The sequence below is a fragment of the Pollachius pollachius genome (assembly GCF_949987615.1).
Source record: "Pollachius pollachius genome assembly, chromosome: 11".
Classification (NCBI taxonomy): Eukaryota; Metazoa; Chordata; class Actinopteri; order Gadiformes; family Gadidae; genus Pollachius; species Pollachius pollachius.
Genome location: NC_136944.1, coordinates 7,871,242 through 8,007,849, shown reverse-complemented (window position 1 = coordinate 8,007,849; position 136,608 = coordinate 7,871,242). Strand labels below are relative to the sequence as shown.

The window sequence follows — 136,608 nt, the reverse complement described above, 5'->3', positions numbered from 1 at the left end:
AAAAGAAGAATGTAAAAACCCTTTCCACCATAGAGGTCTGCGCCCTAGCGCTCTCCATTGGCCAGCTGCCACTGCTAGCATCCGTATGAAAATGTAAAAGATAAAAACCAATAAACCAATTTATTGTGAAATGTTGAGGTTGATTTGCTCACAACAAGAGACAGCTTCCCTATGCAATGCTTTTAATAAAGCTTTTATACAATTGCATAGCTATATTTATTTAAACATTTTGAGTTTTCACTCAACACACTGGAGACAGAGAGACCATAAAAAGTGTCTTAATAGCAGATTTTGGGACCCTATGAGAAAGACAAGGACCAACCTCACCTGGGCCTGCCAGCCACACACAGACACACACGCACGCACGCACGCACACACACACACACACACACACACACCCACACACATACACACACACACACACCCACCCACACACACACACACACACACACATTGATGTGTGAAGTGAACTATACACCCTATGTTAGCTGGAAGAATGTAGCTAAGCTGCATGCTTCAGTTGTTGAGAACCCACTCACCAGAGGAAAAGGACACTGTTAAAGGTGTGTCAGTTGCCTCACAAAACACCCAATAATAACATCTAACATCTAATAAAGACTTCCAAATGAACTGTAGATTTTGATGTGGTGGTGTGTTGGTTTTAAAACCAAATTCTGTGTGCCTATGTGAGTGATATTTTTATCAGGGTTTATATTTCCACAACCCTATAATTTATGTTGGATAGGCTATGGGAGCTAAGGTGTTGAACGCACCTGCCCAATGTCCAGGATCTACCTGTTTGTAGATCCTAAACAATGGGCCCTAACTAATTAACTTTTCAAGACAAAACATATTCACGTCCACTATTCTCTGTGTGTACAAGAAAAGTAAGCAGAACTGGGTATACTGAATAAACAGAAATATACAGCAATGAGAATCATCCTTAGAATCGTGGTGCTCTCTAATGATCCAGAAGGAAAACAGAGAAAGAAAAAATGTACACTTCAACACATTTGGTAACCAATGGACCAGGGGCCAGCAGCAACGCCATCACTGAACCTTGAGAGAGACTAGTGCACTTCCTGGTCAATGGATGGAAAAGTTTGTTCCTGGCCTTTAGGGTGTGATCTGCTCCTATACGCTCTCACACATAGTGTACTGATCCCCTTTGAGGAGTGAGAAAGAGTACACTCAACTGGTAGATAAGGCTTGTTTTGTTCACGATGCTAGTTTATTTATCTAGAAATTGAAAATATAATTTGTAAATGTACTTTCTAAATGTACTACTCTATATGTACCTCAAAGTTAGTTTTGGACTCTTTTGTGTGTGTTTCCATTGACAGGATATATATATATATCTTGTCAATAGACACGTACTATATATAAATGTCATTCCTTTTAAAATATAATAAATAGAGAATGCCTGTTGAAAAAGAACGGTGAGCTGTCTTACCTTGGAGAAAGAGACGTGTTGTCAATGTAGCGTCCAGGGAGGTGTGATCAACAGATACCTCAAGACCTGCCTCTGCTGTACCTCTGAAGTACAATGGTAACACCCCTGACACACCCGGACCATGTGCCCATTCAGAATACCAATTGGCCAGTATCTATTTATCTCTCTCTCGCTCTCTCTCTCTCTCTCTCTTGCTCTATCTCTCTCTCTCTCTCTCTCTCTCTCTCCCTCTCTGTCTCTCTCTTGTACGTCCGCTCTCTCACGCCCGCTCTCTCTTGCTCTCTCTCTCCCTTGTGCGTGCGCTCTCTCACGCCCGCTCTCTCTTGCTCTCTCTCTCTCTCTCTTGCTCTATCTCTCTCTGCCTCAAATACCACAAACCAGTTTCTCTTTAGCCACCTTGCATTCACAGCAAGTCCCTTAATCTATTAGAGAATGAAGTGAGCCATCCTAACAATGAACAAAACCAAACATATGTGCATGCACACACACATGCACGAACACATGCACGAACACACACACACACACACACACACACACAAACACACACACATAGTTGTCCTTTTCATCATCATCATCACAAGACACCCACACCCTTACTTAGACTGAAGGAGGATAACAGAGTTGCAGGTGTGTCTATGACACGGTGACAGAGAGCTTTGGGTTTGGCCCTGGTCACGATGTCAACGGAGAGGAAGTGAGATTGTGTGTGTGCTTCTATGTGTGTGTGGGTGCGTGTGTATGTGTGTGTGTGAGTGAGTGTGCGTTTGCCGACCTGATCTGCGGCATTCCATATGCCAATGCTGTAAACGACATGGTTCGACATTCCATAAAGATGTGTGTGTGTGTGTTTGTGTGTGAATGCTTGTATGTATGTATGTATGTATGTATGTATGCATGTATGTATGTATGCAAGGGCGTAGGAACCGGGGGGGACGGGGGAGACGTGTCCCCTCCAATATCGGAGACGGAGTAATCGGCGCATTTGTCCCACCTAAAAATTATACCGGATCTGTCAGGTTTCCGATATGTGTCCCCCCCAATGTTAAACTCATTCCTACGCCCCTGTATGTATGTATGTGTTTGTGATTTCTTTTGACTATGCATTTAGACAACGACTTAGTCATATTATCAACACGTTTAATGATAATGTTCTTAACAATGGAAAGAAGATGAAAAATCGTTCAACGTCGGTCAGATAAATGTCAAAATAACGTCAGCCGATTCGACGTCGGTTCAGAGAAAGGCGTCAAAACGGCTTTTCTTACCGTGGGTTCACACCAAAAGCGGAGGAACATTTTGGTGTGTTGTAAAAATATACAGAGTCAAAGCAAAGACGCAAATAGATCTTTTGGCGGCTAAGCCAACGGCACAAACAGCTGGAATGCCGCGGCGCAAACTACGCGGTTCGCGCAAAAATTTACAGGATTCTACTCACGAGAACGATGCAAATTCCCCCCATTCATTTGTTCGCTGGCACGAATTTCGCTTGATGCGCAATCATTTGCGGGAGAAAAGTTTGCGGTTTGCGCGAGTAGAGTAGAGTAGTCGCATTTGGTGTAACTGCCCCAAAATACGACCCTCTAGCAGTGTCGATTACCAATGTGGCATCGACGCTAACCGAATGACAAAATGTGTGATGGGATAATTCTATGTTATTATTTGTAAGATTGTCTTAGTAGGGAGGTGAGAGTCTATCAAGATAAAAAATATCGGTCTTGAAAAAAAAGTATAACGTTGTGTTTTGCCAATGGTGGGATGAATAGGTTGTGCCATAACACGACTTCCATTTCACGTCTCCCTTAACCTGACTGAATGTTTGGTGGTGCGATTATTTGTCTGTAAAACTGAAATTGATATAATATATATGGTCCACAAAACCAAGTTATATTGATTCCACATACGGACAGCTGCCCTGCTGGCCAGTTAAAAGTTAAAAGTTTGGGCTTGATTTTACAATATTGGTATAATGTTCATATAATCAATTTTGCCTTTTTACCATATGATAAAATTGAATTGGTTGAAAATGGGTCAAGTTATGGCAGAGGCCCATGTGACCTGGACTGGACCATGGTGGTAAAAATGTTTAGTGGGTAGACTTGGACTTAGGACCGAAGACTTGAGACTCGACTTGGACTTGCAAAAAAATGACTTGTGAGAATCCCCCGTGCATGCATGTGTGCGTGAGTGCATGTCTGTGTGCGCGTGTGTGTATGTGTTTGTGTATATACAAGTGATACAATAAACTGTATATATATACTTTTCCTCTCACTAGTTTTCAGACAATGAGTACCACTGGTGTTTCTTTAATGGCTAGCTTAGTGAATTCAAGTTATGTCATTTTAATAATAGGACTTCTCAAACTGGACTATTTTACTGTTGATGTGTAGACATGTACATCTTTACTGTTCATGTGTTTTGTAGACAATGTGCACGTCTTTACCTCTTAATGTGCTGATGTTTAGTTCTTTAACTGCTAATGTGTAGACATTTAACTGGAAGGTTGTAAACTTCCTTCACAAATACTTTACCTGGAGTCCTAGGTAGGCCACGTGTCGGAAAAAAAAGCATTCCCATGAAGGAATAGATGATTGAGCGACACAGACATAAAATATGTTTGTCATTTACTGAATGGAGAATTAGTGCCATTAAGTTATACGTTTGTAGCAAGTTTAGTTTAGTTTAGTTCATTTATTTAGCACACATTAACATTGATGATGCAAGGAGGGAACGGAGCCCAATAGGCTTGTACAAGAGTTCCAGCCTTTTCAATAATCACAATCAAATCCGATTTATAAGGCTAACAAATAAACTTTAGAAAATAAGGAGACAAAGTACATAAATAAGCAAAGTTCAATGGAAAATATGTAATAAATACATGTGGTAGTTAGAAAAAAAATGTGGGGCAAGGGAGAGGACAGGAAGTGATTAAATGATTCATGAAAAGATAAGATGTTTTTCAAGCTGCTTTTTAAAGAGTTAGTGGGATGATATGGATCTTTAATGGGGGAGGTAAGACATTCCATAATGCATGGACTCTATAAGACATATTCAATTGATGATGTGATGTGCGGGTATAGGTTACTATTGCTGCTGTGTCTAGTACGATATGAATGTACATCAAATTAGTTAGCAAAGAAAGTCTGAAAACTTTCAGGGAGATCTTGGTTTCTGTAAATAACAAGGCTAGTGCTACACACCAACTAGGGGGCTGCCACACGCCACCTAGATGGCTTTTGTTGGGCTCCATCAGACAAAAGGACTCAAGGCGGGGATGTTGAAAGCCAGTTTATTGTTAGAAGCCTGTAGATAGAAACTTGGCGCTGGTGCTCCATGTGGCCATGCAGGGGATCTCTCTCCGAGTGTGTGCGGTGATGGCTGGTTTAACCTGTGCACATTGATCGTTCAATGTACAGCAGACGTGCAGCCTCACCCAGCCCCAGATTCCAATGCGTCTGACCCGGGCCGGGTGTGGCTGCTTACACTGGCCCTCATCCATCATCCATCAGGCACACTCCTTCAGCGTTTGATTCCAATAGTCTGACTGTAGGTTCAGACTCCCATCCGAAAGGTTTCCCTTGATCGTCATGCAACCCATTCTTCTAAATATTCTGAAGTTACACCCATACGCCGTTAAAGCCAGTAGGCCTGTTTCTGCTAAACAAGTTCTCAGCCGATGCACTTTCAGCAGCCTTTAGACATTAAAACTCCCTGTGTTTACACCCTTCAGTTGAGTCATCATCATTATACAGCTTGTCTCTCTTTAAGGCGTTTCCTTAAACTTTAAACTTCTTGTTAAAAGCAGGTTCCCAAATTTCAGTAGTTCTTGTTGCCTAGTAACGACAAGGTGGAGTTTGTTGCTACAGCTTCCGCTGGGCTCCGGATATTGTTGTATTAAGAAGACTCAAGTGTAGACTTAAACACAGCTCACTCTTATCCACATAGCACAAACACTACTCATGGAAGAACTGCACACCATGATCATCGCAAAAGTAATTTTGGAAGTAGTACAGACCACAATCATTTTTTATTGATATTATTTAACAGAGAACTGTTCCAAGTCCAAGGCAAAGTTGAACACAGGTGAGCATATCTTTTTATAGCGAGGTTCCCTGACACATTTTTGTTGAGGGTAAGAACTCCAGAAGATTCAGGAAATACTACCTGCAACTTGACTGTTAGTAGGTGATGCACAAGTTTGGGTAAGATACAACGTACATTTCAAACATTTCCAAGCCCTAATCTCAACGAATCATTGATTTCCATGTGTGCGTGTGCACGTGCTTGTCCATTCAAGCTCACAGGTCTTATAAACCCAACCCTGGGCCGCGCCACTAGCTGCTAATAGTGAAAGTGCGTCCGGTTCTGAAAAAGTTCTCAATCTCCTCCAGCGAGCGTCCCCGTGTCTCTGGGACGCACACGGCCGTGAAGAGCAGGCAGAACACACACACCACGGTGAAGCACAGGTACGGCACGTACAGGCTGTACTTGTCCGCCAGGTACATGAAGAGGTGCGTCACTGCGAAGGCCGTCAGCCAGCTGACGGCCACGCACAGGCCTGAGGCCACGCCCCGGGCCACCAGCGGCAGCACCTCCGCCATCAGAAGCCACGTGATTGGTCCCCAGCCCATGGCGTAGCCTATAGGAGGCAACCAGTACGGTGTAAACAAGCTGAGGGTCATGGTTTGTGCTATTCTACTGGCATACCGAAACACCATTACGAGGAATAAATGTGGGGTCTTTTGACAAATCGTTTGACAAGGCAATATCTGACCTCAAATACATATAGCCCCAACACTGTATTAACAGCTTGCCCACACAAAGAATAATAAATATTCAATAAAGCCACAATAACACCACAACATGTCGACGGTCATTCGGTCTGGATCGCTGAACTACTCTGGATCGCCGAACTACTCGTGGAGGTAATGCAAATGGTGGCCATTCGGCTGGGAACCAGTTTAGGGTCAACACCAGCCTAGTTCGGTTCCTGGTTCCTTGTTTCCTCTAGAAGGCCCCAAACTCACTGAAGCCTTTGTAATGAACTCACCGAAGATGAAGATGATGACGAGGAAGAGCGGCACCAGGCTGAGCCCTGCGGGCGCGGCCCCGAGGGAGTCGAACCCGGGCTGGCTGAGGTGGGTGACGTTGGGTGGGGGCGGGGGGGGGATGCACCCGTTGACGTGGGAGTACATGGTGAGACTCAGGCTGGACAGAATCATCAGCATGCTGGAGGTGTACAAGAGGACCTTACGACCGGCCCTGTCCATCAAACTGGCTGCTATGGCGACTGAGGCCAGGCGGACGACTCCGACGATGACAGCGGCGATCCTGAAAGGCGTTCAACAACTGTTTAACTTTTGTCGCTGTGAGAAAAGATAAATAAAGGTTAATATCGTCCGTGTCGACGGTGACCAGCAACAATGTTTGTGCAAACCACCCTCCTCTTGCGGTGTACACACGCTCATAAATGAGGGCAGTGCTGTGCCAACGACATCCAATCCTATTCCGAAAAAGTCTTTAGCAGCTCACAGAGCTGTGTCTTTGGTTGGCACAATGCAAGTCAGTGTAAACCCACCCATGACCCGGCCGGTTTCTCCAAAAGTTGCCACAAATACAAACAACCAAATCGATTCTGTTTTTCGATTGAAATATTCGGACGGTTTTACAATAACTAGTGTCCCATCAGCAACTGATGGGAAGATTAACGATCTGTACTTTCCGTAATGCTAGCGAGTGGAATGCTCAGAATTTATGATCTGCTCGGAGGCAAATTCACAGAATGTACGTTAGCATTCTAGTTAACATTCTGATAGGGATCTGGCTTGTGGCATATCTAGCGACATCGCTTTTTCATCATTTGACGTCAGCTCTTCTGAACATTGGAAATAAGGTTCGCCCACTAATACGGAGCATGAGCTGGGTTGACATGAGGCTGTTTAGTTTTACCCTACTGATGATGCGTTGCTGAACCACCACCTGCCGTGGCCTGTCTGACCGAGGCCGGGGCCCAGTGTATGTTACGGGCCCAAACCCCAGGGGACATAAGACAGGGGGCACCATAATCCATCCATTGTTTTGTGAAATTGTAAGTTCATCTTGTGTTACCTTTATTTTTCACACATACACACACATACACACACACACTCACACACACAAACACATGCAGATTCGTATGTAGGCAGAAGGATGGGAGAGACATTTCGGCCACAGTAAAATAAACTTCCAAACATTGGTCTAACTTACTGGTATGGAGGCAGCAGTTGTGCTTACATTTAAATAATAAATAATAGGATGATGATCATTAGGCTGTTTTGGTGCCCCCTTCTGTTATTAATGTGTATGTAGGGGCGGCGCTGCCAAAACGTCTATGGGTAAGGGGAGTATATAAATAATATATGAATAAAAATTCTGTAGACGACCCAAACAGAAGTTGTAAAATCAAGAATGGATCCTTCTTGTCACCTACCCTGGATCCAGAGCTACTTTGCTTGTGGATAAAATGTACTGCAGGTAGACCAGTGTGGGAGTGATGCCAGTCATCTGCTGCAGGAAACGCATCCCCACTGAGATGAGGATTGGCCGGTAGTACGTGGGAGAGGCCAACTCATTCAAGGTGATGCCCCCCTGTGATCTGATGCTGTTCTGTAACGCACACACAAATGTCATCAGGACAACACTTATTTATATATACATTACAATAATCCGATCTATTTGTGTCTCATTATAACGTGTGAAGATTGTATTCATTATAGAGTAAGTTTCAACTTATTTGTCAGATTTAGTATTCTGGTATAACAGTAACTTTTGGGTCGTGATGTGACGATTTTGCCCAACAACCCCAGAAATCGGTCCTATTGACCTCCAAGATCGCCGTGTGCAGAGTATCAGGGTATGATTTTAATCAAATAGTAAGAGAATACAGTTAATTTTTTGATTGTAATTCACACAATAAGCAAGGCTTTTCCATACATAACACGTCCATTGTGGGTCGTCAATTTTGGTCTCAATGTTGGTCAGATATATTACCGTGACCTATTTTTGCGTGTTGAGACATATTTTGACACGTCAACGCAGCAAAACACGCCTAAACCGAACCCATTTTTTATTATATGGTTGTGAAACATTACAGCATAGAGCTAGCGATGTATCTATCTTTTCCAAAGCTGCTTGATTTGTTTCCTCCTGGCCCTAGTTGCTAGTCGAAAAAACATTCCCTAAATTTGCGGTAAAAGTGGTATCGAGGTACGTTTTGATAGATTCCCAAAAAATCGATCGGAACGTAATTTGTATGGCACTTTTCACACAAGGAGATATAACACAAAGTGCTTAATACAATCGTCGTCGTCCCCCACCCTCCCACACACTGCCCCCTCTCCCTCCCACCCATCCTGACCCAAAGCTTTGTGAAAATAAATAAATAAATACATAATTGGTTCAATAAGTTGTTTAATAAAAAGCCTGACTTAAAAGCTAGGTTTTGCGTTTGCCCTTAAAAATACCAACACTCCTCGGGTCATCCGGCAGGGCGTTCCACAGACTTGGAGCGTAGTAGCGAAAGGATGCCTCGCTGTGAGTTTTTGTGCAAACTTTTGGAACCATTAAAAGACTGTTGCATTTTAAAGGTGACATATTACACCACCAGGTGTGTGATTGTGATTAGCCGTTACAAGCCGTTTGGAAAATCAGCCTCTTCTGACATCATAGCTGGGCGTGTCCGGCTAGATGACGGAGCAACATTTGCTACAGTCCACTGGGTAAGCTGGGAGACTGATCTATCTGTCAGACTGATTTTCAAAACGGCTTGTAACGGCTAATCACACTCACACCTGGCGGTACACCTTAACATTTAAATAATGTCCGACAGTTTTTCTCCAATAGTGAGAGGACGCCTCACCTTGTGTTTTTGTACAAACGTTTGGAACCATTCAAAGACCTCTGCCAGACGACAGGGGATTCGACAGGGTTCCTAGGATAGGCAGCTCTCACCTGTACAACGCGGAGCTCTGTGTGCACGTGGTAGTTCCTCCCCCTCAGCCAGCGCAGGGCCTCCTCCGCCTCCTCCTCCCTGCCCAGCGAGAGCAGCCTCCTGGGGGAGGAGGGCATCAGGGCCACCAGGGCCACCATCAGCACCGCCGGGACTCCCCCCGCCACCGCCAGCCAGCGCCAGGGCAGCACCGTGCCTGAAGGACGCAACGCACGCACGCACGCACACAAACACACACACACACAAACAGAAGTTTTTCCAGGAGAGTTTCCGACTTCTGGAAAAAATTCCAGCAGTTCTCGTTTCACTTCACTCTGCGGTGTTGACTGACGCCGCTCACACAGAGATGTGAAACCTCGGACAAACAACAACAGAACGCAACACTATCACACCATAACAACATCACACAATCACACAACACATCATGAGAAAAACACTATAATACAACGACACAACATGGTTCTTCCCTCTTACCCAGGGCGTAGAGAACCAAGGCCCCAGACACTGCAGTGATCTGTGGACAGGAGCCCATAGCCCCTCTGATCGCCGGGTGAGAGATCTCTGAGATATATACCTGAAATGCACACACACACACACACACACACACACGCACACACAGACAAACGCACACATACACGAGTGAGCACACCCACACATGCACCCACACACAAGCATGCATGCACACATGTATACACACACACAGACACACAGATACGCGCACTCAACCGCGCGCACACCACATGTAGAATCAAATGCAGGCGGAAGAGTGCCACAGTAGAATAACGTCCTCAGTAACATCGGTATATCTCACTGGTATGGAGGCAGCAGTCATCCCCCCAGCGACGCCCGTCAGGAAACGCCCCACAAGAAGCATCCACCTGTCTGAGGCTCCACCCATCAGCATGTACCTGAGAGGGGAGGGACATACATTCATGATCCCTGTGTATTGTGTTGGCCACAATCTGGCCATACAGTTTGTAATACCTTAGATACAATTCCTAGCATCCGTGTACATTAGTACTACAGGTACAATAACAGGTGCATTACTCTGGCACAATTACACAGAAAACGCATGTTATTCTGTTAAACCTAGCGGACTTTGGGTTACTAATGGCAACAATCACTCTTAATACTGAAGAATTGTGTAATAGCATTGAACCCAGTCATTTGCTATATTACGACTATATGAATATAAATAAATAAAGAATAGGATTGTTACATAATGTTATACACGGGGAGAGGTGTCTTGCAGACTATAGGGAAACCCTGCAGGCCTGCCGAATCCACTCTATACCCGCCTTAAATTCAGGTTCCATAAGCACGTTTTTACTTGGAGAGGTCTATTGCAAACTAATCCAAGAGTTGGTGTTTGATGCGGGGGTTTAGCTCCACTTTAAATAAGACTAGTGTTTGTAATTACTGTAATAGTATGATGGAGTAAAATATGAATTAGATAAAGACTTAAGCCACATAAGTAAATCTGATTGTTTAGCCCCTCCGGATTATACCCGGAGGCTGTGTGTGTGAACACAAATGTCTGAATCAGCCCCTCCGGAGAAAAAACGAAAAATCGTAAAATATCGCAATATTGAAAGAATCACAATGTATGTCGTGTTGGCACAAACACAATCGCTGCTTATTCCTGTCACCAGTACTGTTTGATTAATGCACCACCTTACGAGACCACCACAGGGTGCGAAACGCAGAGGGAGAGATTCACCCACCCGACCGCGGAGGGCAGCGCCGAAGTCATGATGCTCATTTTGCGGCCGATCATGTCGTTGAGCAGCATGGCGCCCAGCCCGCCGGCCGCGGCGCCCAGAGAGTAGATGGAGCCGAACCAGGCGTACTGCGAGGAGTCCATCTGGATCCGCGGGTCCTCAGAGCCCTGGAGCGCGGTCTGCACCGGCGAGGCGTACACCAGGGAGTAGCCGAAGCTGAAGTTGCCCAGGACCACGGAGAAGACGGCCAGGAACAGTCGGGAATTGTTGACCTGGATGGAAAGAGGTCACAGGTCAGGACTGGAGGGACAAAGGTGGAAAAGATGCGTTGTGCGTCTTTTGCTACACTTGTGGTCAAACATAGTGTAACAAGATATGTTACACTATAAGGGGGTTATTTGTTTATTAACACGGCGGATGCGCGCGCAGAAAGATGGCAAAAAGAAAATTAGTTTGACCGGTTGCCATGGTTATCTCCGTGTGGTTAATTTGCAGTTGCGGTGTTAATTTGCGATTTTGTCAGCTTTCTGTTACATCAAACTGTAATCAGACAACGCGGTTATATGGTATAGACCCTAGAGTATCTGTGGTATAAAAGCTGGGACGAATTTCGAATTATAAATATGTACAATCCATAACGTTAGCTCTCTGGCTCATAGCTCAGCGGACTAGAATACCTCCCATTGCCAAGTCGTAGCTACGGTCCGTCCTATTTATGTGAACAACTTTATATTTGGATTGTAAAACGCATAAAAATATAAATGAATGATCTCAAGTTCTCTTCATTGGCAAGTGACCATGGTATAAGCGGGATAATGCCCTTCGAGGTGTCAAAAACATGTTTGATCGTTCGTAATTAAAGGGGACTACTTTTTGAGGGAGATGAACTCAGAGTATACATTTAATAAGCATGCAATACGAATAAGAAAAAAACATTATTATTAAAGTATTTGAATTGTTTTATTACGTTGTCAAGCAAGAAGTAGAATAAATGGGATAATCAGTCTTATTAAAATGGTTTGTGCAACCAACCGCACAACAAGACATGATTGCGGCTCTTGTCGCTCTCGTCTCTTTCTGCCAACGACATGCGCGTAGAGCGGGGAGTGACGTAGAGTGACGTAGAGTGACGTAGACTGATAATCCCTCCATACGTAGATGGATACTTCAGTATGTACAGCACTCGAGTTGAGGGGGGATGAGGGGGGATGGCATCCCCCTTTGGAATTAAAATTATCAAAATCATCCCCCTTCTGAAACAGCCATCCCCCCTTCCCATCCCCTGTTATTTTATCAAATTAATGTGGAAATATTACCGCTATTTCATTATAGCGGTTTCCTTTTTCAGTTCGGCGCAACGTTACTTTTCCCAAGAACGTATTTGACAGCGATACTGTATTCTCGGGCAGTATGCTATTGCGCAAGCACGCAGGCACGCTTGCGGCGCGCCTGCGTGGTGCGCAATAGTGCCTTCACGAGCTCTCATTCCACACCGGTCTCTGCATCTCGGACATCGCTTCCGCAGGCAACTCTGTCCCCTTTTCTCCCTTTCATTTCAACCCGGGAGCAACGCTAGTCTCCCTCCTCTGCCGAATGCATTAATGAAAAAATGAGAAAAATAATCAGTTTTTAAAATCCTTAAATGTGATGCATGCCTCCGAATCGTGTGATGCGTCCGATCAGCCGTGTTTTTGGGGATAAAATACATAATAATAATAATAATTATTATTATTATAATAATTATTATAATATTATTATAATAATTATATTATAATAATTATTATAATAATAATAATAATTATTATTATTATTATTATAATAATTATTATTATTATTGTCACACGTTGGTCTCCCACCATATGCGCTGTCATCAGCACAAATGATCTGTCCCTAAAAGTTAAAATCCACCATCCCCCCTGGCTTTTTTTTACAACTTGACCACTGAGTATGTCCCAGGTTGGTTGATGATCTCTGTGCCAGTTAAAGGGTAATTCCGGTGTAAAATGGATTTGGGATATGTTTTGCATGATAAGGAGTTGAAACGTTCGTTTTGGAGCTCAAAAAACGTATACAGACGCTTTCTTCAGTTGGCTGTTTTTAGCCGATTCTATCAAAACGCTATAAACTTGGAACGATGGGGGCACCGGTTATGGTAAAAACTAAATCGCTATTTTAAACCACTTGAAAGGCTAAAAGTAGCCCGACACTTCTTTCGTAGTATAATAAGGGTCTTAACATATAAAACGAGGTATTGAGAACTTTGTAAGTGTACAGATTGTTTATTAAAATGGACATTTTATACACACAATACCATCAGTAGATCACCCGTCTACGCTATTTTGTTTTTAAGTCTCGATAGGTAGATTGACGAACACAGAGATTGTGACATCCGTCAGCAACACGGAAATTCTGTGTTCGCCAATCTATGATGGTATGATGAGTTCACATGTGAAGGGTTACCCATCTGTATTTGTATCTAATATATTGACTCCGCTCATTAATCACATAGAAACTTAATTGTAATTTATGAAAAAAAAAAATATGCATATATATATATATACAGTATATATAACTACAGAAACTATGGATTAACATTTTTTTACTTTTACTAATTTCTAACCTCAATATATTTGTTGATATAAACGACATATGAATCATCCAATCTATGGATCAATTTAAGAAAAGGTAAGTACTTATAGTACTAGACCTACTTCTACTACTACTACAACTTCTACAACCAATACTTGTACCACAATACAACTACTACTACTACTGCTAGTACCTAGTACTACTAATTATTATAATAATAATATGAACATATTCTTGTCACGTTATTACGTTAGGATATGTAGTGGGTTAGTATAATTAAGGTCAGATGTTCACCTACCAGGGAAGCAGTCGTTGGTTGTCTGTCCAGCAGAGCAGTGTTTTCATCCGAGGCGGCAGCCTTTGACCGGTGATCCATAATGACGGCTGATGTCTGAATATATCAGTATCAGTTACCTGTGATGCTTGCTTTGATATGCAGGAGTAATTCCTGACTAACTGAATACATTGAAATGGTAAGTACCAAAAAACAAACACATACCAATATGTTCCTATTAAACCAAAAACAGACAGTCCTTTTTCTGATCCTCAATTTTACCAAATGAAACTTACTCTGGTTTTATAGACCACCACTGAGCCAGATGGGTGTGGAAAAAAAAAGCCTACTTTGCGAATGGGATTACCCAACTGATAAAAAGATATCTCAGCAAAAGAGGTTCGGAATGATGCAGCAGACCACACTCGCCACTAACTCATTCTCCCTCACCTTCATCGTCCAATCATGGCCTCCGTCATGACGGAAATTGTCGCCTTTTAAAACATTTTGAATGATGTCGACAGAGACCTCAAACCTAATAGTGGTTGGTTTTGCAACCACCGAATTTTTCTCAGGGACAGAAAACAGAAACTGAAAAATCTCAAATGGATATTCCCAGATGAGGTAACCTTTAGCGAAAGCAGAACAGAAGACCATACCCTTATCAGCGGGTTGAATCCTGCAACAGGCTACACTTTTCCGAGTGAAGCCAGCTATCACGAGATTCAATACAGCTGTATTTCACTGAATGCTCCTTAATCATCATATAGGGTTGTGCGGAATGGTCTTCCTGTTATAACTATGTCATGGTGGTCGTTATTTATAGGCCTGGGCTTTAATGGAAGCTCCATTAAACCTATATTTTCTTTCAAGAATGTAGACATTGTTGCATTTTCTTATATAAGTATTTGTATAAGAAAAAAGTATTTTCTTATATATCCACCCTTAAATACAAATATGATGTTTGTTTAAACTACTGTCCGCCACCAATAAGCAGCCATCATGGCTGTATATGATACCACAATGTTGAATAGAGCAGTAACTAAAGTTAATACAGTACTGCAACAAATACTTTTGTTTCAGAGTATTGGTTTTCTAATATATAAATATCTAATATAGAGTTTACAATATTGGGCAACAATAATAAACAATGATTATATAATAGATATTAAATAATGTCAATTTCACTCAAAAATATACAATCTCAAACTTTATTTTGTTTATAGATTATCACACTATGCGTTGGGGATATGTTTTGGGTTAATTTAAATCTTCTAGTGTTCTATGCATGGGTTATTCCTATTTTCAATCCTACCTGCAAAAAAAGGTTTGTCATGCATCGAGAAATAACTAATAATTTTTTCAGGTTGCCCCATTATTCTATACAGAGCATAAAGCATAGAGGCTTATTGATGTTCTAATAAAACTACAACACCCAGCACCACGCGTCAAATGTTTTTGTCCCTGCCTGCCACCCTTACAAAGCGTCACGAGTTCATGACAATATTGGTCATGGGGACATGAGATGAGGAGGAAAGCAGAGAGCTAGCTTGAATTGGCCTTTTGCTAAGTTTTCTTTGTTTTGCAGGTGGAATTTTTCGCTTAGACAATGGCCAACATTACGAAGAAAGTGTCTTGGTCCAGCCGGGCTGACGACTCGAACGCGACGGGGGAAGGAACGCCGCTGCTCAACGGTTCGGATCAGCTCGGGTACTCCAGACAGGTAGTTACTACTTAGCGTGCTTGTTTGGCTGCATATTCATCTGGTTGTCTGCTGTGGTTTTGAAGTAACCATTAGCCATGCCCTAAGAGGGGCCAGAGAACTCTGACAATGTTATTTGCTTTGATTTAATGCTTTATGCAGTAGGACGTTTTGCTAAGACTCAATGAAGGTACTTCCAGTGACTTTTTGCAGGGGTTGGCCGAAGGACTCAAGAAGTGGACAGATGATGAGTAGAGCTTGTATCACATGACAGGCTACTATTCGTCAAATAGTGTCTACCGTAAATAGAAATACTGGAAATGTCTACTTCCCTTTTGGAAATTCAATGATTGGAAATCGGGCTGTCATTCAAAGCTGCCACAACAATGTCACAGATAACAGAAATATGGCACACAACTCTCTTGTTTTGTACCGACTTTTTGTGTAGGAACTTATTTTAATCACTGCCGGCTGCAACACATTGTCATATATTTAAATGTAGAGTATGCACTGTTTTTTGGTTCATAGCAGTCTGGAGGAAGCATATCTCAGATAGGCAGAGTCAGCACGGTGGATATGGATGAAGAAATTACGTCAGAGGAGGTAAAGTCAGTTCAGATCCCTCTTCACTTTCTTCTGTCTGTCAATCACACTGGCATTCTATCCTCCTGCTTGAACTACAACTTCTGAAGCATTTGTCATCTGAAAACTTTTTTCAAACTTTCCTTTTTTTTGGAGACAAAATTCAACGCAATTAGCCTTAAAAAACAAGAACTGAACAAGAAAACAAAACAATGAGTAGGAGGAACGAAAACGTGTAAAATCCTATCTTCCATTTAAAAAAGGAGAAGGTTAGTCTACATGGACACTAATAAATCAAATCAAGATCTTATGACTGTCTTGCATGGTAATTTTGATCATTCTAATTCTGCCAAGACCAAAAAAATCACCCAAAGGAATCTTCATCTGCTTAGCTGTGGTGCTATGTATTGCTTTGGCTCATGTTGGCTTGATTAGAAAAGACTTTCCCTCCTGCATGTTATTGTGATTTTCAATGACTTTCACATTCTTCCATTTATTCCTAAATGGCAGACAGATTTACTGTTTACCTGATATGTAGCCTAGAATAATAATGTTTTTCTATGTGTGGCTTCAATCTCCAAAGTTATGCTCATTTACTTGCAGATTTCCTTCTTTCATGCGTTTATGACTGTGTTAGCATGCATGCTTCTTGACTATGTAGCTGGTCTTACGACAACTGTGAATTCATGTAGTTTAAATCATGCAAGTGTTTACTAAATGTCTTGTTCAGGATACTTATTTTTTTAGCAGAAAAACTTGACAAAGATGTTTTATTGTATGTGAAAGGTGAAGCTCATGATCGGAATACACAAATTACACAATCCTTCTGACTTTGATATCATCATCAAATTGTTTGGCCAGTTCATAATTTCGACTTAGCAAATAATGCTGAAATAATTCATTTATAGAGTTCATTTGTTGTATTATATCAGTTGTTGATGTAGGGTAGCTTTTAGCTAATGGGTAGAAACTAATTAAGGAATGCAATTACAGCTAAAAAGTCACTATTTTCAAATTAAACCATTTCAATATTTAACAATGAGCATGTTCACGCATGGACTTAAACACATTTTGATATATAAATTTATAATAAATACGGTAATTGTACCTTTTCCCTCTCGCTCAGTGTGGTATATTGGTGGTATAATGTTTGTAATTTATGTTTTTTTAGGAAGAAATGATAAAATAATAACTTATATGTTGATGAAGACAATTTTAAACTTTCCTTGTTGTTGCTGTGGTGTGAGTGAGTGTCTGTCCTGCGTTTCATACGTGAGGCACTGATTGTATCCATTTTCATACACCTATTTCAGAGGCATAAAATGTAGTAATGTCATTTTAAAATGCATGCACTCATCAATGCAAGTATGTAATCAGTTGGTCAATTGGTATAACAAAACCTACATACACAAATACAAAATGTTCACAATGCGATTGGATTTCGCTCTTTATACTTTGCAGAAATTAGGATGTAGTTAACCGCTACAGCAAGCGTACGTAGTACGTGGTCATTTGTGTGTATTGTATTTCATCTTGTTGTACAATATAACGGCCCTCTAATGTCTCCTCTGAGTCAAAGGTTTTGTGGTTCTGTTGCGCAGTGGCGTCCTCTGCTTCTTCAACTCTTTACCCTTCTGACCGTAACCCTCCAACTGTTTCAGGACTCATTAAGGGGCCGGCCAAAAGAGATCACGCACAACGAAAAGCTTTTGTCGCTCAAGTACGAGGTACAGCAGTGTTGCCCCCGACAATTGTCGCAATTAATTCTCACGTACATGCAAAACTGAATCCCACCTATCACGACAAAACATTAACAATGTGTGATTCTAGTGTTGTGTTAGTTCACTTTTGTGTTGTTCTTTTGCAAATAAAGGGATCTAAATTAATTTGGAGGTTAGGGTTTAGAGTCTGCATCAAGATAAGAAGATATAGCTAGGGAACATTGGAATCCACCTCATGTAGCTATGAAACTACTTCAACCATTTGATGTAGCTATGAAACATTTGAAACCTTTTAAATCAGTGCAACTGCGAAGCACAGGGATGTGATACTGACATAAACCCATTTCTGCTAAATGAACGACTTTTTCCTAGGAGGTTATTCAGCCATTATGTTGGCAAAGCAGACTGCAGCCTCATAAACTATTACTAAACGGTCTTGTTTATTTGGATGTGTTTTAGAGCCTGGACTATGACAACAGTGAAAACCAGCTCTTCCTGGAGGAAGAGCGGAGGATGAGTTATCTAGTGAGTACTCATACCTGGCACCAATTGATGTCAAAACAGAATAGATATAACATGAGGAACGTAACAATATTAGATAACCAACTACACCATAACTTTTTCATTGAAAGCAGACAAACTGGGCTATTTTCATATGGTGCACTCAAACATCTGTGTTTCTGCAGGGTTTCCGTTGTCTGGAGATCAGCCGCTGGGTGGTCTGTGGTCTCATTGGCTTCCTGACGGGACTCATCGCCTGCTTCATCGATATCTTGGTGGAGCAGCTGGCAGGACTCAAGTACAGCGTGGTCAAAGAGAGTATCCTTACTTGGCATAAAATGAACGACTGCCCGCACACTTACACACACGCACACCCCTTCATTGGTTGTGTGTTTTGTCTTTCGTTAATTATCAAAATAGTCATTATTTGGCCCCTCTTAATGATTTTGGTCGTCTTGGCACATAAACCAGCCACGGAAACACATTGCTGCCAATATAATCTGTTTTGAAATGGCATCAAGACTGACGGAGGTTGTGCTAAGCTGCTAACTCTCCAGAAGTTTCAGAACAATTTAGTAGAGAAGGGCTGTTTCTATTCGATTTTATTTTGCAAACTACTCGTAAACTACATGCTGCGTTCACTTATTCAGAGATCCTATACAATTCATCCTATTACTTTACAGATGCAAAATTATTTGTCTTTTATATTAAAATGAAGCCGATTTAATGTAACTGTTGGGCGATTTGGGAGGATTACCACATTGCCGACTGCTTGTCCCGCCATGTAGCCACAGTGTTAGGGGCACTGCCCTAAAAAGTAGGTCAGATCACATCCATCTGAAAATAATGGTGTATACACAATAACCCTTAGCTTGTGTGTTATCAGCCTGCACAGATTAAATAAACTTTGATCCCAATTTTACAATATTTAACTCGGTTCACCCCCCATGCATTGGACCCTGTCTAGCAGTGTCACCCACCGTCTGCTCAATCAGGTCCTCGCAGTCTTTGTTGCATTAAGGTCAACACTAGTGCCATGGCCCTCTCTCTTTAACAGCGCTGGCCTTATTAATTCCCTGACCTTTGACCCCCTCGTTTCAAGATATTGAGAAGTTCACCGCTGGGGGCAGTCTGTCCATCTCCCTCATTCTGTGGGCCGTCCTAAATTCTTCTTTCGTTATGGTGGGAGCCATCATAGTCGCCTTCTTCGAGGTAAGGAGATTCTCGAACACGTCAGGAAATAGTTGACTGAATTGTAATAATGGTGTATTTTGGAGACCTTTGTTTTCCCCCTTTTTGAGTTTGTTTTCTTGCCGTATCATTTGGGAGGCTTTGTCCAGAATTGCTTATTTATTTGTTACATTTCATGTTTTGCAACCTTACTTTTTCTTTGCTATGGTTTTCTGTCATTTCCAAGTTACAATCATTATACTTAGTGGGGTCTTGTATGATATACTTAGCTTATATGTCTTATATGTATTCCATGTTCTGTTTTGTTAAATAACAATTGCTTATAACAAGGTTGATTGCCATATGTACTGGGATACATAAGGCTCCTCCTACAACAATTAAACAATCAAATACAAACCAGTCAAGTCATGTATTTAAAATAATAATATTGTATTTGGTGCATGCTTTTATCCACAAAAGAACTATTCCAAGAGTCTATGCACTCTCAGCCTGGGTTGTCTCAGTGGGAATCAAACCTTTAACCTTAACTGTGTTACTGCCACCAGTTGAGCTAGACCGGGATTCAAACCTCTAACCCTGGAGTTGCCTTGCTCTTCCGGTGGGGCTCGATGGGAGCAAATAATTATCAAACTATCCAAGCACATGTTCATCATCACAGCTGTACATCCGAATATAATATGCCACAGAACATAGCCCTATATTAACTGTATGTCATAATGTGTGAACACTGTTTGATTGCTATACCTTGCTTGCTATGACAACGCCCAGGAGTGAGGTAGACCGGTGCTAAACAATACCTTCTACATAGCAACAGGTAGAATATTACTGAGTGACTCACTGTGCAGAAAGAGGAACCATGAGGTACTCCCCTTGGGAATTTCCTCTTCTAAACTCTACTACGACATGATGACCGTTGTCTCAATCGCAAACTCGAAAGACTCTTAATTTACCTCATCTATCTGCAATTACATGAACTACCATTTCCCCCCCCCCCCCCCCCCCCATATATCTTATTGTCTGTTTTCACTGTGTTCCCCTCCCCATAAATGTCTCCCCCGCCAGCCTATAGCCGGTGGAAGTGGCATACCTCAGATTAAATGTTACCTGAACGGGGTCAAGATTCCTAGGGTGGTGCGTCTGAAGGTATGTCCCAGAGAAATGCATCATTCCTTTGCCCACAGTGTAAATTCTAGAGGTGTGTGTGTGTGTGTGTGTGTGTGTGTGTGTGTGTGTGTGTGTGTGTGTGTGTGTGTGTGTGTGTGTGTGTGTGTGTGTGTGTGTGTGTGTGTGTGAAAAAACTAGAGAGTGAACGCTATATACTAGGCATACATTCAAATATACTAAAACACATTGTTTGTGTTCGACAGACTTTGTTGGTGAAAGTGGCCGGGGTCATCTGCTCAGTAGCCGGAGGCCTTGCGGTTGGAAAGGTGCACACAAACACACATTAAGCTAGTCCGAAGGGTTGCTTCACAGTACAACATTGCTTTTATTCTAATTGTTGGTTGATTACCTGATTTTATTTCATTGGTTTATTAATGATTACAAGTTGTGTATTATCAAGATCTTCTTAATGATTGACGGAGGTAGTTTTTTGCCTCCTTACTTTAGCTGAGGTTGTATGATAGGCTACGTAATGAGTTTTAGATCACATTCAAGCCCATGCCCCTACAATGCCAAACCATTACAGTGTTGTTGTTTTTGTTGTTGTTGATGTTGTCCCCTTTACCCTCCAGGAAGGCCCCATGATCCACTCTGGTGCTGTGGTGGCGGCGGGGGTCTCCCAGGGCCGCAGTACGTCCTTGAAACGGGACTTCAAGGTCAGTCCGCGGACCTCTGTCTTGTGAACTTATGTTTTGTGTCTGCAAGAAGGAAGCTATTAAATCAGTTCTTTAATTGATTAATCAGGTACTCTAGATCTAATTCGCTTTATATAACTAAAAGAAACGACACCTAATATCAGTCCCAGTACCAATTTTAATTTCTTTTGTTTTGCATAAGAAAAGTAAGTCTGTTTTTAATTATGTTAAATTCAGTGTCACAGTAGCTAAAATGTGTTCACAAAATGGTTGTTTATTCTTCAGTATGCTTCTGTGTGTTTCTTTGTTGTAGATCTTTGAGTATTTTCGAAGGGACACAGAAAAAAGAGATTTTGTTTCTGCTGGAGCTGCAGCCGGTGTTTCAGCTGCTTTCGGAGCGCCAGTTGGTAAATAGCACACGCACACGCACACACATCCAAGTGTCTTTGTCAAAATGTCAAACAAATATATATACCGGGTTCTTCCCACGATATTTTCACATGGTGACACAGGTACGTCCACCCAATCACACAAAGCAGTCACGGGCGGGTCACCCGCTGGCTTTGTTGCAAGGAGGGAAAACAGACGTATAACATAATTAGAAGTCATTATTTTCTGTTGTCCACTACTTTAATATTCTACTGACACTGTACGTATATTCACACAAACAAAAAAGGTTATTTTAGTATTTGAAACTTGTGGAATACTCTAGGGCCTTTATATGTTATTGCATAAACGACATAAAGGTTGCTAACGTTCTGGACATGTCCTGCATTGGAACCCTCTCTCTCTCTCTCTCTCTCTCTCTCTCTCTCTCTCTCTCTCTCTCTCTCTCTCTCTCTCTCTCTCTCTCTCTCTCTCTCTCTCTCTCTCTCTCTCTCTCTCTCTCTCTCTCTCTCTCTCTCTCTCTCTCTCTCTCTCTCTCTCTCTCTCTCTCTCTCTCTCTCTCTCTCTCTCTCTCTCTCTCTCTCTGTGTGTGTGTGTGCTCCTGGGGCTCTCAGGGGGCGTGCTGTTCTCCCTGGAAGAGGCAGCTTCCTACTGGAACCAGATGCTGACCTGGAGGATAGTAAGTAGTCAGCCTCATATCAACGTTCACACTATGGATGTGCAGTGCCACCACTGTCTGTGTCTGTTTGCGTTCGACAGTCTATCCTTTCTGTAATAGCATTCGGATAAAACAGAAGTGGGAGGGGCTCAACCCAGAAGTGGTGCTAAATAGAGGAAATGTAACATTTTAAAGTCTTAATATGTATTGACAATGGATTTGATTTGGCAGTTTGACCGAGACGTGGTCAACTTTGGTTGTGTAAACGGACAACAAAGGGGTTTTGTCCAAAACACTGACGGCAAGGGGGAGGGTGATAGTCCAACTTCTTTCCGGTCCGGGGTAGGTTTCCTGGGAGGCCTTCATGGGTAAACTGGGTCCTGGCTCGATGACAAAATCAACGAGTGCAGGTCCCCAATTCAATGTGTTCATTTCTAAATATTTACAAGGCCTATGCACGAATCACAGCTGTCGGCAGATTTCTTTCTAATATGCTCCTCCACTATCTACAGTTCTTCGCCTCCATGATCTCAACCTTCACTCTAAACTTCTTCATGAGCGTCTACCACAAAAACCCGGGGGAAATGTCCAATCCCGGTCTCATCAACTTCGGGAGCTTCGACAGAAACGTACCATCCTTGTGTTCATTCTGTCATTTGCTTACCGCAAGTCTTCTGATTCTAATTGTTCTTGGAGAGATGTGCATCAATGTTCATCTTTCTCATGGTTTTTCCTTCCTCAGAGTTCCTCGGAGTATAACCTCTACGAAATACCACTCTTCATTGGCATGGGAGCTATAGGTAAACCTAATAATACACTAAATAGATTATAATATTGTTCCTCAAGGACTAGGTTGCTAAGGTAAATGATTATATCCTTATCTATTGGTGTTCAGAACTTTTTGAAAAGAAGATTGAATGATTATAGATGATTTAGTACGATGAAAGCATCTGTGATAAATCCAGTTTCACTTGATGCATCTCCAAGTTTAGTGCCTAGATACAGTAGAAGTATTTACTGTAAAATGGGGCTGTCAAGTTTTGTTGGTTGGGTCGAATAGTTCTGGATATGCACCAAATTCTCATTGGTCGCACAGTCGCTGGTGTTACCTTTGTGTGGGAAAAAACACTTCTTAATCCATTATTTTGCAGACCGATGTATTTTATTTTTGAGGAATGGGCTATGTTGTTAGAAAAAACATTAATTATAAATAAGAATAATATTCGAGGGTCCGTAATTTCTGTTATGGTGGTTTTGCAGTTTCTGTTAAGGAATGGATTGTCGGTTGTAATTAGTGTTTTTGTTCTACCCTGTGAATGTGCTTTACCAAGGTGGACTTCTGGGCGCGCTGTTCAACGCCCTGAACTACTGGCTGACCATCTTCAGGATCAGGTACTGATGGGGCTGCTTCTCCTTCATCCCATCACAGGAAAGCTTCCAAACAGGACTGGATTAGAACTGGGGCGCCAACTCAAAAAATCGGACCCCACTTTTTTAACATTGGCTATGCAATGAAAATAGTCATTTAGATTATAATTAATTATAATCATATTTTATCAAAGCAGTACAAAAGTAAAACCTGCATCTTGACATCATTTACCAGAACCTTTTCTTGTCCGCTTTTAGCAGTTAATAAAAACAAAATTCTGCAGTCCACCTGCAGCGTTTACAGGAAGCAAAAGATTTGAACTATGAATGGATTTTTTTTTTACTCGCCTGTAGCTCAAACGATAGTAATAGAGTAATAGACTTCCTCTTAATAAATACCATGTTTTTGCAGCATTCCGTTTTTTTTATGTAACGCATGCATTGGCTGTGGAATTGATCCAAAGTTATGTCAGCCCATTTCCCGTTCCAATTTCTAAATCCTCTTCGAAACCAAAATCCCTGTTCATAATCAGGTCAGAAGAGCACTCACAATATGAACAAATATGAAGGGAAGCTCCTCAGTAGTTCTTGTCCACCAAGTGTATCATAAGAGTGACATGGCTTGAGACGTTGAACTGCCCTGGGATGCTCTCCTCAGGTACATCCACAGACCCTGTATCCAGGTGATGGAGGCCATGCTGGTGGCGGCCGTCACGGCAACCGTGTCCTTCATCATGATCTACTTCTCCAACGACTGCCAGCCACTGGGCGCGGACCAGGTGGAGGACTATCCCCTGCAGGTACACGCACGCACGCATGCACGCACGCGGACACAATTACATTCATTGTATCTTGAACAGTTTATTTTCTTTTTTCGCTCTCTGTAGTTATACTGTGACGACGGTGAATACAACTCCATGGCGACCACCTTCTTCAACACACCTGAGAAGAGTGTGCGAAACCTCTTCCACAATAAGCCAGGTAAGAGGATTGTGTTTGATGCGGAGAACAGTCAAAATATGCAATGCAGAAAGAGTAGCTGCACAACTGTCATGCTGCGCCGAGGGTGGCTCAATCTACCACCATTCAAATCTTCGATAGAAAGAACCTTTTGCAACAGTGGTCCCCGCCCACTGCGTGCACAGGAAGTGAAACCAACCAACTTCGAATAGACTTTTTTTATTTCGTTTCTTTCTTTCCTTCATTTTTTGTCAAGCCAAATAGCTGTGGTTTATATTCCTGTGCAGTTTAAAGAAGATTTTGATTTGCCTTCAAGTGATAAAACATGATGTTCCCATATGCATTTCAGGATATAAAGCCTGTAGGCTTATTTACATTAGAGGTTTGTGAGTAAAGAAATACACATTGGCATCACTTTATAGCTGATTATAAAATACAAGGAACCAGTCGCAAGGAACCGAGTACTGTGAACTGTAGCAGTTCCCTATAACAGTTCACGCCAATATTTGGGTGGGGTGATTTTGGTTGTGGCCAAGAATGCATAATAAGATGTAGCTTATACCACAGAGCGGCTTATATGTGGTATTTTAAAAACATACAACCCATTCAACCCCTCCTGCAGCCTATAGAAAATGTGTCATTATTTTCTAAAAGTACAACAATTAGCTTAACTTTCTGCTTTTGCCCCAAAAACCTCTTCTTCACTCCGGCAGGCTCCTATAACCCGCTGACCCTGGGCCTGTTCACCCTCACCTACTTCTTCCTGGCCTGCTGGACCTACGGGCTGGCGGTGTCCGCAGGGGTCTTCATCCCCTCCCTGCTCATCGGGGCAGCCTGGGGGCGGCTCATCGGCATCATGCTGCCCAACCTCTCCCCCAGCAGCTCCCCCAGTCAGGTACCGTCTCTCCTTTACTGTGTTCGTCTTTCAGGAAGTGCCATTGCACACAGAGATTGGGATTGTGGCGTCGCCTGAAGTACCACCGCTGGTGGCCTGGAGCCTTTCACCGATCAGGAAGTGCCTGGTTTAGGAATTGTCAGACGTGTCCGTACTGGTTCAGACGGTATTCAACACATTTTCTTGATGATAATTTAGGGCAGGACAACTTAGAGAAGGGACAGCTTTCAGGGTTTTAAGTTTCGACCATCTGTAATATTCCCTTTTTAACGCCCTTTGCCCGCAACGGCTAGGAAAATTCTGATTTATACATAAGGTCCCCTTTAAGATTATTGTATTTTGTGTTACTGTTAGTCTGAGGGTCTCTATTGTGTAAACCTAACAGGTGTGATGCGGACAGTGAGGACGTCAATTTTATTAATGCAGGTTGAAATTCACGTAATTCCATGCCACCGTTTAAACTTCAGCTTAGCCCTTTCCTTTTTCCCCCCCCCCTGACTAATAAGCCCCCATTATGGCCCAATCAAATCAGATTTCTGCATTCTCTAATTATGCCACTGCATGAAGCTGTAGGGAGCAAAGGTAGAGGCTTACTCATTTTCTCCAAATTAACCTCCTTAAAGAGTATTGGTTTCCTCAGTTTCCTGGCCCAAATTGATTGTCTATTAAAATCATGATATAAATCCTGAGGATTTTGCATAACGTGTTCATTGGTATGCCTGAGGTCAAGCATGTGGCACAGCGACAGGCCATCTGCTGGTTCAGCCTTTCACCATCCATGCCTTAGCCATGTGGTCCGTAATGTCCATGGCCACATTTTTTGTATCACAGTAGGTAATGGTGTCTGGCTGGTTTGCCTTGCAGAACATGATTCCAAACTTGACAGGTTTGTGAGCCGTGTTCTGTGCGAAGCGCTAGCATGCTTCTTTTTATCCATTGTGATATTCTCCCTAGGCGCATAACTTCTACATTTTTTAACTACTTTTCTTCAGAAAGGTGTGGCTGAGTGGAATGTTCCGGTTTTGTTATTTTAGTTATTCAACCCGCCCCCATCCGGCACAGAGGAGAAAATTGAAAAAGCTTTAATTGGCTTGTACCTATAATGGTTCATTCACACATTCACACACCGACGGAGGAGGTAACCATGTTGACTGCTCTCTCCTCGTTGGGAGGAGTTAGGGTTAGGTGTCTTGCTCAGGGACACCTCGACCCTCGAAGTCAACCCGCTCTAACTCCTCAACTTCCCAGCATTCACCAAAGGATAAGACTTGACTTTTTAAAGAGTTTAAAAGGTCTATTGTATAAAGCCAATACTCCATTGACCACTATTCATAGTTCTTACTTGTTTCATCCTGAAATTGTCGGTCAACTAAGATGAACAATAGCCTTCCTGTACTTTAAGGTAAACGATACCTATTGGCTTTTATAGTTCATTGAGTAACCAACAAGCCAACTGTTTGTTTTTAGCCAGGCGACATTTTGAAGTGAACCAAGTGTATGAAGTCACATGGGTCATGAACCCTTCATCCGCCACGGCCTCCGCCCTACACACGTACGGTTAATGTGTGCCGTCGCCCCTTCTAGTCTGTCAGCCGACTCCCTCAAGCCCCCACTGTCAGACCAAAGGGAAACAGCCCCTGTGCACTCCCCCGACGGCTTATGACAGAAGTGCTCTTTAATGATGAGTGTGTCAGTCATATCCTCGGGGGGAGAGCAGCCTAAAGCTTCATCAGAACAGGGGGCAGGGTGGAACAGCGCTGAAAAGCAGGAAAGGCACATTCCACTCACTCACCCCCGTCGCACCTTTCTCCAGGCAAAGCACTGACAGATGAGCTGATATAGTGGTGGGCCGGCTTAGCTCACGTGGTGCGGCGCGTTGACTTGTATGCCTTGCATGACTCCGCTGTCGCTGTGTGTATGTGCTGTTCCTAGTATGGCGCTTTGGGTACAAGCGTCTGATAAGTGGCCAAAATGTAAATGTATCAATATGACCCGTTATAGTTAATTGAACGCATAAGTCAAGCAGTCGCTGATGGTCACAAGACTATGGCAGCATTACATTTAGTACAGCTTTTTTATGGGAATAAAGTTGATGACGAGTCAGGTTCCATTACTTATAGCCTTCATATGTGAATGATGTCATACATGCACGCTTCTATTCATGCTGGCCATATATATTGTTTTCCTCTCTTTGGACTAATGTAGAACACTTCTCACTTTGTCACTTTGGGTAAAAGTATCGACTGAATGGTTAAAATGTACAGTAACTACAATGCATTCAGGTGTTACAATGACCACAATAGTATAAGACAGAAGGCCAACAAAACATACATATATAGCTATAAAAAGCATTTTACCAAATACCATACCTAATTCCATAATTGAACTACCAGGCATTTACAGCATGTGTCAAAAACTGCATTTACTTCAAGTCATAAATAATGTTTATTTGGAGTTCAATTCTACTTGTAAATAACAATCAAGTGTACAGTAAAGGTAGAACGTTCTTTCATTTGTAAAAATCTAGGAGCACAAGTTTGTCTATTTACTCTTCGCTTATATAGACTGAGGTCAATCTACCAGGTTTCATTGCTAAAATCGTGTCTATAAAAGCACCTGCCTTGCACCTGGTACCACAGAGCAGTGCCCTCTAGTGAAGTCTTGGTGTCACTACAACAAAAGTAGTCACAAAGACAAAGGTTGTCAAACAGTGCTCAGTTGCGCTGCTGTTCTAGGGTTTGTAGGAAGAACTAGTCTTCTATAATTCTATCATTTATTTGATTCAGAAGAATACAATTCAGAAGTAGGAAAAAACGACCAAGCCTTGGCAGTTTGTATATATGCCTACATGTGTTTTGAGTAAACAAAGACACAGCTAGGTGGAGCGGCTAGACTGGCTGTTAATGGCTTCACCAACTGTCACATATTGGAACGCAGGTACACTGCAAGAAGAAGGAGTCAGTTCGACAAAAGCCATGTCTGAAATACATGTTGACGTGGAAAATGTTATCAGCTAACCTTGGCTCTAAGCAAGCCGGCCAAACCCTTTTAAGCACATCAAGGTTGTTTCCCAGATAGGCCCACATTCTCTTCAGTGGAATAAACCTATGCAGCACTTTTTCTCATGTTTTCGCCGACACTCTGTGTTTCCTCTTCAGATCTGGGCCGATCCAGGGAAATATGCTCTGATTGGAGCTGCTGCTCAGCTCGGTACGTCATCATACAATATGAGTCATTATACCTTGTTTTTAAGCGCACTCATTAATAATGATAATTTGTGTGAATGGTTTTAGTTAGACATGTATATATGAATAACTTCTCAAATGATTACATGAACACCATTATTGACCACAGGTTATTGAAATGACGAACATACATCCCAGAGACATGTCTGTTGGCGATTGTATAATTTTAATAGTGACCGTTGCCTTTTAAAGACATGAAATTAATTGTGAAGTGCATCTTAATTCTGTAATATCCTACTTATCTCATGTAATTTACAAGTGACACAATCACAGCAATCACTGAAGAGTGATTGGACAGAGAAAAAGACATGAGTTGGGTTTGAATCTCTCCCTAGCCAAGCCTGCTGCTGTGAATGCAGAACAGGATAACCACCTTATGGTTGGGTGTTGAGCCATACCATTTCCACGAGTTGAGCTGAACAGGAATTTAGGTTTATTATTACAATTGGGTTTGAAAAAAAGCAAAAAAAACACTCCTTCAATATCTCAGGGCACTCATTGTTTGATATTTCATAACATGAAATCCATCATTTGGACCCTATGAATAAGTAGTCACTAGCGACTCTGTCCTCCCACCCTGCAGGGGGCATCGTGAGAATGACCCTGAGTTTGACCGTCATCATGATCGAAGCCACAGGCAACGTGACGTACGGCCTGCCCCTCATGCTGGTGCTGATGACGGCCAAGATAGTGGGGGATTACTTTGAGGAGGTAAGGGGTCGGGTTCACCGTCTGCCACTCTCTGGGTCAGGTTTCTATGGTAACAACCCACCATCACCTCTACTAAGATTACCGTCTGGTCAAGTTTACCTAGATCTGTTGTGATATGACATTGCATATTGCATCAATTAACTCGGAGATCAGAGATCACGTTTTATCTAACTCTTTCATCCGACAAAAGTTATCTATTTCGTAGATATTTTTGTATTTATTATTTATGACATGGCCCAGATTCATTATACCAAAATGCATATTTCCCAGAAGGCCGTTATATTTTGGGCCTGTACTGAATACAATGAATCGTTGCCAATTTGACCTCCTACAAGAAATAAACCGATAAGGCCTGAATCCTAGCGGTCAAACCCCCCTAAACACGGCTTGTCTTCTAGGGTCTGTACGACATCCACATCAAGCTGCAGAGTGTTCCCTTTGTGCACTCTGAGGCCCCCCCCACTTCTCATTGGCTGACGGCCAGGTAAGACCCCCCCTTCCACCAGGTCAGACCTAACGTCTGACATGTCCAACCAAGGAAATAAGCCATTTTGTTTTCAATCAACCTATTTTGCATTAGAAAGGCTTGAGACAACCAATCAAAGTGCTTTCTTTTCCTAGCAGATGGGAGTCTAATGATTACAAGAAAATAGGCCTTTTTGAATTCAGCAGAAGAAGAGGACTTGATATTTGGAGTTTTGTGTCCTATGCCCTCTGCCCCTCCACGCAGAGAGGTGATGAGCTCCCCGGTCACCTCTTTCAACCGGATCGAGAGGGTGGGCACCATCGTCGACCTGCTTAGCAACACCTCCACCAATCACAACGGCTTCCCCGTTGTCGTGAGCAACGCTAATGGAGATGAGGTAACCCATCTGCCAGATGGCCTGTGAACACGCTTCGGTCAGCGGAATCCAATCATTTGGACGTTTCCCAAAAAGTCTTGTTAGGGAATTGTGAAGTGACGCGAAATTCAAAGGACAGCTTTGGGACTCTGTGTTGTGGACATTTGATGCAAAAAGGACAAATGGGTCAGAGAAGAAAGTAAATGATTAAGAGCGTAGTACAGATAAGCTCCGACGTACAGTTACATTAACGAGCTGTGATCACAGGAAAGCTATATCAAACGTATGAGGAAACATTTTAAGCATCATCAAAAAGCGCCTTTCTGTTTCCCTCTTCTTCCTCTCCTTCAGCCAGCGAAGCTGTGTGGTCTCATCCTCCGCTCCCAGCTCATTGTTCTCCTCAAGCACAAAGTGAGTCTGTGTGTGAATCTCAGCAACGTGGAATCGTATTGTTTTGCAGGATGTGGGACATCCAAATTGAAGTCGTCTTTTAAAAGGCATTAATCATGATGGTTAAACAACACGTGGCTCTGTGTGGCCAACCCACTGCCCATGAACTCTACCAGCGAGGGCTCTCAGTCTGCTGTACATGAGCCTTTGGTCTCGCTGTTCATCTGCAGGCATGGCCGTAGACAGCTGTGAGGTCAGCCATGAGGATAAAAACTAAAATTAGAATGAATGAAAATGAAATGAACAGTATACAAAATCAGCGGTTGACATGTTCTCCGAGATGTCAATTAATTCCTTAATTCCGACTTGTGACTAGTTACTCAGTGTCCGCCGTGTGGTCGAGCCCGAGCACAAACCCCCCCCCCCCCCCCCCCCCGGACCACACTATTGTTCTAACCCTGGCTCGGGCCCTGTGTGCAGGTGTTCGTGGAGCTGGCGCGCTCCAAGCTGACCCGGAGGAAGCTGCAGCTGAAGGACTTCCGGGACGCGTACCCCCGCTTCCCCCCCATCCAGAGCATCCACGTGTCCCAGGACGAGAGGGAGTGCATGATGGACCTGACCGAGTTCATGAACCCCACGCCCTACACTGTGCCTCAGGTGGGTGCACCCGCACAGACACACACACACACACACACACACACAGACACACACCCTTTGAAAGATACAAAGGTCTTCAGACAGTTTTACCTTGACTACGATTAAGTGCTTTGAGCCTATAGTGAATGAATGAATGGTAGAATATACAAATTTATTTTCATTTTTCCACCTAAAAAATGTGTTGAGAATAAAATGTAAAGTGGTAATGGAAAGTCACATGTTGGTTATTGTCCCATAAATCCACATGTTTTCCATCCTTTCGCCATCTGCGCCAGTCTCGGACGTACCAGAAATAGTTGTGCTTCAGACGTCCAGATGAAGGGTTTTGTATGTAATGTCTGTTTTGTGCAGGAGACGTCTCTGCCTCGAGTGTATAAGCTGTTCCGAGCCCTGGGACTGCGCCACCTGGTGGTGGTGGATGATTCCAACAGGGTAGGTTCTGATTTAGCACATAATTGTTATTTTCTTTCCCCTCCCCGCTAATTTTAACACTGGCTAAACACGTGTTTGCTTAAAGAGCCAGTGAATCCACTGTTCCAGATAGATTCAAACACTTTTTGAAAAAATTGTTTGAGGCTCAGAATTTTAGCAGCGCTTATTATTTAGATAATAAGCAACGTTGTATATGATGTGCGTCACACACCGTAGGGTTATACTATAGAAGCCTAACCCTCGGAAGCAGGTATTGAATACATCGCTGCTCAGACAAAGCATTAGTATAATGCCACGCACACCGTGGCATTATACTATCTGTTTCCGAAAAGTTAGGGATAAAATGGCATAGAATTAATGTATTTTTTTTTATATACTTGCCTTCTTCCTCCTAGGTGGTTGGACTGGTGACTCGAAAGGATTTGGCCAGATACCACCTGGGTAAACATGGGCTGGAAGAGCTACAGCTGGCACAGACATAGAGTAATGGAGCCGGATGCTTCTCCAATGGACTCAGGTCTACATGATCAGAACCACCATCACAGGTTGCCTAGTAACACGTTGCCCCTAATTGTACTCCAATATCTGGGTCACTAAGACTTTGGAAAAGACTGCACTTTTTTTAAGGCAAAGTACGAAATTGTATTTATTATTGAAAGAAAAAATGTGTTTTGTAGCTGAGCAACATGAATAAAACTAGTCTTGTTTGTTAATTTGCAACAAAGTTAATTACAGTTGTCTTAGTTCAATTTCGGCTGTCAAGTTTCTGTTGGTATCGCCCTGACAATTTGTCAGAATAGAAAAAGTAAAGTCAAGCTTCCCTTATAGTTTTTATTTTTTTATTGAAATAGTTTCAGTTAAAATCCTGAATCTGACCAGTTGTGCGATTCCCATTGTCGTGCCCCATGGTCTTGAATCGACCTTTCCAGCCTCTGCTTCAGTCAGACCAGCTCCATAGGAGTCTTCACTTCTTTCTCTTCTTCTTCTTTTCATCTGGTTTTGCACTGCATTGGGAGGAGCCTTTATTTATTGTAAGTTATTGAAGGGGTGGGTTAAGCCAGTAGGCGGGGTGTCAGTAATGATATCTCCTCATTACTGACACCCTTTTTAAAGGGGTGCTCCAACAATTTTACACATCAAGGCTCCCTTTGGGGTACTGTGCAACCAGGGCTGGACGAGGCCACAGGTGTGCAGAGGAGGGTCTCCCAGTTCGTTGTTTGTTGGCAGGCAGTGCCTGGGCTGAAAAAGCCACTGGGGGCAGAGTCTTGGCAAAAAGCACTGGCATTTCAGATTTTTGTTTATTCAATCAAATAACCGCCTGCAGTTAATTACTGTTCTTTCTTCCAGCTGATAAAGTAGCTGGCAAATGGGTTATTCGTGTCTCCTATTATGTAATACAACTAATATCAAAGATTGCATTGTAGGTTGTAAAAAAAAGCGCACAAATTATTTCGAGACTCATTCCCTCTGCCCAAAATGGAGCCATGATGTGTTTAATCGGTTGAGTGCCTTTTTAGACAGAAGAAGGCTTCATTCGATTAAACTTAATAAGCTTTAGTTTTCTTTCCATTAATTTGCAGTGGGAGCAGAAAGGCGATGGCAGAGCTCTGTGTTTATTGTCAAACATATTTGCCTGACATAAAAGCTACTGAAAAGTTGAACAATTACTGGAATTGCTATACAGCATGGACACCATCTCCAAACACTTATTTGGCTCAAATGTTTCTCGTGGCGTTGTTCCATTGGCACTTTATGCCGTATCGGGCCTTTCTGATTCGCGTTTTCACCACCACTGGAACTTGAACATTATTGATAATGGTGGATATCATTGTGTGTCGCCTTCCGTCTGAAACAACCCTAATATATGAATCGCGTCTTTAAACGAATCAATCAAGACTATAATATAGAACTAAAAGTGTGAGGTTCGTTATGTCAAACACAAGGGTGTCATCAGTTAAAAACATAAGGGGTGAGCATGTCATACCTTCACACTGGAAGCCCGGTTGTAATGGAGAAGCTAATTCCAGCCGTGCAGGGCTGCAGTACCCTACCAAACTGTTCCAGTATAGTACGGATGGGTAAACACCACCAAATTACGGTTTTGACATCACCTTGAGCCACCATTTGAGCCAATCGGTTTACATCATAGGTCATCATAGGTCAAACACACCATTCAAAGTTCAGTCCACTCTGAATAATCAGTGTTTAATTCATTTGTTCGACTCCTTGTTGTCACAAAGGTACGGTTTACATTGAGCTGGTTTAGTCGTATTGGTCATTGTTCTACTTGACTACATTTGATCATTTTTCATTGAAACCTTTCTGTATTTAAGTTGTGATTTGCATAAACGATGCCCCAATTGCCACATTGTCCTGTTGTACAGATATGTTCAAAGTATAGACGATGGTGGATGGTTTTATTTTATGGTTCAATCAACATTTGTTTGTGAACTAATAAAGTTATTGGTTGTTAATAATATCCCCCCTGATTTACTTGTTCACTAACTATAAATAAGCGGCTGCATCTGTTACGAGCATTAACTCTCTTCAGTTCAGTTAAGGTAGATGTTGTATCGGCACATTTTATTTTGTGTTTTTAGGTTCAGAAATTAATAAAACTTTTTTCCAGCTGTGAGTGGTTGTTGTTAAGAAAACGGTTTAGTGTGGTTTAAAATAAATGAAACGATTCTCTAGTGTTGAATCAAATTTCAGATGACAAGCTGATGGCTACTCTGTTGTATGCTGTATGCAGCTGCAAGGGTCTTTCTACCCATACCAGGTACGATGGTTAGGTTTCTCTGTGCCTTCCTAAACAAGAATAATGACGTTGAATTGGCAGAACATCTATACAAGGGGAGGATGAGGGTATTAGGAACTTTATGGATCATTCTTTGTGCCAGCGATGGAAACCAATTATGCCAGGGAAGGAAGTCCTAAAACTCATCCATCAGTGACATTTTGAGGGTGGCTATCGGTGAAAGCTAGAGGTCCAAGGACAAGTTTATCTCCTCCTGGATCACCTTGTCACAACAGCTTTTAAAGACACATAGAGAATAAAACAGCAGTGAGTACTGTATTCATCTCATAATTATTTAATTGAAGTGTAAAAGTGATTAATATTTATTTTGGAATGCAAAAGTACTGTGTGAAGAGGGTGATTCCAAGCTTACCTGTTGGCTACATTTAGTTACCCTAATCAATCTTTATCATTCAGACTCTTACCGGTCATTCGCGATATCTGAGCTGCTCACAAGTTGAGCTGCTACTAAAGGGACACAAGAGTGCCATCTTGTAGCCTACATTCTACAGTCGTTGCCATAGACATGAACTTGGATGATCCCACTTGTAGTAACTGCCTGCAGTTTGATTGAATTGCTATCGTGATGAATGTGAAGAGGTGTTCATGGGAAGTGGTGGTGCCCGGTCATCACTGTCATCCACTGCCCAAAGACCTGCTGCTCCAACACTGAGCAGGACTGCAGACGGGAGGCAGCAGTGTGGTGGACCACTTCCAGGTGACGGGTACTTGGTTCTAGTGTCAATATCTGCCGCCTAAGTGTGTGGTCATCCATATGCAAGAGGACCAACACCCTCTGTTATTTAAAGCCATCAGAAATCCCTAAGTGGCTTTAGATGAAGAACTCTTCTGAATCACTCATCTAGTCAAAGCTGACGGATCAGCACCACGGCTAGCTCCACAGCCTGGGGACTTGGGTCCAGGGTCCATCAGAAACAGTGTTCCATGTCTCTCTCCGGACAGTAACAGACATGAAGGTGCTTTAATTGATTAGGAAAGGCATCCCATTACAAAATGACTCATTCACAAGTGTAGATAGGCTGGTTGACCTTATTTGACGTTATTTTGCTGATATTGTATGAGGCATTTTGCCACCATCTCATCTAATTCATCTTACATATTTGTGTTTTATCAATCTATTTTTTGAAGGGGGAAACATGCCTTTAAGTATTGCGAAATAGCACTGTTTGATGAAAGATGTTTAAAATAATTACAAAAAAACAAGGCATCAGGTAATACACGCCCATGTTCCACAAGCATTGCAAAGGACTTGGAAAATTGACTACTCATACATACTTTTTTTGTGCATAACATTCTCACATTAGTCTGTGTGGTTGTTAATCTGCCTTCACCTAAGCCTATTTGTCCACTGCAGTATGACCGCTTTATCCTTATCTTTGTAAGTCAAGCTCTTTGCCCCATTATTAACTGCAGTGAGTTTCATGTTTCATTTTATAATGAAACCATTGGATCTCACCATAACAATCAAATTAGATTTAGGGACAGATTAAGATGTGCACTGACAAGTAGGATTTGTACAATTACAGTATATTGGTATCGCATAATATTTGTCATTTATCCAGACTTCTGCTTTTATTTTTATTATATTACTAAATATACTTCCACATTTTGAGGGCACCAGAAACTATATAGCATTGACAACATTTTTAAATAGTAAAACATGTATTCTGTGATGTATTGTAAAGAATATCAAGTATTGCTGTACTTTGAGTCCCTTTGTCATAACTGCAAAGTACATCACTGACAACAATGAAGTGATTAATCATCTTATGGTTCATTATGAACTGAATCAAATATATTGGTGAGCATCTTATGAGGCTGTAGGCTAATCATAATAAAACAAATACATCTGTGGGATGCAAATGCAAAGCTAATATTCTGTAAAAAGTTTATTTTAATATCTCTTTTTGTCCCTTATTTAGACTACTAGATAATGGCAAACAAGACTGCACTTGCATCTTAATTGCACACATCTTCTCTCACTCTCTCCTTAGAGTGCTTTGTGCCAATATAGATACACCAATGCTAAGGAACACAATCAATCCGGTTTTATACACATATGGATGAGCACAAGTTGGATTGAGACTATAAATATGCACTGGGCTTATAGCCGTGGACAACTTGATGAGAATTTCGAAAAAGAACCACAACTCTTTCCCAGCAAAAGCCAGTGATTAACTAATGGACAATAATGTACTGGACACAACTGCGTACTGACTTTAAAGTAATTAGGAACACTCACAGAACAGGCCAATGGTTCTCACGGTTCTACAGCTGAGCAATCGTAAAAAAAATAAAAACAGCTCAATGCATTAGATCGTATCAAACAAGACTTATCTCAGGCTGTCAAAAGATGAGATAATAATTACACTGCAGAGTAATATACCAACTGAAATATTTTTCTCTTGGTTGAAACCGGGAGCTCTGCTGCTGAATACTCTATAACCTCTGCTACAATGAAGAGGTCTTCACCTGCCAACTGATGCCCCTCTCCATAGACCACCTCCCTGAGAGGCACATCCATGATGGCCCTCGCTGGTATGCGGTTGCCCAAGAATCGCCCTTGTAACGACCCTCAAGTCTAGGGGATAGAGGAGGTAACATAAAGCCAACTCAAACAGTACAGTCACTTGATTTCAAAACAAAGGATTTATTGCAACAAAATAATATCAAGCTTGAGATGGGTCTAAGAAGTTATACATCATCAGGGTGACCTTCAAAAACAAGTCTAATTGCCCCAAAGAAAAACAAAAAGATATGTCTAGCTCCCTTGCTCAACAAAAACAGGAAAGAAATGAGGCACCGAGGCCACTCACCCTTACCAGCGTCCCACAGGCTGGCCCAAAGCAACTTCAACACATAAGGCTAAATATGGCAACAGGTAGAAACACCTCATAAAGCAGAACAAGTGACCAAATGCCACAGTGGCAACTAACCAGGCCCAAACACAGCTAACAGTAGGGACACAAAAGTGCCTGTGAAAAGCAGGCATGAGCTTGATGGAGCATCAGAGAGGGTCCAGAGTGAACCGATGAGGCCTTTTAGCAAATGGCTGAGCCCCTGTTGGTTAGCCTCCACCAATCAAACCAGCTGGACTCCAGAACAGCCATATTTGTAGTCCTAAAATAAAGGAAAGGGACAGGAAAGCAGAAACGGTGGAAAACCAGAACCCCACAAATACATGGGAACGTAACACTCCTGATCAGCCTGCACACCTCCCCTTCAAGCTTGTGAATCTGTACTCCCTGTGATGGCAGAGAGTACCAGTAGGCACAACAAAATAACAGTGAAGTAATAAGCATTATCATATGTGATTATTAATATATTATTCTGACATTATCCCTAGAAGTCATGACACCATCCTAAAAGGCAATAATAAATACAGCTAAAGGCTTGAGGGAATGGAGATGGGTGCAAGATCACAAACTTCGGCATTCCTCTCTCCACCTTCTCATGGCTGCAAAGTATACCAATGGACCTATATAGGGTGGCAATATAAGGTGATGAAATGCAATGGAATCAAACCATATTAAATTGTGGAGATATCCACTTGAGTTGAGTTTGATATTACAATCCTACCTGTAACATTACATGACACAACTCCCAACAAGGTATAATTCACCTGTTTCCAATGTTGGACAACCTGACTCTTGATTCCTATAATATCAAGCTAGAGACTGTTAAAATAAGATGGAATACGACCGCAGTCGCCCATTGGCGCATTTCGAGGGCGGAAGTGACGCATGTCGTTACCGTGTCTTCGTCTCTTCCCTGATTCAGTGCGACGTTTTTAGTAAAGGTGCAAGATGGCGACCGTGCATCTGAGAATTGGTGATCTAGTTTGGTGAGATTACATTTATTACACGATCGCTTAGACTCACTAGCCCCAAGTGTATGTGCAATAATTTTTTAAGCGATTCTTATTTTTGGTTAGCGTTAAAGCCGTCGCGTAGCACGGGACCACCACTTGCACGTATCGCTGTTGTGGTTGTGGTCGGTGAACGTTATAAGTAAATCTTTGGTCGCTATCTGAGAGTCCGACTGGTCGCTAACTGTGAACGTTTATGTCATCGCAGCGTTGTCTCTCTGTTTACCTCGGCGTTGTTTAATCCACCGCTGCTTTTTATTATTACTTTGATGTCCATGTGGAGGATTACTTACCCCACAGTTGTTGCGTTTCCTTAACTAGCTAAACGGATGTTGTCTATCGTTAGCTTTCCTCCTAACCCTCGAGTGGCTGGGCTTCCGTGTTTATCCGACAACCACATTATCTAGTAGTTACGTGTGTTGGTCAAGGTGAATAAGTTGAAAGCGTTTTGTGTGTTTTTAATACAGGGGAAAACTTGGACGCTACCCACCATGGCCGGGGAAGGTAAGCAGTTTCCACTTTTATCAGCAGACAAATAGTGGCTGAGTGCGAGCTCGCTTTGATGTGATTACCTGTGTTATTAAACGGTTATTTATTGATCAATGGTGTCAATATCGCATTTGCACACATCAGGTAGTGAGCCCCCCCAAGGATCTGAAGAAGCCCCGAGGAAAGAAGTGCCACTTTGTGAAATTCTTCGGAACAGAAGACCAGTAAGTGTAAAGAAGGGGGTAGGGGTGATCCTTTCTCCCATTTGTTTTTTATATCTAAAATGGATTTCAAAAGTTTTTGCCGATTCCAAACATTTGTGTTTTCTTGATCTTCACAGTGCATGGATCAAAATTGAACAGCTGAAGCCCTACCACCCCCACAAAGAAGAGATGATCAAGATCAACAAAGGCAAACGTTTCCAGCAGGCAGTGGATGCAGTGGAAGACTTCCTGAAGAAGGCCAAAGGAAAGGAACAGGTGAGGAGACCATCGCTCTTACAGAAAGACCAGGAGACGTGTGCTACTAATGTGTCAACATATCTTGCTTTAAAAAAATACCTTTTAATTAATTCAGAGTCAATGCTTGTGAAGTGCTCAATCTACTTACCATTCATTCTTCTTCTAAATATTGTCTTATCAACAAGTTGCGTCACGTCAAAAGTTTTGGTCTGCATATGTTGTGTTAAAAAGAGTCCCAAAAATGACCGTTTAACTGTTGCATGCTAACCTGCGAGTAGCCCTTTGAAAATGACATGAAAAAAACATGGTTGACTCATTTCATTATGATGGAAATATTGTAAAAAGTATATTTTTCAGTCACTTCCTCACCACTTCCTTGCAATACACGTCCAATCCAGTCCAGGGTTATTGTTTTACTCCTGTTAAAACAATCATCTCTGATTCTGCTCCCGGACAGGGCTCTGATGGGAAAGGGGAAACAAAGGGAAAGAAGACTTCTAACAAACCACTTAAAATATTGGAGGAGGACGATGAAGATCTGAGTGCCCTGAGGGACCCGTCTGAGAAGGTTGGTGGGGCGCTGACACACACAGAGAGGTCTTTGGTAATCTCTCATGGGGGGCTCACCAAGTGGCGTTACTTCTGCAAGTTTAGTGTTGCTCTTATGTGGTTTAGAATATGACCTGACCCACACTGGCTTTCTGAACGGTGTATTCGATACAAATGCAGATCTTGCATCACTCATGGGCCTTCGGAAATGTAGTTGATTGTGAGGCGTACACGTAAATCAAACACCGGTGTAAACGATTACTACCTGCCCCATGGTGTGCAGTGTCTTGGCGTTGATTTTGTAGTTTCAATGGATGCGGCACATGGTGTACCCATGTCTTTACTCCCATGTCTTAACGTTTATAGTTCAGTTCTCAGGTACTCTCCAAGGCATAAACATCTCACTTTACTCTAGTATTACTTTCGATCTGTTAAATCATGAAACAATTTAGCTGGCCATGACATTGGCTGAGAGCTTGGTGCCCAGTCCATCTCACAGCACTTTTTAGCAAAATAGGCAATCCAACAGATAAGGTTTGCTCCGGCAACCGTGCTACGATTTTACCAGCTAGGTCTTTCCCATAACACACCCAGTCCAGGTCATCCCTCTTCTTGCTGCTGAGGAACTATCTCCCCCTATGTTCATTGCTTAAATTGAAACTTGGGAGCTTGTCTTTTTCACTTTGGTTTTAATACATTGCACTCAGTTGGTTATTTCAGCTCTAAGGTATACCAAGTTACTTTGGTGTGTACCATGGATGTGTAATTAGAACATTGTGTATCTGCGGAATATTCAGATTGACTTTGCATTAGTCTAGCTGTTGTTTTATTGGCTGTGTTTCAAGCAAAGATATATAAGCAGAAGATAACTATAGTAACTAAGTTATCTGAGGGCGCACTCACACTAGGCCATCTGTACCGTGCCCAAGTCCGTTTGACACCTCTGCGCCCCTAAAGTCTAGATCGTTTGGCTAGTGTACAGTTCGTAAGTACAGTTCACAGTGTAAGTACAGTTCAATTCCGTGACCTGAGCACACTTCGGAGAGGTGTGCTCAGGCCACGGTACAGATGCTAATGAGCCGACACGCACACATGCACGGCTACGGAACCTGAGCTGGTTGACGTATAGTCCATGCGACCCTTCTACCCCATTGAACAATAAACATGGTGGTTCAAAAGCGGGTTCACGTTGGTGCGATAGTTGAGTTTTTGATCAAAAGTCCCCCGTTCGTCATGGCGCAGGTTTTCTTGGTTCACTGGAGAAGGCAGGGCTGCGCATGGAGTCTAGACCTCATTAGAGTAATTTGCATACTCCCGAATGTTTTGATTTATTTATGAATGAAGTCATCCGCATGCAAACAAGCTTAACTATTTACAAGTGCAAAAACGCCAACATATTCTTTATTTGCTGATCTTTCAACGTCTTTGTTTAATACAATTGCATCACCTTCTCTCACATGATCAGCTGCTCGCGGATTTCACTTTCTCTCCAGCTCATGATCATATCGCTGCGTTGTCTCTGTGGAGACAGCGTCGCAACACCTCTACCCAAGCCCCCCCCCCCCCGGAACCGCGGCGCCGTCGCATTTAGAACAGAATGAGACCCAATCAACCGCCAATGTGTGCAGGGTCCTCGGGGAGTGTAAACATGTGGACCGTGCCGTAAAAAAAGGGTTTCATAAAACGGCCTATTTGGCAGTATAAAAACGCACAGTGAGAGAGGGCGGTATCTGAGTAGCTCCAAATAAGCAACAAAGTCAGTAAAGTGTCAATTGTGTTCTTTGTGTTGTTCTACTAAGCAGTGGACGCTTGGTGATGATGTATTACGACGTGATGACGTATGTACAAGAGGCCCAGTTGAGATTGCCTAGTGTGAGCACAGGCCAGCGCGGATATTTTGCTTGTCCAAAAGTGAACTCTTGGCAGATGAAAATATGTCAAACCTTTGTCAGTCCACTCCCCTTCTCCTGGTCCTTAAAAATGATTATGTGAACACTAACACGGTGCTTCAAAGTGCAATCGATTTACAACCCTCTTTTTTAGCACTCGGGTTGAATAGACTTGTGTTTTTGTCAAGACCAATCAATCCCTGCCCCAACGAGAAACATCCCTGAACTCCTGTTGCGGCCATAGGTCTCACGGTGTGCCTTTTTGATCCAGAGGTCAATGTGTGTTTCTCCCTTAAAGGACTTAACTGACTCTGACCCAGAGTCCTCCACAGCTGAGAGGCTGGGCACAGGAGCCGTCTCAGGATTCAAATGGAAAAGCAGTGTAGGTGAAACCCCCCCCCCCCTTCCCACCAACGCCCTGCTTGCCTTGCTCCTGTTCTCCGTTGACTTTACACTTTGGCTTTACCCTAATCCACTGGGATACTTGCACCCTTTTTCCTTTCCAACTCGTCTGCTCTTTTCTGTTCCTGACAACAGGAACGTAAGGAGGCTATACAGACGTTGGTCACCATTCTGAAGTGTGTCACCGTGGGTTTTCTGTGTGACTAATCAGAGGGTTTTAATAATTTATTTCAGGAGGGATATAGGGAATACATTTGGCCTGGTTTGGCATGTCAACGGTGCAATTGAATTGTAACCCAAACTTGGCGCAGCTTGGGTGTTTTGCCAGCTTTTCCTCATTGACATTGATAAACGGGTTTGTCGGTTGTCACGTTGTTTGATTTCCCTTAAAATATAACCCATCACCTTCAATACGTGGCCAACCCTGGTGTCTACTCTTGGTTTGTTTGGGTCTTGACCACATGTTTGTATGTCCTATCGGCTCCAACATGTGTCATGGGCAACATGTTATCATAGGTAGCCTAGCTGCCCAAACTATGCAAAACACCCCATTGAAAATAAACACATATCTGCTGTGATTCGTATGGGTGTACGCGCGACACCCCAGTGTACCGCTTCTGTTTTTCCCCAGGCATTCTTGAAGCACCGCAAGGGTTTTCAAGCCATGTCTAAAGTTGCATTGTAGTGCGGTGATGTGCCTTTTTGTCCGTCAAGTTCCCAACTTACTTTCCCCAGCTTCAGCCCACCCTATTCTGACATTCGATGTACCCTGTTGTAAAAGGCTGCATGATTTGAAGTTACTTTTTCATTCAGGTTTGACGTAAGATAATACCCTTATTATTCCTGAACATAGGTTTATATATATTTGATGCGAGTGGGGTTAATGCTTGCCCTGTGAGACGTCTTTTTAATTCTAACTCTGTTATTTTTAGCCTGTGAAGGATGACCCACATTTCCACCACTTCCTCCTGAGCCAGTCTGAGAAGGTAAGACAAACAGGTTTTTTTTGTTTTACACGTCTTCTTTTCACTTTCCTCTCTGGTCCTGTTAACTGGGATTTGAAGCATCAATATCAGTTTGGAGTTTCCCCATGCTATAGCCAATGAAATCAAACAGATCACATCAAAACTCACTCAACTTTGAACAATCCAATTTAAATGATGTACATTTTACTCCTAATCTGTGATTTCCTGGTTATGATGACCAAGTTACAATATAAAGATAATAAGCTTTCTGTTCAGTCTAACATCCAGACATATTTATCTCCTTTTATATTCACATATGCTTGGCTTCATCAAAGCTTGTTCATGAGCATTCATGGTTCATTCAAATCCGTGAGCGAATTAACAAGATACCCAAGAGTTTCTAGTGTGAAAGTGTCTGTGTATCCTCTGAACACATGATTCAACAGCCATTCCCTCTTCTGTGTCTACGGGTTGTTTCCCTCTGCAAGCCTTTTCATCCAAACTTCCCCATTTCCTCCAGCCTGCGTCTTCAATGGAACCTATCAGCAAGCGTCTGAAAATTATTGAAGAGGTAAAGAAATTACGTTTTTTCTTTCAACGTATCACGAAAGGGAAGAATGACCATCTTTAAGTGTCTTGCTCAATGAAGGGATAATAAGTTGCGGTCATACTTACGGAGCATGACACTGGTGTTTGTCCAGGACACCAGCTCCACATCCATCCAGGCAGCAGACAGCACCGCCATCAATGGAAGCATCACACCTACAGATAAACGGTATTAATACTCTCTTTGCAAACCAAAAGCATCTTATTTCATTTTCAATGTCCATGCTGGAAAAAAGGTTTTGACTTTTGCATGTCATCCTTTGGATTACTGTTTTAGCGTCTTGATCCAGAAATAAATCAAATCAAATGTCAAAGATGCCATGATTAATCATGACACGTGTTCAGTGGAAGGGAAGGCCGTGTTGCTGATGCAGCCGCTGGCTTTTCCTTGTGACGTTCTTCTCTCCAGGATAGGTTTCCTAGGGCTGGGGCTGATGGGAAGCGGCATCGTCTCCAACTTGTTAAAGATGGGCCACGTGGTCACTGTGTGGAACCGCACCGCAGAAAAGGTCAGTCTGCTGCTGCCTCCCGTAGGAGGCACAGGACCTTTTAATTACCCCAGTCACATCTCAGCTCACGACTTGTTCGTCGTGAGCTGAGCCCCTGCAAACCAAAGGCTGCTGCCTCCCATAGGAGGCAGCAGCCTTTGGTTTGCAAGGGCTTAGCTCACGACGAACAAGTCCGACATACAAAACAGGAACAGACCCATAATAAGTATAATTAATGAGAGGAAGATGTGAATGTGGTTGTTGAAGGGTCTATGGTTTTGTTATGGAGGAAGATGTGACTGCTTATTAAAGGGTTTATTGTATTGTTATAGAGGGGGATGTGAATGGTTATTAAAGGGTCTATGGTATTGTTATAGATGAAGCTGTGACTGGGGTAATTAAAGGGTCTGTGTTATAGAGGAAGCTGTGACTGGGGTAATTAAAGGGTCTATGTTGTTATAGATGAAGCTGTGACTGGGGTAATTAAAGGGTCTGTGTTATAGAGGAAGCTGTGACTGGGGTAATTAAAGGGTCTGTGTTATAGAGGAAGCTGTGACTGGGGTAATTAAAGGGTCTGTGTTGTTATAGAGGAAGCTGTGACTGGGGTAATTAAAGGGTCTGTGTTATAGAGGAAGCTGTGACTGGGGTAATTAAAGGGTCTGTGTTATAGAGGAAGCTGTGACTGGGGTAATTAAAGGGTCTGTTGTTACAGAGGAAGCTGTGACTGGGGTAATTAAAGGGTCTGGGTTATAGAGGAAGCTGTGACTGGGGTAATTAAAGGGTCTGTTGTTACAATGGAAGCTGTGACTGGGGTAATTAAAGGGTCTGGGTTATAGAGGAAGCTGTGACTGGGGTAATTAAAGGGTCTGTTGTTACAGAGGAAGCTGTGACTGGGGTAATTAAAGGGTCTGGGTTATAGAGGAAGCTGTGACTGGGGTTATCAAAGGGCTTGGGTTATTGTTATGAAGGATCGTGTGACTCCACCTACCTATACCCGTGTCTGTTTGGTCAACACCAGTGCTAACGCCCGCCCCCTCTTGGGTTACCAGTGTGACCTGTTCATCCAGGAGGGGGCCAGGCTAGGGCGCACCCCCGCCGAGGTCGTCTCCATGTGCGACATCACGTTCTCCTGTGTTTCCGACCCAAAGGCGGCCAAGGACGTAAGCATCACCTATGAACATGAGGGCTGACATGAAGGCCAGCATTTGACACGGACCGCTTGTTACAGGTTCAAAGGATAATGTAAAACTGTTCTCCCTTGGTTCTAGCTGGTCCTGGGCCCGAGCGGAGTCCTGCAGGGGATAAGACCTGGGAAGTGCTACGTAGAGATGTCCACGGTAGACCCCGAGACCATTGCAGAACTCTCGCAGGTACACGCAAAAAAACAAACGGTTCAAGTCTTAAAATCGTTTCGGTGTTCCATCTAAATGTATTCTCTATTGCACGCTCTCCTTCAGCCCGTACTTGTACGACCCAATAGCTGACTTGTATTCGGATCATCCTCTGTAATGTTGATCACTAAAAAAACAGCTCAAGGGGGCGTCTCATAAAATTGTTTCAGTTTTCGATCTACTTTTCTAAATGTATTTTCTATTGCACGCTCTGCCTTAGCACGTACTTGTGCACGACCCCCCCCCCCGCCCCCCTAGCTGACATGTGCTCCTCTGTACAGTCGATCACCACCCGGGGCGGGCGCTTCCTGGAGGCCCCCGTGGCGGGCAGCCAGCAGCTGTCCAACGACGGCATGCTGGTCATCCTGGCGGCCGGCGACCGCAGCGTGTACGAGGACTGCAGCAGCTGCTTCCAGGCCATGGGCAAGAGCTCCTTCTTTCTGGGTATGCTCATGTCCCGTGTTGTAAAGACCTTTTACCTGCTGATCAACGGTTTCATTGTCGTGTGACGACCCAATTACAATAGTGGATGACGTCTGGTTGATTGGAGCGCCATGGGCCTTCCAGTCCCATCTCCAGACATACGTTTGTCTTCTTTGTTAGTCGTCTATGCTTGGCTTCGTCAAAACATTAAATGAGAAAAAGAGAATGATGAAAGATCTACGACCAACTTCTGGTCACCTAAGTTTGTTCTCTGGCCAAATAATTCAACAGGTATTCCCTCAATCAGTTGCAGGGTATTTGTGATTGCAATGATAACACAACATGAATCATTAATCAATCCAAAATTAATTTAATTATTAATGTAATTAATTTAAAGGAACTTAATTAAAAAAAGCGTTGCCAACTTGAGTTGCCAACCAACCTAACCCCTATTAATTGTAATCAATTGTATTTGAATTCAGGTGAAGCGGGCAATGCAGCAAAGATGATGCTCATCCTGAACATGGTGCAGGGCAGCTTCATGGCCACAATCGCTGAAGGCCTGACTTTGGCCCAGGCCACCGGCCAATCACAACAGACCCTACTGGACATCCTCTGCCAGGGACAGATGGCCAGCACCTTTGTGGATCAGAAATGCCAAAGTAGGTCCTCATAAAATACCACTAATAAAACAATAGTCGACCCCTATTACACATGTTGACTAACTCGCTCCCCTTTGCATTTTGAAGACATCCTGCAGGGCAACTTCAAGCCCGACTACTATTTGAAACACATTCAGAAGGACCTCCGGTTGGCCATCTCCATGGGGGACATGGCCAACCACCCGACCCCAATGGCGGCAGCCGCCAACGAGGTGAGTCCTGTGCTTCTTTCTCTCCCTGCACCTGTCCAACTGTGTGTGTCCGTGAATGGATGAACACCGGTGACGTAACCGTTGAACTCACCGCTGCAAAGCCTTACACCTGCTGCTGTTTGTTTTCCCCTGCTTTTTAGGTGTACAAAAGGGCAAAGGCACTGGACCAATCAGACAACGACATGTCCGCAGTCTACAGGGCCTACATTCACTAGGCTGACGTGTGACCTGTGGGAACCCCCACACACTCGTATGTCCTGGATTTCCATAGTTTTTGTAGTTGTTTTTTTGTTTTCATTTAAAAATTGCCTGGCACCTGTTTTTTTTTTTTTTGTTTTCATTGCCCACAAGCTGGAGGGAGGGAGAGGGCGAGAGAGAGAGGGAGGGAGGGAGCTCTTATGCCACAGGCTGTATTTGTTTTTGTGTATTGCACTGATGAAATTGTCCCACACAAATGTTTGGTCATTTTTCCCCCACTTCTAGGGCAGCTGTCTGATCCTGATTCTGATTCTAGCTCGCATATGTAATCCTGTTTCTCTTCAACCAGAAAAGCTAAAACCCCTTGTTGTGATCAGCAGGGTGTTAAAGAAAGACAGAATAAACAGCTCTCTTAGGTGGTGAGGGTGCACAAAGGATAACCATGAAATCATCTCTAATTTAAACATGCATATTGGCTAGGCTAACTCTGAACTTTAGTTGTTGTTTTTTTACGCCTAGGATAATGTGAGAAGCTGACGAGAACACGCCCAGAACATTGCCTTAATATTGTAACCCTGAAGTCGTTCGATATGTCTTTTATTTATTTATTTCTAACAAGGTTGTTCTGCATCTCTTCTACATATTTGATAAAAACCTGTGCTTTAAAGTTGTACGATTTCCCTGACCAGATCAATGACGGTGGCAGATTTGTTTAAACGCCTTAAATGCAGTAATACTTTATTTTGTGAAGCTGATTATTATTATTTTTCCTGAATATGAAATCTTTTAACAGTTGGAGTGTTTGTATTCTGTTACTTTTAAACTTTTTGGAATATAATTATGTTTTCTTTAGTGAGTGAATTTAAGATAGGTTTGCATAAGTTGTCTCTTGGTCAGTCAGTTTAGTAAATATCTTTAATTCTCACCACATAGAAACAATGAAACAGAGTGTGGGTTTGTCAGGTTAATGTTTGAATGCATCGGTTTTTACACTAACCTGACAAAGGATAGCAATGGGAAATCATAGAGCCAGCTGGCAATTTTACTGTGCATTAGTATAATGACCATAAAAATAAGTTTCTTTCCCCATATCTCCAATTTGAAAAAAAAAAGTTTCCTCATTACCACACTTTTCTTATGTAACTGAGTTTCTGAAAAAGTGTCATGTAAATATCACTTCATGATGGGGGGGGGGGGGGGGGGGGGATAAAATGGAGATAAAATGGACACACTCTGGAGTCTATAGATTTTTCAGTTCACTTTGAATTGGTTTATCAATGTCTGGCTTATATTGAAATTACGATTAAATTAATTGGTCCCATGAGAGGCTGGAGCCGGGTGAAACTATAGCTTTAGTAATATTTATAATTTCTGTACATGAAAATCAGTTTGTCTTCATTAAATCCTCTCCTAATTGATGACGTTTGGCCTTTATCTGTCATTTTTATGTGGAAACCAAGTGAGTTTTTAGTAACCTGTGCTGAACAAACTACACAAATGATCATATAGAGCTACTGTACAGACTGTTAATTTATTCATTGAACAACGGATTGGATTAGAACACCAAGGCTTGTTAATGACCCTCGCACAAAGTTGGGTTTGGAATATTATTTCTTCCTTCCCTCATAGCTTGTTAAATCCAATAAACTTGGATGAACACTGGACACTGCTACATTCATAAGGGTTCGAACAAACGCACCTCTATGCTGCGGTTTGTCAACAACGCATCTTGTGTGCAACAATGTGACTCAATGAACGTGTTATTATATAGTCCATACCTGTCCCGGTACGCCTAGTGGCCGTGCATTGCACACGTGGGCGGAGGAGATCAATCTGACCAATGGCCTTTCTCACGGAGGATTAGTGGGCGGGGCATACGTTGACCAGCGTCTCAGCGTCAGCAGCACAACACGGCCAGGAGAAGGAGAACCGCAGCGACGCATTCTGCCTCTCTTTAGTAAACATGTTAAACCCTCAGAGGTCACTGTCCGAACTGCCCAAGATGTCTGCTGCCAACCAGGTGGAGCGAGCAGTGATGGTAAGATGCCCTGTCTGCAACGTTGCACACTGTTATTTAGCTGCCTTGCTAGCGGGTTAGCTGACAGACTGACATAGCTGCAATTCATTATTTTACTTAGTCAGAATTCACATATTTTGATATTGTTGTTCAGCATGTAAAGCAATCAGGGGAATAATGTATATATGGCCGTGCAAAGAAAGCGTCACTGCATGTTACGTTTATGCGGTCGTGGAAGCCTTTATTATTATTATCTGGCCATTCTAGCGTTCATCCACCATAGTTGGAATTTGTATAAGATACACACTTTGCTGCCTGACTGGAAATAGTTGGCGTTATATACTTTTCAAACATCTAATATAGTAGGATTGTGTACATTGTGCCCACGGTTTTGAAGGCTCCCCTGCCCATGGGATTACGTTATAATAAGAACTGCCCCCTATGGGTCGTTGTGATGCTTATAGCGGGACAATCTAATCAAGGTTTCTGTCATGGGATTGGCATATCTAATTCACGTGGGTTCCATTTACTAAGGGTAATGGCCGGAGTTAAAGAGTGAACGAATGGTTAATCTCTGCGCCTGTGGAGTGTCTGGTTAGCGTTTGAGAAGTTATGTTTGTAACTAAGGGTGCACTGCAATTGACATGGGTTTAGAAGTATGCAATGCAAATTGTACGGAGCATAACTTTACACCCAACAAGAAGGGTAAACATCGGTGTAGCAGACGTGCGTTTTTTTCCAAGCATATATTTTAATGATTGTCCTTCTTAGTTGATGTGCTTTTTAACTTTGTGAAGAGAATTTAGTGACCTTGTCTATGTGCTATATAAATAACTTGCCATGCCTTACATTATTACCATTTTAAATTAAAATTACACATTTTTGACACACCATGGGCAAGCACACACTGTTCTGTTTATAGTGGGAACCAATAATTAGAAGTAATATGTTTTCTCCCTTATTCTGTCTGCAGGAGGAGGAATTCAACTGGCTACTGAAGGAAGAGGTACACTCTGTACTTAAGCAGCTACAGGATATCCTCAAGGTACATATATACTTGTGCAAACTAGTTTTCAATTGGTTTACTTAAAATACATCTGAAGGTGGCGTGGAAGCGCATCTGGGCATATGTAAAACTGCACCCAAAATGAAATGCAAAAAAGATTGTGTTAAGTGGTATTGACGAGTAAAATGTGACAACATCACCCTATAACTGTCGCACAGCAATACCTTATCAAGGGCATTTGACCTAAATGCACACAAGCACCCACCTGGAACTATTTGAAAGAAAATGGTGTTTACATTTGAGCTGCAGTATTTGTTAAACGTCTCAGTACCAAAACAATGACAGGGGTGGGAGGTTAAGTGGGGTATAGGTTGAAATACTCACTACAAGGAACAACGTGAAGAGCTATTACCCAGAGTGCGTCCACATTTTATTGGAAAAATTGTTGCATTAAGTTATCAACTTGAGTGAAATCCTCAGTACTATGTATCTAGGCTGAAGGCAGATTACCAAGAGACTTCTGGTTTAAACTTCCTGTGCAGTATTTCAGTTCTCTCTTGTGTAATAAGAGGCCTGTTGCAAGCCTTTTCCACATGCCTGTCAGAAGTTCAGGGTTATTGTCATTTCAAACCCTAGAAATGGAATACATTGATACAAGCGTCTAGCCTAAAGATACAGGTTTTATAAAGGTCAGGCTCGGTAGCCTTTTATACATTGAAGTGAAATCGTAGTTTTAATACATGAATACGACTGCTTTATTGTTTGTCATCTTAATGGTTTTGCATAGCGCTGTATGTAACCTTGAGGTGTACATCATGCGTGTGTAGTCCTGGTTCATCTTGTATTAACCCCTGGTTACCCTTCACAAAACCCTTAATAGATGTAAACGGACTGCAATCATAAAGCATCTTTCTGACCTCCAAACTTTTTACAATAAACGCCTCGCATTCGCCCACTAATACACACATTCATCCACTGACGGCGGTGTCAGCTGTGCCAGGCCACAGCCAGCTCGTCGGGAACAGTTAGGGTTAGGTGCCTTGCTCAGGGACACCTCATCACATGGCTAGGAGGAGCTGGGGCCCAAACCAGCAACCTGGTCTCCGTGTTATTTTCACCTACACGTATTAAGCTGTATTGTTCCTCCTCCGTTGTTTCTAGGAGGCGTCCAGGCGCTTCTCCATGCCAACGACAGGCCTTGACGGCCAGGTCAAACAGGAGAACTTTATCCTCGGCAGCACAACGTAAGATCCCCATAATGTGCAGTTGGATGAATGCTTTACTTTTTTACAACTTGGATCTTAAGATTGAAGAGCTATAACTTCAGTCTCATTTGTTGGAAATGCCATAGCAGTCCATCAGCTGTGAGTAAGTGAAATGCTCTGAGACTATATTTTCTTTATATTCTGCGCTCTTTCTTTTCAAGTTATCAAATCTTACACACAGCACATTTTAATAATCGTACCTACTGCAGTTTTGTTGCTTTACCGAGTAAATCAAAGTACCGCTGTCCACCTTTCCCGCAGAATGGACCAGGTGAAAGGGGTGCTCACTCTTCAAGGAGAGGCTCTTACACAAGCGGTAAGTGACTTCAACTGGAGTGTGAGGGCCTGGTCAAACATGCGCACCACCTTAAGCCGAGGGTCTTCTTATTTATTGATATGTTTGTGTTATAGGACATAAACCTGAAAGTGTCCAAAAGTAGCCAAGTTCTCCATTTTCAATTTCGGGACGACAAGCAGTGGAAACTGCAGCAGGTATGTTTGACGTGATTTAGTGTTGTTTACGCTTAACTAACACCCTGTCAGCTTATTTATGTAGGAAAGATAGCAATATTTATTGACGAAGACTACATGGGTAAGTATATGTACTGAGGGCCAAAATCTGTGCCTATTTAAAGTGTTCATGAGATAGTCGTGCGCTATGGTAAAAATGTTGAAAAGGTGATCAGAAAAAACTCCTGGAGATTCATTTTTAACATAAGATAAGATAAAACCAAAAGGCTGTGGTCAGGGTCGGAGTATGATAATAATAATAATAATAATAATTCTTGTCTGTGGTGCAGATCCAAGATGCCAGAAACCACGTGAACCAAGCACTGCAGCTGCTGAGTAGCAGAGACGAGAGCTACCACTTTAAAACCGGCGCTGAAGTCAACAAGGTCGGTTGTCCAGATCAGATCGCCCACACCCCGATCACCCTAATGCTAAAGACCTGAACTTGAACTTCCACTGTTCTTTAAAATGAACTGGGTATATCTGTGGCCTTTTCACCTTCATCTTTCCAGCGAGGGGCCTGCACTTTTCTACATACATGAACACGTATACGTATACATTATACTTGTACGCGTATAATACACACTTATACATATGTATTCTTCTCAACATGTTCTTACTCTGCCTTTTAAACTCTAAATCTATGTCACACAAGTGCTTACTTGCTGTATATACATGTGTGTGTATAGATAGATTTGGATGGATAGCTCAACTGACCACGTCCGGTAAGGGAGATGCTTATTTTTTATCTTTATATAACCCAAGCTAGTCAGGGCTTGAGCAAGTAATCTTGCTCAACAACACTTTCACTAGTACATGGAGGACTTGAGGACCAAACCGGCAATCTTTTGGTCGCGAGACAACGTACTCTACAACGTTCTAATCTTATACTCGTATATCGTTAGCCTTAAGCTTATACCGCCGTTATCAGTAGCCTTAGGCTAATACTGCTGGTATCAGTAGCCTTAAGATAATACCGCCCCTGCACTGGTAGCCTAGAATTAGTGGTGTAAATGTAAACAGTGACTACCGATGACGGTCTGGGAGGAAGAAGTTTGTCTGTTTTTTTAATGGTGTAAATTCTTGCTGTTGTTGTGTGGACGTGCCGTGGGTCTTGCATTTTAGGCATGATTGGCTGAAGAACTTATTATTACACTTTTGCCAGCGGTATAGTTTATTTACTTATTGTTTGCACCTTAGAGTTGCACTTTCTATTCCTGCAATTTGCTGCTGTAACGTCCGCATTCTCATCACATGAGTAATCATATATCACGCATAACCAGTTGGGTCAGCATGTGTACACTAACACCTCTTCTGCTGCCGCTCCTTGTCCTTATAGCTCATGGATGCGGTGTGAACAGATGTGTCTCTTTGTGTGTGTGTGTGTGTGTGTGTATGCATGTGTCTGTGAGAGTGTGTGTCATGCATGTATAAAAAAAAAAGAAGGAAACTTCCTGTGATTGACACTTAACTCCGACAGGTCCAGCATGTGTACACTAAGGCATCATCTGCCGCTGTCCTTATAGCTCATGGATGCGGTGATGCTGCAGCTGGCGCGAGCACGCAACCGCCTCACCACCCCGGCCACCATGACGCTACCTGAGCTAGCGACCAGCGGCCTGATGGTAAAACAGAATAAAGCTCCGGCTCAAAACAATGTCATGTTTTGTTTTCCTCAAAAAATTAACGTGCTGTGGCGTCTCTCTCTCTCTCTCTCTCTCACTCACTCACTCACTCACTCACTCACTCTCTGTGTCTCTTTCTTTCTTTCTTTCTCACTAGAAAATGTTCTCGCCTCCGATGCCTGGGGACGTCATGGTGAATTTCTACATCAACCTCAGCAAGCTGTGTCTCGCTGTGTACCAGCTCCATGTGCTGCAGCCAAACACGACCAAGGCAAGGCACTGGATCCACACTCACTTGGCTCATGTCGTCAATCCATCAGACGTATTGATCCTTCCTGTTGTCTTTTCTACTGTTGTATACAGACCCACGTTAGAAGTGGAGAGATTCTTAAAGGGGCAGAGAACCAAACATGACTTATTTATTTGTTTATTTATTGCGTGGTAATATGTCTGCCATTTTGCCACTGCTACTTAAATAATAAAAGCAAAGTGTCAATTCTTCTGTGTTCCGTTGAAGGGACAACAACGACAGTACTATCTTAAGAACAAACAATACAATTGCTTTTGTTCTCACCCAGGGAGATAACTAGCCCACTCTCCTTCCTAGAACTCCCAAAACTGTTTATTTGATAGTATTAAAATTCTCCTCTTTTTCAGAATTTCAAGCCAGCCGGAAGCTCAGTGTTGCACAATCCTGGGTCCACATTGTAAGTGTTCTTTTATTTAATAAAGATCATAGTGGTGTGTAACACGACATGATCCTTCGACCGCGTCCCGTTTCAAATAGCCGGATGGGATATCTTTAGACCTGAACCAGACCTCTGACTAGAGCGAGAACTATGTCTGGATTTCCATGGGTTGAACCTGAAAAATGTTCATGCCAGTTGGACTGTCGACCTCTGGTTGGTTGGTCGATTTATCATTTATTGTTGGTAGGAAGATCGCTTAATCTATTATCAGATCTTATTGTTATATCTGAAGTCCAGTGACTTCCTCCAAACAGCATTTACCTGTTATCTAGGCTACCAAGTACAGTAGAGTGCACTTTGGCCGGTTAAGTTAATCTAGAGATAACGTGCAGAAAAAATCGATATAAGAAAAATCGATAATAGAAAAATCTATATATAATCAGTGGACCCAGGTTTTATTTGGTTGACAACAGCCCTAAATGCCAGGCTTCAAAGCAATCATTTATCGCACCCTGAAATTGTGAACACTCAGGGAATACCCGAGCTGTCAGCTATTTCAGGGCTTTTGTTGGTTAAAGACTCACTGGCTACTGTTCATTTGCACCACATCTTCATGGAAAGGCTGGCTCCGGGAGAATAGTTGAAGCATCTGGCATTCGTAGTTTGCTGTGTTTTTTTTACTGAAAATGACATTAGTATTATAATAGTATATTACCATACCCTTAAAGTGCAGCTATTCAGTTACAATACATTACATTACAAAACAATGTGTTGTTCGGTCCTCGCTGCTGTTCTGCTCGACCTGCAGGGTGCGAGTTACCATCTGCAATGGAAAGTCTAGCTTCTTAGAGAGCTTCTTGAAACCGGCCATAGGGCTGGCACAAAAACTATTTACCATTAGTATTTATTCATTAAGCAGATATTCTTCTGCATCCTGCCAGGTATTTTGCTTAAGGGGATGCCTACAGGTTAGAAGGGACATTTGAGTTTGAATCCAGTACCACACTAAATGTTTCCAAGTCTAGGTTCAGGGTTTTACTAAAGCTTGAGTCTGCATTATCTCCAAATACTTGCAGACGCTTATTTCAACTATCAGTTGACCGGCGACGTGGTGTGGTCGCAGAAACATTGTACTATTTATAGAATTTCTTAGTTCATGCAAGTATTTGTGTTCTGGGCAAAGAGGCGTGATTAGATACGGCTTATAACACGGAGCGGCTAATTTGTGGCATTTTGTAACACACAACCTGTTTAACCCCTCCTGCTGCTTATAAAAATACAGCTGTTTCTCGTGTACCCTAAAATAGTCAGATCATAAATAACGGAGCGGATGTTTCATTAGTGCAGGGTCAACCTGTCCTTCTCCTGGGGGTCTCACTGAGCATCACCCACTCCTTGACGGCCGTGGCCTGTTCAGCCCCCCTAACCTAACAAACATGATCTGTGTTCCAGCGAATTGAACAACAACCGCTTCGAGGTGAGCCACGTCCACAAGGTGGAGTGCGTGGTGCCCTGGCTCAACGACACGCTGGTCTTCTTCACCATCTCCCTGCAACTCTGCCAGCAGCTCAAGGACAAAGTGAGTACCACAACGTTTATACCTTAAGTCTACGATAAGGCTTGACTATGTCTTGTAGCAGGCTAATCTCCCACTCCTTGGCTTTAGTGGAAAATGTTCTTTTCGGTTACTGGATTTGTAAAGTAAAGATGAGCCTGTGTAAAGTGAATTCTGTGTTTATAGCCAATCCTGGTAAGCAAGTCAGGAGATAGAAATGCTTAGAAATTGAACTTTTCCTATAACTTTACATTTGTTCACTAATTTATAATTCTCCACACTTCAGATATCCGTGTTCTCCAGTCTCTGGAACTACAGACCCTTTTAACCTCCAGTGCAAAATAAATTATATAATATACAGTATAATATATTATATACATATATATATATAATATACATGGAAAACAGAATTGATGTATTGGAAATGCCACATATATATAGTCAATGTGTTTTGAGGTCTTGTTCTTCAGCTGCAAATGGAGTCAGCTCAAAACCTGTGTCAGTATTGACCATTGTCAATTTATCAGTGACCGTTGCTTGTCCCCTGTCGTCACCCCCTCTTGAAGTGCTATGATTTGAATGAATCTTGCATATGTGCGTGGTCTATGGGGAGAAGAAAGCTGGTTTGTGTTTCTGCCTAACTTAACTGTAAGACAACCCACTTTGTTTTATTTTGCTGTTCTAGTATTAAGACAAAGCAAAGCCCTGACCTAAATAAGCTAATTGAAGGTAAATGTGTCGTAAATATTTATGCAATCATTCCAGTTTGTTTTGTGTATACATTTTGTATTTATTTGTCGTTACTTGTCTTGAGGATTAGCTGTGAAACTAGTCATTTTGTGAAAATATAAATGATATATATATATATATATACACGCTATAAATTATTAATCCATTGTCTGTGCAATAAATGCCTTTCAGAAGGATTTTCCTCAAATCTTCCTCTCTTTTCATTAGATCCAACCGTCGATGAGTCACAACTCCTTATTTTAAAACACAACCTACCTACCAGGGTGGTTTAGGTTTTAATGTTATGCATTCAAACTCTGAGTGCAGACATTAATGTAGATCATTTATGCATAAAAATCAACATTTCAAAACAATTTACACTTTAAAAATGTTTCAGACATTTTGCCATCTAACGTTACAATTCTAATGCCATAGTATAGAAAAATAGAATAGAAAAATGTGCTCTAATGATTCGTGCTTGTCATTTGTTGCATAAAGGGGTACAATGTGATAGACGATCAGATGGTTGAATATAATCAACACCTATAGTATGAGGTGCACGTGAGGGAAAGCAGAGAGCGCACACACGGACCTTGAACATTGTTGGCCCTTTGTGAAACTAATTGAACCAAGACGTCTCTGTGCTCAGGAATCCAGGGCCATGTTGTCAATTCCAACCCTCCTTCTTCTTGGCTGGAAGCAAGACAATAGCATAACATCAAACCTCACCCTCGCTTCAGGCAAATGTAAAGCAAATTTCCATACGGTGTGTGTTGTGTGTTGTGTGTTGTGCACTGCGTTAGCAGAGCCTACCTTCTCATCGCCACAGCAACAGCAGCAGCAACGGATAAGGACCAACAGCACAAGCAGTAGAACCATACCTAGAAAAGTAGAACATGCCAGGCGTCATGATGGTGTAGAGAGAGAGGCTCAAACCTAATTTCAGGCGCTGTGCGTGAACTGCACCAACCAAAATGACTCCAGCATGGCTCTCGCACGGTTTATGTGGTGAATGTTTTTGGTCAAAGTCTGCCATCGCATTTACACAAATGTATAACTGCAATGTGAGTCACTATACACATTTGAAACTAACCAATGAAGATGAAAAACACAGCGAAAGCCGCTATGTCCCAATCTGATTGGAAGAAGTTCTGGGACTGCAGCCTGCTGACCACATCGTTGAACTGGTCTTGGAACTCCTCTTGAAGGTCAGCCATTGGAATACCCTATGGAAAATACAAATGATACATTAGCTTTCTATAGATGGTGGAACACATATAGTGTATGTAGTCCATGTTGTTCAGCCCTCAGCTCTGAGGATCAAAAGACAATAACCTTCTCAGATGCATAAACCAACTATAATAGCTTAATGTAGAACGAAGTTCTACATTACAAAGACATAGTTTAAGAGCAAAATAAATAAATCCCCTTCAAATTTTGAACCAGTAGGTTTTTTCTTAAGGTCAAAAGGTGCTTTATGTTACTTGCTCTGCGGTCAAGCAATCGATGGGTAAAGCTTGACCATTTGACTACAACATTTATAGCAGTAGCATAATGTAGGGAACGTGATCATCAAAATCCATGTTTCTGAAGTAAAGCTATTTCAAAATTTAAATGCAATCCCACATTTCAGACTTGATAGGATCAAACTTGCATCATGAAAATAGCAGGTGTTAAAATTAAGCATGCAGGACTCACCATTTTAGTGAAAATAGAATAGGCTACTATTTAATTCTGTGACCATGTTGGTTATAAAAACAAACATCACAAAGGCCATATCACCAGAATCCCCTGATCCCTTCACACAACGAGTTAATGAACGATTTTGAAAGCTTATATTTTATATATTTTATTTTTATATAACACCTTCAACAGCAGGCTACTTACTTGTTTTAAGTGCTGTTTGGATTGTATTGGTTGCTCTGTAACTCTAAACGTCAGTACAACAACGCAAGTGAGCCGCATATCTCTCTGAAGGACGTTCACGTAGGCCTACGATCCTTACTTTGAGTCAAACAAGCTACTCTACTTTTTAATAAGTCTGAAACGTTACATTTTCCAATTTTCAGTCTTATTGACAGAAAGTCGTTCGATGCCGACATAAAGAGGTTCACCCAAGCTGTTGGTGTAATATTGTGATATATTTTCTTTAATTCAATAAGATCGGACTTTTATGTTCATGAACAGATCCTCCCAGGGAGGGAATTGCGAGAAAATGATATGCCCTCTCTAGGTCACCTGCTGCGCAGTAATGAACCCATCTTCCATTCTTCCTGACCGTATACACAAGGAAATACATGGGTAAATAATAACTGGTGGCCCTTGTGTTCAGGCCTTTCATTCACGTTATTCATTTACTTTTTAATGTTTCATTGCATAAAACAGATTTGGACCTCTAGAAAATTCTCCTTTATACAACGTTGCGATTTGATTGTTTGTACAGATACTTAAAATAATAGTAGTATTTTCTTTGTCACGGTCCCCTTATCCTTGAATATTGAAAATAACCATGAAATGTGAACATCTTCTTTAGTTAAAGCAATAGAAAGCATTGATAACAAGGCGATCTGAAACCAGCCTTAATTTATCCCTCAGAAACTAAAGAACGCAGATGACAATATTCACGGGTGGGAAGACGAATAAAGTAGCCCAAAAATGGATTTACCTTATTACGTTTGCGAAGGACGAAGTATATCTCTGAACAGACACACGGCTTACAGGTGTGTTAGGATTCACTAGCCTATTAAAGTGTCTTCCGGGTAGCGATGCTTTACCTGACGCTCCTCATGCTGCACCTGTTGCTCACACCCTGCTGTTCCTGCAATAGATGAGCCTGCACTTTCTTTATTATGTTTCGGCGTCATACACTTTTTAAACAATAGATACTTAAAACTATAAGTACCTGGACTTAAAGCAGTATCGCAATCTTTATTTTGTTTTTTATTGTCTTTATTTATTCCCCCATAGCTCCCATGTCATGTGACTTCCCAGTGACTCCAAATCAATAACAGATTATTTAACACAATGCACAAATAACACACATATTTTTTTTATGGGATTGCAGTGCCACTTCTTTTTTATATTCATATTTGAATAGAATTGTCATACTTTTTTTATTCAATAGCTCCCATAGGAGCTCTCTGGTTGATATTTAATATAGGCTAGTGTTTACACGTTGTAGGCCCTATATCGGACTTAAGCGAATGATGTGTTCACGGCTACGATGTATGTATGAACATAGTAAGAACATCTTGAGGGATTTGTCTTCTAAACAAGTTGGCTCGTACAAAATAATACGACATGACCGTCGCACCTCCGACTGGCTTCTAGGCTATAGACTCATGACGTCAGTTTTCCAGCGACCAATGAGAACGGGTTGCGATGACGTGCTATTGAATATTCATGTTTGTCGTTGCTTGTTTCCCATTGGTCATCCCGTCCCATGTATTTTGCCCACAGTAGTCCGGTAACTACTGTGTTGAACTGGCGAGACGAGTGAGACGGTGCATGACAGTGGATTCCCTTGAGGTGGTCGTATTTTAATTAACGCTCAAAATGACGATAAGGACAATACGTCCCAACCGGGGACAGCATTACCGTCCTCGGATGCATTGCATCAAAAAGGTGGGTTAATTTTTGAGTGGATACATTAATAGTTGGAATGAGTCAGTTAATATTAGCTTTATTTTTTATATTGTCACGTTTTGTCTCTCAAACGTTGAACTAAGTATATTTTTATGTATGCCTCGTGTATAGCGGTTACTTTGTCATATTTTACACATTGTCATATTTTTTGGGCTCATTTGGTAATTTCTGTAGTTTTCAGCCTCTGATAAAGTTATACTATAACGTGGTTGACGTCTTTAAACAATTATTATTATTCAAATGTTTCAATGCATATAATTTAACAATGAACACACACACGCACGCACGCACACACACACACACACACACACACACACACACACACACACACACACACACACACACACACGGGAGTGAGCCCATTAGGCTTTAAGCTAGCTTCTGTGGCTAAACTTATCTTGGAGAAATGTTCCAAGAAATTGAACTTTAGCTTTTTGGTGGAAGATCACATTTGAATTTAATCATGTCACAAAATGGCATTTCTCATTGCGACAAATGTTGATCACCGTGTTGAAACCACGCGAGGGCAGTCTTCCTTAATTGGCACAGGACTAATTATGGGTCTGTGACTTGTATCAGGGCCCTCATGGTAGACTACCTCCACTAGTCCACTGGCTAGCTCCACTAGTTGACGCTACTGTTCGGGCCCTAAAAGGAGCATATTTAATATCACAAGGGACCCCTGGGTTGGCTCTATGATGTGGAAAGGTCTATAATGATGTGCTTACCCCCCTCCTCCGGCAGCTGGAGGCCTACATGGTGGAGATGCAGGACCCCAAGAGCGGGCTGAAGGGGACCGAGCAGAAGCTCAACGTCACCACCATTCCCCACGTCATCACCGGTGGGGAGCACGTCCATGGAGACACACACTAGAACACGCGCACACACACATACACACATACACACACACATACACACATACACACATACACACACACATACACACATACACACACACACACACACACACACACACATACACAAATACACACATACACACATACACACACACACACACACATACACACATACATACATACACACACACACACACACACATACACACATACACACATACACACACACACACACACACACATACACACATACATACAAACATGAATACATACACACATACAGATTTTATTTATTATATGAAGTATGTGATACCTACATAATATGATGTGTAGGTATATAATATGATACGTATGCATACATGCATACATATAATTGTTTCAATACTATTAACAATATTCCATATTATTTATATACTTATATATCTGCAAAGATAACACAATGCAACACTATTGATCCCGAAGGGGGGACTTTTTGATACCAGGTGCAGCAAAAAAGGAAAAAAAAGAAAATTGCAAAAGATACTTTTAAGAAAATTTCATGAAAGGTTAAAAGGTTATTTAAAATGATTTGAACAAAATTGCTTTTTAATAGAGAGCATGACATAAAGTCCCAGGAGAAGAAACAGCCTGTTGACGGACTGCAGTGGCTTACTTAAAGCTATATATAGCTGGGGACAATTGGATTTGATCTGCACAGCGCTTTAACAGTCACAGGCTTTCTAATCTGGTCCTGAAATGGCCAGGTGAAAGATCAGAGAATCTGCCCCTGTCAAACCTCAACTCACTGGACACAAGGGAATCGCAATTCTTCCAAAGCAAAATAGGGGGAAAAAATATATTATATATAATATATATGTGTTTCAGATTATATACAACTATACAAGTATGTGCAAATGTCCTGTCTGGGATAATTAGAGTTTATTTTATTTCATGATAAATGTCTCCTATGATCCTAACTACCTGCCTCCATGATATATAGCTCCATGTTTTTGCATATCTCCTTTGGCATAGCAATAGACAAAATAACAAATATGTGTCTGTTCCTATGCAGGTCAAGACATAATCGCTTGGCTTTTAAACAAAATGAAGGTCACAAAAGAAGGTAAGAAATCCTGATGACCATTCTACACAAATAGTTTTGCATTGCATGACACAAAACCAATAGTCTAGTTCTAGAAGCACCTTCTCCTTCAACATGTCTGTTGATGTCTTTCTCTTCATGTTTCTCCCGCTAAAGAGGCAGAGGCTTATGGCACCATGCTGGTTGCCTACGGTTACATCTACCCTCTGCAGAACCACAGGAAGCTGGTGATGTGTAACGATGGCAGTCTGTACCGCTTTCAGGTAGAACCTGCAGGGCCTCCCAACCTTTAAGAATAAGAATAACAACAATAAAAATAGAAAATGTACTTATTTATAAAGCACCTTTTTGAAACAAGGTTCACAAAGTGCTTTGCAAAGAATGCAATACACCTATGAAACACAAAGACAGAAAACTGAAAACGCATGTGCAAATAAAACAATTAAAACAATTCATCAACATGTACAGTAAAAGCAAAACCTCTGATTAAAACTAAGACATTGGAAAAGCAACATTCCTTCTTTTCACCTTTTCGCTAACAAAATCACAGAACTGTGCTGACTAAAGCCTACTAGCGATGGTACCGCCACTGCTCAGGGGGTCTGAATAGATGTGTGTGTGTGTGAATGGATGTGTGTGTGTCTGAATGGATGTGTGTGTGTGTGAATGGATGTGTGTGTGTCTGAATGGATGTGTGTGTGTCTGAATGGATGTGTGTGTGTGTGAATGGATGTGTGTGTGTCTGAATGGATGTGTGTGTGTCTGAATGGATGTGTGTGTGTGTGAATGGATGTGTGTGTGTCTGAATGGATGTGTGTGTGTCTGAATGGATGTGTGTGTGTCTGAATGGATGTGTGTGTGTCTGAATGTATGTGTGTGTGTCTGAATGTATGTGTGTGTGTCTGAATGGATGTGTGTGTGTCTGAATGGATGTGTGTGTGCCTGAATGGATGTGTGTGTGTCTGAATGTATGTGTGTGTGTCTGAATGTATGTGTGTGTGTCTGAATGTATGTGTGTGTGTGTCTGAATGGATGTGTGTGTGTCTGAATGTATGTGTGTGTGTCTGAATGTATGTGTGTTATCTGTGAGTTCTTAAGCCTGTCCCTCTCTTCCAGACACCATACTTTTGGCCGACAGAGAAATGGGTTGCAGAGGATTGTGACTATGGTGAGACTCTGGTCACAATTTAAGCCACTATTGTTTCTTTATTCCTAGTTGAACCAGACATCTATATGAAACGCCAAATCTTTTCAGTGGAATTATGATAATTATTTGTCCATGTTTCTCGATGCAGCTATTTACTTGGCAAAAAGGAATATCCGAAAGAAAGGCGTACTGGAGCCCTTTGAACAGGTGTGTATGTGTGTGTCTGTCTGTCTGGCTGTATAACAGTGTTTGTGTGTGTATGTGTTTCTGTCTTTCTGTATGTATAATGGTGTGTGTGTGTGTGTGTGTGTGTGTGTGTGTGTGTGTGTGTGTGTGCAAATGTGTGCCTGTCTTTCTGTCTGTATAACGGTGTGTGTGTGTGTGTGTGTGTGTGTGTGTGTGTGTGTATGTGTGTGTGTATGTATGATTGTGTGTCTGTCTTTCTGTCTGTATAACAGGGTGTGTGTGTGTTTTTGGGTGTGTGTGTTTGTGTGTGTGTGTGTGTCTTTCTGTCTGTATAACGGTGTGTGTGTGTGTGTGTGTGTGTGTGCTTGTGTGTGTGTGTGTGTGTGTGTGTGTGTGTGTGGCAACTGCGGACAAACAATTAACATATTTTTATAGCGCTTTTTTAAAGATTGATTAGTGAAATAGTTTGGTATGAAACTCCTGGTCCCGGATGCAGAGTAAATACTGTTGTTGTTTCTGTTGGACAGGAACATTACACCCACCTCCATACCTGGCTGAACCACAAGTGGGACTTTATCGTCATGCAGGCCACTGAGCAGTACAAGTAGGTGTATTATGGGAAACATCTTCTCCCCGTTATTCATAGAATAATGCTCTTGTTGATTTAAAATGGTTGCCTGGTTGGGATTAGATTTTGGACAGCCCTTCCCTATTTCCCAACGGTGTCCATCCATCTTTACAAACTCCTGCCTTTTCCCTGAACTCAAAGGATACGCTATCGCCATTCACCCTCATAGACCCAACTGGTGTTAGTAACGTGCCCAAATATCACTAACGGAGTCCAAACTATGTGCCAGGGCGGGGAAAGACAGGAAGAAACCGGACCGGGTGGTCTTGGACTGTCAGGAGAGAGCCTATTGGATTGTCAACAGACCACCGGTTAGCACATGTGTGTGTGTATGTGTGTGTGTGTGTGTGGTGTGTGTGTGTGGTGTGCGTGTGTGTGTTTATGTGTGTGTGTGTGTGTATGTGTGTGTTTTCATCTGTACAATCCATGTGTTTGTAAAATGTGTAGAATACTGTGTGTGCAGCTAGAACGTCCACTGAATGGAATTCCTAATGTAGTTTGATTGTTAAATCTATAATAAGCTTTTATGTTTAATCCATTAAGTTAAAGTTGAACATCCCACTTTTGCAGTGTGTGTGTGTTTTATGCGACTGTGTGTGTGATGCGAGATGAATTCGTACTGGTTTTGAACATGTGTTCCCAGCGTCGGACCCACAGCGCCCTGGACTACGGGACGGACCGCCTCATTGACCCAACCATAGAGGAGGTAACAGGTGAGGGAGTGGCATCGACACACAGACAAGACTCCATCTGTAGGTCACCAGGGATACAAGAGGCTGGCCTGTGTTGTATCCTGTATCCTATAGCCTGTGTGCAGAGAAGACAAACACACACACACACACACACACCCAGACACACACACACACACAGATACACACACACACACACACACACACACACACCCAGACACACACACACACACTAACACACACACACAGACACACACACACACAGACACACAGACACACACACGCGCGCACACACACACACACACACAAACACAGGTTACATTTAATCAGGGAGAATTTGACATACAGCAACTCAGGGTAAAAAAACAACTTGGGTAAAAGGTTATAAAGCTACTTACCTGTCTCTTGAAGATTAAGCAGTTTCCTACTCTATTGACTTACCAGTCCTTAAAATGTTACAATAGGCATTGAGCATGGATAGCACACAGCAAATCCGTCTTCATGTTACCATCAACATTTTATTTGCAGTGGGATATCAATTGTTTCAACTATTTTCTGCACAATTCTGAGGTTGTTTCCTGTGTCTTTGTTCTTCTTTCATACAGATTTGATTCCATTTTGTTTTAACGTTCATTGATGGCGATAGCGACACGAAATATGCATGAAACACAGCCAAACGACACTTTTTGGAACATGGGAAGGTTGATTGAAATGATAAATGTCTATATAGCATAGTTCCCAGTACTCAATATGTGTCATCAGAACACTTAATGCTTTTTTAGTATCTGTGTTTTACACCAAACTCAGTAATTAGTAGAATTATTATACAGTACTGTGCCACATATATATTTTTTCCATGTATATGTGAGTTGTGTTTTTAGTTCGTATTATATATTATATTATATTATTATATATGTAGTATGTGTTCCTGTCAGTGAATGTGCAAAGACATCCCCATAACTAATGACTTTTTTTTACGTGTTTGCTGTAGAAAATCTCCTTTGACCAGCACAGACGGATGGTGAGTTATGTCTTTTGACGGAGCCAAAAATGCAATGTTTGGGATTGCAAGGATTTTGTAATGACAGCGAAAATCCATTCTTTTTCCAGAACATCTTCTACCAGCAGGCTATCATGAGGTCTAAAGTAAAGTCAAGTGTGTCTCTTGGAGCGTAAGTTTGTTATTAATAATTCCTGCTTGCATTTTTAATTGGATAGCCAAGGTTGACAGCACCAATAGTTTCACATACATGGAAGCTAATGTACAGGTTATTGGGTAAATTTGGACCCATCCACAGCGGCCTATACTGATTCATATTGTAAAATGTATGACTTGTTGATCAGGAAGTGTCGATGCATTGCTATCTAAAAGCGTTGTGTTGAAGTTCAACTCTCACCATATTTGCTTTGCTTTTTCGTTTTCTTCTACTTATCTGCAGACTTGTGAAGTTTGTCAACACTTACAAAAGTCATGACCCCTTCCTGGCACCTTGTCTGCCTAGCAACCCCTGGGTAACCGACAACGATACTTACTGGACACTAAACATAAGAAGGTAATGCTGTAAACCCGTTTAAACCTAGGTCCCCTTATATTACACAGAGAGGGGGTAAGACCTAGCCCCCTTATATCACACAGACTCGGGGCTAAGACCTAGCCCCCCTTATATTACACAGATTAGGGGCTAAGGGCTGAAGTAATAATAATAACAATAATAAATTCAATTTATATGGCGCTTTTCTCGTACCCAAAGCGCTTTACATAGGAGCACAACAATAAACAAACAAAAGGAAATGTAGAGTTGATGGGGCTTGGGTTGGTGGGTGATCTAGGGGTAGGCGGAGGAGAAGAGATGGGTCTTGAGGTGGGACTGGAAGATGGTGAGGGACTTTGAGTCACGGATATGTTGGAGGAGGGTGTTCCAGAGCCTGGGAGCTGCCCTGGAGAAGGCTCTGTCGCCAAGGCTGCAGAGTTTAGATGTGTGGGTGGAGAGGAGACGGGCTGAGGAGGATCTGAGGGCCCGGGGGGGGGTTGATAGAGGGAGAGACGGTCTGTAATGGCTGGATAGACTTCCAGGAGAATGTCGATATTATTCCATGGACATAAATCATAAATGTGGAAGTCATTATTTTCACTTCAATGTTACTTCATATTATTTGCAACTGCTGCAATAAACAACCTTACCGATAGCTATAGTGTGTATGTGTAGCAGGCTTTGGGCCAAAGTGCAGTATCTGTATCAGAACTTCTTATATCTTTTATACGACTTTCTTTGCACCTTGGTGGAAACACGATGCATTTGTTAGGATAGATATGGCCAAGGGGCCAAAGGGCCGAGGGGGCCCTGAAGCCCAAACCTCCGCACTACCATTTCAATATTGTCTCTACAACAGTATACCTACTAAAATCTTAATGGGGCCCTGAAGCCATAAAACATTGGTTATATTATGTAATATGTCTCAATAGGGCCCCTGAATCATATGCCACGGGTTGTGTTATTCATCCCTCATACGCGAAAGGCCCCCCTCAATCAAGAGGGCCACTAACTCATAATCAGTCCCTGATGAGTGATTGGAGCCTTGTGATTGGAGCCTTGTGATTGGAGCCTTGTGATTGGAGCCTTGTGATTGGAGCCTTGTGATTGGAGCCTTGTGGTTGGAGCCTTGTGATTGGAGCCTTGTGATTGGAGCCTTGTGGTTGGAGCCTTGTGGTTGGAGCCTTGGGATTGGAGCCTTGGGATTGGAGCCTTGTGGTTGGAGCCTTGGGATTGGAGCCTTGGGATTGGAGCCTTGTGGTTGGAGCCTTGTGGTTGGAGCCCTGTGGTTGGAGCCCTGTGGTTGGAGCCCTGTGGTTGGAGCCCTGTGGTTGGAGCCTGTGGTGCTTTGTGTTGCAGGGTGGACCAATGCACTAAGATGAGGGTGGAGCGTTGGTCCTTCAGCTTCTTCGAGCTGCTGAGCGACCAGCGCGGGCGGGACGACTTCAAGAGCTTCCTGAAGAAGGAGTTCAGCGGTGGGTCTCCAGCTGTGTGTGTGTGTGTGTTGTCGTTTGGTTGTTTAGTCGTTTAGTCTTTCAGCAGACACCTTTCATTTAAAGCGTTTGACAACTGCGCTCTTAAAACGGCCAAATTTGGAGTGTGTAATTTTGGTAAGACGATAGTAAGACAAATTAGTCTCTTTTTTTTGTGGTAGTACGAATAGTTACTGTCGATTTTGCACATCATCATGCTGTCATCATTCTCATCAACACTATAGGATTTCCTTCATTCTATCAAAGGGGTGGCTCATTCAATCGTGTGCGTGTGCGTGTGTGTGTGTGCAGGGGAGAACTTGGCCTTCTGGGAAGCCGCAGAGGAGTTGAAGTGGGGTTCTGCCTCCGCCATAGCCACAAAAGCCGCCGTCATCTTCAAGTGAGGACGGATTTCATTTTCTTTAGCCGTCAGCAGCGTGAATAATTATCTTCCATGGCGACTAATCTCTTTGAATTAAATGTTGTGTGCTGGGTGAGTGTGTGTGTGTGTCTGTGTCTGTGACTGTCTGTGTGTGCGTGTGTGTGTGCGTGTCTATGTGTGTCTATGTGTGTCTGTCTGTGTGTGTCTGTCTATGTGTGTGTCTATGCGTGTGTGTGTATGTGTGTTTGCACACCGCCGACCCCAGGACCTTCCTGGCCCCCGGCGCCCCCCGGTGGATCAACATCGACGGCCGGACCATGGGTCTGACGGTGAAGGGCCTGGACCACCCCCACCGCTACGTCCTGGACGGGGCGCAGACGCACGTCTTCCTGCTCATGAAGAAGGTGCGTCCTGCTCGCTGAACGGGGACACCTTTAGACCGCTGCTTTACAGACAGGGAGGAGGGAGGGTAAGGGAGAGGTTGAGGTGCATCCTCAGAATCCACTCTGAGGGTCCTTCTCCCTGAAGGGGGATACCTTTAGACCTCTGCTTGACCGACAAAATGGACGGATGGAGAGTGAGAGGATGAGAAGAGTATTGAATACGTCGTCCGAATCTACTCTGAGGGTGCGTCCTTCTCCCTGAACGGGGAGGCTGGTAGACTGATCTATCCAGCAAACATCTGGGTGGACACGCCCACTTTTGATGTCAGAAGAGGCTGATTTTCAAAACGGCTCGTAACGGCCGATCACACTCACACCTGGTGGTGTAATACGTCTTCTTTAAAGACATCTTCAGAATCCGCTCTGAGGGTGCGTCGTTCTCCCTGAATGATGTTACGTGTCGCACAGATGTTATATGTTTGGCTTTGCAGCCAGATATTATGAATCCTAAGTGGCAGGATGAGAATTGTACTAAATACATCATCAAGTCATTCCTCACGTAGATCTTGCGTTAGAATTGTGATAGCCCCCCTGAATTTCAATGTCTTTTTATGTAGGGGATACGCGCAACGCATGTGTTCTGAATAGAGTGGATCTTTATATTTACATTTTACAATTACATTTGGTTCATTTAGTAGATGCTTTTATCCAAAGCGACTTGCAATAAATACATAAGAAAGTGAAACAATATATCGCTGTCTGTAAACTATGGATGTTCATAAAACCAAGTGCAAAGCACTAACAATCGCTAGGTTAACCCATTCTCCGCTACAACACAAATAGCTAGGATAAGATGCTACATAACCAAGTAATATAACTAAATACGACATACAATAAGTGCGTACATCTTTACTTGATAAATCAATACATTATGAACGGGTAAAACGAGAAGTGATTCATATTCAACCACTCATGGCCTGACTAACCGATGGACAGTGTTTCACTGACTCTGTGGTGCTTCTTTGATTCCCTGACTGTAGGACACGTTCTTCCGCTACCTGAAATCGCCCGTGTACAAGGAGATGCAGAACAGGGCTCTGAACCCTGAGCCACACAACTTTAGGTAAGCAGCTTAACGGTTAAGAATGCAACAAGAATAATGCCTGGAACAGGACGTTGCTACGGACGGAATGCCCACAAGTATTACAAAACGTTTGCATAATGGCATCAACTTCAGCTCTTTCGTCAGAATCTGTCCCATATTGTCTCCATAAGTTCTGCTGTGAAAAAGCATTATTTATTCAGCTTTGACACTGCTGTTATTTGATTTTCTCATATTCTTCATGTGTGCATGTGTATAAGTGCCCGTCATTGTGCGAGTGTGTGTCACCAACCCTCAATACGGTTGACCTAACGGGGCCTACAGGATAGTGCGGGATTAGACAGCATGTCAAATAGTGAGGGATCTGCCCCACTGTGATGTCTGTTGTTTCCACGCCAGCGAGGCCCAGCTGGAGCAGAACTCGCGGAACAGGAGCCTGGGAGTCCATCCCATCACCGTGTGGCAACAGGAAGAGGAGGAGAGGGCCAAAGCAGCCATCGCTTCGGCCCCCGTCGACGTCAAGGCCATGATGAGCAAGATAGACAGGAAGTAGAGGAACACAGGCGGCACCTCATAACAACAATGTCTGGCTGCAGCCTGTAGGACATGGACATCCACATCCAACTGCTACTTCATAGCAGTTCATAGGTTTTATGCCAGCGATAATGTGAGTAAATGATGCCCCTTTTTAAACATCAATATAGTGGGACATTTTTCATGATTAATTATTTTCACTGTAGCTTGGTAAACGATAAATGTTAATCATTGAACATAGTGAATTCACATGCGAGCAAAAATCTGGCTCACAAGCTAGCGCGACAGGCTAAATTGTTACCCCAACAGGGTTAGGGTTAGGGTAGTGGGTAGGGTTAGGGATTGAAAGAGATCAAGACTTTCCCACGCCCGGGGATTTAAACCACGCTTTGCCAGTGTGACCCTTGTGCAGTCCAAAGAGTGAAAGTCGATAAGTATTTATTTTGTTAGTTGTGATACTTGAGATGTTAACTGGGATGCTTAACTTCAGTTGGCCAAATTTGAAATGACTCGAAACTAAGTGAGAGATCCACAATTTAGAGTCTGACTAATTTAATTGAATTTGAATGTGACAGGAGGTTGTCACGTGAACATGTGTTGTACTCAGTCTATTGTTGTTGATAGACTGGTGGCAATCAAAAGTACTATCTTTAAACATTCATTTTTTTCAAAAATGATTTGGATTTACATTAAAAAAAATCTATGTTTGCGTAGCTTGTAGTAAATAATGTAATAAAAACATAGCTAGTTACTAATTGCAGTCTGCAGTTCTCTTCTGGTTTTATCAATACCACTCACACACAAACAATGCGCCGAATGATGGGCACTTCCAGTTTGACAGATTTGTCTAGAATATGGATCTGAAACAGCCATGGATTTCATGTAGCCTAAATGCAAAATGATTGCAAAAGTCATAGTTTTAATGTCAGAAAATACAGCATACGTTAAACAATATGCAAGCATTAAGCAGACCTAATATCAATTTAATGTTGTTTGATTATAATTTTGAGAAGGGAAATTTGAAAGATGTTTTAGTTGTCATTATTCATAATCTTAATAAAATAAAAAGCACATCTACACTTCACACAATAAACCTCACGTATTCCTAATTTCCAGATTAAAGATACCATTGATATTGATATGAAATGTATTCAGTGATACACTAGGGCTAGGCCATTAGTAGGCCAGACAAATAAAAGACACGGACCAGCTCACATCATATTAATCTATAACCAACGTTAATTGATTTAAACTTGACCTAGCAAATTAAACATAATTGATTAGTTACATTTTCTTTCAGACTATGGAGACTGATCTTTGAAGATGATTATTTTAACTGTTTGTCTTTGTCTGCAATGCCAACATGGTTCCATACCACATAAGTCAATTTTAATAATTAGTGATCCATGTCAAAGGTTAATAAAAATACACAACACTTTCATTTGATGCCATAACAGGAATTTTTAATAGCAAAAACACTGAAGGCTTACATTTAAAAATGAACAGCAATTGCAGTCATCTGAAACTCATTCAGTCTTTAAAACACCCAAGATTCCTTTGCACACCAAGATATTAAATCCCTCACTGAAGGTGTCAGAGACCAAACAAACTGAGAAGACCAAGTTACACAAAAATCCCATCGTGGAGTATTACAAAATGTTTAACTTAACTAAAATACTGCCACTCTCTCTGTGACCAACTGGAATCTCAATATGAAGTAACCACAAAGTCGTCCCCGTCGCCTAGCATTCAAACATTCCTGGTATGAGGGATGAGAAACATCACGTCGATTTATACGATAGGACTTGTGATCCGACGTGAACAACTAAAAGTGGATGGTTTTTAGTAACTGGAGTCACTGGACCGTGGATGATTCTTTGTTATAAGACACTGCTGGAATGTTTCACACTAAAACACACTAGCCGCGCCGCTTGATGAGTACTGTAATGACCCTCTTCTGAACAGGAAGGAGAAAGAAAACACACGTAACATGAGGCGTTGGGGTGGGGCCGAAGGGAGAGGTGGTCAATCAACCCCCCGTTCTGAATCAACACACGTTACGACAACATGAGCACCATAGCTTTATATTTGGCACTGCCTTGGATGTAACGACAAAGTTAACCTGGTGTCAGATTCTATGCCACGTAACATTTCGGTCTAGCTCATTTTCTAATGGTAAATGAGCGCACACCATACCAACCAACCACCAACCCACCCAGCACCATACACACACACACACACACACACACACACACACACACAGATCTCCCAAGAGGTAGCATCTTTTTTTTTATCTATTCCTTACTTGTGCTTGCTTGAAATGGCAGGGAAACTAAAGCTACGTAACTAGGATATAAACTTTTCTTTTTCAATTATATAGATATACATATCACAAACTGTGCAAAAAATATTTTTGTCATTTTTTTTCCTAATATATAGATTCACGGAGAAGCTGTATTTACAATCAAAGAGCGGCTTTTGGCCATTTTCTTGCTGAACTGTTGTTTCTCTGCATCTAAAAACTAATCAACTGACGTCTTAAGGGGTTTCTTCTAAACAAGGGAGGGGCACGGGGGGGCCGAGGAATGACACGGGATCCTGGGTTCGGATGAGGGACAGAGCTAGCACAAGGCTTCAGTCTAGTGAGGGAAAACAAACTGCACACATCCCTAATAAGTAAAAGTAACAACCTTCCAAAGAACGAGACATGTAAAAACGTGGAATTCAGATCAACGCTTTCCTTTACATAATAAGCCCGAACTGGGTTAACACTTTGATGAAAAACATCTTGAAGCTTTGTCTGAGTCAAAAGGCGTGTTTTGACGGGGGGCTGTGCAACACCAGTACCATCCATGTACTTTTACATGAACAAAAGAAGAGAACTCTGCGCGTAGGTTCAACAGCCATGAAGCGTATATTCGTAGTACAGCAACCTGGCATGTCGAAATAAGACACCAGCCTGTGTTTGGATCGACGCACAACACTTTCATCACCTGTTCTGCCAAATATTGGATCGATCGAAAGGTGACCCTTTGTAGTCACAGCGCTCCAATACAGTTCAATACTAAGCCCAATACAATTCAATATCAAAGCTATGAAAGAGAAACGTGTGTGTGAGCCTTTAAAACGATACAAAACCAAAGTGGGGGGGGGGGGGGGCATGATTATACTGACGGGACCGGGCACGCTCAGGGCGGGTCCAAGTCTCCGAATGCAGGGAGACCGTACGCCCTCAAAAGCACATGGGCCTGAACTCCCTCAGAACAGAGCAGAGGAAGGGGACCAGAGGGGGGCTATCTGTCTCCCCCCTGACAGACAGGAGGGAGGGGGGGAGACAGACAGGAGGGAGGGGGGGGTGGGACAGACAGGAGGGAGGGGGGGGACAGACAGGAGGGAGGGGGGTGGACAGACAGGAAGGAGAGGGTGGGGGGACAGACAGGAGGGAGGGGGGTGGGACAGACAGGAGAGAGGGGGGTGACAGACAGGAGGGAGGGGGGGGACAGACAGGAAGGAGAGGGTGGGGGGACAGACAGGAGGGAGGGGGGTGGGACAGACAGGAGAGAGGGGGGTGGGACAGACAGGAGGGAAGGGGGGGACAGACAGGAGGGAGGGGGGGGACAGACAGGAGGGAGGGGGCCGGGACAGACAGGAGGGAGGGGGGTGGGACAGACAGGAGGGGGGTGGGACAGACAGGAGGGAGGGGGGTGGGACAGACAGGAGGGGAGGGGGTGGGACAGACAGGAGGGAGGGGGGTGGGACAGACAGGAGGGGAGGGGGTGGGACAGACAGGAGGGAGGGGGTGGGACAGACAGGAGGGAGGGGGGGGTGGGACAGACAGGAGGGAGGGGGTGGGACAGACAGGATGGGAGGGGGTGGGACAGACAGGAGGGAGGGGGTGGGACAGACAGGAGGGAGGGGGTGGGACAGACAGGAGGGAGGGGGGGTGGGACAGACAGGAGGGAGGGGGGGGTGGGACAGACAGGAGGGAGGGGGTGGGACAGACAGGAGGGGGGTGGGACAGACAGGAGGGAGGGGGTGGGACAGACAGGAGGGAGGGGGGTGGGACAGACAGGAGGGAGGGGGGGTGGGACAGACAGGAGGGGGGTGGGACAGACAGGAGGGAGGGGGGTGGGACAGACAGGAGGGAGGGGGGGGGGGTTAGACAGACAGGGACACGAAGCTGTTGTACTGCTGGATGTTCCTCTTCAGGATGTCCGAGCAGGGCCCCAGCACGCGCTCGAAGCGGGGCCGGTCCAGCTTCACGCACTTGAGGGGCCCGCGGGAGACCACCGTGGCGGCGCGCGGGCGGTTCATCAGCAGGGCGATCTCGCCTGGTGGAGAGGGATCACAGGACAGGCGTGAGGGAGGAGGCAGGACAGGAGAAAGGCCTGCGGTGGCTCTGTCCGTCCGTCCTTCCGTCCGTCCGTCTGCTGGGCCGGACCTGAGGCTCACACTCACCAAAGTAGTCGGAGGGCCCGAGCCGGCCCACCTCCACGAACTCCTCGCTCTCCGACCTCCTCTGGAGCACGGCGGCTGAGCCCTAAAACACGACGACAGCAACAGAACAACAGGGTGAGAGGGGGCAGTGCATCCTGGGAAATGTAGGACACACACACACACACACACACACACAAATAAATCCATGCCAACAGCATGGGTTTTGGTGGTGAACATGGTGGTGGTGAACATGGTCGTGGCGGTGCAGGAGCTGGCTGCGGTGTACCTCCAGGATGATGAAGAACTCGTCTCCCGGCTCCCCCTGCACCACGATCTTCTGGCCATCCTCAAACTGCACCGTCTCCAGCGAGTCGGCCACGGTGAGCCGCTCCCACTTCTCCAGGGACTCTGTGAGGGAGACACCGGGGATGTGGCTGTGGATTTGCTAGGTCTGAGCGGCGTCCGAAAGAGGGTCAGCATCGCGGACACTTAAAGGTGAGACACCGCGGTGCGAGGCGAGCACGTTTCATTTAAATCGCTGCTTATTTGAACATTCATACAACATTCATAGACAACGACAGTACTTGGTGTCACCAAGTTGCTGTGGTTCGTAGCCAGGCTTATAACACCTCCCACTAGGGCCTGGGACTCTCAGCCAAAACCTTTAGTTTTTTATCTCGGTGTTTGAATTCGAGCTGAAACAAAGGGTCCACTTACACTTTAAGAAGTCATCTTCAGATGAGGTGTTAATGTAAATTACCAAAGTTACAAAAAATATGTATCGATGAATCTGGATTTTAAAAAAGTCTTAAAAAAGCGATATAATAATTGATAAATGCCACTGTGCATACTACTGTTATCAATATGAATATTTTCTATCATCATTGAGGTAGGATGATGATATACACCTACATGATGTTTACATAAATGTTTGCAAACTCTTACCTAGAATGGACACTTTACTCAGAAACTCCTCATACATCTTGCGCTTTCTCAATGTGCTCCCCTGAAATGGGAAACAAATGTTGATGTCATTAGGAAATACAATAATGACTAGTGTAACTGCAAAGTTTAGAGCATCAACAATTACAACCATACATTTGGATTGGCTGAAGTGGTCCTAAAAGCACATTAAAATGAATCACTTGTTTCTACATAAATTTACGAATTGAAAAACACATGAGCAAATAATTATTATGCTTCATAACATATTAAATGTGGTAATCAAAGTAACTGTCTTTACTAAACAATAGTCCAAATAAATTAAATGTACGATTAAATGCTTGGCGGGGGTATGCCAACTCCCGTACCATTGACATTCTTCAAACACACTATGACTTGTATGATTGTGCATGTCACAAAGAGATCTACTTGACTAACATCGTGTAGCATCTTATCCGAGCTATCTTTATTTGCTATATGGGGAATGGGTTAACCTAGCAATGTAAGTGCTTGGCACTTGTTTCTATGAACATCCTTACTGAACTGACAGCGATAGATTGTTGTTTTACTTCCTTCTGAAAAATGTACTTATTGTATGTCGTTCTGGATAAAAAAAAAAAACGGCTAGATGCCCTAAATGTACATTTAAATGACGATACTTGGGACTTTAGGAGGTATCGAATAGTTACAGTTCACACCCACCATGCTTTAGAGACCAGAGTCTCACCAAACAAAGTACTTGGGCAGCATTTGGCTCAGGAGGTGGAGCGGGTTGGCTGGTAACCGGAAGGGTGCTAGTACGATCCCCGGCTCCTCCTAGCTGAGTGTCGAGGTGTCCCTGAGCGAGACACCTCCCCCTTACTGTTCTCGACGTCGCCTTGCATGGCTGACGCCACCGTCGGTGTGTGAATTTTTGCATGAATGGGTGAATCTTATGCAATATCGCAAAGCGCTTTAAGTGGCCACTGGTTAGAAAAGCATGATATAAATACAGTCCAGACTTCAACCCCCCCCGTCATAAAAGACGCTTAGTGCTGGGGTAGGGAACTCAAAGGGGGTAGGTCAGTGACCAGGCTCTGGTAGTGATGCTGACGCGTGGGGCCCACCATGAGTATTCTCCTGTAGCTGTCTCGGTCGATGCCCCAGAGCTTGACGTCGGAGCGGGCCCCCACTGTGGCTGCACGGGGGGTCCCGTAGATCAGGGCCAGCTCCCCGAAGCTGCCCCCTTCCCCGATGCTGGTCACCCACTCGCTGTTGACGTACACCTGGGAGGGGCCGAGGGAGGGTGGGGGGAGCAAACAGACGCGGTCATCGTGTGAGACTGAGGCAGTGTGGATCTTTGAGGCTGAATCTGTCTTGACATCTTCCTGGGACATAGAAGATGGATTGAGGTGCACTACTTCATTGATTGTTATTAACAAAGAGGGCAATATCTCATAATGGCCTCATTGAACGGACTGGTGTGAGGCGCTCCCTCTGACTTTACACATTCTTTAACCCATTTGTCTAGCAAATTCTACCTTCCTCATAAGCCCCATTTAATAGTACAACATAATTAATGGTTAATTATGCACACGGTGTCACGTTTAATAACATGGCCCTCTTACGTCCATCTCTCCAATGTCGATGACGTAGAAGTTGTCCCCTTCGTCGCCTAAGATGCAGAAACAGAACGCACATGCATTAGGCTGCATAATCATACATCACTTATATACATTGTATATCATAGTAATGGAAGTCATAAAACGCAGATGGAAATAAACATTGTTATACCCACCTTGTTGAATGACCGTCTCACCAGCGATGTAGTTGACCGAAAACATGGCATCGAATATGTCACTGAAAAAAATAACTCCATGTCAACATTAAGCAGATAAGAAATAATCATGAATTGGATTCTGTTCTATGATTGGTCCCCTTACCTTCGCTCGTTGTCGTCCAGGTGGGCAAACAGCACATTCTTTTCTATGGCCTTGGCCAAGGCAGCCATTGTTTTGTAATCTTTGGGGATGACCTGCAGCACAAGGTGAAACCCGCGCTGATTACAGTGATCTGGGGAGGTAGGGGTGAGGCAGGCTGCACAGGGAGACTGTTGACATTGCAGTTTCAACACCGAAACTTTCTTCTGGGAGTTTAGCATGCTTACAACTAGATCAGCAGAAAAGTTTCTAAAAAAAACACAATGACAAAGGTTGCCTCATTAAATGCAGGATAATGGAAAACAACTTGAACTTGTCGTTTTGAGAATCATGCTCCTTGATTAATCTATGGCAATTATGTATATTTGTTACAAACTGGAAGAGTTGTTTTCTAATAATTACCATATCCATTATATTCTACATGATCATCACCTGGGTAACTATAGTGGGATGGGGGATTGTCTCTATTATGTGAAAAATATGCGGTTATGTTTTGCTTTTTTATTTAAATAAGGACATACATTTATGTCCTTATTGTACGTTGATATACCATTTGTGTTATCCATTGACCCTTTCCGTTAATTTCTTTTCAAAACCAACACATTCTAGAACGTAGTCTAGAAGGAAACTACACTGCACTATATAAGAAAAAAACCCTCCTAAGTTTGGCAACATGGTAAGAAACCATTAAAGATAATCCAAAAAGGCAAACTGTTTCAACAGCAGCCGTTATATCATACCATTCGCCCTGGTGAAAATTATTCTCCCTGTCAGTACTCAGGAGTTCATTTTCGCTGTTCTGCTAAATTCATGCATTCCAAACCGTTAATCAGTCAAACCCGACTACAGTCTCTTCATTGATGAAAGGTTTAGTCATGATCAGGTGTGAATAACGAGAGAACGGAGCTCTCTGACCACAGAGACCAGCCACTGTTAGATTGAATTGATTTATAATATGAATTATGATATATTGTTGTCGACAAGGACATTGTCGTCATATTGTGAAAAGTAATATCTGTTGGTAGAGACTGTAATTTAGGGGAGGCGATGCGCCAACCCTATAGACAGCTGTGGGAAACCCTGACATGCCAAGGGATTGTCTTCAAGCGGTTGAACGACGCAAAAGACACACAAAATGAGGCGTCATTGAACCGCACATATCAACAAACACACCACGCATGATTTGACGATCAGTCGACGAAAGGTCTGGCCTGACCAATCACATTCAGCCATGCTTAAATCTCGGCTGAGGACGTGTAGCTTATGTATAGTGTGCTTTTAATAGCTGTGAGGCGCGGCGGCGCCAACCTTTCTGACGTAGGAGGCGGCGTCCTCCTCGTTGTACACCTCGGCGCTGATGGCTCCGCGGCGGCGGCGGCCCCGCACCACCGGGTTCATGGGAGGGGAGACCTCCTCCTCGCGGGAGTCCGACCGGGAGCCGGAGGACTTCTGCTGCAGCAGCATCTGCATGCTCTCCTCCTGGCAGCGCAGCAAGGGGCAAAACAGGTGAGCGCTCAGGAGATCAGCAGATGGTTCAATTCCCTCACTCTTTAATGGATTTGACTGCAGCTTTCAATCGTGAAACCTCTGAACTGTTTAGAAATATAGATGTTTTAAAGGTTACTGTAGATGTGCTGTATTTCTAAGCCATCTAATAGGGGTGTAACGGTACACGTATTGGTACCGAACCGTCGCGGAACAGGCACGTCGGTGCGGTTACAGAGGTGGACCGCGGTTCGCAAATGTGGCATACATGGCGTTAATATGGCAAATGTAAAGGCTTGTTTTGCGAGGCGGAATTTAAAACTTGAAGTCGGAGTTCCACACGGGCCGTTTGGCCAAAGTATAATGCTCCGACTCCGTAGTCCGCTCAGCAGCCCTCCGTCGGGATGTCGGATACGTAATGCAATTCCCCGCCCGATCTATCTTATATGTTGACTACAAAACATGTAAGCAGTGTTGTAAATAAACTTCCAAAGCTTTTCAAATCTTATTTGGTGTTTTATCGGTCCTTAAGGTGCATAGTCAACAATGCACAAAGTAATTAAGGTGCAAAGTCAAACCGGAGAAGTGATTCAGGAAATCATTTTGTTAGAGGACCAATCACAGCCCTTGCCGTCTCCGTTGCGTCGACCAATAGGTCCATGGCTTCAACGGATAGTTAAAAAATATTGGATGCGCACGTAAGCTACGGAGAGGGTCTCCGACAGGCTCTCAGACTATGGAGAGGGCTCTCCGTGTCTACGTACAGCACTTTAACATGCACACGCATTTTAAAGGCACCATCCAGGTGTTACAATCACCGTTGCTGTGAAAAAAAAACGAGCTGTGCAAAACCAGCTCACAACACTATTTCAACAACCCGTCTGGGAATTCAGAAATGCAAATGCCATAACCAAGTTCATTGGTGTTTTCATTGCTGCATATCTATGGATTGAGAAACAAGCAATTTTTTTAAATTTTCCCCCTAACTATGAACCGTACCGTACCTTACCGTGACTTAAAAACCGAGGTACGTACCGAACCGTGACTTTTGTGTACCGTTACACCCCTACCATCTAAATCAGTTCTAATGCTCCCGAAAAACCAGCTTCTAAATCAACATTTTACATGCATATTATAATATAATTTTTGCCTGTTTCAATTTCAATTGCTACTCAAATGGTTAATTAAAAACCCAGAAGGTTGGTGAATCCACGAGGACACTATTATGAAGTTATCCCGCCAAATGATCAAAAACAAAAATCACAGCATACAACGGCAGCAAGCCAATTGTGAGAGCAACACATCAGTCATTCACAGACAACAGCATATAATATCCAATAACGAAGGTAACCGACTTCAGAGCAGAGCAGAATGCATGAGAGACTCCCGAGATGTCAGCGCATCACCACATTGACACCTCACCTTCTCCAGTCTGTCAAAGTACTCTTTGAGGAAAGCCATTGGCCGGTCTGGCCGCGAGGTGCACAGCTGGACAATGCAGTCCTTCAGCAGCTGCTGGATGTTGTGTTTCTGCACATACTGCTCGCACTCTCTCATACTCCTCTCTTCATCACTGCTCATGTTGCCTGATGTCATTGTAGCCTTCTGTCCTGACGAAGGAATAGAGACAGGGGATGTTAGGATAAAACATTGCATTTGAACATGGTTCAATTTGAGTTGTTTGTTTTGGCATCTTCAACCAATATTGACTGTATTGAGTCCTTATTTTAGTTAAACAGTGATAACTTATTTGTTTTACAATATTTTTATATTATGCAGTTATAATCTGGTTCGCTTTACAAGTAAATATCAACAGCTTGCTCATGAAGATTATCTCACACATATCTGTCTTAAAGTATGAATTTAGCGTGATTATTAACACTAACCCTCGGGTATTAATAATATTAATGCTCGGGTACTACAATAATGACCAGACCGCTGCAACACGACATTCACAAAGTAAAGCAAAGTCGAAGAGTTATAGAGTTCCTATAAAAAAATAAAAAGCACAACAGATGCGATCAAACAGTTAGCTTTACAATACTGAGGGCTAGCCAGCTACAAAGAACAGGAATATTAAAATGCATGATGCTATCTGGATGCCAGGAGCTGACAGGAGCCTCACATCATCAACAACATGTCAACAACACTTTCTGCCCTTCTGTCATCGTGGGGACCTGAACGAGCTAGCTCTGCTAGCTAGGCATTTGCGTTTTTTTGGTAAAACATGAATAGCAGCGCAGCTAACACAAACAGAGCCATGATAACGGGTGAAACTTTATCGCTTTTTTTTTTGCTTTGTTCGCATAGCCAGTAGCATTGCTGAATCCTTACCAAAGAATAGAAAAGGTTGTATTTTAAGGGCTGGGTCCGTTATTTACCCCTTCTTCCTCCTCTGTTGGGTAATATCATACCCATGATGCTTTGCGCGAGAACATAGACCTGATTGGATGAGGCTATCCTATGTAAAATGAACTAGAATCCTAAGATCAATACATTTCAAAATAATTTCTCACTTAAAAAAAACACAGACGAAAAACGCAATAGGCATATCCATATTTGACTCCTTTTTGGCTTTCAGACTGACTATCTGTTTATCTGACCCCGGATCTGCAGGCACCAGAACATTTCATTGCAGCAGCCAGGGACCGTCTGAGCAGCAATGTAGGGTCCCTATTAACATAGTATACAGTGGTACAAAGGAAAACAAGTATGTATACGAATTATATTCAAATGCCTTTATTTATGAAGTTGCTTGTTGCTTGATGCAGAATGATGTTATGAAGCTATGCATTAGGATTTTTAAATGTAAGTGATATTTTTTTATAACAGTGTTGTTAAATACTTTGACAATAACAAACCCTGTATTATTTTCTGGCCAGACGTTGCCAATATAATAGTTTTCATAAAAAGAAACATAGGATAGTTATAGGATTACAGTTTCCACTATATATGTAGGACTATTGCAAAAATGAGACAGCACCATTTTATATTGATTCAAGTAACTGATAAACCATTGAGGGTTGGGGAACGTCTAACTTGCAGGGATTTATATTGTCCCCCATTGCTCAACAGAGACACACCCCTCTGCCTCCACTCCTCCCTTCACTGTAATCTCTGCCACTTCCTTCACCTCCTCCATCTGACACTCCTCCATTCGTGTTGACTGCCCAGAGTCCACGGATTTGATCTCAGGAAAATAACAGCCACCTCCACCTCCAAGCAACAGTGAGCATGACCTCCTTTAAAAGTTCCTTTGCCTCATGAGTTTGTTAAATGTTGTTGTTGTCAAAGTCCATGGTTTTGCTATTGTGTCAGAGCTCTATGCTGTTATCCATGTTGTAACTTGATTATGAGGCTCAAGCCCATAACCAGGAGGCTTGAGAACAGTAGCATTCATTGTTTAAATGGGAATGCAAGTGAACTGGAGAGAACGGCATAGAGCAGCCATACGTCTTGCATATGCAAAATATGCATTTATGGAATTCTATCTGAATTGTTGATGTTTTACCATGAGGTTGCTACATGGTCAGGTGATTGCAATTTTAGACAGGATGTATCCAGAGAACAAGGCATGTCCCCACTAGCCAGGATGTGTTTCCCTTAGAAACAAGGAAGTTCATTTTACTCTCAGCTGTGGGGCCCAAATCATGGCATGTTTGCATAGTAGAAAGACCATGATAATTCAGCCAATATTGACCAAAGGAGGTTTGGGCGCAGGATCCAAAGTACTACGAATCAAAAATATACATCAAATTAGGTCATTCCATTAAAATGATGTATATCCAATTTTGTATTGCTCCAAAGCAGTCGACCATCTCAGTTCCAACTTGTCTGACAATGAAAACGAAAAACAAACACACGTACAATGTAACAAACTGACGCTCAGTCTCTTCTTATCTTATCTTATCTTATGATAGGTATCGCAGCAGCAATCTCCACTCAGGCCGCTCCTTTCTCGACTGCATTCTGCTGCGGGTTGAGACATGTCCCTCTACAGCTTTGGCCTGGAGCCCTTGGCCTGCCACGCCTGGAACAAAGACAAGACACGTAGGTGAAACGAGCTGGGAACAGGTTGCCTCTATGGTAGATCCTGTTCGCATGTAACGTACACAAACACACGCGCACAAACGCAAAGCACACATGCACACACACGTGTGCGTGCACACACACACACACGCACACACACACACGCACGCACACACACACACACACACACACACACACACACACACAGGTATGCAAACACTAGCTATGCTTTCTCCAAACTCCATAACCAAAGGATTCAGTTCCTAGAAGATGGGGCTCAAACCTTCGGGTTGTATTTCTCTCTCCCTTGTCTTCAAGTAGCCATGAAGGGTGCGGGGGAATAGAGTGTGAGTGCAGGAAATGGAATTTAAAAAATTCCATTATTATTTGGTTATTTTCAATAGTACCTATTTGGTTATTTTCAATAGTACTTAGAAGTACGCAGTACAGAAGGTGAAGGGGGGGGGGGGGAGACTGGTAATATATGAGTATTGTACATTGTCACACCATGTGGACCTTGTGAATAAACAAATAAACAAATTGCAGAGCTAAGAGAGCATACATTTGGTATCACAATGGAGAGAGAATATAATACTTGTATAATTTAACTCATTAAAGTATCATTCTTGTTGTTATGAAGTGACCAAAAACGTAACCATCAAAGTACCACTCAATCAGTATTTATTGTCAACTTTGCTTTTTTGATGAAAGTCCTATTGATCCTCTGTGATTTGTTTGCCTTGTTTTTTGTGTAGAGCTTGCGGTCAGCCACAACAACAATATTGTAAGCATTTATCAAAAGAACGGCAAAGAATGGGACAAGATTCAGGAGCTGACTGAGCACAGTGGCCGCATCACTGGTAAGGCTTTACACATCCGCTGGTTCCCACCTACACTGGAGTACCCTTACGACTAAATCAGAGCAACACAGGCTAATTGAAAGCCACCCGTCGCTGCAGGAATCGACTGGGCCCCAGAGTCCAACCGCATCGTGACGTGTGCCTCGGACCGTAACGCCTACGTCTGGAGCCTGAAGGACGGGGTCTGGAAACCCACGCTGGTGCTGGTCCGGATCAACCGGGCGGCGACCTGTGTCAAGTGGTCCCCCCTGGAGAACAAGTTCGCCCTGGGCAGCGCCGCCCGTCTCATCTCCGTCTGCTACTTCGAGAAGGAGAATGACTGGTGATTTTAAGCTTGGAGACGCATTTGCATATACATTTAGGGCATCTGGCGCACGCTGTTATCCAAAGTACATTTGTCAGAAGGAAGAGAAACAACAAAAAGATTACTGTCGGTACAGTAAGGACCCCCTTAGACCCCTGCTCCTCTATACATACAATAATCAGATCTACATCGACATCCAGTTATTCTGCAGAAGCTTATATCGAGCTATTTCTAGTGAGGGGGAGAAAATATTCGAACCCCCAAAATCTAAAATGATTGGATCTACTTACAGTTGAAATGAAACAATTGCATCAAAATTATTTTATATAATAATAACGGCTTTGGTCTGTGGGGGGTCTTTGGCAGGTGGCTGAGCAAGCACATCAAGAAGGCCATCCGCTCCACTGTGCTCAGCCTGGACTGGCACCCAAACAACATCCTGCTGGCCGCCGGATCCTCCGACCTGGACTGCAGGTCAGAGAGAGAGAACCATCTCTGATCAATACAAGCACTTAGAGTTACAGGAAGGAACTTCAATGTTCAAATCAAATCAAAGGAGTGCGATAACATCTCTGATTGTTCCCTGGTGGTGGTTGTGACTTGGCCCGGGAGCTATACAAATGTGTAAGCTCGTGTTTTATTTGCTCTGGCGCATGCATCTGGCCCTCCTCCAGCAGTGCTGGCCCAGGTCGGGCCAATCATACCCATTTATCTAATATGAGCTGGCTGTTATACAATGACTTTAGAGAGCTGCGCCCTCTGGGAGCGCCGCGAGGCACTTTTATAAACGACCAAGATGGCTGCCACTGATGGGTCACACATGTAGTTTCTCTGATTGGTTGTATTTCAATCCAATGCATCCCGGTTTAGTGAATGGGTATTGGTTACTTCATGGAACCTGTTAGCATGCATGGAGGCTGTCATCTGTTTCCCCCCTCCCCCTCTGATGACGCTTTGATTCAAATGTCATGTCATCATGTCATGTTCATAATATCAACATGTGGCGTCATGTGACACGACAACCCACACAGGGTGTTCTCGGCCTACATCAAGGACATCGAGGACAAGCCGGGCCCCACAGCCTGGGGGGCCAAGATGCCGTTCGGGGAGCTGCTGCTGGAGCAGAAGGACTGCGGAGGCTGGGTTCACAGCGTCTCCTTCTCCCCCAGCGGAGACCAGCTGGCCATGGTGACCCACAGCAGCAGCATGGTGGTGGTGGACGCAGCGCACGGCAAAGAGTGAGCCCCATGAGAGAGAGAGAGAGAAAGAGAGAGAGGGAGAGGGAGAGGGAGAGAGAGAGGGAGAGAGGTAGAGAGAGAGAGAGAGAGAGAGAGAGAGGGAGAGGGAGAGGGAGAGGGAGAGGGAGAGAGAGAGGGAGAGAGAGAGGGAGAGGAAGAGAGAGAGAGAGGGAGAGAGAGAGAGAGGGGGAGAGAGAGAGGGAGATAGAGAGGGAGAGAGAGGGAGAGGGAGAGAGGGAGAGAGAGAGAGGAAGAGAGAGAGAGACTTTATCGGTTTCTATTCCTTAAAATTATTATATAATTATTGCTTTGACAAATTATTTGGCAAGAAACTCCATCTTCTCCTTCTTCCCCTTGCTGGTGTCTGTATTAATGTTTCACCGGGGACTCTTAAATGATGTTCAGAGCTCACAGGAAGTAAGAGATTAAATTGTTTGGGTAGTAGGAAGGAACACACCCGACAGGATACTTCAATGTAGAGCTTGGAACAACTTGTTTCACAATGTGTGTAATAATAGATTTCAAATTATATTCCCCAACAAAGAAACATGAGGCTGTTTTGTATTCCTTTCTTACCCTTTGACCTGTGACCTCATGTGTTTAGGGCAACCCAACTGACCACAGAACGTCTGCCTCTGATGAGCGTGCTCTACGTTAGCCCGACTGAAATTGTGGCTGCTGTAAGTATAGCACTTGTGTGTGTGTGTGGTGTGCGTGTGTGTGTTCATATTTGTCTGTGTGTGTGCGCATGTGTGCATGTGTGAGTGCTGTGTGTGCATGTGTTTGTAATAACCATTTTATTTGATGCCCTGTACCGTCTACATTTTTGTTGTTGTGGCAAATGAAAACTATATCCCTGTGTATCTTAACATTGGCAAAATCGGTGTTAACAATACTGCTCATGTAACAACTGTCTAACCAATCAATGCCCCTCCTCTGCCTCAGGGCCACGACTGTGTCCCGTACCAGTTCTCCTACCAGGGACCGGGCCAGCTGAGCTTCGTCAAGAAGCTGGACATCCCAAAGCAGACCTCCAAGGGCAGCATGTCCGCCATGCAGCACTTCCGTAACCTGGACAAAAGGGCCACCGACGACGACATGAATGACCTGAACGCCCTGCACCAGAACAGCATAACGTGAGGGCACGCACTGCACCACCGGCACGGTCCTGTATACATATATATATATAGTTAAGAGTTTACCGCCGGACCCCCCCGCTGTGAATGGCTTCCCTGTTGGATACAACTTGACAGAACATTTGTTTTAAGGGGCTTCAAGACTGACCATGTTCAAGGGTATAAGACACATGCTCACATGGATTGACGTACAGACACACACACATGCACACACATACACACAGAGAGCCACACACACACACACACACACACAAAGCCACACATGCACACACTGCTTGTACTCTGCCTGACAGGACTTCAACTCAGTCTAAGCTTCTCCTGTGTCCACAGCCAGCTGCGTGTTTACTCCGGGGAGAGAGCCAGGATTGAGAAGTACAGCAGCGTGTCCCTGGATGGAGCCATGGTCATATGGGAATTTAAGGTAACAATTATAAATGGATGTTTGGTTTATCGAAATGCAGTAAAGTAAATATGTAATTCAAGGAGAATAATTAAATAATTTGATGTGTTTTATATTCGATTTTTCAGATAAATTCTATGTATGCAGACTAACCTTAACTTAAATTGAAGCAAGCAGTTATTTGCATTCAATTGTTGAACATTGATCCTAAGGGACTGCGAAAATCGGACACAATTCTTACGATTCCCAATTGTACACATGCTGATAAAACATCCTAGAATCATACTTATAGGATTGACATATCCTTTGTTCTTTCTCTCCCCTCTCCAGCATTGATATAAAGGTTGGTTCAATTTCTTGAAGAGAAGGACCCATGAATCTATTGGAATTGTCTTGAGACACATCCAGGTCCTCTGCATCAGAACACTCCTAAGACAAGCAGATCCTCATGGTGTCTTGTTATTGAATGACTGCTCTTTGTAAAAGGTTCAATAAAGAATCTTGATTCCACCTTAGTTCTTTTGATTGCCTATGCTCTTCACAATCTTGTTTTAAAAAGGAAAAATGTAATGCTCAAATGTCAATATTTACAAAGAGTTTCATATTGTTACTAATGGAATTTGCATTTCGCAACTACCTATAGGCAGAACACAGCGACACAATGTTGTCATCATGCGATGTCTTGAGGATGAATCAACTCTATTTCCGGCTTAAGTGGCTGGTAATCCTGTCAATCATAAATACGCTAATTCTGGTCGATTTTGTGTTACTACAATAGCTATAACGAAGTAATAATTGAAAAATACAATAGTTATTGAAAATGACTATCGTAAATGACTCCTGCGCTCTCTCGACCTCCACCATGGAGTCCCTGAATTTGTCTTCAAAGTAGGCTAAAATGGACACACCCACAAGCTTTTAAACACACACACAAACACACACACACACACACACACACACACACACACACACACACACACACACACACACACACTCCCCCCCCCCCCCCCCCACACACACACACACACACGTACACACAGTATCTTTGGATGTTATATATCCTGATTAACACTTTTAACGATTTTATTTAATGAGATAAAATTTTATTTTTTATTTTTATTTAATAAAAACCGCTGGTTTAAATCGTTAGAAAATGTTGTTGTTAATACAGGTGAAAGTACAGCATTTAAACGTGGCACAAACTCTTGCCAGTTAAACCTTGCATCTATTCGTATTTCTATGTATTTGTTATACCTGATTAACATTCCCTATGAATGGATGTACAAAAAACAAGCCAAATCTGTATCCGATCCAAATAAAAGGGACGGTTATACATTTGACCAATGGAATCGAAGAGCGACACAATTATTTTACTACCAGCCAATCGTACGGCGTAGCCGAGTGACGTATGGCAGTCAGCTGTTCTTGTTATGCTTTTTTTTTCTTCCTTTTTTTTTCATTTCCTACAGTCTGTTGTGCTCAAAAGACGGGATTTGTCACAATTTCTCGGTCGATACAAGCCTCCACTGCGTCTGAATCATCGCGCAAAGCGAGCTCGGATGAGGCTATTTCTCCAAAGGAGGTCGATCTCATTTCTTTCCAGCTGGATCAGTCTTCGGCCAAAATCGAGAAAATAGGTGCAGTCGATCCCAGGCCTGCGATCCAGGCCCGAGGGAGAGAAGGAGGTCGCTGCTGGGAGTCGGGATGGAGACCGCAGAGGGTTCCGATGGTCCTAGCGGGCCGAGTGGACTGGCGCCCGGGCTTGGGTGCGCCTCGTTCAACCAGGATTCCACGTAAGGAATGCATTGTACGGTCATGAGGATCTTCGGACCTCTAGGATTGTTGTTGCTGGCTGGCCAGCAACAACAATCCTAGAGATCCGAAGCTAAATCGGTTATAAAAGCCGCTATTACTCCAGAGCTGGTCCAAATTGATCAAAAGCCAACACAGCCAACTGTGCAGCCATAGTAGATATTCTCTAAGTAAGTTTACTTTAGTCTAACCAAATAAAGGTTTAACCCATTTTAAATGCTTGTAAAATGCCTCTGGTTCAGCGCTTTTAACCTTTGGCTGGCAATGATATCCTCTCAGCAAAGACTTAAGAACTTGAGTTAACTGTGGGTCTTAATTAAAAATGCATATCCAAGCACTTTGACAGTCAATAAAAGAGCATACGTCTGCAAGGTAGGCTACCCGTTGACTGCAAGCATTTATGCGTCAATAAAGTTTCCTCTCAAGGTGTATTCTTAGAAACGATTTGGTATTCCCCGAATAAAGACATGCCAGACCATAACATTTCCGATGAAGAGATACAAAGTATGGGGCCTATAATAGCATCTTCTGGCATAGACATGTCTACAGAGTGCCACAGGTAGTAAGCTGTAACCTTCTCAAACACGCAGAGAAGTCTTTAGTGATAATGACAGCGTGAAACAGATGTTGTGACAAAAATAACTCACTGAGGTTTCAATAAACAAAACCTAGCTTAGTCAGTTTTCGACCAAAACAGATATTGAATATTTCACAATAGCGATAAAAGTGACATTTACCATGGGTACCCGCATGTGTGTGTTTGTGTGTCCATGTGAAAATGTGATATGTTTGTTATATGGCAGAATGAGGAGACCTTTTGTACCGTTGTGTTTGTGTGTGTGTGTTGCAGCTCATTGGCTGTGGGTACGGACATGGGCTACAAGCTGTATTCCCTGACCTCTGTGGAGAAGCTGGACTGCATCCATGAGAGTGGTGAGTGTGCGATGGACATATTTCTCCAGGCTTTGTGTGTGTGTGTGTGTGTGTGTGTGTGTGTGTGTGTGTGTGTGACACCTCACCATGTGGAACAGATGATGTCATTCTATAAATCTATCTGTGAACATTAATGTTAATGCTTTAACTCTGATCATCCTGTTTGACTGAGAAGGAATTGAGATTCCTGTTTGGTGAAAATATTATTGACAAAAATATGTCCGTCAGGGTCAGTGGTTTTGATATTTAACTCTGAAAAGTAGTATCTGCCCATAACCTGGATCCAGACTGTAGTAAAGTATCTGCTTATAACCTGGATTCAGATTGAGAGGAAAGAAATGTCCTCTCAATAATGAAACGGTAGACCCTAGTTATGACATAACCTCATAAGGATCTAGCAGCACTTGAAGAGATCCATTCATCTGTCATTAGTCCTGCTTCAATCGCATTGAATCAAAGTCGAAATGTGTGACATTTCAACCAGCTCATAGCTTGTAGTTCCCTGGGGATATCTGCAATCAGTTCCGATGATATTGATTTCAATAATTGCATCTATTGAATCGTATCCTTTTTGCTTATATCATCGAGATATCAAAAAAACTGGCCAGCCCGTACGTCTCGCTTTGTTTACAATAATCTTGCTATTGACGTTCCCAAAACCCTTCACACTCACCCCACCTAGCATGACGAGCTACGCTAGTTTATGACACAGTTACAGAGTTACAGTTACACAGTTACACAAGAACGGACAAAACAGTTATTTTGTTTAAGTCTCACACCTACTAAGCGGATGGGGCTGCTAATGGTTGAATCTAGAGGCAGCTATACACCATTATGTTGGCACATCCTAGTGAGTCCCTGAGGCATACACATATTGCTCCTCATCGCACTGATGACTGACTGATGATATGGTCAGACATTTTCAAGCTATTTAATGGACTGCCTTGAGCTATATTCCAAAAATATTTATCTTATTGTAATTTAAAAGCAGGTTCTCAAAGCACACATCTAAATCAACAACACTTCATTTATTAAGGGTGTGTCAAGCTAACGTATTCACAGTGCAAAATTCACATCATGTTTTACAATACCTTTTGTACGTCTTATCACAAAGACCAAAGTGCTGCTGCTAATGTTAAGGCTCATGGTAGGAGCCTTCACACAAAATGTGGAATCGGAACAACAATGTCATTTTGACAACATATTGGCAACATGTGCTTTAGGTTAAGCCAGGAGAGACTGTTTCAATGGCATGCTCACCCAGTCTGTTACCCTCCTCCATCATGTCTGATGGCGGGTGTCCCTCTGGTGCTTGTGCGGGGTGTTTCTCCCAGCAGACAGCCCAGACGTCTTCATCGTGGAGCGTCTGTTCTCCAGCAGCCTGGTAGTGGTGGTGAGCACGGCCATGCCCCGCCGCATGAACGTCTACCACTTCAAGAAGGGCACGGAGATCTGCAACTACAGCTACTCCCACGACATCCTCGCCGTTCGGCTCAACAGACAGGTAGGCTCTGGTCCAGGGTCCTACTGGGGAACAACCAAAAACGTTTTTGACGTGCTGGAAGCATTAGCTTGTCTCAGTGGCTCAACCTGCTATCTGCTGCTAAACATGTAGGCTATGTGCCTCTCAGGTGACCTGGATTGATTCCCACCCCTCTCTCTTTCAACCAACCAACCCCATTTCCTGTCATTCTCCATTTTGCTGCCCATTAAAAAAGCTACAAAAAGAAATTGGAGGAGATATAAAAGATAAAGATATAAAACTAGTTTCAGCTAGGAATGGTCTTCTTAATCACATGAGTGCAACGCATGGAGAGTGTCTGTCTGTTGTCTTAATGCCAACCTGTTGTCTGTTGTTTCTCACAGAGACTTGTGGTGTGCCTCGAAGAGTCTATTTACATTCACAACATCAAAGATATGAAGTTGCTGAAGACCCTCCTCAACACGCCGTCTAACCCGTCTGGTAGTTATTAATAAATAAAAATTTGATAATAATGTTTTGACACACATGCAGCAGATTCTGTTGTTAAATGTATGGGTCTTTTTTTTACTTATTCTTAATTATTTTGCTCCAACACCGGTGTTTACCGCTTTACCTTTCTTCTTCTGTTATTAACTTTGTTTTCATCCTTGCATACAGGTCTATGCGCTCTATCTGTTAACCATTCCAACTCCTACCTGGCTCACCCTGGCAGTGCCACCATCGGGGAAATTGTAGTTTACGACGCCAACAACTTGGTAAGGCGGATAACGTTTGTTAATGCTTAATTTACTGAAATGGATGTAGGGAATTTGAAGGGCCATAGCGGTATGGCATCTCTTGCTTAAAGATCCAGTGTGTAAAACCTGCATCTAGCGTTGAGGTTGCAACAAGCGCGCGTTTGGGGTTGCCAAACCTCCCCCACAACACACTTCTTTTTTCAACAAATGCGGTTGATTTTACTGGCCTGTACTGGGCTGTATTGTGCAAGGTGCCAGTTGTTGCTACCAAAATGATGTCAACGTCTACATCAGCATCGGGTACCTGACTTTTACGTGAGGCGGTTCCGTGATAGATTCATGAATCATATTTAGCTATGTAGTCTGCAAGTGTAGAGCTGAAAGTCAAAGCTTCCTCGAAAAGAGCATTTGACATTAAATGTGTTCGTTCATTGTTATTTTTTTCTATGTCAATCAAATAATTACAAATGATGTACACATACCCCCATACTTGAAAAGCTATGTTAATTTCGCACCAAATAAATAAATATGAATAAATAGGTTTAAGTAGTTTGATCAGTAACAATCTGATATATATGTTGCTGGAGATGGTGGCAGTAACAGCTTTTTACGTTTCTCAACAAACAGTCCTATTATTGCATCAATAGTGGTCAACTGCATTCATACGCCTATGATTATCGCTATCTGATTTATGTTTTGATCATTCATCTAGAAAACAGTCTGCGCTACATGCCAATGAGGACTTGCTATAATATTTGACACTTGGATTTAAACATTTGTGACTCCATTCTAATTGAATCCTCTAAATACATAGGACATTTTGGCGAAAGGAAGGAGCATACTCTTTTTCACTAGGCCATATTAGGTGTGACCAGGAGGTAGCTAAGCTTCTTGGACAGTTATATATAACACTGTGGTGTGTGGGGATGCGTGGAGCTCCGTCTTGCCAGGGGTCGACGTCCCAGTCTGAGAGAAGGTTAAGCTCCTCGGAGACTTATAGCATAATGCTGCGGCTCATTATAATTCTACACAACGCCAGTACCAACAAGTATAATGGGTCGTAGCCATAGGGATAACACACCCAACTCCTTCCTAGAACTCTTAGCCCATTCTGGGCTGCTATAGGAACATAGCCATGCAACATGGCGGCCTCAACGGTGGAGGACCTGCTACCTATGTAGATTTGAAAATGCTCTAATGCAAACACAACAAAACTTATTTTCGTGGGATTATATACACTAATTAAAAGACACATGAAGATGTATAATGTAGTCCATTTCCAAGTCTGTTCCACTAGATGCCACTTAATTCTACACCTTTACTACTTCCAGTTCCCAATGCTGAACGGCAGTGGGAAAAAAAGGTTGCGTGCTTTCAGCTTGAAAGAACTAGAAAAGAGACACCATGTAGGGTAATGACAATGCAAAAAGAGGTACAACGTGGTACTAGAACGAGTACTACTAGTAACAAAATGTATTATCTGTGATGATAATGCAAAAAATCCTGTTGAGTAAAGGGGAGAGTACAGTATGTGCAGTTCTTACAATACCTACCAGTCAGCTATGAGGTGGGTGTTTAGCTCCATTTGATCGTTCTTATCAATTGTTCCTTCCCAGCAAAGGCGTTAAACGTATTGTTTCGACCGCATTAAATGGGTTATGTTGACTGTATTGGATTACTGGCTCTCTTTGTAAGACTTATTTGGCAAGTAATTTTGGGAGACGTGGCAGGGTTGGCCGATGGTTTCTGTTTTCACATTGTCTAATCACGGTTATTCTAGATCTCCAGTAGAGCTCCTCAGGGACTGCACCCCATTTTAAAGGCTCCAGTTCACAAAGTGGATTTCCCCTTCATACGCTCCGCTGAGTTCTCCGAAAATCCTTATATTATATAGTTTTAAAATGAATAAATTAAAACTGATTGCAAGATGATTTGTGACTACCAAACATTAGATTTGAACACTTTGATGTTGCAATTGGGTTTAGAGTTGTAGGAAGGAGGGGGGAGTTTAATTCAAATGGCTACGACCCCTTTGTATGGAAGCATACATGTTGCAAAATTCAAATGGCAATCCAATTTGCAATTTGCAATTCAATAAGTCATTACATTATTGTCAGGAGCACTTGGCTTAAGTAGAGCTGACATGAACGAGGAGACCACGATGATCACAAAGGAAGAACAATATTTATTAAACCAACTACATACAACCGTAATCAGGAATGGGAAGCCAAACAAAAAGTGTAGCGCATATCAGTGTAATGCAGTGTAACGCAAAATAAGGTAATGATCGAGTCAGCCTTTCAGCGTCAGGCCGAGAAAGAGAGCTGACGGGAAGGGCTTCTTTTAACTCCCGTCCAATCAACCCAGTCATGAACCTGGCACGGCCCGCAGCAGCAGCTCCCCTATTGGTGAGGGAGAGAACAACAGGCAACAACGACACGCAAGGGAGAGTTCACAATTCATTATGCAATTTAATAATGTAATTTGAAAAAACGTTATTCAAAGTGTATTTGAATATGCAAAGTGACAATGAAATCCTCAATTCAATTTGAAAAAGTTATAACTACAATGATTTTGCAAAGCGTGTTGCAAAAGATTACAGCGAAGCGTATCAGCGAATCGCGTCTGGGCGTAACTAAGTCACTTCCTCGTAATTTCCTTGTTTATAGGCGTGTTCATGGTCCTGGTGATAAAAACAGGTTCAAGTTCGAACACCTTTATTTCCGTGTAGTCTGTCACCTACTATCCTTTGCTTTTATTCATGAGAAGCACATACAGTCTTGCCACTGTATGGAAGGCAACACTTATCTAGAGCTGGTTTACCAGTACACAACGTTTAAATTAAAGTTATTGCAAAAAGGATCCAGTAGACGCGTGGAGTGTATTTGCATAACCGCGATCTGATTGGCTGACGGATCCGCCGCTGCCTGAAAAGTTGAACAATTTAAACTTTTTGACGCAGGCCACAGAGCCGAATGGACCCACAATGCATTTCGCGAGGGCCCCATGCAAAGTCAATGAGATCCGTTGACGTACGGAGGTTGTGTGAACAAGGCCAGCCCTAGGTTATGCTGACGAGGAAGTGACGTAGTACCTACCCAGAAGCGATTCGCTGATACACTTTGTTTGCAAAATCTATTGCAAACTCTTTTGCGGATTGAAATGTTGTTTGGATTTTGCAACACACGGAGCGTGGCGAAGTGCATTGCAATCACAGGGGCACTATAGGTTTTCCTTTTGAATAAAGGCACTCAAAAATGTCATTTTATTCTATTTTTATTGTTATAACTTTTTCGAATTGAATTTAGGATTTTATTGTCACTTTGCACATTAAAATACACTTTGAATAACGTATTTTCAAATTACATTATTCAATTGCATAATGAATTGACTAATGTAATGACTTATTGAATTGCAAATTGCATTTCCATTTGATTTTGCTACATATATGCTTCCATACAATTGTCAATACACAATCCCATGCAAATATACGTTTTTTACAGACATTTGTACACAATGACTCTCTTTTGCCACTTAGTGGTGAAAAAGGAAAGTGGTTCTTGACAGGTTATTCATTTAATGTAGTTAATCAATTCAAAACGTTTCATACAAAAATACATTTTAAAATACATTCTCTGTCTTGAATGCTTCCTCTTTCATTTGTTCTGTTCCTAAAATAACCTGCTTCCTTTCTGAAGAGGACAAACCGGCCGCGCACATCCCCCCCTTAAAATAGAAAATGTATTTATAATGTATAAAAAATTGTCTCAATTCAAATTGATTCGCAACTCCTTTTTTAAGGTGCTGTGTATAGGATTTTTATAGCTATTTAACGCAATTATTTTTGGTCATTTGTTAAAAAATGTCTGAGCCATCTGTCAGCTGTTAGTGAGTGAAACGTAGTGTGAGAATATCTGTTTTTTAGGTTGACTGCACCTGCCTCTGTTTGAGACAACTTAGATGTTGATACCACTCGTTGGTCACTTCTGACCAATCAGGCCATCTCGTCACGCACAGTCACGAACGAAATGCAACACTTCTCGACAGCTTGAGCTCATCTCCCTGTAATGTCTGTCTTCTTTGTGTGTGTTCCCCCTCAGAGCACCGTTACTATGATCCCAGCCCACGACAGCCCACTGGCCGCGCTGGCCTTCAACGCTCAGGGCACCAAGCTGGCCAGCGCCTCCGAGAGGGTACGACATCATGCCACGACACACCAGACACGCGTGATATACGTTATATACCCAACACGTATAACATGTATAGCATGAATTGCGTGCATAACATACCGTCCGCCTCGTAGCATAATTGCCTAAGTCATATTTTGGAGAATTGGAAGATTTACTTAGACTTGCTATATTTAAATGAAGTAAATATCCCATCACAAAACGGTACTTTGGGCAAGTAAGTTTGATCAATTTGTGTGAAATCAAATATCAAAACCAAGTAAATGTTCTTCTTTATTGTCGTGACCTCCTACTTGAGAATGTGAAAACCATCCATCCCTGGCACATACCATATTTCGTCTTCATTCCCAGTTTTGAGCCCCCACGTACAAAGGTTTAACATCAAATAGCTAAATACATACACAAGCCAAAGCAAGCTCTGTAATGATCTAAATAATTCAGACCTAAACGTTGTTTAGGTTCACAACATCTACTCATCACATATCACTTTCACTGTCTAGGGCACGGTCATCCGAGTCTTCTCCATTCCTGACGGTCAGCGTCTGTTTGAGTTCCGGAGAGGCATGAAGAGGTAAGCGTACAGACTGATCCAATAACCCCTAATCCTGACTTTCCATGTTGTTTTTGTTTTTCTGCTCAATAAAGCACGTGCACACTGACCCTTATATCCCTTTGGCCCACAACATGTTTTTTGTAATAATAGTTTAATTGTTTTGACTTTGATTCTGCTGTTGTTTAAGGAAAAATAACTCAAAATATGCTAATGACAGTGACAGGCTAATTATATTGTTACAGTTAAAAAAAGGTTCCTACAGAGAAATACAACTTTTTTCTTTACCTTGTGGCTGGTCTATTTGTTATTGTTTGGACAGCAGAAAGTGTGTCTAGTGTTATCTCAAAAGATATGGGTGAAGGACAGTTGAGATTGTAATGACAATAGGGATGTTTCCTGGAAGAAAACAAGGTTTTAGAGCAAGACTTCCTGCTGAGCAAGGCATGGTTGGACAAAATAACAAACTATAACAAAATATAAATAAGCACTTCTTTTGTGGATTATAGAGGCAGCGTTCTCACTCAATACTGGACATATCAAAAAATAATAATAAAACTTCGAAATTTTTTTTTTCTCATTTAACACCATTAGACAGACAATAGCATGACGAATGGTGTGACTATTTTTGTCTATGATTTTATATTATTTAGGTGTAAGTCTATGAGATAGTCCAAGGAATTATTGTGGGCAAGAGAGAACTATTGCCACTTAACTGTGTGTGTGTGTGTGTGTGTGTGTGTGTGTGTGTGTGTGTGTGTGTGTGTGTGTGTGTGTGTGTGTCCCTCTCTGCAGGTACGTCAACATCAGCTCTCTGTCCTTCAGTCCTGATGGCCAGTTCCTCTGCACCTCAAGCAACACAGAGACGGTTCACATCTTCAAACTGGAGCAACTTGGAATAACGTAAACAGACACACAAACACAGACAGGCACACGCACACACCCAGAGGCACACACCCAGGGGCGTAGCCAGGACATTATTACTGCGGTGGCCAGCCCGGGCCAGTCCTATATTTGGGGTGGCACTTGATTGTCAATGGAGGGGGGGTGCTATTTTAAATGCAATATTTATTCATAATGTCAAAATATAACACTTGAGTAAGAATAGTAAGTCAGAGTTAGATCAAACTAATAGTGCATATATATTTCAGCTTTCTTTAGACCGTTTCTGTTCAGAATTTTTTTATTTATTTTTTTCAGACTGGGGGGTCACATGGGCCCCCATGTGTCTACGCCCCTGCACACAACGAAGTAGCGTCTTCCCTCTGAAGAGACATAGAATCTTCTAGTGACATGGCAGCTTTATTTACACAGCACTTTTCACACACGAGGCAGACTCAAAGTGCTTCACATAGAAACATCGTCCTACAATACAGTGAAATAATAAAAGAAGATGGATAAGTAAAGTTAAATATAGCATAAAGCTAAAGCAAACATACAACTAATTGAAGTCATAAAATAAAATAGGTCCGTCAAAGGAAATAAAGGCAAAGTAAACAAATGTAAGTGCGGTGTATTTATGACTTAGCAGAAAGCTAAAGCAAACACTAAGTCTTGTTCTAAAAGTGCTCAGAGTTCGGGCCAAGCCTTGAATCCTCAGGGGACGGGCCAGGTACGCCGCATGGCTTTCTTGCCAACTCCGCAGTCAAAGCAACACGATCCTTAGTGTAATATTGTCTCTTCCCTCCCTGTGTCCGCAGCGGGGAGGAGGTGTCCCCCACGTGGACGGCCTACGTGGGGAAGATGTTCTCCGCGGCCAGCAGCTACCTCCCCACCCAGGTGACGGGCATGATGAGCCAGGACCGAGCCTTCGCCACCGCCCACCTGCTGGCCATGGGCCGTAGGAACATCTGCACCCTGGCTGTGTGAGTCGCTGTCCGGGGGTGGAGGAGAGCACACACACACTCATCACATTCGGTGTGTGTGTGTGTGTGTGTGTGTGTGTGCGTGTGTGTGTGTGTGTGTGTGTGTGTGTGTGTGTGTGTGTCTGTGTGTGTGTCTGTGTGTCTGTGTGTGTGTCTGTGACCTTGTGCTAATGTGAATATTAGCACCCATTCCCACCCAACTTGTTTTTATACGTCGCAGTTGCTATACAGAATTATACATACAAAAAGAACAAATAGAAAATAACAAGGCACAAAGTATAAATCTTGTTTGTTCTTTCACGAAAAAGAAGATGATGTTGTTTGTGTCGTTCCAACAATGAAGTGCTGTTGTTCAAAATACCTATACTGTATACACCGGGGAAAGCTATCTTAACCAAACTGTACCTGAATCTAAATGTTAGGATCCAGAAGCTTCCGCGCCTGCTGGTGGTGTCGGCCGACGGGCAGCTCTTCATCTACAACGTGGACCCACAGGAGGGGGGCGAGTGCACGCTGGCCCACAAACACAGGTACGCTCCCAGCCAATCACAGCCAAGGCCAGATCGTTTTCAACCAATGACGGGGAAGCTTCCGTTTCCTGTTACAACCCAGCTGTAAACTGCTTTTACGTATTTGGGGGGTAGATGTACAGCATTTTTCCAGTTCCCACCGGTTTAGATGGAGAAAAGATCTCTTTCAAAGAGCTTGCATAAACAAGGCATACATAACTAGTATAATATACACTAGGTTTTAAGACGTTTAATCGCAATATTTCTCACACTGCAGACAAAAAAGACTCGCATGGATACAGGTTTATGAATATCAGACAGGAAAATTGCATTATTTATCACATTCCTGGCACACCTAGTCTTGTCTCAGCGCTATTTGGGATCCACTCGATTTAGGCAGGACTTTGGGTCCTTCTATGAAATCAATGAACGCAGCAAAGAGCTGAACATCCTGTTCTCTCCCAGGCTCTTCTGCTGCGACGAGGACAGCGGGGATGAGATGGAGTCAGAGCGATCAAACTTGAATACACCACCGCCAGCCTGTCCGTCATATGCTGCAACCGCTGCCCTACCGACCACAGTGCCTGTCACTGCAACACTCACAGGTGAACCCTGGGGTGGGCACCGAGCACGTTGATCCAGGGAGTAGGAGGCAAGGGCGTAGGAACCGGGGGGGACGGAGGGGACGTGTCCCCTCCAATATTGGAGACAGGCGCATTTGTCCCACCTAAAAATTATACCGGGGGGAGAAAAATATTTTATTTTATTTTGAAAGCGCAACACAGCGTCTTGTCACCGCTTCTTATTCTAAAAAACTGGATGATTGAGCAATTAAAGAATTGATTTGATATTTATCAGTTCATTACTGCCATTCAAAATGTGTTTTCCTTTACATTTACAAATGTATCTTTTTAGTAGAATAAAATATATTTGTGAATTTTTTCATTGTAGTTAATTTATGACATATTTCTGTTCAAACCATTAACGGATCTGTCAGGTTTCCGATATGTGTCCCCCCCAATGTTAAACTCATTCCTACACCCCTGGTAGGAGGTATTATCGAGGTGGTTGAAGGGGCGTGCCATAATGTCGGGGGGGACAGTGTATAACGTGGAGGCATTCGGCTATAAAGTGGGTGAAGACTATAAAATGGGGGGGGGGAGCCTATAAAGTTCAGGGTTACCCTGTAACATGGGCGGGGACAGATAATTATTTTGGGGGGGGACACCTATAAAATTGGGGTGCAGGATCAGTCTATATGGGGGGGGGGCGACATCCTGTAGGGTGGGGGGAAACAGTCTTTAAGAGGAGAGTCCATTTTCTGGGGTTGTTCCCCAGAAAATAATTCAGAATGTAACAAACATTAGCGTACATCAATGTACATTTTGCTGCTTTACCCGCACTGTCAGGTTTGTATTAGCTCTTCAAGCAGACCATCTAAAGTAAATTAGAAGACAAATGTAACATTTGACTTCTTACTATATTTGATATGTAAGATCCGACACCCATGGTCTGAATGCTAATAATTACAGTTTGTGAGGTGCTCGAAATGAATCAACCCTATTTTCCTTTAACCATGGTTCTTTTTGTTGATGTCCAGGCTACTCTGAGGACGGCGGGGCAAAGAAAGGCGAAGTTATCCCCGAACACGAGTTTGCGGCCGGGCCCGTCTGCCTGGACGACGAGAATGAGTTTCCACCTGTGAGCATTCAGAGGCATTAACGTTGTAGAGTTAGCAAGCTTTTCTACTGTATATCTGCTATCTGTCATTTCAACCCATCAAACTCTATGGACACACCTCGAGACGATTCTTCACTCATCAACTAGAGGCCAACAAAGAATTTTTAACTTCTCTACATACAATTCAGGCTTCAGAAATGAAAGTAATATGTCTTCCTGGCCTTACTTGGTCTTCAGACAATCCAGAAATGTGAGGAGGACTTGACTAGTTAATGAATAACTAAATTAGATTCTACCTCAGACGAACCCGCAGACATCTTCCACCTGGGCTTGATTAGTCTTAAAATGGTCTACAAAGCCAGCCTTACAAAGAGAAAACAATGAGCAACTGGCAAAGCGCCAGGGAGCTTTATGCAGGATGTCAGAATTGTTTTTATAGATACGCTGTTTTATACAAAAGTGGCATTTCAAGGACTGACTGCGAAACTGTAGCAATGTCTGTTGCCACACGCCACCTAGTTGGCCTTTACTGGGCTCCTCCAAATCCAGGCCACAGGCTGTATCTGTTGAAACCAGTATATATGTTTTGTGTACAATATGTTACATAGAGCAGCTGTAACAAGCTTCTCTGTAGGAGATCTCCTGAGTGTGTGTGTATACAACAGGTGTGCAGCCTCACACAGCCAATCGGTCTGACTCGGGCCAGGTGAGGCTGCTGAACGGCAGTTGAACATAAGTCAAGACTTAATAACTCACACAATACCACACGTTCCTTTATAAACTTGATGAATGCAACTTTAGATGTTTAAAATTCCCAAAGGGCCTTCTACTATATCAGCCTGGGTAGGCCTGGCATTAATTTGACTGTTCAGCATTCCAGAAGTTTAATAGACATTTTATAGGTTAAAAGAAACACATACAACTCATTGCCAACTGACATTTTTTTCAACAATAATTGCCTTTAATCAAATTTATATGTAGACATATATTTTTATATATACACGCACACACATACACAAATCAGTACTTTACAGATTAAAATGACCATGTTCATATTCACTTTTGATATTTTTCATATTTTGTTTATATTTCCCATTATAAACAGAGATTTCATTATTGCAATTCAAAGAGTGACCAAACAAACATAGTTAAACAAATGTTTGTGATGGTTCTAATTTACTACAAAATAAATAATTTTGTACTCATTTGAGCCGATCTGAAAAGGCAAATCCAATAATTAATATTAAAGATGAACCACTTTTAAATGATTTTCAATTTTTGTATACTATTAATTTTATCCAATGTATCTCATATATAACATAAAGACTTTGGAGCACTAGCTTTGTGATGTACCCGCGCAAGGCACCACTAATGGGTTTCTTCATGTGTTTTGGTAGATTAATTGGTGCCGTGACGGAAGTCGAGGTGGCGGGGCGAGACGCTCATGAGGCAGTGAGGCAGACAGAGAAACAAAAGCTACAGAGACGAGCGAAGGAATAGTTGCGACATCGCCCCCCGGCGTTAGGATAAAAAGGGAGCAGAAAAACGAAAAAAAAAGATATATATTTCATGGTGCTAACTTTTTTTTTGTGAAGAAATGTCAAGATGATATTAAACATGAGTATGTTTTCCATATAATCGTTTTTAATGTAGAAGCCACTTCTATTATCGTAAAAGGCGGCAGTGCATTACCCCCTAGTTATTTAAAAAAAAATGTATGTAAGGTGCATGCCTGAGCAAAAATATAACCACAGATTTTCATTTCTATGTAGCTTTACCTATTTCTATTAGTTGCATTATTGCAGCGATAATATCCTAATATGGTCATTCATGTATTTGTATTGAATCCTTAAGTAGAGAACTGAACATTTTTTTTCATTCCTTTTAATTTTTATTGTGTTAAATACCTACTTAATGTTTACATGTATGCAATGTATGGAAATCAGCAAGTATGTATGTAAGTATGGATAAATACATATGTTGTATGAATGTGCCTGTTGTAATTTGTAAAGTGCTAAATAATGCACATTGCACAAGACCAAAAAACTGAAAAAGAACAATAAAAAAATACACTTGATGATAAATGAACCTAAAGAAAACATTATTTGTTGGCTTTGTTTCATTTGAAATGTTTTAGTTAAGTCCAGCCTGGAGGTTCAACCACGTATAAGAAAACTAAGTCCAAGTGGTAAGTGTTGAGTACTAACTGGTAAATGCACTACATGTGTCAAGGTTTGGTTTGAATTCAAGGTCAATCATATACATTCAAAGGTGAGGAAAATTTTTGCATTTATTTATACAACTTTATGCATTCATCTTGAAACAATAGAGGAACAGTACATTTTCAGCTCTTTTGTGTGTTCAGTGTATTATTTATTGGACAGTGTTACAACATTACATTTGTTAGACATGGTTTGAGTTACTGGAACCTTTTTGAAGAGCAATAATCCATTATATATGATTCAGATAAAGCATCCCCATCCCATTGTTACACCGATTTTATTTGTATTTGTTAGTTTCATTTTATTGCAGGCTGACACAGGTTATGATTCACAACTTTGTTGTTGCCCAACGCTGCTACAGCATACGAGGGCCTGGACTTTGAAACGGGCATGAGTGGTAAAAACTACTAACTAACCTTTGCGCACATAAACGTGTAAAAGAAGTGCTAAAAAAAGTCCTGTAGTCCCATTAGGTAAACTTGTGACCAATTAAAGTGGGGTTTACAGTAGCCTACAGGAATGAAAAAAGGAGCTAGGGTCCTACAGGGTAAGAGCATTTGCTAATTGCATTTCAGAGTTCAAACATGAGAACACGGCCTTATAAAGCAAAATCATTCAGAGATATGCAGTACCTATCCATTCACTGAATCAAGTGGCTATTTTTTTACTTTGTAAATGGTGCCGTTACTAGCAAATAAATGCTTATCTATTGCATAAAATACAATCGGAATAGTTAATACATGTGCATGGAAAGTTTATAAATGTCTCTTGTTGTAACTGTTTTATATTATTAGCATGAACAAGAACCAAGGGGGATACAAATTGCTAAATCATGCCTAGTGAAAGGGTGTTTATGTAAAGATGCATTCTCTTTTTCAGCCTACCTTTATTACATGATGAGCATATACATCAAATATATAGCTGTTAAAAATGCATAACAGCCATTGAATACTACTGTGAGAGCTAGGATGGGGATCATTACTGAAAGGTTCTATCCTATCGTTTGTATGTTGGCTGAAACAGCACCACATGTGAGCACCACATTGTGTTTATCGTGTAGCCTATGAGTTGCCTCTGATGGCTGACTGGGCTGAATGTAATCATTCTAGTTATCTCTGAAATATGCCAGTGCTTTGAAAGGCAAGTACAATTGAAAGCATCTCTCCTGACTGCTTTGGTAAATTTGGAACACACACACGCACACGCATTGGAGCACACGCACACAGTGGTCCATCCCAGTAGGATGCTACAGTAGGCCTACGTACGTGTAAATACGCAGATGCAAGAGGCGTTATGAGCGCGCCTAGGAAACAACGGTCAATTCTTTGATGCATAACGTAAAGTTAAACCCGCATCACGCTCTAAAGCATGTCGGAAAGACAATTCGATTTAGCGAAGGAAAGAAGAAAAAATAGATCGCGAGGTGTGATGCATCTCCGCGACAACGTTGGAGGAACTTGTGGGTGCCGCTGAATACCGGCTTCAGCCGGAAAAACCCTGCTGCAGCAGACAGTTGACGTCGCAGGTGGAAATAAAAAAAAAAGAGCACTTATTTATACATCCCTCACGGTGAAAACGAATACGATAGCGGAAGTATCACAGGAGGAAGCCGAGTGTTCTGACCGTCCCCGCGGCTGAAGCTCCCCGCAACTGAACCATCTCCCCGGGTAAGTGAACCATTTCAACAGTTAACCCAGCCGCCCTCGGGGGCTGTAACCATAGCACGTCCCCAACGCTCATTTGAAGTATAACTTGTAACGTTATGCATTGTCTTCAATAAAGGAAATTGGGTCATCTTGAGATGATTTTAGGATTTTTACGATTTTTACTTCCACCCGTTAATTGAGATTGATCTAAAGTATGTCATGTATCACAATGTGATTGTAACATAGATGTGCTGTAGCAAGGTGAAGTTGGTTAGAAAAGCGCCTTTGACATCTTCCCTCGGCGCTACACTGCGGAAGCCTGAGCCCAGCATGGTGAATTGGGTCGAACGTTACTGGTGCGTGTGTTATAACGACGTTGCATAGACTTTAACCTTGTCGAGGAACCACACGGCAAAACGTTAGTATCTATCTATTCTCTCGCTAGTGCGGAATCATGCGGAAAATGCTACGTACAAAAAAAATGATCCTCAAGACATGTCAGCTGTCAGCATCTCAACAAATAGGTCATTATCTGTCATTTTGTATAAATATTGTTTGCTATTGTTAATAAAAAATGATTTAAATACAAGTTATAGATACATGCCTCACATTTAGTACTTAGAGGGAGGGATCAAATTTGAAAAAAAAAAAAAAAACCTGTCACACGCGTTGCCCGCGAAACGCGCCTAAACCAATGGTCTATGCAAAAATGATGGACGATTTTCTACGCCTCTACCGCGCGTAACGCGTTCAGTGGCAGTACCAGTTACTAAAAACGCAGATGTTAAGCAAATCCCAGATTTTAGTGTCCTATTTTCTTTAATAATCTGGATTTTGTGTGACGCAAAGTGAGACCATTATTCTTGCACCAATCCGACACACGCAGTTGCCAGCTCTGCTTCTGACTAGTGTTTTTAGTCGAACTGCTCCGTGCTAACCCAGCCTCTGTTCCCCCAGGGCAGTCCGGCCAGAGGACCATGAAGCCTATGGTGCCTGCCGGCGGCTGCACCGGGCCCTGTGTGTACCCCGCCGTGCCCGATGGCGGCTGGGGTTGGGTGGTGGCGGGGGCCTTCTTCGTGGTGGAGGTGTGCACCTATGGCACGATCAAGAGCCTGGGGGTCTTCCTGGAGGACCTGATGGAGGAGTTCGGGGAGAGCAACAGCCGCGTCTCCTGGGTCATCTCCATCTGCGTCTTCGTCTTCAACTTCTCAGGTCAGCTCTTACTCCGAGGCACATAACCGTTATTCATATTCATATTCAGATTACTTGATTGACCTTTTGGGGCCATGTTGTTACATTTTTTAACACCTGGACACCTGGTGGCGTATATTACGCCACCAGGTGTCCACCTAGATGTAGGAGGGATAGATAAGCAACATTTGCTAGAATCCACTGCGTAGGCTGGTAGACTGATTTATCGGGACATCACTAAGGCAAAGGGCTAATCACACTCACACCTGGTGGCATAGTATTACCCTGTTAAGTCAATTGAAGAAAGATTACAATACATTGAATAAAACACAGGCCTACAACAAAAAGTATGCTACGGCAAAAACATATACTTTTTCTTTGCATACGTACAAACAATTTATATTTTTGCATGAATAAAAGGTGCATATAGAACTAAACGATGCACATCCATTTTATCCCTGGTATTTCCGACTTCATCTCTATTAGAGAAGAGAGGACAGTTGTTGTGTGTGTGTGTCCATCTCATGACGTCACACACACACACGCGCACACATCCACCATACAGTAACAGATGCCCTTGTACCCCTCAGCCCCGCTGTCCACGGTACTGAGCAACCGCTTTGGCTCCCTGCCCGTGGTGATGACAGGGGGGGTCCTCATCTGCCTGGGGACCCTCAGCTCCGCCTTCACCACCTCCATCAACCAGATGTACATCACCCTCGGAGTGGTCTCAGGTATGTGTCAAACACACACGTACGCACACACCTGGCAGCTTCAGGGTGGATGTTGGATTCTTTCATCTCTATGTGTATGAAGAGCAATGTCCTACACATTGTGTAATGATGTGTCTAGGGATCGTAACAATGTCCTACACATTGTGTAATGATGCGTCTAGGGATCGTAACAATGTCCTACACACTGTGTAATGATGCGTCTAGGGATCGTAACAATGTCCTACACACTGTGTAATGATGCGTCTAGGGATCGTAACAATGTCCTACACACTGTGTAATGATGCGCCTAGGGATCGTAACAATGTCCTACACACTGTGTAATGATGCGTCTAGGGATCGTAACAATGTCCTACACATTGTGTAATGATGCGTCTAGGGATCGTAACAACGTCCTACACACTGTGTAATGATGCGTCTAGGGATCGTAACAATGTCCTACACACTGTGTAATGATGCGTCTAGGGATCGTAACAACGTCCTACACACTGTGTAAGGATGCGTCTAGGGATCGTAACAATCTCCTACACACTGTGTAATGATGCGTCTAGCGATCGTAACAATGTCCTACACACTGTGTAATGATGTGTCTAGGGATCGTAACAATGTCCTACACACTGTGTAATGATGTGTCTAGGGATCGTAACAATGTCCTACACACTGTGTAATGATGTGTCTAGGGATCGTAACAATGTCCTACACACTGTGTAAGGATGCGTCTAGGGATCGTAACAATCTCCTACACACTGTGTAATGATGCGTCTAGCGATCGTAACAATGTCCTACACACTGTGTAATGATGTGTCTAGGGATCGTAACAATGTCCTACACACTGTGTAATGATGTGTCTAGGGATCGTAACAATGTCCTACACACTGTGTAATGATGCGTCTAGGGATCGTAACAACGTCCTACACACTGTGTAATGATGTGTCTAGGGATCGTAACAATGTCCTACACACTGTGTAATGATGCGTCTAGGGATCGTAACAACGTCCTACACACTGTGTAAGGATGCGTCTAGGGATCGTAACAATCTCCTACACACTGTGTAAGGATGTTTCTAGGGAATGCTAACAAAGCTTGAAATGAGTGGGAAAATTTTGTTTAAGATAAATGATTGAAAGGATAGGCTGGTTTGAAATATGACCAAAAATATTATTTATTTTCATGTTGCAATTTCGATTAAAATTGGAATGTGATTTTGCAGTTCCTCATCACAACCCAGATATAAGAATGCATATACCCTCCGTGTTTTCCCTTCACAGATTCACTCCTACCTCTCTCACTCTCATATCTGCATCACTCTTTTTTTACCCCTCCCCCTCCCGATACTGAAAAGTGCCAACTCACCGACCCCCTGTTTCTTCTTTCCTTCCCTCTGTCTCTCTTTTTTTCTCGTCGTCTCCTTCACACACGTTTGTCCACAGCGGCCTCTGTCACAGCAGGCCCGTCTGTCGGCGGCTCAAACCCCCCCCACAGCCTCTGACCGTGACAGCATGACCCTCCAGGACAGTGCCCCTATTGCTCTCCCTTGTGCCCTTTGTGCTCTGCAGGCCTGGGCTACTGCCTCGCCTTCCTGCCCACCGTCACCATGCTGGCGCAGTACTTCTCCCGCCGCCGCACCCTGGTTACCTCCGTGGCGTCCTCGGGGGAGTCCTTCGCCGTGTTTGCTTTCGCTCCGGGTTAGTCCCCGGGTTAGTCCCCCCTCCCCTCCACCACACATAACGAACCACATTTTACAAATGTTGTTTGTTATGCGTGGTGGAAAAATAGGTGCAGAACTGTGCGCGTTTTTGTTCTTCTATATATTTAGAAAATACATTGGGGCAGGTTTATTTAAAGGTGCGCTTAGAATGCAACTATTGCCTGCATTGCAGTTTCCCCGAGCGCCTACCTGAGGAAGGTCAACGTAGCGAGAAAAACCTTTTGAAACGATTATTGAAGTTATTACGTTATTGAAGTCCGCTTCAGATATGAAAAGGCTACCTTCAGATCCCAAATAGTGGGTCAACTGTAATCAAGATGGTTAGAAGACTCGTTAGTCTGACCTATTTCATCGCTCAATAGGGTGTGGTAGGAACAGAAGGCTGATGTCATGTTTAGAAGACGGAACTCTTACATGGCGTGTGTGTTTGACGATATGAAAGCTTCAGAGATGGTGTCGATGTCCCTCCGGGGGAACCACAGGGTTAGGGTTAGTCGTGGGTCTTCTCACACGAAAACGCCGTAAAAAAACCCTCCGTCTTAACCCCTCTTCTCAGCATTCATGACGCTGAAGAAACAAATCGGCTGGCGCTCCTGCCTCATCGTCATCGGGCTGATCCAGACGGCCGTGATTGGCTGCGGCGCTCTCCTTCGGCCGATCATCATCCAGCCCGCCGTCGACCCGCCGCCGACCGAGCGGGACGACTCCTCCGAGGGGAGCTCCGTCTCCCTGAAGGACGACTACGAGCTGGAGAACGAGCAGACCAAGACGTCCATCGGCTCCGGGGACTCAGGCATCACCTCCCTCTCGACCTCCTGCAACGAGCTCCCGGCCCCGGCCCCCGCGGCGGCCGACCCCCGGGACGAGGCCGACTCCCTGATGGAGGCGCAGCGGGAGCCGGGGCGCGGCGCCGCCGCCCGCGGCTCCCCGAGACCCAAGCTGCTGGACTTCTCGGGGCTCCGGGACAGCGCCTTCATCTGCTACTCCCTGTTCGGCCTCTTCGCCACGCTGGGCTTCTTCGCGCCGCAGCTCTACGTCATCCGGCTCAGCAAGAGCCGGGGCGTGGCCGACGACATGGCGTCCTACACGCTGTGCGCCATAGCGGTGGCCGAGGTGTGCGGCCGCCTCTCCGTCGGCGTGGTGCTGGGCCGGTGGGCGACGGGGAAGCTGCGCGTGCTGCTGGCGTGCGTGGCGCTCCTCTGCCTGGTGCTGGTGGCCTTCGCCCTGGTGCGGGACTTCTGGGGCCTGCTGTCGTGCTGCGTCCTCTACGGCTTCTTCCTGGGCATGGTGGCGTCCACGCATATCCCCATGCTGGCCGAGGAGGAGGTGGTGGGCGTGGAGCGCATGGCCTCGTCCGTGGGCGTGTACGTGTTCATCCAGAGCTTCGCGGGGCTCGCCGGCCCACCGCTTGGAGGTACGCGCCCGACTTTTTGGAGGATGGGCATGACGCCATGTGTTTAGGGCCGAACGGTTTGGGGAAATGATCGCATTGCGATTATTTAGACCAATATTGAGATTATAATTTAGTGTGGGATTTTCTTTTTAAGGTTCCTTATTTTCTGTATTATTCACTAAACAAGCAATAAATCATTCTGTAGTATGACCAAAACAACATTGGAAGCAGTCAACATACAAACTGCTCTTTCCTTTAGGCCAGGCCTACGTGAAGAGATGAATTGATGCATTCATTGATATTATAACATCTTTATTTTACTATTGAATTGTTAAATGAAAATAAATGCAAATCTTACTCTCAGTGACAGCCTTTGCGATTTGCAAATCGCTTTCTAATACGTTGCGATGTCGGTGTGAATTTGATTAATCGTTCAGCCCTACATGTTCTTCTCAGGTGTGTCTGTAGGGCTAGCCTCTGCATGCCCGTGGCCCAATGGACCAGGCTGAGTAACCTTAGAGCCCGCCCCCCTGATCCCTAACTATCTACAGGTGGTGGTTCCTGCTGTGATGGTCTGAATCCGAGCAGTGCTTTGTTTCTCTGGGTTGAGTCGTATTACATAAAAGTAAACGTGTGTACTGTAAACCGGGGGGAAACCAGGACCTTGGAAGGGCCCTTGTAACAAAGTCCATGCTAGACGGCAACTAGGTGGCTAGTATTGGGCTACTCCAGACAAAAGGACTCAGGGTGGGGATGTTGAAAGGCCTGTTTATTGTAAAGGTTTGTTGAAAATGTTACATGGCCTGATGGCCTGTTGCCCTCCAGGAGAGCGCTCCCTTTTGGGAGACCGCTGGTTTAACCTGTGCACACTGATTACTCAAAGTGCAGCCTCACCGAGCCCTAGAGTCCAATCAGAATGGCCCAGGTGAGGCTGCTTAAACCAGCCATCATCCACACACACATAACCTACAGCATAGAACACATTACAAAATCAACCTAGAAACCGCTTTATCCTTGACCGTCTTGACCCTCTCCTCTCTGTGGTTTTATCGCCTGTCCCAGGATGGCTGGTGGACATCACCGACAACTACGGCTCTGCCTTCTACTCCTGCGCCGTGGGCATGGGCCTTGGGGCCTTGTGCCTGGCCATGGTGGGGCCCGCCAAGTCTCGCGCATCACGAAGGAGAGGCGAGGGAGCCGGTAACCACGGCGACCAGACGAGTGACCCGCCGAGCCGTCCCGAAGACGACCAGGACTTCCCGGAGGTCGACCTGGCCCCAGGGGAAGAGCCCCACGGTGGTGTTAAGGGGACCGGACCTCACGACCTCTAGACTCAGAGCCTACGATAGAGAGGCAGGACCCAAGGAACGCTGGCTTGGGATTCAGACTGCAAAGGCAGTACAGATGTCAGTAGTGGGATGTTTAATCACTGAGGAATTGGATGTACCCTTCTTCACATGTCCAGTCCACAGACACACGCAACGTCTGTCCGGTTTGTTTTGGCTGATGCCAGCGTAATCTAAATGGTTTTACTCTCAGGTGCAGCCATTGCATAGTTTGCATGAAGACTCTTTGAAGTGATTCCTTTTTTTTCCATAAAGGAAACAGAGTCTGTTTAGAGACCAAAGACACGGCCTTGTAATGTGTTCTTGCATGGCCCCCAAACACTCTCCTTTTGGTTTTTAACTTTCACAGACCTTTCTTTCTCTCCAGGCCATTTCATCCATGACATGGCACAAATCTGCTTCTTGGTGTCAAGTAGCTTCTTAGACATGGATAAAGTTTGATAGATGTCATGCAGTTGTGGTTCAATGCAAGAAAGAAGCAATGGTTTCACCTATAGCATACAGCAAGTCATTAGCAAACCATCTGTTTTTAGCAAACAAGCATTTCATGTTCTTGGACGGTCCATAGCTTCGCAATGCTACGCATGTGGCTCCAATTCATGTGGCTCAATCAGACATCTATTTCATTTTAAGTCTGCTTACCCTTTTTCATTGGTATGTGTTTGACGTCAAGCTGAACTGTTTACTTAAGACACGTATTCTGTGAGGATACAAATCGTCCCTGGCTAGAATGGGTGAATACAAATTCTGTATTATACTATATATGTAAATAAATAGATGTATTTTTTTTAAAGCTGTGTTTTTCTTTTTGTACTTAGATGTAGGTGTTTCTTATGTTTTGATTGAAATGACATCACATTATGTGTACATGTTGGCAAAAATATGCCATGCTCCGTAATGTTTACGTTTGACAATACCTTTTAAAACAGAAGCCCTTTTTGTCAAGCTAAGATCATCTTTGTCCTCTGATCTGTCAATGTACTGCTGAATAAGATGTGTGTCAATGCATCTTGAAAATACTGTAGATTGCTTTGTAAAATTTTTATTTAAGTGTATTGTATTTAGGTTTTTTTTCTGCAACGGCATGTTTTTCAAGTTCTTAAACAAAATGTAAATAATCAAGTATCTCTCTTGTGAGTGCTACAGGGTCAAATGTGTTGATAAAAATGCAAAGATTAATATTTGAGCCCAGGGACTAGGCTCAGCATGATGTCACTACACTGAACCTGATGGGCCTTGAACCTGTGTTCCCCACCTCCTACTGATTCACCGCTGATGACAGTGGAAACACTTTCTTTTGAACTAATATATCCTGAACTAATATATATATATAACATTTGCTTGGTTTTTCTCCTAAATCCTGAACAAGAGGCCTAAAGTTGCCCCTTTTATAAACGTATCACCATGAAAACAACACCATATTCTTCAGTTCTTCCCCAGCGTGTAGCTGAGACACCCTTACTCAACCGCTGTGATAGCGAGCCTGTCCACACAGTACATGATGCTGTTGTCTCTGACCTCCAGCATTGGGTTCTTGCTACAGTCCCAAAGGGCTTCACAGGTCCATGATATTGGACACCTGTACTAAAGCCAATGTGCATGATAAGGAAAGGTAAGAACACAGACCATGCATCCACCTCCCAGGACAGATAGAGTGTGATATGGGTTGTTGAGCACAAGATCGAAAAATCGGGTCAAAAAGAAGCTGTTGTGGGTAAATATGGTGAATAGGGAGTTTAGGTCATATAAATACTTTTAAACCATTTTAAAATGTCCACATTTATTTTAGCCACAGGCTTCATCCACCAAATGGCATAGCTTATGTTGAGTTTTTGTAATGCCATATTCAAAAAATATGTCATAATGTAAAATATATAATTTAATGTTATTTTCAACAAGCTGTTTTCGTTAAGTTATTTGATTTTACGGGGGACAAAGAAAAGAAGCATTCGCAGGAGGCCATTGTTTTCTTATCCTAAAAATATGAGAAATTTGACATTAGACAATACAATTTCACATGATGCGTACTAAAATGCGTTTGGTGTCAAATGCTATTGTATAGTTTTGCACATAATCATATTGGTTTATCCAAACAGTTTGGACACCAGCAGGAACACTTGAGGCTCTTTTCTCCACAGAAGCCTTTATTAGTCCAACGAGAAACCTTTGCCGTGTAATAAATATACATATGTATGTACTGTAAATATTAATATTTCTTTATAGTTTGAACTCTTTCAACATGACATTACGCTAATTGTTATACAGAAAAGCTAAATCGGTTACTTGTTTATTTTTTATATTTGCGCTCATAAGCCCAGGCTAGTTCAATAGGCCAGCACTATGATGATGATGATGATGAGGAGGAGGATGCAGATGATGACGATAACTCTAATAGAAGAGAGGAAGCGATGAGAGAGGCGTTCTATTGGTGGAGGGACTTGACTGGATCCGGTTGGTCGAAGGAGTACTCCGCCTTGTGGTGCATGATGAGCCGGTTGTTGGCAAAGTAGAAGCTGTCTGAGCGCGTCTCGAACGGGCTGGCCACCATCTCTGCGACTGGCGGCGGGAAGGGGGGGAGGTCAGAGGTCAGTGACGTCATACACAGTAGCAACCTCATTAGGCCATCACTGGTTTGATAGTATACTGCAGTTTATCAATCTTGCCTGTGAATCACATGCATATATCTCGCTCTCTTATAAACTTTTCTTAACTACAGTAGCTGCATTGTTGCGTTTAATAATACACCATTAATTCACGTTAATTTTAGCCAGAGTTGGTAGATGTCCTGCCCCGTTTCTGCTCTCTTCAGGTGGGTTCTTCTCATTATTTGTTCTTGGTTGCGTGAATACCGCAAGAAGGCTTTGGCTAAACCTCAGTGTGGGTCAATAAGTAAGTCCCCATTTTGCGGTATCTTACTAGTGCTGGGGTCCAGATCAGGGAGACTGTAGATGTGTTCACACGTGTTCCTGCTGAACGGGATGCAGAAGCCGATCTCAAAGTCGAATGTTTTGAGCAGGAGATTCCGAAAGAAGTGCCTCTCGATCAGTCGGAGGCGGTTCACCGCCCTCCTGCCCACCGTGAACTCCAGCCTGGGAAATGTTTAGTTTACATTAGTAAAATGAACTAATCTAATCCAAAATGACTGACTTCCAACCCAGATTAATTACAACATGTATGAGTTAAACACTTCTTAATGTAGAACTGGTACATTCAAACAAAATTTTTGGAACTAAACAATAAAATTAGATATAATAAAATAGAAAAATATAATAAAAAAGATGGCAGCTACCAAACTGACTTCAAACGGACATTTTAAGTAGTTTATTAATAAGTAAATATTTTTTTGTCAGTAAAACTGATGACGAGGTAGAAAGCTATTACTGATTACCGAAATATGGATCGTACCGATAATATCGTTATTATGAAGCAATAATCAGCCTATAAAATAAGGTGTTATTCATCACCATCACACAGGAACACAGCTGTGTTATCTGTATCTAACATGGTGACTTACGTGGCCCCAATTTCCTTGAGGGCCAGAAAGGAGGGGGAGAAGTGATACTGTATGAACCGGCCTGGGTCCACCTCGAAGACGTCCTTGATTTCTGGAGAAAAAGGAAGAGGGGGGGAGGAGAGCCATGTATTTGACTAAACAAAGCACAAGCAAAGCACACAAACACACACACACACACACACACACGCATACACACACACGCACGCATACACACGCACGAATACACACACGCACGCATACACACACACACACACACACACACACACACACACACACTCAGAAACACATACTCACACACACCCACACACACATACACACACAAACACGCACAAACACACAAGCACACTCACACAAACAAACACACAGACAGACACTCAGAAACACATAGACACACACAGAAACACATACACACACACTCAGAAACACATACTCACACACACCCACACACACAAACACACAGGCACACTCACACAAACAAACACACAGACAGACACTCAGAAACACATACACACACACACAAACACATACACACACACACATACACACGCACCCACACAAACAAAACACATGCCACAAAAACACAACCTCTCAAAAAAACACCCACACAATCCTACACATACAGACACAGAAACACACACCCACACAAACACACACACACACAGACACACACACGCACGGACCGGTAGGGCAGTGTTTCTTGATGTCCAGGATAACCGCTCCGCTCTGCAGCTCTCGGATCTTGAAGCGGGAAAAGTTGATGTTGTAAACGTTGTCTTCCGGGGAGCACAGGAACTCTGGGGAGAGGAGCGTTCACCGTCAGCCTCTCATCCACACCCGTTGGTTCACCTGCTTCCCTTCCCCGCGATACGGTGAACCGCCACATAACCCACAACAACATTCAGCAGTGTGATTGTTATGTATGTTATCGATCATCTTCCGCCGTCCGTCTGCCAGGGTGATATTACTGGGGGTAATATTTGTATCCACCCAACATTCCTTCCATTATTGTATTTATTAAATAATAATAAAAATGTGGACACCATAGAACCTTTTTTTTTTGCAGTGGTTTAAAAAATGAGAGAGTTTGTGTGTGTGTGTGTGTGTGTGTGTGTGTGTGTACGTGTTTTTGCATGCGGGTAGTGTGCTTGACTGTGTGTGTGTGTTTAGGGTGTTTGGCTGTGTGTGTGTGTGTGTGTATGTGCGTGTGTGTGTTTGTGTGTGTGCATGCGGGTGTGTGAGACATAGGTGGCATTGGTGTCATTGAAATCTCTGGCTAATCCTGCAGGTCTTATCTGAGGTAGCTCCACAGCGACCCCTGTAGAGCTACACGCACACACAAACACACACACACACACACACACACACACACAGATAAAATCTAGAATATTGTCTATTTTTAGTTGGATTAATTAAACTAATTTTAATTTAATTAATTTATCAAACAATAATAAAGCTGTACACAGGACAGCTTTATTATCCTTCATCCTCTCTGGGATGAAGGCATGGTACCCCAACCGGTCCATCCCTGGGAGCGCTATGTCCGGCCATGCTCACCTCTGGTGTACCCCCTGAGCCTGAGAACGTGCTGCGGGGTCACGGGGTCACCCCGCTTCCATTCTGGAGGCACTCTCTCCTCCTGCTCCTCCTCGCGAGCGGGCCCCTCAGCTGTCCCAGCGAGGAACCCGTTCCACTCCACCTCGCCGGGCTCCTCAGCGGTCCCAGAGAGGAACCCGTTCCACTCCTCCTCGCCGGGCCCCTCAGCGGTCCCCGAGAGGAACCCGTTCCACTCCTCCTCGACCGAGGGGCTGTTGTCCCCGGCAGGCCCCGACCACGTCATCTCCACCACCACCTCGGGGTCCCCTGCCTCCCCCACCCCCTCTCCCAGGGCCCCCGCACTGTGCTGCCTGTCCCCCTCAGCTAGTCCGCGGTCGGCTGCGTCTACGCTCTCCCCCGGGGCGGCCACCATCTCATCCGTCTCCATATCGTCCTCCAGGAAACGGACAGACAATCACCCTGTAGTGTCCAGAACAACCCGCACACATTCACCCTCTCAGCTCTCCAGGAACCACCGGTAAGGTCTCCAGAAACAACGGATGGACAATAAGATGTTACAGACTAAGAGAAAGTAAGGGTCCTTCGTGTGTTTTCTGGAACAATTGGAGCGGTTCTTATCGGCAGACACACGCACAAACACACACACACATACGCAGGGTATCTCAAAGAGATTATGTCAGTGCGTATGGGCTTTGAGATCTGAGTCAATCCCTAATTAAATCGGTCTACGGGAGCTTCTGTGGGAACGAATGGGATCTGTTAGCCATAGAAGCTAATCATACAATGTTATTATAACTGTCATTAGGTTTAATTTATTTTTCATGAAACTGTACTTTTCAACTTACTAAAAAATCACCAAGAATAAATCACCAAGAACAAACAAGAGCAGAAAAAAATGTATAATGATTTGAGAGCACAGCAGAAGGTATACAACAACAAAGGTCCCCACCCTATCTGCTCCCTCCCTCGTCCATTGAAAAGGGTTTCACACACCTCTGATTGACAGGTAAGATGGACTCACTGAACCAATCAAGGTAGAGAAGCACTGAATGGTCAGAAATTAGGCATGAGTGGTTTGTCCCAGGTATCAGATATTGTCTATTACACCCAGAAAGTAATGAAATATTGTGCCGTCAAAAATCACTTCACCTAAATACTGAAATACTTGAATTTAATTATGTGCACTTTCCACTGTACATGTGTGATTTAGTATTTATTCTGTAGTAAAGGACCTCTTAGCCTACTTCCCTGTGTGATTTATCTTTTTTATTTTGTATTATTTTATGTATGTATGTATTGCTGGTTACTTTATACACTTTATTTTATTATTGCATCTTTTATATTGCGCGGGCTGCTGTCAAGCCATTTTTTCCATGTTAACTTATTCAACTTATTTTTCCTCTATCACGGGTTGAATGACTAAACATGCTGAACCTCTGCCCAAACCACATCCGTCCAAACAGTCAATATCCCAACAGCTCCTTCGTCAGCTCAGGGTTCGAGCTCCAAACATGATTGGTTGGTTGCCTGAGCAGTATTCTATGTTGTGCGAGGCACTGATGCAGGAAGAGGAAGTAGAATCAAAAGGGGAAGGAGCAACGAGATGAAGTGAAGGCTGAACTTATCAATCGGTAAGTTCACTTTTATGTTTTCAGAGCTTTTATTGTTCATTTAAAGCTTGATTATCACACGGGAAGTAGTTTTTATAGTTTAACATTTAACATTATCTTTCTGTCTGCCTCCCTTTACCTTACTCTGTGACTGTTTGTCTGATAGACGGCCTGACTGATAGACGATGACCAGATCAAGGACTCCCCTTCTCCTCTGCCTCCTCGCTCTGCCTCTCTGGCTGCCTGTCCGCTGTTCCTCTAGCGGCGAAGCGTCGGGGATGGTCACCACGGCAGCCATTCAAGAGTCTTCTCCACGGCAACCGCCGACCCCCAACCCAATGGTCCCACTGCAAGAGGTCCGCCGAGACAACTCCACCACCAGCACCACCACCACCACCCCGACACCATCACCACCACTGCAAGAGGTCCGCCGAGACAACACCACCACCAGCACCACCACCACCCCGACACCATCACCACCACTGCAAGAGGTCCGCCGAGACAACACCACCACCAGCACCACCACCACCCCGACACCATCACCCCCACTGCAAGAGGTCCGCCGAGACAACACCACCACCAGCACCACCACCACCACCCCGACACCATCACCACCACTGCAAGAGGTCCGCCGAGACAACACCACCACCAGCACCACCACCACCACCCCGACACCATCACCACCACTGCAAGAGGTCCGCCGAGACAACACCACCACCAGCCATCCTCCACCACCACGACTGCAAGGTGTCCGCCACGACAACACCACCACCCCATCAACACCACCGGCACCACTGCAAGATGTCCGCCACGACAACACCACCACCCCACCAACACCACCGGCACCCCTGCAAGGTGTCCGCCACGACAACACCACCACCCCATCAACACCACCGGCACCACTGCAAGGTATCCACCATGACAACACCACCACCCCACCAACACCTACACTGCCAGGGGTCCACCACAACACCACCACCACCACCCAACCTCCAGCACCCCCACTAGAAGGGGTCCACCACAACACCACCACCACCAACCAAACTTCAGCACTCCCACTAGAAGGCGTCCACCACCAAGACAACACCACCACCCAACCTCCAGCACCACCACTAGAAGGCGTCCACCACCAAGACAACACCACCACCACCACCCAACCTCCAGCACCACCACTAGAAGGCGTCCACCACCATGACAACACCACCACCACCACCCAACCTCCAGCACCTCGACTGCAAGAGGTCCACCACCACCACCACCGCAACAACACACCTGGTTTGGAGAACACAAACATCTCCACCACCAGCGATCCCAGCAGAGCCTTTCCATCCACCCGGACTAACATCAGCGAGGTAGGCTTGTTGCTCGGCGCCACAGGTGGTGGAAGAAGCAACACGAGCGTTACTGCGGTAACCGTCGCCGTGGTGACGTCGGGGGTCCAAGGCGACGCACAGTCGGACGGGGGTCGGGGGGAAAAAGGGCGGGAGGGGAGAGGGGAGGAAGGCGGGAGATCCAACTGCCCCCTGTCCTCGGGGAGGGTGTGCTTCCTGACCATGTGGGCGCTGGCCATGGCCGCAGCGCTCTTCCTGGGGCTGACCATCTTCCTCTGGGTGCGGCTGTTGGTGCGCAGCCAGCAGGCCCGGGGGGGCTCCCCCGACCCCTTACCCAGGGAGGGAGCGCTGGACCTGGGGGACATGTGGGCGGTACGACGGTCATCAGTGGGGGAGCGGGCGGAGTTTTGGTACGCCAGCCCCAGGACGGCGAGGAAGAGAGAGGAGGCGAGGACGTATGTGAGGGAGGGGAAGAGGGAGAGGAGAGGAGGGAGGAAGGGGATCACGGGAGAGGAGGAGGTGTCTGGGCTCTTGAACCAGCCCAGAGTGACCTTAGAAGATATCAGTGATTTCTGGTCAGTCAATGGGCGGCTGGCGACACAGGGGCGAAGTGAAAATACAAATGAATACATGTATTATTAACATTCTTCGGGCAACCTGGTTCATGCAAAAAACAATTGTTGCCAACTAATGCATTACGATTGGTATTGGTCTTCTATCCTGCGGACCAATCACAACACAAGATAGACTGTCTCAATGTTTGATCAAGTGTAACTTAATTTGTTTTCATGGTGTAGCCTGCATGTAACATGTTGATCAACCTGCGGTACTATCCATGTTAATATAGTGATTGTTTTATGTCCTGTTAATTGTGAAATGAAATTCTATCTTTTTTTAAATAGAATTTATTTTTATTAAAAAAAATAAATTTATTATTTATTCTATCTTTTTTTAAATGTCTTCATCTAATACTAGTCATTGCTCCGGTAGAGGACAGCCCACTCAGGTCTACTGCGTTCTTCTTATCAGGGCCGATGGTAAACGTATCCTGTGAGGCCCGGGACCTTCCGAGAACTGACTCTTCATGATCTAAAAATGGCGGCCGCTGTTTGACATAGATATCAGTTCAGGTTGAGTCAAAAGGCGTGTCTGACACTTGGCCCTCATCATGTCTGACAAAACAGGATGCCTACGTCCGATTTATCAACAAAATGTTGATGTGTGTGTGTGTTTGTGTGTTTGTGCATTTCTGTGTGTGTGTGTGCGTGCATGTGTGTGTGTTTGTGCATGTGTGTGTGCATTTGTGTGTGTGTGTGTGTGTGTGCGTGCATGTGTGTGTGTTTGTGCATGTGCATGTGTGTGTGTGCGTGTATGTGAATATGAGCTATTATCTTTAAAACATGTTGAATTTAATGGTTGGTATGAATGCTATAATATTAATGACCCTCATTCAGTGTTACCAGTTGTCTCCATGTGTGCTAGCTAGATAACCATGAATATATAGAAACCAAAGAGTGTGTGAACACCACCAAACTGTTCCGTCAGGTAAACGCCCTGAACCACTGCCGGAAATTATAACTGAAACTTGAGAGAAAAAAAAAACGACACTACAACGTTTTTTTTCAGGAGTTGCGATCAGCTTACATTTTCATACCCACAAAATGAGATTTGTGTTGTGTCCATTGGTACAAGGTTAAAGGGTCAATGGGATTCAGAGTATACTTTACTGATCACAAGGAAAATGCTTACTATCGCTGGTGCTCTGCTGAAAGATAGAAATAATACTAATACAAATAAAAATAAATACCTAAAAACTAATATAACAACAAATATAACCGTAAGGAAAAGTTGCAATATAAAAAATAACAATGTGTACACCAAATGTACAGGATATATATGCAATGTTTACTGGCATTTAGAGGTACTCTTCATCCACAATATGATGTATTTGCAAGTAAAATTTGTATACGTTAGTGACAGAAGAGAAGAAAGGGGAATGCAATTTAAAGCTTTGTTTCGTTTTGCCTTGATAGGCCTTGATAGGTATTCACAGGCCAGATGCAAAGCTGACCCCAGCGACCGGCCTGATCTTGCGATTCGCAGGAAACTTTGTTTCAATGAGATCCCTAATCTATTTTATAGTGAATCCGAGTCACGGTTTGACATTAAATGCCGCTCATGAGGCAAGGCAGGGCAAGGCAACTTTATTTATATAGCACTTTTAACACACGAGGCAGACTCAAAGTGCTTCACATAGAAACATCGTCATACAATAAAATGAAATAATAAAATAAAATAGATAAGGAAAATTAAAAGTGAATGAGTGCTCAACATCTTCAGCATGTTAACCAAGGCCTTTATACCAACTTTCAGAAATGGTCGTCCATCAGTGCTGATCGTTTCACTCTGACCATAAATTATAGCGCCCCCGTTGACAAACCTTTAAAAGACCTGCTCTCGAGGATGCATTTAACTTGAGACACCTTTTGTTTATTTTATTTTTTACCAGTCAGGGTTAAGGGCAACATTTTGGAATAGCAATACGTAAACCCCATTATAACAATCGTTATCGACAGACACTGTTAATACCTACTTGAATATATTCCCCCCCTTGACATCTGCTGTGATTCCAGAGAAGTGCTTTTACATTTGGTCTGTGGTAGAAGGTTATATTGGTGAAAGTTCCAGCATTAGTGTTGTGGAAGCTACTCTATAGATGTATAATATATGAATTATTTTCTTTACAGGTTGATAAACAGCTAAACATGCAACAATGTTAAAGTGAGAGTCTTCACAAAAACAACGAATGAAACAAAACAACACTGAAGACATGCTGTGTAAATGGTGTTTGTGGCATGAAACAACAAAATAAAAGATTTTCGCAACTGTCTTATAACGCCCATGACAGTCTCCACGATGTCTAATGTTGTGTCATGTTTTGCTGACAACAGAAACATTACACGCAGAATTAGGTTCTGTTTAAAGATCAACTTCTCCTTTTGAGGGTGGGCCCACAGTTAAAGGGTAATTCCGGTGTAAAATGGATTTGGGATATGTTTTGTATGATAACGAGTTGAAACGTTCGTTTTGGAGCACAAAAAACGTATATAGACGCTTTCTTCAGTTGGCTGTTTATAGCCGATTCTATCAAAACACTATAAACTTAGAACGATGGGGGCACTGGTTAAGGTAAAAACTAAATCGCTATTTTAAACCACTTAAAAGGCTAAAAGTAGCCCGAAAAAAAGTAGCCCGACCCTTAATAAGGGTCTTAACATATAAACCAAGGCATTGAGAACTTTGTAAGTGTACAGATTGTTTATTAAAAAATACATTTTATACACACAATACCATCAGTAGATCACCCGTCGACGCCATTTTGTTTTTAAGACTCGATAGGTAGATTGACGAACACAGTGTTTGCCAATCTACTTATCGAGTCTTAAAAACAAAATGGCGTCGACGGGTGATCTACTAACGGTATTGTGTGTATAAAATGTCATTTTTAATAAACAATCTGTACACTTACAAAGTTCTCAATGCCTCGTTTTATATGTTAAGACCCTTATTATACTACCAAAGAAGTGTCGGGCTACTTTTAGCCTTTTAAGTGGTTTAAAATAGCGATTAAGTTTTTACCATAACAAATGTGTTACATCTGGCACTGCTACGTCAGTGCAATGTGTTTTACAGTAACGTGCGATTCACGTGACCGTACCTGTTTTCAGAGAGTTGCGTTTTGGTTAATAAACGGAGAGCACGCTCCAAGTAAGCTCTGGCTTCAGTCTCCGTTATTCATACATAACATTGGCGACGAGAGATGGCTGATTGCTCCCTACCACCACCCTCCCCCTTCCTAGCTCTACCGGGAGAACCACCGGTGCCGTGGCCTCGCTGGATTTCCTCGTTCGAAACATATATTCTAGCTGCCGGCTTAGAAGATGTTTCGACAGTAAGGAAACGTGCACTCTTGCTGCACTGCCTAGGAGCGGAGGGACAGCGCGTGTTTGGAACTCTCGGCAACGCAACAACTTACACAAATGCCGTGGAGCTACTAAAAGCACATTTCGCAGCCCCACAAAGTGCTCTGCTCCGTTGCGTCATATTTCGACGGAGGCACCAACGGTCGGGTGAGTCAGTGACGCAGTTTTTGGCGGATTTACGAGGTTTAGCTAGCTTGTGCAAGTTCGGGGCCTTACAGGACGAAATGATAAGGGACCACCTGATACTGCACACGAACTGTGACAAAATAAGGGAAAGACTCCTACTGGAAAATGATGATTTAACATTAGCAGCAGCTCTACACCTTGCAGTTCAGGTTGAATCTGCTCTGGAATGTGCAGCTAGTTTATCCACCTCTTCCAACTCTCTAGCACTGGCCAAGGCAGCGGGCCCCCTCGAGTCACGGGTGCCCCTCCTCCACGTGAGTGTAGACAGCAGCGAGGAGAACATATTACTAGCCTCTCAGTCACGTGACCGCCCACACCAGCCATGTGGGAATTGTGGCTCTTCTGCGCACAATTCAAGAGCTCAGATCTGTCCTGTCCGTGGTAAAACCTGTTCCAACTGCGGGAAACTCAACCACTTTCACAAAGTCTGTAGGTCTGCCCCAGCTAGAGCCTCCCAGCCACCTACCACAATCATCCACAATGTTAGCTCAGGACGAGCGCCATTTAAAACATGCTCGTTGATGGTTGGTGATGTTACTCTACCGCTCCTCCTAGACACTGGAGCCACGGTGTCCCTCCTGAACTTGGCGACTTACACAGTTTTTCTCCCACGAGCCACTGGGGCAGCCCACCACCACCCTGCGTGGCTATGCCAACTCAAAGATTGACATCGTGGGCTCCCTTCAGCTGCCTGTGAAATACGGAGAGAAGACACTGCCACTCTTCAGGTTCAATATTGCACGCCACGGGACCAACCTCCTTGGCCTCGACCTTTTCAACAGCCTCGGTTTCACTCTGCTAGACACCTCTGGCTCAGAGATTCACACTGTTACCATCCCCTGGCAGCAACAGTGGCCCATGCTGTTCAGCGGTGTGGGCTGCCTCGATGTTTTCGCCCACCAGCCCTTGTTAGACCCGCAGGTGACGCCTGTCATCCAGCCCCTCCGCCGCTCTCCTCTGGCCCTCCGCGATGACATCTCCTCTGAGCTACAGAGCATGCTCGATGGCGACATCATCGAGCAGGTGAATGCATCGCCCTGGATCTCCAACATTGTGGTGGCAAAGAAGAAGTCTGGGGGGCTGCGACTCTGCGTGGATCTAAGAGCGGTAAACAAGGCCATCATCCCAGACAAATACCCTTTGCCAACGATAGAGGAGCTCACCGCCCAGTTCCACGGGTCCACCACTTTCTCCAAATTAGACCTCCGCCAGGGTTACCTCCAGGTGCCACTACACCCTGAGAGCCGCAACCTCACCGCGTTAATCACCCACAAAGGGGTCTTCCGTTACAAACGCATGGCTTTTGGTCTAAGCTCTGCCCCCAGCTGCTTCCAAAAGATAATGGCCTCCATCTTCGCTGGGATCCCGGGTGTGGCCATCTACCTGGACGATATCGTGGTTCACGGGGCCACTGTCGAGAGCCACGACGAGCGCCTCCACAGAGTGTTCAGTGCACTGGCCAAGCACCACCTCACACTCAACGGCGAGAAGTGTGTCTTCCCTTGCCCGGCCATTGAGTTTGTGGGGTTCCGTCTCTCGGCTGATGGCATATACCCTCTCCACTCGAACACAGAGGCCATCCACCGTGTCCCGGAGCCCACCTCAGCCACTCAGTTGGCCTCCTTCCTGGGTATGACAGCATTCTACCTACGTTTCCTGCCACAGTACTCAGCCACGACTGCACCACTGCGACAGCTGCTGAAACATGGTGAGCCCTGGTTCTGGTATGCTGGGGCGGGAGCTCCAGCTGCCTCTGGATAGGCTCCGCCCTACAGCAGTTTGGGCCCGAGCCCACCCGGTTCGAGCCACCGTCGACACACGCCAGCATCGGATGAAGGACCGTTTCGACAGGGCCCGACGTGCTAAGCCACCTGCCATCGCTGTTTTGGACTGGGTCAGGATTCGTCGACCTCATCGGGACAACAAGCTCCAGTCGTTTTGGTCGGACCCGGTCCAGGTCAGCCAACAGCTTGGCCCGGCTACATTCAGGCTTGCCGACGGCACACGCTGGCATGCTAACCGCCTGGGCAAGGTACACGCCCACCCGAGCCCAGACCTGGTGGTGCCCGCTGCTAGAGTTCTGCCGGCTGCATGGTTAGAGGCTGCACCAATCCCAGCTCCTCCGGCCCAGCCCGATGGGCCAGTGGTTGTTGCTGCACCTGAACCCCGTCCAGCTCGGGCACGCGGCAGGCCCCAGCACCTGCGTGACTTTGTGACTGAGTATCACTCCTAGTTCTGTGAGGGGGGGGGGAATTGTTACATCTGGCACTGCTGCGTCAGTGCAATGTGTTTTACGGTAACGTGCGATTCACGTGACCGTACCTGTTTTCAGAGAGTTGCGTTTTGGTTAATAAACGGAGAGCACGCTCCAAGTAAGCTCTGGCTACAGTCTCCGTTATTCAAACATAACAAAATGCCCCTATCGTTCCAAGTTTATAGCGTTTTGATAGAATCGGCTAAAAACAGCCAACTGACGAAAGCGTCTATATACAGTTTTTGTGCTTCAAAACGAACGTTTCAACTCATATTCATACAAAACATATCCAAAATCCATTTTACACCGGAATTACCCTTTAATATAAGAACATCAACCAATCTCTTTCCTCATTATTCACTCTACCTTGACTTGCACATTGTGAAATAGGGTGGGGAAGTGTTAGGACACAGGGGCGGGGGTGGGGGGGGGGGGTGGGAGAGAGAGAGAGAGCGAGAGAGCGAGAGAGAGAGAGAGAGAGAGAGGGAGAGAGAAAAGGGAAGTATGAACAGTGGCGCATGGCAACACACACAGACACATGCACTGCGCTGGGCTGTGTCTTGATGAGCTCGGTTATTCAACTTTTCTGCAATCGAAGAATTTGTGGGTAAGTCCACTCTCTATTGAAGCTATGGTTCTCTCAGTGTATGTTTGGGATCATTACATTTGATGGAAAAAGCATATTGTATGGTTGTCGCTACGCATGTTTCTCACTGGCACGAATAAGCGCAAGCACTTCCTTAAAATAAAGTGGTGAAGAAATAAAGAGTCAAAAGCAGCGGAGAACAAATTGCTGCACACATGCTAGAAATGCCGTTCTCCCCATCCCTATTTCATGATTCATATTTCTCCATAAATGTTCAATTATTTGCTAAACTTTCCTTATCTGCATGCTACAGGACTGCATGGTTGATGACAGTGTAGAGGTTCTGAACCCGGTACCCGACAAAGGCGCCTCTAAAAAGAAGAAGAAAGGTGAAGGAGAGAGGAACTCAAGAAGTCAGTCTTTTCCGGCCCCAGTGTTGCTCAAACGCTGTCGAATCCGATTTTTGCCAAGATAGTAGGCCTTCCCAGTGCCAGGAGGGCATGACGCTTTGCTGTGCTGAGAAGATACAGAACTTTACTCTTTAACTCCTGACGGAGAGAGAGAGAGAGAGAGAGACAGGTGCAACAACTGCTGAAGGAACACTGCCGACTACGTCAAATCATGTCGTCAGCAAATGCAGGTTGGTTTCTTTCCCCGCTTCGAATACTGCTTCCACTTTTTGCTCTCCCCTTCCTCCTTGCGCCAGAGGCCAATCCTATCAACTCAACTGCAATCATCCCTAACACCACGGAACCGTTCATGCAAACGGAACAACCAACGATCGGTCCGACCAGACTGCCCACCGTGGTTGCTGTAACGATGGAAGAACCAGCCACAGGAGGCCAAGAGATACGGAGCCAGGGGCCTGAATCAACCTCTACAATGGCCAGGCAAGCTTCTCCCCAGAGGTCAGAGAATCACACTGAGGCAGAGGCTATCACTGGCACTAGTTTAGATGCCACATCCCATTTTCCTGAAGCTACGGCCTTGCCCACGGCTAGCTATTACACCGAGGGTCCTGTGAGGTCAAGCAGCACCAGGGTTGAGACAACGGCAGCAGCAGAGATAGTCTCTAAGGCCACAACACCCTACGCCACACCCACCCTCTCAACCACCAACTCAATCCCCGGCCTCACAGCCGCTACAACCTCAGGCTCTCAAACCCTCCGCTCTTCTAAAGGCTTCGTCACATCTCGCAGCAGCGCAGCTCCGGATGCTCCCACGCGCACACGACCGCCCGACGCCACCGCCACCTTCTCCTCCGTCCTCACGACCCCCTCCCCCACCACCACTTTCTCCTCCGTCCTCACGACCCCCTCCCCCACCTCCCCCTCCATCAAGCCAGACGTTTGGTCCACCCAGCCGGCCCACATCCTCAAGACCCTCGGTACTCCAACCGTGAAGGGGCCCCAGCAGTTCCCTATCCTCTGGATCGCGGTGGTGGTCCTGCTGGCCGTGGCCGTCTTCGTGGGCACCGTCTGCCTGTGCTTCTTTGTCAGGCGGAGGTGGAGGCGGAGTCAGGTGCTTCACCTCGGGAGCCGTGGCCACAGCTTCAGGAAGGGCAAAGGGAAGGAGGGCGACGCCTGGGCCGGGCCGGTGGCCGTCAGCAGCATGGCTGCCACGGCGACCGCGAGGGAGGAGGCGGAGGACGAGGAGGAAGAGAAGAGGAAGGGCGGGGGGGAGGAGGAGGTGCTACTGAGCACCTTTGGGGTGGACGGGACGGGGAGAACCTCACCCAATGGGAGGAGGGGAGTGGGGAGAACGGGCTCAACAGAGGCCCGCAAATGGGAGGAGGAATCCCCGCTGTTGTTCATCGATGAAGGCCAGGTGGAGGTGGAGACAAAAGCTGGAGCAAACCACCTGGAAAAGGAGAAGGAGAAGGAGAAAGATGGTAAAGGACTCAATGGGAATGAACAGACGAACGGAGGCACTTCATTCTGCTATATTACGGCGGTCTGAGGGCTGTTTGGATCCCATGAGAAGTGCTACTAGGATAGAACGCATGATGATGTTGCAGCAGACTGGTATTTTTTCGATGGACTTTTACTTGCTGAAACCTGAATGGCCTCTCTGTATATAGCCTTACAGCTCTAGTACTGTATATAGGACTTTTCGTTGTATTGATGCTTCTTTTTCAATTAAACTTGGGGAAGACCCTTTACAGTTTTTCATCAGATAGAAATCATGGGTGTCAAATTACAATCCTTTCTAGTTTTGTATTAATATATTGAATAAAAGCAATGCATATTTACTCAAGATCCACGCAAACTTATATATTGACTTTATTGTATAGACAGCCTTCTGTACTTTGCATAGAGTTTTGCTTTAGAGTCTTTTTTTCGTTTCTTTTTTAATGCAAGTAGGCCTCATATTTCATAAAAAATGAGGCAATTATTATGAAAGAGTATTGTCAAATTGAAAATGTATTGATTATAGTTGATGGTTGGGAAACATTAAGGAAAAAAATAAAAATAAAAAAGAGCTTTCATAAATAAAATAAATACCTAAATACTCTACTTGGTAGGCCTACTGCGATACAGCAAGAGTAACCTGATGCTAATGTATATTTTTTGTCACAAAATAGTAGTCCTTATGTCAAAGGTTTTTCACAGATTACTGATCAGCCTTAATTTTCCCCATTTTACCTATTTATGAATATTTATGGATTATGAATAACATATTTTAGGAGGGTCATATATTGAGGTAGCCTATATGGACATTTGTTGATACCACCAAGTGTAGTATCATCATATTGCGTCATACTTACTGTTCGATCAGCTAATAGTGGGGGCAGGAGACCGGGCAGTGGCAGGGAGGGGGACAGAAAAAGTATGAGGTGAAACCATATTTAACTGATCAGCGATTAATACATTCTTCTTCTGCTGCAAGGAAGAAGCAGCAGGCGCACACGAGGCTGTAAACCTCCTCTCACTATCTCTTACACTGACAACGGCACATTCCCTTCAACAATCACCTTTATAGAGTCTCTCACGCAGACCGTGTTGGAGTGTGTGAGTGTGGGATGATGGCTGGTTTAGGCAGCGTCAGACGGATTGAACTCTGCTGGGGCTGCACACATTGAGTAACCAGTGTACAGAGGTTAAACCAGCCGTCTGCACAAACACTCGGGCAGAGTTCTCCTATGGCAACACGGAGCACCAGGCCATGTACCAAACCTTACAATAAACCGGCTTCCTCCTCAGCTCCGTGCCTGTGCCCGGTGTTTGTAGAAGCCCAAAAAGGCAACCTAGGTTACGTGTGGAATGCCGCATACACATCGCTATCGACCCTTTGGTAGAACTCATATTTAAAGCACTTAATTATTTTAAAAACGACAGGGAGTTTTGTGTAAAACAAAATCCTTATCTAAATGAAAATAAGATTAGCTTCCCCCCCCATATTTCGTGTGCTCCTGTATAAAATCTTGTTTGGCGCCAGTATGAAATGCTTACGGCCATACCACCCTGAACACGCCCGATCTCGTCTGATCTCGGAAGCTAGGCAGGGTCGGGCCTGGTCAGTACTTGGATGGGAGACCGCCTGGGAATACCAGGTGCTGTAAGCTTTTCATTTTTCAATTCGAGCTCATTGCCTCCAATAGCCTACCGTGGCCTGATCTTCACAGCCGACCGTTTGGGAGAATGTATGCAACATACAGAGACGGATAACGTCTCTCCAAACTAATGTTGTTAAACATGCGGACAGTATGGTGAGACTGCCAACAGGGAGCACCAGAGAACCGCAACGAAAGTTCTACTTTTCTTTAACTTTCTCTCTCACACTCACGCACACGCGACCACACAGTGTATTACCGCGGTGAAGTTAGTTTTAGGTTGGATATTCGACGGATATTCAGTCCAGTTCCAGCCGCGACTTCACGGAGATTTGCCCGACAATAGCAGCAGGAGAACGGTTAGCGCACCTCGCAGAGCCTCGCGGTGAATCGCTGGAAACTGATTTAGGGACCGTCAATAAATTACTTCACGTAAATATATCAATACAAAATACTTGCAGTATTTTCAATAGCTTCCATGCCATGTGACCCAGTGACTACAAACCAGTATCCAATTGTAGAACTAAACTCTAAGAAGAGGACACACCACTTTTTATGGTATTTTAGTGCTTTCTCTATTTTATATGAATATTAATATGCAGGAATGATCATATTTCTTTCAATAGCTTCCATGCCATGTGACCCAGTGACTCCAAACCAGTATCCAATTGTAGAACTAAACCCTTAAAATAAGACACACCACTTGTTATAGTATTTTATTCCTTCCTCTATTTTATATGAATATTAATATGCAGGAATGATCATATTTCTTTCAATAGCTTCCATGCCATGTGACCCAGTGACTCCAAACCAGTATCCAATTGTAGAACTAAACCCTAAGAATAAGACACACCACTTGTTATAGTATTTTATTGCTTCCTCTATTTTATATGAATATTAATATGCAGGAATGATCATATTTCTTTCAATAGCTTCCATGCCACGTGACCCAGTGACTCCAAACCAGTATCCACTTGTAGAACTAAACCCTGAGAATAAGACACACCACTTGTTATGGTATTTTAGTGCTTTCTCTATTTTATATGAATATTAATATACAGAAATGATCATATTTCTTTCAATAGCTTCCATGCCACGTGACCCAGTGACTCCAAACCAGTATCCACTTGTAGAACTAAACCCTGAGAATAGGACACACCACTTTTTATGGTATTTTAGTGCTTCCTCTATTTTATATGAATATTAATAAGCAGGAATGATCATATTTCTTTCAATAGCTTCCATGCCACGTGACCCAGTGACTCCAAACCCGTATCCAATTGTAGAACTAAAGCCTAAGATTAGGACACACCACTTTTATGGTATTTTAGTGATTTCTCTATTTTATATGAATATTAATATGCAGGAATGATCATATTTCATTCAATAGCTTCCATGCCATGTGACCCAGTGACTCCAAACCAGTATCCACTTGTAGAACTAAACCCTGAGAATAGGACACACTACCTTTTATGGTATTTAAGTGCTTCCTCTATTTTATATGAATATTAATATGCTGGAATGATCATATTTCTTTCAATAGCTTCCATGCCACGTGACCCAGTGACTCCAAACCAGTATCCACTTGTAGAACTAAGCCCTGAGAATAGGACACACCACTTTTTATGGTATTTTAGTGCTTCCTCTATTTTATATGAATATTAATATGCAGGAATGATCATATTTCATTCAATAGCTTCCATGCCATGTGACCCAGTGACTCCAAACCAGTATCCACTTGTAGAACTAAACCCTGAGAATAGGACACACCACTTTTTATGGTATTTTAGTGCTTCCTCTATTTTATATGAATATTAATAAGCAGGAATGATCATATTTCTTTCAATAGCTTCCATGCCACGTGACCCAGTGACTCCAAACCAGTATCCACTTGTAGAACTAAGCCCTGAGAATAGGACACACCACTTTTTATGGTATTTTAGTGCTTCCTCTATTTTATATGAATATTAATATGCAGGAATGATCATATTTCATTCAATAGCTTCCATGCCACGTGACCCAGTGACTCCAAAGCAGTATCCAATTGTAGAACTAAACCCTAAGAATAAGACACACCACTTTTTATGGTATTTTAGTGCTTCCTCTATTTTATATGAATATTAATATGCAGGAATGATCATATTTCATTCAATAGCTTCCATGCCACGTGACCCAGTGACTCCAAACCAGTATCCAATTGTAGAACTAAACCCTGAGAATAGGACACACCACTTTTTATGGTATTTTAGTGCTTCCTCTATTTTATATGAATATTAATAAGCAGGAATGATCATATTTCTTTCAATAGCTTCCATGCCACGTGACCCAGTGACTCCAAACCCGTATCCAATTGTAGAACTAAAGCCTAAGATTAGGACACACCACTTTTTATGGTATTTTAGTGATTTCTCTATTTTATATGAATATTAATATGCAGGAATGATCATATTTCATTCAATAGCTTCCATGCCACGTGACCCAGTGACTCCAAACCAGTATCCAATTGTAGAACTAAACCCTGAGAATAGGACACACCACTTTTTATGGTATTTTAGTGCTTCCTCTATTTTATATGAATATTAATAAGCAGGAATGATCATATTTCTTTCAATAGCTTCCATGCCACGTGACCCAGTGACTCCAAACCAGTATCCAATTGTAGAACTAAACCCTGAGAATAGGACACACCACTTTTTATGGTATTTTAGTGCTTCCTCTATTTTATATGAATATTAATATGCAGGAATGATCATATTTCTTTCAATAGCTTCCATGCCACGTGACCCAGTGACTCCAAACCAGTATCCAATTGTAGAACTAAAGCCTAAGATTAGGACACACCACTTTTTATGGTATTTTAGCGATTTCTCTTTTTTATATGAATATTAATATGCAGGAATGATCATATTTCATTCAATAGCTTCCATGCCATGTGACCCAGTGACTCCAAACCAGTATCCACTTGTAGAACTAAACCCTGAGAATAGGACACACCACTTTTTATGGTATTTTAGTGCTTCCTCTATTTTATATGAATATTAATATGCAGGAATGATCATATTTCATTCAATAGCTTCCATGCCACGTGACCCAGTGACTCCAAACCAGTATCCAATTGTAGAACTAAACCCTAAGAATAAGACACACCACTTTGTATTGTACATTAGTGCTTTCTCTATTTTATATGAATATTAATATGCAGGAATGATCATATTTCTTTCCATAGCTTCCATGCAATGTGACCCAGTGACTCCAAACCAGTATCCAATTGTAAAAGTAAACTGATTCTGATTCAATATAGAATTATAATAATAATTAAAATAACGCTCAAGAGGTTCACATATTTTCAAGCAGCAATTTGTGTCCATCTATTATTTTGTGTATGTCTATTATTTATACTATATATATATTGCTGTCAAGGGATTAAAATATTGAATCGCGATTAATCACATTAATGTCCTAGTTAACTCACGATTATTTTTTTCTATGCTAAATATCCCTTGATTTCTTTGTCCCATTCATTTTTCTCATTTTAATGCTCTTATCAACATGGAGAAGTGCATCGGCTTGCCTTCTACAAATGTTTTTTTATTGATAACAACATTGGCATATTTTGATCAAAACAGGACGATACAAAAAAAAGCCTTTAGTGCAATTAAACGATGAACATACAAACATAATCCCTTGAACGTAGCAGTCAGGATACTGCTTCTTTTTTAGGGGTCCAAGCCAACAGGTTGGATCCCTATTGTTTTTGTAAGGATTATTATTCCTATTATTATTATACTTACCCCCCTAAAAGTGGTACCACAGCCCAAACCGTAAATGGTGCACACACGCCAATTACATGACTAGATCCAGATCTCTTCGGACTACGCAGACGACAAAATCCAGACACGCCGGTCACTAGGTGGCGCTATACCAAGGAATACGCGTTTGGGGCTATAACTCCCACACCGAACCTCCCACAGTCAAAAACTTGTACCCACTTATTCACTGGAGTCTGCTGCATCTTTTGGCATAGGCCACGCCCATTTGCGTCTATAATTTTTTTTCGCAAAATCGCGAAAACCGCAAAACTGTATTTTCGCTACTCCTCCCACATTTCTTGACCAATCAACACCAAACTTTGCACACGGCATCTTCAGACGCACACGAAAAGGAATCCTGCATTACTTTTTTGATCCGACCTTCGACGACGAAACGGTATCGCTTTGAACACTGGTTTATTAGCTACGTTTTACGCCGAAACGCAAAAATTCAAAAAATACCAAAATTAGACATCGGATCAAGCCCACATTTTAGACACATGTCGGTGTTACCCTTAATGGCGTTCAATAAAAAAAACGGAATTTTTCGCCATTAGGGGGCGCAATAAACGAGGAAATTGTATATCTTCTAATTGGCCAGAGGAATGTTCTTCAAACTATAAGGGAACCATCAAGGTGCAAACCCGAGTCTATATAGAAAATATGGCCAAGAATTATTAATGTGGGCGGGAGTTATTTGGCAAAGGAAAATTGTCTTTGGAAAATGTCGCCACAGGGCGGCCCCAAAAAACGACGACATTGTCTATCTCCTATTTGGCCAATGGAATGTTCTGAAAACGCGTTTTAGGCTATAACTCCCACACCGAAGCTCCCACAGTCAAAACCTTTATATCCACATGTTGTTCACGGTAGCGTTTTGAATACTTGCTTCGCGTTGTGCCGGCGAAATGCACATTTCTTGTCGCGTTGTGCCGGCGAAATGCACACTTCTTGGACCCCTGCATAACTGCTTGCAGTTCTAGTTTTTCTTCTTTTTTTTAAATAAATAAATGGCGTTTATCACGCTCTAAAAAAATTAACGCCGTTAAAATTGGTTTGCGTTAACGCCGTTAATGACGCGTTTAACTGACAGCACTAATATCTATATATGTATAATAGCATATGTATAAGGCTATATGTGTTTCACCATTGCTGGAGGAAGCAAGATATGTAATAATTATTACCATCATTAGGTGGCGATAATGAACCCGAACTTGGAAAATCACAGAGAACTTCGTTAGAAGCAGGCTGTCAGACTTGCTGAAAATGGTGCGCTTCAAAGAAGGCCAGAGAAAAAGAGCTACAGACCTTTGGCAAAAAGCTGGTGGTACGGATGTTGTTCTCAGGTCCTTTATTGATCACAGATTTAAAGTAAATGTTACATCTGAGCAGTGGTCCTCAATTTCACTTGCTTTGGCAAACACCACAATAGGCAATTACCACAAATGTTTAAAGTGGTTAAGGGTCATCTGGGATGAAGACAGAAGAGGAGTCCGCACAGCTGTGCTTCATGCAGGTAACCCTACTGTTCTTAATTTACTTTGTTGAGTATGGAGTTAGAATCAGGCACGGCGCCAGGATTCGAGTAGTGGATGGGCCAGACCAATTGTGTGTGGTCCTTAAATTAAAAACCAAGCCCCCCCCCCCGCACCCCCTCTTGTACCGGGGAGCGTCTTATCGCATTTACATAAAAAAGAAACCGCCAGTAGGGTCCGGCCGTGTAAAAATCGGTTTTGACCAAAGGGCGCTTTGGAATCTCCATTACGCACCTGGCTGTGCGTAATGGCTTTAGGCCATTAGGTCTGTAGACCTAAGGCCTATAGACTGTAAAAGTGGTCAGGAATCGAATATTTCCCACATAGTTTGTTTATGCTCGTATAACATGAGGCAGAATATTTCAGATTTCTTTTTAATTGTTTTAAGTTTTCAACAATATTTCGATATCATTAGCAACAGACTGAGCTTGGCTTATAATAGGCCTACAAAGAAGATGCATTCAATTGTAGCCTATACTACGAGATAATAACGCCATCACGGTTATCCACAAAGATAATTCCCCTTTTGCGCAAATCGGATCAAGCATCGATATCAACAAAGGTTGCTGCATTGAAAAAATGAAGCATTTCAGAAGACTTTTATTTATTTTTTCAAGAAAAGTTTCGGGTGGGCCCGTTGAACAGTGGTTGGTCCCTGGTCCGTCGGGCCCACCCATAACGCCGTGCCTGGTTAGAATCGTGTTTGCCATGACGCATGCTCTAGGGTGCATGATCATTGTTCCGTGCACTTTCCTTCTATCCTTCATTCTCATGTCTCTTGTTTTCCTGTCTTTATTGATGTGATACTTTTTTACTAGTGGTGCAACGGTTCACGGGTTTCCCGTGATCAACCCTCAAGGTTCGGGACGCAAGTGATCCGCGGATCGGCTGATAAAAAAAAACAGTTGTTCGTTCACATGATCAGCGCATGTTTAAAGGACAATTCCGGTATTAACAACATCATGAAGTATCGTAGCGAAATACAGTTTCTGTTGTGTTTTATTTGGCGTTCCGTAAATCCCATTTAAACGGAAACCGGAACCGGAACCGGATATGTTTATGTTTGGTTGTAGTTTTTTCGCTCGTTTCTCCGTATCAACAGTAGGGCTAGAACCGAGCGAAAAGACTACAACCAACCTTCCTTTGCTATGAGCAATGAGTCTTCCAACCGAAATCAATGGATTTACAAAATGCCAAGTAAAACACGACAGGAACTGTATTTCGCTACCATACTTGATGAAAAAAAGGAAGATGTGGGGAGAGTTCAGAGTCAACACTCTCCCAAGGCAATGCAGACATCCTGAATTGTAAATCCATGGTTAGGGATTATTTAGTATCCATGTTAAAAAGAAGAAGGAATAATGCCTCGGATTGCAATTTTTTAAATATTGACTATCCTTTTGAATTGAATTATTACCTAATTTTTCACTTTA

At 43.4% G+C, this 136,608-nt stretch overlaps 14 protein-coding genes across 22 annotated transcripts in view; 9 read left to right on the top strand and 5 right to left on the bottom strand.

The window, feature by feature from the left end:
* litafd (LITAF domain containing) overlaps nt 1-1,744 on the bottom strand; it is a 7,336-nt gene extending 5,592 nt beyond the window's left edge. The window contains exon 1 of the mRNA XM_079746936.1: nt 1,454-1,744. The gene's annotated coding sequence lies outside the window, so the exon portion shown is untranslated. The remainder of the gene's footprint in view (nt 1-1,453) is intronic.
* A 3,710-nt stretch (nt 1,745-5,454) lies between these two features.
* On the bottom strand, nt 5,455-14,277 carry slc2a6 (solute carrier family 2 member 6). The gene is made up of 8 exons (XM_079746884.1): nt 14,046-14,277; nt 11,162-11,430; nt 10,249-10,345; nt 9,912-10,011; nt 9,440-9,633; nt 7,920-8,095; nt 6,501-6,781; nt 5,455-6,089 (listed from the first exon to the last, which is right to left on the bottom strand). Exons 1-8 carry the CDS (start codon nt 14,121-14,123, stop codon nt 5,785-5,787), a joined length of 1,500 nt encoding a protein of 499 aa, XP_079603010.1. The 5' UTR covers nt 14,124-14,277; the 3' UTR covers nt 5,455-5,784.
* A 1,254-nt stretch (nt 14,278-15,531) lies between these two features.
* clcn7 (chloride channel 7) lies at nt 15,532-34,541 on the top strand. Of its 3 annotated transcripts, none has more exons than XM_079746713.1 (25): nt 15,532-15,744; nt 16,255-16,326; nt 17,967-18,032; nt 18,486-18,551; nt 18,713-18,845; nt 19,630-19,739; nt 20,781-20,861; nt 21,086-21,148; nt 21,455-21,538; nt 21,831-21,924; nt 22,519-22,583; nt 23,075-23,191; nt 23,305-23,362; nt 23,894-23,954; nt 24,589-24,730; nt 24,818-24,911; nt 25,604-25,785; nt 28,944-28,995; nt 29,614-29,741; nt 30,140-30,225; nt 30,472-30,604; nt 30,935-30,994; nt 31,454-31,630; nt 31,982-32,062; nt 32,458-34,541. In XM_079746713.1, the coding sequence occupies exons 1-25, from the start codon at nt 15,631-15,633 to the stop codon at nt 32,542-32,544; spliced, it is 2,406 nt and encodes an 801-aa protein (XP_079602839.1). In that variant the 5' UTR covers nt 15,532-15,630; the 3' UTR covers nt 32,545-34,541. The 3 variants fall into 3 exon arrangements, with proteins under 3 accessions (XP_079602839.1, XP_079602838.1, XP_079602840.1); XM_079746712.1 differs by having other exon boundaries at nt 16,252-16,326; XM_079746714.1 differs by lacking the exon at nt 23,075-23,191 and having other exon boundaries at nt 16,252-16,326.
* A 4,120-nt stretch (nt 34,542-38,661) lies between these two features.
* On the top strand, nt 38,662-48,664 carry glyr1 (glyoxylate reductase 1 homolog (Arabidopsis)). 3 transcript variants are annotated; one of them, XM_079746523.1, is made up of 17 exons: nt 38,662-38,724; nt 39,216-39,252; nt 39,382-39,461; nt 39,578-39,716; nt 40,156-40,266; nt 42,435-42,518; nt 43,471-43,524; nt 44,024-44,074; nt 44,205-44,278; nt 44,519-44,618; nt 45,647-45,757; nt 45,866-45,967; nt 46,270-46,432; nt 46,894-47,073; nt 47,161-47,285; nt 47,426-47,535; nt 47,769-48,664. In XM_079746523.1, the coding sequence occupies exons 1-16, from the start codon at nt 38,687-38,689 to the stop codon at nt 47,498-47,500; spliced, it is 1,524 nt and encodes a 507-aa protein (XP_079602649.1). In that variant the 5' UTR covers nt 38,662-38,686; the 3' UTR covers nt 47,501-47,535; nt 47,769-48,664. The 3 variants fall into 3 exon arrangements, with proteins under 3 accessions (XP_079602649.1, XP_079602650.1, XP_079602651.1); XM_079746525.1 differs by having other exon boundaries at nt 38,664-38,724; nt 47,426-48,664; XM_079746524.1 differs by lacking the exon at nt 42,435-42,518 and having other exon boundaries at nt 47,426-48,664.
* Nucleotides 48,665-49,405: 741 nt separating this feature from the next.
* On the top strand, nt 49,406-57,029 carry rogdi (rogdi atypical leucine zipper). Its single transcript, XM_079745972.1, has 11 exons — nt 49,406-49,521; nt 50,474-50,545; nt 51,668-51,750; nt 52,033-52,087; nt 52,183-52,263; nt 52,572-52,667; nt 53,808-53,906; nt 54,064-54,177; nt 54,564-54,613; nt 56,048-56,174; nt 56,437-57,029. The coding sequence occupies exons 1-11, from the start codon at nt 49,447-49,449 to the stop codon at nt 56,476-56,478; spliced, it is 894 nt and encodes a 297-aa protein (XP_079602098.1). The 5' UTR covers nt 49,406-49,446; the 3' UTR covers nt 56,479-57,029.
* A 130-nt stretch (nt 57,030-57,159) lies between these two features.
* Nucleotides 57,160-59,663, bottom strand: smim22 (small integral membrane protein 22). Its single transcript, XM_079745973.1, has 4 exons — nt 59,545-59,663; nt 57,973-58,105; nt 57,693-57,760; nt 57,160-57,572 (listed from the first exon to the last, which is right to left on the bottom strand). Exons 2-4 carry the CDS (start codon nt 58,094-58,096, stop codon nt 57,525-57,527), a joined length of 240 nt encoding a protein of 79 aa, XP_079602099.1. The 5' UTR covers nt 58,097-58,105; nt 59,545-59,663; the 3' UTR covers nt 57,160-57,524.
* A 702-nt stretch (nt 59,664-60,365) lies between these two features.
* Nucleotides 60,366-70,804, top strand: rgs9a (regulator of G protein signaling 9a). The gene is made up of 17 exons (XM_079745851.1): nt 60,366-60,503; nt 61,269-61,365; nt 62,433-62,483; nt 62,619-62,725; nt 63,579-63,630; nt 63,758-63,816; nt 64,323-64,399; nt 64,653-64,734; nt 65,067-65,129; nt 66,104-66,133; nt 66,223-66,284; nt 66,552-66,665; nt 68,004-68,119; nt 68,429-68,516; nt 68,764-68,902; nt 69,922-70,004; nt 70,383-70,804. Exons 1-17 carry the CDS (start codon nt 60,435-60,437, stop codon nt 70,534-70,536), a joined length of 1,443 nt encoding a protein of 480 aa, XP_079601977.1. The 5' UTR covers nt 60,366-60,434; the 3' UTR covers nt 70,537-70,804.
* A 3,589-nt stretch (nt 70,805-74,393) lies between these two features.
* Nucleotides 74,394-81,703, bottom strand: prkar1aa (protein kinase, cAMP-dependent, regulatory, type I, alpha (tissue specific extinguisher 1) a). Of its 2 annotated transcripts, none has more exons than XM_079745559.1 (11): nt 81,635-81,703; nt 80,723-80,910; nt 79,124-79,294; nt 77,819-77,910; nt 77,674-77,735; nt 77,504-77,550; nt 77,003-77,161; nt 75,900-75,960; nt 75,241-75,362; nt 74,976-75,057; nt 74,394-74,848 (listed from the first exon to the last, which is right to left on the bottom strand). In XM_079745559.1, exons 2-11 carry the CDS (start codon nt 80,894-80,896, stop codon nt 74,676-74,678), a joined length of 1,143 nt encoding a protein of 380 aa, XP_079601685.1. In that variant the 5' UTR covers nt 80,897-80,910; nt 81,635-81,703; the 3' UTR covers nt 74,394-74,675. The 2 variants fall into 2 exon arrangements, with proteins under 2 accessions (XP_079601685.1, XP_079601686.1); XM_079745560.1 differs by having other exon boundaries at nt 80,723-80,905; nt 81,635-81,694.
* A 674-nt stretch (nt 81,704-82,377) lies between these two features.
* On the top strand, nt 82,378-88,059 carry LOC307082313 (actin-related protein 2/3 complex subunit 1A-A). The gene is made up of 10 exons (XM_079745839.1): nt 82,378-82,528; nt 83,221-83,350; nt 84,085-84,189; nt 84,289-84,511; nt 84,860-84,967; nt 85,525-85,731; nt 86,336-86,411; nt 86,677-86,867; nt 87,198-87,288; nt 87,598-88,059. Exons 2-10 carry the CDS (start codon nt 83,287-83,289, stop codon nt 87,601-87,603), a joined length of 1,071 nt encoding a protein of 356 aa, XP_079601965.1. The 5' UTR covers nt 82,378-82,528; nt 83,221-83,286; the 3' UTR covers nt 87,604-88,059.
* Nucleotides 88,060-88,739: 680 nt separating this feature from the next.
* On the top strand, nt 88,740-103,072 carry wipi1 (WD repeat domain, phosphoinositide interacting 1). 2 transcript variants are annotated; one of them, XM_079745668.1, is made up of 13 exons: nt 88,740-89,060; nt 89,930-90,012; nt 91,350-91,516; nt 91,879-91,975; nt 92,153-92,250; nt 96,333-96,425; nt 96,920-96,990; nt 97,765-97,872; nt 98,670-98,834; nt 99,257-99,364; nt 99,809-99,948; nt 100,944-101,044; nt 102,421-103,072. In XM_079745668.1, the coding sequence occupies exons 1-13, from the start codon at nt 88,972-88,974 to the stop codon at nt 102,469-102,471; spliced, it is 1,371 nt and encodes a 456-aa protein (XP_079601794.1). In that variant the 5' UTR covers nt 88,740-88,971; the 3' UTR covers nt 102,472-103,072. The 2 variants fall into 2 exon arrangements, with proteins under 2 accessions (XP_079601794.1, XP_079601793.1); XM_079745667.1 differs by having other exon boundaries at nt 91,347-91,516.
* Nucleotides 103,073-104,781: 1,709 nt separating this feature from the next.
* slc16a6b (solute carrier family 16 member 6b) lies at nt 104,782-112,660 on the top strand. Of its 3 annotated transcripts, none has more exons than XM_079745661.1 (6): nt 104,782-104,912; nt 105,854-106,103; nt 106,673-106,816; nt 108,370-108,498; nt 109,078-109,935; nt 110,977-112,660. In XM_079745661.1, exons 2-6 carry the CDS (start codon nt 105,869-105,871, stop codon nt 111,243-111,245), a joined length of 1,635 nt encoding a protein of 544 aa, XP_079601787.1. In that variant the 5' UTR covers nt 104,782-104,912; nt 105,854-105,868; the 3' UTR covers nt 111,246-112,660. The 3 variants fall into 3 exon arrangements, with proteins under 3 accessions (XP_079601787.1, XP_079601786.1, XP_079601788.1); XM_079745660.1 differs by having other exon boundaries at nt 105,849-106,103; XM_079745662.1 differs by lacking the exon at nt 108,370-108,498 and having other exon boundaries at nt 105,849-106,103; nt 110,977-112,659.
* A 1,022-nt stretch (nt 112,661-113,682) lies between these two features.
* On the bottom strand, nt 113,683-116,755 carry mmp25a (matrix metallopeptidase 25a; the record flags this gene model as incomplete). The annotated part of the gene is made up of 5 exons (XM_079747087.1): nt 113,683-113,816; nt 114,177-114,349; nt 114,775-114,865; nt 115,455-115,568; nt 116,329-116,755. 5 exons carry the CDS (start codon nt 116,753-116,755, stop codon nt 113,683-113,685), a joined length of 939 nt encoding a protein of 312 aa, XP_079603213.1.
* Nucleotides 116,756-117,904: 1,149 nt separating this feature from the next.
* On the top strand, nt 117,905-120,129 carry LOC307082931 (uncharacterized protein). Its single transcript, XM_079746685.1, has 2 exons — nt 117,905-117,959; nt 118,105-120,129. Exon 2 carries the CDS (start codon nt 118,124-118,126, stop codon nt 119,909-119,911), a length of 1,788 nt encoding a protein of 595 aa, XP_079602811.1. The 5' UTR covers nt 117,905-117,959; nt 118,105-118,123; the 3' UTR covers nt 119,912-120,129.
* Nucleotides 120,130-126,207: 6,078 nt separating this feature from the next.
* LOC307082389 (uncharacterized protein) lies at nt 126,208-128,745 on the top strand. The gene is made up of 2 exons (XM_079745941.1): nt 126,208-126,299; nt 126,592-128,745. Exon 2 carries the CDS (start codon nt 126,900-126,902, stop codon nt 128,235-128,237), a length of 1,338 nt encoding a protein of 445 aa, XP_079602067.1. The 5' UTR covers nt 126,208-126,299; nt 126,592-126,899; the 3' UTR covers nt 128,238-128,745.
* The last annotated feature ends 7,863 nt before the right edge of the window (nt 128,746-136,608 follow it).

Bases quoted from the DNA above. Each gene is read 5' to 3' on its own strand.
- slc2a6 (XM_079746884.1), bottom strand. From the start codon at position 14,123: ATGGATCACCGGTCAAAGGCTGCCGCCTCGGATGAAAACACTGCTCTG. The intron at 11,431-14,045 runs GTAGGTGAACAT...CTTTCCATCCAG, and splicing joins AACCAACGACTGCTTCCCTG to GTCAACAATTCCCGACTGTT. The intron at 9,634-9,911 runs GTAAGAGGGAAG...TGCGTCCTTCAG, and splicing joins CTTGGTTCTCTACGCCCTGG to GCACGGTGCTGCCCTGGCGC.
- clcn7 (XM_079746712.1), top strand. From the start codon at position 15,631: ATGGCCAACATTACGAAGAAAGTGTCTTGGTCCAGCCGGGCTGACGAC. The intron at 28,996-29,613 runs GTACGTCATCAT...CCCACCCTGCAG, and splicing joins TGGAGCTGCTGCTCAGCTCG to GGGGCATCGTGAGAATGACC. The intron at 30,226-30,471 runs GTAAGACCCCCC...CCCTCCACGCAG, and splicing joins TCTCATTGGCTGACGGCCAG to AGAGGTGATGAGCTCCCCGG.
- glyr1 (XM_079746523.1), top strand. From the start codon at position 38,687: ATGGCGACCGTGCATCTGAGAATTGGTGATCTAGTTTG. The intron at 38,725-39,215 runs GTGAGATTACAT...TTTTTAATACAG, and splicing joins AGAATTGGTGATCTAGTTTG to GGGAAAACTTGGACGCTACC. The intron at 44,279-44,518 runs GTATTAATACTC...TCTTCTCTCCAG, and splicing joins ATCACACCTACAGATAAACG to GATAGGTTTCCTAGGGCTGG.
- rogdi (XM_079745972.1), top strand. From the start codon at position 49,447: ATGTTAAACCCTCAGAGGTCACTGTCCGAACTGCCCAAGATGTCTGCT. The intron at 51,751-52,032 runs GTAAGATCCCCA...CCTTTCCCGCAG, and splicing joins TTTATCCTCGGCAGCACAAC to AATGGACCAGGTGAAAGGGG. The intron at 54,178-54,563 runs GCAAGGCACTGG...CCTCTTTTTCAG, and splicing joins TGCAGCCAAACACGACCAAG to AATTTCAAGCCAGCCGGAAG.
- smim22 (XM_079745973.1), bottom strand. From the start codon at position 58,096: ATGGCTGACCTTCAAGAGGAGTTCCAAGACCAGTTCAACGATGTGGTC. The intron at 57,761-57,972 runs GTTAGTTTCAAA...CTACTTTTCTAG, and splicing joins TGTGTTTTTCATCTTCATTG to GTATGGTTCTACTGCTTGTG. The intron at 57,573-57,692 runs GTAGGCTCTGCT...TCTTGCTTCCAG, and splicing joins GTTGCTGTGGCGATGAGAAG to CCAAGAAGAAGGAGGGTTGG.
- rgs9a (XM_079745851.1), top strand. From the start codon at position 60,435: ATGACGATAAGGACAATACGTCCCAACCGGGGACAGCATTACCGTCCT. The intron at 64,735-65,066 runs GTTAGCACATGT...ATGTGTTCCCAG, and splicing joins GGATTGTCAACAGACCACCG to CGTCGGACCCACAGCGCCCT. The intron at 68,517-68,763 runs GTGAGGACGGAT...CGCCGACCCCAG, and splicing joins AAAGCCGCCGTCATCTTCAA to GACCTTCCTGGCCCCCGGCG.
- prkar1aa (XM_079745559.1), bottom strand. From the start codon at position 80,896: ATGACATCAGGCAACATGAGCAGTGATGAAGAGAGGAGTATGAGAGAG. The intron at 77,551-77,673 runs GTGGGTATAACA...TCTGCATCTTAG, and splicing joins TGAGACGGTCATTCAACAAG to GCGACGAAGGGGACAACTTC. The intron at 74,849-74,975 runs GTGAGTGTGAGC...CCTCTCCACCAG, and splicing joins CGGGCCCTCCGACTACTTTG to GCGAGATCGCCCTGCTGATG.
- LOC307082313 (XM_079745839.1), top strand. From the start codon at position 83,287: ATGTCCCTCTACAGCTTTGGCCTGGAGCCCTTGGCCTGCCACGCCTGG. The intron at 84,190-84,288 runs GTAAGGCTTTAC...CCGTCGCTGCAG, and splicing joins GCACAGTGGCCGCATCACTG to GAATCGACTGGGCCCCAGAG. The intron at 86,412-86,676 runs GTAAGTATAGCA...CCTCTGCCTCAG, and splicing joins CGACTGAAATTGTGGCTGCT to GGCCACGACTGTGTCCCGTA.
- wipi1 (XM_079745667.1), top strand. From the start codon at position 88,972: ATGGAGACCGCAGAGGGTTCCGATGGTCCTAGCGGGCCGAGTGGACTG. The intron at 89,061-89,929 runs GTAAGGAATGCA...TGTGTGTTGCAG, and splicing joins TCGTTCAACCAGGATTCCAC to CTCATTGGCTGTGGGTACGG. The intron at 92,251-96,332 runs GTAAGGCGGATA...GTTCCCCCTCAG, and splicing joins TTTACGACGCCAACAACTTG to AGCACCGTTACTATGATCCC.
- slc16a6b (XM_079745661.1), top strand. From the start codon at position 105,869: ATGAAGCCTATGGTGCCTGCCGGCGGCTGCACCGGGCCCTGTGTGTAC. The intron at 106,817-108,369 runs GTATGTGTCAAA...TGTGCTCTGCAG, and splicing joins CACCCTCGGAGTGGTCTCAG to GCCTGGGCTACTGCCTCGCC. The intron at 109,936-110,976 runs GTACGCGCCCGA...CGCCTGTCCCAG, and splicing joins CGCCGGCCCACCGCTTGGAG to GATGGCTGGTGGACATCACC.
- LOC307082931 (XM_079746685.1), top strand. From the start codon at position 118,124: ATGACCAGATCAAGGACTCCCCTTCTCCTCTGCCTCCTCGCTCTGCCT.
- LOC307082389 (XM_079745941.1), top strand. From the start codon at position 126,900: ATGTCGTCAGCAAATGCAGGTTGGTTTCTTTCCCCGCTTCGAATACTG.